This window comes from Cimex lectularius, unplaced genomic scaffold (genome assembly GCF_000648675.2).
Source record: "Cimex lectularius strain Harlan isolate CLEC.00 unplaced genomic scaffold, Clec_2.1 scaffold116, whole genome shotgun sequence".
Classification (NCBI taxonomy): Eukaryota; Metazoa; Arthropoda; class Insecta; order Hemiptera; family Cimicidae; genus Cimex; species Cimex lectularius.
In genome coordinates, this window is record NW_019392765.1 from 1,138,167 (window position 1) to 1,282,345 (window position 144,179).

A 144,179-nucleotide genomic window follows, 5' to 3' on the forward strand; every position below is an offset into this window, starting at 1 on the left:
TACTTATGTCGTTAATAGTGAAAGCTCCGTTGAACCAATTTTCTTATTGGTTTTAACTCCTGCATTTACAAAATTTGTTCGGTCAAATTACAGGTTCATCACCTCAATCTCATGTCAACGTAATGATTTTTAAAACTGAAACCGGTAAAATATTTGACGATTACTCGCAATTCAAAGCAGTAATTACAATATATGTAAATATAAGATTTAGAAAATAAATTATACTTTTTTAAGAATTCGTCGGCTCTAACATGGGTTATTTGTTGAAAATAAAATTCAGATAATCACGGAAAGTTTTATCACATGTCTAAAGCTACTGGACAAAATGGATAATAAAGATATATGGGATATATTAGAAGGTGCAAGGCGAACCTTAATGGAGGTCATATAGCCAGGATGGGCGGAACGTATCACATCGTCTGTCTTCCAGACTATAACCAGAACTGCCATGGTCAAGAAAAACTGGTTTAAGTTCGAAAAGCAATTTTGTTTTTTTATTGTAAAAGAGAATAAAACTGGTTATCACATAATTTTTTGCGACTTATTTTGAAAAAAGATATTTTGCAGTTTAATGATAATAATTTTAGTTTAATATTTGACGATTTTTTGGAAGGTGAAAATGAAATCATTTCATTAATTCGATTTTACTTAAAAATTAATTTTTGAATGAAGCTCACTGCACTCGTACGATATTATGCACTGTTGAATTATTGATGAGTGCAGACGTTTTGTCTTCACGCTAATACTGGCCGGACTGTCAAGTTAACGCGTTCGTACATTTCATTAAAACAAATAACCCCTCTTCATTTATTATTCCGTCTAAACGAAACGGAATCTTACATATTTATAAATGCGATACCGCATGTCATTTGCATACTGCAATGTTTCTATTCCCTTGTGACGCCCTGGCAGCAAAACAGGCCGAAACGGCACATATAAACATATTCGTATACAATAATGTAATTAACGGCTGAGTACGTAGACAGTTAGCCCAAAGGCTCCTTTATACGAGGGTTATGCGCTGTCAATATGACATTAGCTATGATGAAGCTCGGGGTCGCTCTCATAAATCACCAACGTAAAAAGGGCAATTCCTGATATTTTTAAAGTTGGTTTTTTTTGGCAATAAAGGTTAGATTATATCTTTAATACTACATTTAGCGTAAAAATTGTTTATTATAAATTTCTTACTAATTTTAAATTTCCTTTGAGGTTTGAGGGATGGATTTGGAATGAGTTCAATTCAGCTTTTGTAGTACGGAGAGTCCCCAATTGTATACGGCACAAATTCTAGGATCGTCGTTTAGCTTGACGTGAAATGTCCACCCACTTGATCCTCAGTACCTTTGAGCCACCTATATTTTAATTCTAATGTAGCTAAATACTTCCAGGTGAAATATCTCTTTACTAAATTCATTATTTATTTTGAAATCGTGAGATGCGGTCTGGTGTGATGTAGGTTTCAGAAAAACATTTTCTTTATCGTGCCAACGTTTCGATCTTTATTGAGATCATCTTCAGGGCCTGGGATTTACAACATTGTTTACATATAACAATTACATTTTGGATGTGGAAAAGTGAATTTATAAAATGCAAAATATATTTTTTATATATTCAATCAAAGTATTTCTACTCACTCAAAGTGTTTGTCTTCTGTGTGATTGTGCCATTCTTGCGTGTCGTGTCGAGAGTGCCAGTGAGATTTTGCTATTTTGTGTTTATATACGTTGGAATTTGAATGGGTGAGGAAGGATGTCGGTATAGAAAAGACATTTTTGTATAAGGCGTCGGCTTCTTTGAGGTGAAAAGAGCCGACGAAGGGAGAAAAAGTGTTGGTAATGGTTCGGCCAGATTATCCTTTCAGGATTATATAGAAAGGGATAAATAGGAAAAGGAAAGCTAAATTGTTGGGAAATTAGACTACGTGAAAAATATTTGATGTGTGGAATGTAATGTGATGATATAATTATGTTATCTGTATTGAATTTGATTAATGATATTGGCACAGCTGCGACTGAGTTTACATGTATCTGTTCTGTAATTGTTGCTGTATTTATCTCTGTTGATATAAATGTGTAAATGTCTCTGTTTATCTCTCAACACAACACGCAAGAATGGCACAATTACACCGAAGAAAAACACTTTGAGTGAGTAGAAATACTTTGATTGAATATATAAAAAATATATTTTGCATTGTATAAATTCACTTTTCCATATCCAAAATGTAATTGTTATATGTAAACAATGGTTGTAAATCCCAGGCCCTGAAGATGATCTCAATAAAGATCGAAACGTTGGCACGATAAAGAAAATGTTTTTCTGAAACCTACATCACACCATACCGCATCTCACGATTTCTAAACAAATATCGATTAACGGTCACTAATCACCACATAAATCCATTATATTTAGTGGTCTGATTGACCAAATTACTTTTTTCAATTAATTAATCTTTTTATGTAAGGTCTTGGTCGAAATGAAAAGCGTCACGAGCCAGATTCGAACCCACGACCTTCAATACGCTGCTGCTCTAAACACTTGAGCTATTGTGACTTCAGTAGTGAAGTCCATGGTCGTGGGTTCGAATTACGCTCGTGACACTTTTTCATTTCAGCCAATACCTTATATAAAAAGATTAATTAATATCTCCTTACTGTTAATCAAAGCTCAAAATCCACTAAAAACATTGGCAAATATTGTTTAATTTTTGAGATTTCTTCGTATGGTTGCGTGGTGATGAACTTATAAGCAACTGAAGATGGCAAAATTCCGAAACGTCTTGCCCTCTTGAAGAACATACGTTTAGACATCTGTTTTGTTTTACCCAAACGGACTCGATCCACGGACCTACTGGTTTTGGGGGCCAGCGCGGTTCCACGATACTATAAATTTGAAAACACCCACCCGCCGGTAGGAGGTGTAACAAAAGGATTGAAGGTAGAAGCAAGAAAGGAGACGGCACATCGGATCCTGCTTTTGAAAGAACAGTTTGAACATAACCGGAAGATTTTTTTAAAAACTATCAACATTGACTACCTTTTAGCCCTAAAAAAAGTTTTTACAATGTTTCCTTTTTAATATATGTGTACATGTATGGAGTCTCATTTCTTTTATTAATGTTCAACTAGATTAATATTGGCGCTAGCTGAGAACTTATTTAAAACAAAATTAATTTGGGAAATATGGAAGTATTCCGACTAGAATCGCTGACCAAAGAAACCTCGTAGGTTACGTCCGAGATGATTCTTAAGATTCGGTACAGTTCCGAATACAGATATGCCATCTTGCGGAAATCTTTTTGTTCTTGCTGTTGAACATGTGTTGCTTCAGAAAAACGGTGTCTCCTATTTAAGAAGTTGCAGAGGCAGTCGGAGAAAATCTTGCTTACCAGGTTCGTTAGGACTTAGGACGACGTCGCCAAAATCTTCGGTAGTCTCGTTTGCATCTAGGTTGACCGCTATCAAGCAAAAACGACACATAAATATATACACAGACATATGTGCGCTTCAGGCGAGCCAACGAGCCACCCCCAATCATGAACCGGACCGGCGCGCTACGGCAAGGCGAAATTCAGCAGAACACCATGACTTATATTTGTCCACCCAGGAACCAAAAAACCACTGGACACACTGCAGAAAACACGGTAGGCAAGCGAGGCACTCGCTCGCAGAGTACGTCAGAATCGCATGCCCGGCGTGAAAATATGAGAAACAACAATGATCAGCATTACTTGACTATTGTTTAATATATATTAGGGGTATTCACGATCTTTGTGTTAACTCTGTTAGGTCATGTTAGAGCGAGAAAAATTATGACATAGACTTGTAAGAATCGGATAGTTAACATTGCTCGATCTAACAGGCCAGAGCAACCGTTAGATGTTAAGAAAATGTAGTCACACTGCTATCCGTTAGGGCGAGGTAACCAACATGGCAGCCATGAATTGAACAGCTTTTTTTTGTTAAGCGTGTCATTTGTTAGTACTTTTCAAGTGCATAGATAGCATTTGGAATGAAAGAGTTGATTAATTTTCCTTTTTTATTAACTTCTGGCATCTTACAATTTAACCCAAAAGAAAACTAAAACAAACAACAACAAACCTTGAAGGACTGTTATGGATTTATTTTTGGTTCTACCAATTGCCACGCACAGCATTGCGGAAAAATTAACGTTTAACATGCTAAGAAAAGAAGGGGGCGCTCACGATCTTACAGGACATTTCTATATTCGAGTTAACACGAGTTAACATCTTACAAACATCGTGAATACCCCGATCGTATTCATTTCTTATAAGATGGATTGTGAAAAACAAGTATATTCGTTACTAATGTTCATATAATATGTAAAATCTTCATCATTATGAAAATTATAATTAAATATTCTGTACTTTCTGTATGTATGTGTAGGTCCATATTACAATGTAATAAAAGCAATAAATTCAATAACAAAAGGATTACGGAAATACCTCAACGCAGTCACGATCCACTTATAGCATTCGACTGTTTGGAATGTGGCAATTTATCTCTTCCCAGGAGTTCAAGTTTGTAAACAAGATGATTTCCGTAAATCCCTTTACTTCTCAATTATATATAATTGTTAATTAGTTAATTGCCGAAACGTCGCTCTGTTGTTTCATCTTTACAGGCAACATGGAGATCGAAAAATTGTGGTGAAAAAACGTACTATTTGAACAGTAGAATGAGATATTATTGTTCGAAGAAGTGAGTTTAGTAATTTAGATGTTCCCTTGACCGGATGAAATTAATGGGGCGATTCGTTGAAATCAGGAAACGCCAACGGTGCGTATTCACTTCTAGGTTGGTTGAAATACGACCAGCAATTGTGCTCCCAAGGTATTCTCCTGCTTTGCAATCAGAACATAGCGTTCTTCTATCTTCATATTCTAATGTAAATTCGTTTAATATTGATTACTAATAATTATTATATGACATGATGATATGAAAGAGATTTTTTTTCCAAATGGCATCGATTTAAAAAAGCCCTACCCTACTTTCTAGAAGGTATTGTTTTCAAATCTTTTCAGTAACACATCTTCATAATATCATTAAATTAAAGTTAATTTTCATTTTTCAATTTATTAATCTTTATATAAGGCATTGGTTGAAAAAATATGAAAGAAACCGGCAATGACACAAAGCCAGCGAGAAAAAATGTATGAAACATAATATAACACAGTTGCATTTTGGCAATTTTCTTGGTAACTTTTATATAACTGTCTTTCATGGGATTGACTGCTGGGTTTTAAAGAAATTGATGGGTGTTTAGTACGTTTTGCCATTCTGTTTTGCCCCCTTTCTCAAGTGTTACTCAATTGTGGTCAATAATTTCTTACTACAATTTTTTAAGTCGCTGCGGACATTTGATGATAAATTTTTGTAGGATACTAGATGGAGGTTTTATTTAATTGGTAATTTCATTAGGCTTGATAAGCTTAAATAAGGTAAATATATTTGTCTTTTTCTTTTTTTTTTTTTTTTTCCCCGGCCGGCTAGCTGCCTGGGCTATTGCCGGCACCTCACATTTCTTCCAACTCACGTTTTATAAATTTATTTATTTATTTATTTTTCTGTAGGAAGTCTGGCGATCTTTCTGGTTGTGTTCTGGGACGTTATTTCTACATTTTTAGCCCTCCCACACGTGGTGAAAAGGCTCTGAAACTATCTCATTCACTAACATTCAATCCTAGCCTAGCCTATAGGCGGGTTTCAGAGTACTCGATATTCCTCTGAAGACCCGCCCTCGTTCACGCTAATAAATACATCCATACATTATGTACAATTAAAATTACAATTAATCTAAAACGTTAACCTAGGTGGTGGGTTTATGAGGTACTTGATATTCCACCATAGACCCACCCATGCATACACTACTATCGCACTAATAAATACATTCACTCAAACAGTAACCAATCATTCTGTATTTACAAATTAAAAAATGCGGAGCCACTGGCGTATTGAATATTACAACAGTGCCTCCGCCCATTCACTCTAAAAGATATTATAGCCTAATACTAACCTAAATCGGTGGGTCTGTGGAGTACTCGATATTCCTGCACAACCCACCCATACACTCACTTTCGCGCCAATAAATACATTCTCTCTACCAAAAACACACAAAGAGATATCTATCCTAGTTTGGTGGGTCTGTGGGGTACTCGATATTCCGACCACTACCCACCCATACACTCACACATTCTCGCCAATAAATACACTCACTTCAGGAAGGGAAAATGAAACCACGTGTGGAGAAGCCTTAAAGGCGACCATATGCATTTATTTGCTTCAGATATTTGATTACTTTCTTGCTGTTGTCATTGCTGTGTTGCAAAACCTCTTTCAAACTCGAGGAAAGGCCACACTTTGTTCTGTGCGGCGCCAGTAGTTCGCATTCGGTTAGTAAATGTTTAACAGTTATTTCTGCGCCGCACAATGGGCATCTCCGTGGACTTTTCCTCGCCAAGGGATGACCATGCGTCAGTCTAGTGTGGCCTATTCGCAGTCGGGTCAAAATTATTCTCTCTGTTTTGCTCATACAATCCATGGACCACGGTTTGACCGACTGTTTTAGTTCTTTTCGTATGTCGGTCATTTTGTCCCAGCGGTTCTGCCAATCTTTCCAGCAAAGATTCTTCATATATTTTTTGACATCCGCTGGGCTCACGGGAGTTTCCGGGTCATGTGGCATTATCCCTGCTCGTTTGGCAGCTTGATCGGCATTTTCATTACCTTCTATGCCGACATGGCCCGGTATCCAGGATTTGTCATTGTTAAAAATTTACTTCTAATTTCGAAGCTCCAAAAAATAATAGCATTTTTTGTTTACTATTCGCCTTATTCCGGATCTTCTTTCATATAAAATTATAATATTAAAATATAATTATAATTATTTTGGAGAGAATTTTAATTATTATGAAAAGGAAAAAACAAAAGAAGACTTTTTCGTTGCCGCTAGCCATGGTTTTCATTATAATTGAATTTAACAACAGCTATTCAATCTAACTCTTCTAAACTTATAAGAACTCATTTCTTAGAAATTTATATGTATTTTCGTTTTTGTTTATTTGTATTTTTTTCTGTGTTATTCAATTACCTATCCCCGATAATCTTCCATCGTCTCCATTTATACCCGTCTAAACCTAGGATTGCTTAACCGTAACACCTCCTCCATTAGTCTTGGAACAGACTCGTCGAAAACACTTGCCAAGGCTTTTTGCTCATTACTGCTCACCCCCTTCAAGGACTTGACTTCTTATAAAAGAACCCTCCCTCTTTTCCTTTTCAAGATGAATGGCCCGGAATTGACAAGGTACAAATAGCCCTTGCTTTCATCCCAAGCTTACATTTATGTTCTGATTGGAAACCATTTTAAAAAGAACACATCCACGTGTCACCGCAGGCATCATTTATAGTGTCATTCTTTATAATAGGCTCGATTTAACTGGTAACATCAGTCTTAAATTATATGTTTAATATATATAAAAATATATGTATACTAAAAAACGATCAAGGGTGAGAGTGAAAAGCAAAATAAGATTAAATTTTTTTCAACTAGCATTCATGGAAAATACCATTTTCATTAAGACTTCGTAATTACAATAAATTATGCACAAAAACATCTATTTAATACATTAAGTCGTATGTAATGGTAAATAAAATATAAGGGAGCTAGATCACTCACCTTTTCAGAAATGTAACCTCCATTCGGTTATACTATACAGGGCAGCCGGTACACCTTCCAATTTACCTTAAATTTACCATGGAGTATTGCGAATGATAAGTTTCCCACTCCATCTAAATGAAGGTGTAATATACTACAAATTTAATAATAACCATAATTTCACTATTTTCGTGGTTCGCTTGACCAATTAATATATTACAATTAATTAAGGTTTTTAGTTGAGATAAAAAAGTCAATGGCACGAGCAGGATTCGAACCCTCGATCTTCGGCTTGATACGCCGCTGCTCTACCACATGAGCTATCGTGAACTCGATCCACTCGGGCACCAACTTCCCATCTAAACCCCACCTTTTGAATTTTCCCCCCTTTTTGCCATTTTTCAAATGTCGTATAATCGGATTGGATTCTCGACGACAAATGAAATGGCCACGGAGAGCTTTAGTGGGTCACGATAGCTCAAGTGGTAGAGCAGCGGCGTATCTAGCCGAAGATCGTGAATTCGAATCCCGCTCGTGTCACTGACTTTTTTATCTCAACTAAAAACCTTAATTAATTGTAATAACCATAATAGTATCAACAATTATATTCATAAATCCATTACAGTTCGTGCTCCGATTGACCAATTAACATTTTTCAATTAATTAATATTTATGAAAGGTATTGGTTGAGATAAAAAAGTCAGTGTCACGAACGGGATTCGAACCCACGGACCTTCGGCTAAATACGCTGCTTCTCTACCACGTGAGCTATCGTGACTTCGATACTCTCGGACACTAACGTCCCATCTCAACCTCACTTCTCCAATTTTCCCTCCTTTTTGCCATTTTTCAAATGTCGTGTAATCTATTTGATTCTCGGCGACCAATGGAATGGCCACGGAGAGCTTTCGTGAAGATATACTTCAGCTTAATTATTAAATACATTACAGTTCGTGGTCCAATTGACCAATTAACATTTTTCAATTAATTAATCTTTATGTAAGGTTAATTCACTACTTTCGTGGTCCGCTTGACGAATTAATACATGACAATTAATTAAGGTTTTTAGTTGAGGTGAAAAAAAGTTAATGGCAAGAGAGGGATTCGAACCCACGACCTTCGGCTAGATACGCCGCTGCTCTACCACCTGAGCTATCGTGACCTCGATCCACTCGGATATCAACTCCCCATCTCAACCCCGTAGACCCGGTAGAGCATATCTAGCCGAAGGTCGTGGGTTCGAATCCCTCTCGTGCCATTAACTTTTTTTCCTCTCAACTAAAAACCTTAATTAATTTATGTAAGGTGTCGGTTGAAATAAAAAAGCGAGGATCACGAGCTGATTCGAACCCACGACCTTCGGCTAGATAAGCCGCTGCTCTACCACTTGAGCTATCGTGACCTCGATCCACTCGGACACTAACTTCTCATCTCATATTATATTTATAAATTTCAACTTTCACAAATTGTTATTGTTGTTAGAAACTAACAATTCTAGTCGCATTACGGGTAATAGGGATTAATTTCAAATAATAACAAGTATGTACATCTATTGACTTGTTTTTAATTTCAGTACGATGATTAAAGATATACAAATCACCAGGTCAATACATGACCAGCACAACTTAAACTGAGGAACAGTAATAGAATTCTATTTGTCAGGATCTTCTTTTTTAAACATACGTATTTATTCATAGTATTTACATTTTGAGCGGAGCTTTTTAATATTCATGTTATTAATATAATTCACCTTGATCTATATTTTTGTAAATATGCAAACTTCACACAACCACTTGTTAAACGTTTAAATAAAAGTTTGCCATCAAACGAAAATATTGATTGCGTGTGAAACTCCTCTGTATTAAAATTTACTTCATTTGAATATTTACAAAAAAAGTCGATACAGGATACTAAACGCATTGGCATTCTTCAATTGACTCAACAGCTATATAATTATGAGCTGAAAACATAAATGGTTTAAAAGAAATTATTAAAAATAAAAATTCGATGTAACCGTAAGAAATCTATTAATTCATAAGTATGATTTCACTTTGCAATTTTACTTTAAAAAACGTTATTGGCTGTAAGATTTATGCTTGGAGACAAAGAGCAATAAACTTTTAAGCTCTTCTAGGTTATTTTAGTCTATAAATTTTTATGATTTTACCTGGATAAAAACACATTCAATTGTTATCTGCCAAGATTTCGACCAATTTTATGCTCATCATCAGGGCAAAAATTCCTAATGCCTATAAATTACTATTAAAGTTTTAATAAATAGTTTCAAATTTCTTTGAAGAGTGACTTAGTCCAACAATGCCAACGACTGTGACACATCAACTTTGTCGATTTGTATTCATCTAAAAGATAGTTTTGCCCTGATGTTGCTGCCCTGTTGCTTGGCCAATAACAATTGAATTCGTTTTTTTTTTCATCGAGGAATATCGAGATTCAGTTTATGCCTTGAGTAAAAAAGTAGTCGATTCATCTAATACTTGAAGCAAAAACTTATTACCTGTGAGTGCCTTTCAGCATCTCAAATTATTCAGAAATGACCAAGCAGCATAAACATATACACTGATTTCAGCACTCAAATACATGACAGACTTACTCAACACAGTAACATTTGCCAGTCAGAAAACAAGAAGAAGAATTAATAATAGAAAACATAAAACAAGGAATAAAATAAAGGTAAAATCATCAGACTAATAAACAAAAATCAAAATGATAATAAATTTACCATATGTTCATACAAATAGAAGGAAATAAAGATTCTCTTTAACAAACATAAAAAAACTTCTCTGAAGAAAACCAATTCCTGAAGCAAAATTTCTAAAAGAAAAACGCTTATTTTCCGTTATATCATTCACTTGCTTAAATCCTTAAAATTTACTCCATCATCTTTATGGAGAAGACTCCCACACTTACGTTCTTTAGTTCCTGACTTACAAGCTGCTATTGTAACAATTCAGGAGGACTTAATGCCAATTAGCTTATGTACCATTCAACATGGGCTTAACTTGAACATCGAAAAGTCCTAAGCTATTGTGTTTGAATTCAGTTCCCTCTTCTATTCTTTACCTTACGTTTACAATTAACAATCCCCCTATTTCCTTCTGTCCCACTGTCATGAATCTTGGAATTGTCCTGGATCTAACTTTGTCTTCCAGATTTCTCGACGCCAGTTGTTCAATTTTCATTAGTTCCGTCGTACCAGCACACAGTTTGACAAGCGTAAAATCTTTGTTTCCACCCTTATTCTTTCCCACTTTGATTACGGTTGTGTACGGGGAACACTCAGAAGAAAACTTAAACTCAAATCCACTGCTTTGTACTTCGACTTAAAGTGATTACACCCTTTTTATCTTGACTTCTTCCTTTATCACATAATATCTTAAAATTCTCATTATATGAGCTTCCCACCTTCACACATTACATCTTACTTCCTCATCCTAGGGGACCGCGTTTGGTGAGAGGTTAGGCGTTTTGGGATCGAATGTCTGTACAGCCCATGGTTTCTTAATTGATAATAGTATGAAAGAAGTATTGTAGAGTGGTTCGACCCCTCTTCCGCGACACCCAATGGGTAGTTGGACATTAAACTTACCTATATGACAGGAATTACTGTATTGCCTCATCAGTGCCTTTTTTTTATAGGCCTTATGATCTTGCATATTAGCCATGGTACGAATTTTTGTGTGTTCAAATTGGGGGTTATCGGGAAAAAAGGGCCAGAGGTGACGGTGGGAATCGAACCCACGACCGCGGCGTGAGAGTCTCTCATGCTAACCACTCGGCTACCGCGGCCCCCATCAGTGCCTTCAACCTAAGGAATTCCCTTCCATACTTTATCCACATGCTTTCTATCTTTAAGTCCCGCTCTTAGATTACCTTTTGTATTTAAAACTTGGCACTTGGTTCTTATTTTTTATTAATTCTTACTTTATGTACCTACACAGTAAATGAACATATTTGTACTATTTCATCAGATTTGAATCTCTATAAACACACTGCATCGAATAATTAATTATTCAAAGACCTAGAAAAAAGAGTAATTTTTCAGTTCGCATCCACTTGTTACAGTTTCTTCTTGATTCAACAAGACAGGCCCAACTCTGAATCCTTTTCATTAGCAACAAAACCCCAGTGGTTTTGATCAAACTTGAATATAAACCGATCAGGTGCCTTTTTATAATAAAATTTAATTCAAGTTTTAAAACATTTATTATTTAAACAAGAAAATAATAATTAAAATAAATTAAATTTCCTTTTTTAAATTTTTAAACAAACAATTAAAACTTTTGAATTTTAATAAATTGTAATTTTATGCAAATCGTTTGTCAGACCATTTGGAACAAGGGTTGGATGGGTACTCACTATTTACAGTCAATCCGCTGGGGACCGAAGCACTCTTTTTTAGGGATGCCGACAATTTTTAAACACTTTTCGGGATCTCATACTTTTTTATGTCTCTCATCTGCTCGGAATTGGGCTCGTTCACATCTCGACTGACTGTCACTACCCTAATCGTGGAGATCTTTTCTTTCTTTTCACTCTAGGACTAATCATAAAATCTAAATCGCAACATTATCATTACGAAATAAATTGAAATGTGACACACTTACAAATTTGGAGAAAAAAAAAGAGAGAGGTCAAAAAATAAAATACATTTACACATAACTTATAAAGTTGATCACCGACAACAAGTGACCACGAATCCACAACGATATAGGTTGAAGTGGGAAATTGGTGTCCGAGTGAATCGAAGTCACGATAGCTCAAGTGGTAGATCAGCGGCGTATTTATCGTGGGCTCGAATCCCGCTCGTGACACTAACTTTTTCGTTTCAACCAATACCTTGGGGGCCGCGGTAGCCGAGTGGTTAGCGTGAGAGACTCTCGGCTCGTAGACCCCGTGGGCGTGGGTTCAATTCCTGCCGTCGCCTCTGGCCTTTTTTCACGATACACTTCCCCCCAGAACGAATACGCATTACATGTTGTCTGGCATTGGCTAATATGCATAGTATATAAAGCCATTTTAAAAAAAAATTAATTAATTGAAAGAAGTTATTTGGTCAATCGGACCACGAAATATAATGGATATAGAAAAATTTGAAAGTAGTATTCGACAAAACGATCGAAAAATGGACATAAAGTACGGCACATACATCACAACAAATAAACAACTCACACATATTTTTAATTGATTAATTGAACACACCAATTAAAAAATAAAGTACTGGCGCGATTCACACAATTATCAGTATCAACTGAAACAATAAAATACGGGGCTTTCGGTATGCTAAACCTGCACGACCGAACCGTCATGTAGGATTGAATCTATTCAAACAACTTTTTTCTTTTCTTTTTAAGAGGGTTCACAACAGCAGAGATTATATTAACCCTCGGGGTGCCAGTGTTTTTGAAAAAAAAGGCCATTTGTAAGTATGTCGAGTTGGAATGCAGGGCCGCTGGATTCGAACCCGGGACCTTTACCTTACAGTGATGAGCGCCGTGTCAACGCCTAAACTGTTGCACCCACCAACGCCCCTTTCAAACAACTTACTAAAATTCCTGCTTTGGGATTTTTCCTTTCATTGCCACAATCATTGCTCCTTTTACTCCTACCCGCAACCTCCATCCCATCATTACATTCTTGAACCATGGTTTCGACCGTGAAAAATCAAGGTAAACAAGCTTAATACATAGTTTTCACTCTTAATCGTAAAACTTTCCCACCTGTCTATTTATACGGCATCCAATTCCACCAGCGAACAGAATACGATATCTTAGACCACACTCATAAGGCTAAAACCCATTGACTATAATCTTAGATAAAAATGACAAAAATCTAACTAACATTACGTAACAAACAACTGTTATAGACTGTCCTAATCTATTCTGCGACTCCAATCATAATATATACTCCGATCTCAAGATACCCTCTTTCCCAGACCTGGCCCAGTCCCGCTACAGAAAATTTCACTCCAAACTATCATCTAATGGCGACCTATTAATTCTTGTCTAGCTCAGCCCTTCTTTTCAACCCTCATAGAAGACTAGGCGACCACCTAATAGTGAAACTTTTGGAATTTTATGAAATGCTCACGACTTCACCCTATCACGAGCAATTACGGTCACTTTCACTGGATGGTGGCCGTTCAAATCAAACACGCCAGCATGTAAATATGCATAAAATATTGTGTAAATACCGTAATTTTTGCTTGTTTATGCGGTTGTAAAATAAAAAACTTTCTTCCAGGAGATTCAATCCAAACTCGAGGTTCACACTCGCATATTTTCTACTTTTCACGGGAAACCATTGAATCGTGAATATGCTTTTGTAATTTGAATGCGTAAAAATTCACGGACATGCACACATAATGTGTGTGTAAACGGTTTTCTACACCGTTAAACTAATCTGTCTGTCTAGTCTCTGGCGGGTATTTCAGGGATTTTGTTCGAATTCGAATTTAAGGGGTTTGAAATTGAAAAATTACATTATTACATTCCTCGCACATGCTAACACCTGTTACGCTAATAAAAGAGTTAATCAGTTGAAGAATCCAACGTTATACTAAAATAATTTTGACGCAAAAACTTACAGTTTATTAATTACAATTAGAATACGACTTCCAGATTTAGATCACTTACATTTACATGATTTTAAGAACATATCTGTAGAAGTTTGGAAAACTAATTCCCTAAAATTAATATATGTGTCACGTTTCGATTTGAATGTACCGCCATGCCCCTCCACACACATCTGACAGGGAAAGGAGAAGGGGCTTGGAAACGGCTATTTTTTTCCAGTCAAAAAAACAATTCCCTTTCTGTCCTCCGTGGGTTAAGAGCTGTTTATTTGTAATTAAGAAAATTTGGTGTGCACACAATTCAACTGAGTAAATTTTATATTTTGACGTCGAAAATCTAAAAATATTAATTTTATTTTAATTTAAAAAAAAAGGTTGTCACAAAAAATATATTTTTATAAAGAAAATGAAAAGATATAGCATTTGATTTTAAAAGTTATGTTAAAATATTAATTGTATTTTCTAATTGGTGGTCAAAAATTAATAATAATAACAATAATAATAATTTCCTTTACATTTACTTTTCTTTATAAAACGAGAATTAACGTCGATTTTAAAATTAATGTTTGTAGATTCTGAAATAGGTTTTATTATAGAATAAAATATTCTTTAAATTAAAAATAATAAAGTATTGTCACGTTTCGATTTGAATGTACCGCCATGCCCCTCCACACACATTTGACAGTGAAAGGAGTAGGGGCTAGAAAAGGGCTATTTTTCAGTCAAAAAAACAATTCCCTTTCTGTCTTCCATGGGTTAAGAGCTGTCTATTTGTAATAAAGAAAAATTTGGTGTGCACACAATTCAAGTGAATAAATTTTATATTTTGACGTCAAAAAACTAAAAATAATAATTGTATTTTAATTTAAAAAAGGGTTGTAACAAAAAATATATTTTTATAAAGAAAACTAAAAGAGATAACATTTGATTTTAAAAGTTATGTTAAAATATTAATTGTATTTTCTAATTGGCGGTCAAACATTAATAATAATAACAATAATAATAATTTCCTTTAGTTTTACTTTTCTTTATAAAACGAGAATAAACGTCGATTTTAAGATTAATGTTTGTAGATTCTGAAAAAGGTTTTATTATAGAATAAAAGATTTTTTAAATTAAAAATAATAATTAATAAAAGAAATTGTAATCTTTTTTGAAAATAAACTGTAATAGAAGATTTAAATTTAATTAATATTTTGGTCTCATATTTATTTTGGTTTGAATTGAATATTGGAATTTTGTATATCAAAAAAAGGTGCCTGATCATTAAATTAAGTTAATGTAGTCAGGTCCGATCATATAAAACCTCTGGGACCTTGTTTTCGGTTCTCCGAATTCAGGGTTGGGCCCAAAACAGAAGAGACGCGCTTACATATGTATAAATTATTCATTAAAAAATTATATATTGTAAATAAAGCATTTTTAAATTGAACCAGGTTAAAACTCTTTTTGTAAATAATGTCAACACGATATCATAATTTATGTTAAGACGTAAAATTGACGAAGGTGCAATTTGAAAACAAGTCCAGTCAATAATTGCTTGGGTAATGTGGAGTTTAACGCGGTGTCGTGTCGAGTGAGACCGTATTTCGGTTAAGCTCTGTTTAAAAGCTCAACTTTGTCAACAAAATCCCCAACTCTCCCTCTTCACCCCTCCCTCGGTCGGATCCACTCCAGGCAAACACTGTTCTGTTTCTACTCCGTGTATCATGTGTATGTGGGTCCACCCTTTCCCGATTAAAGTTAGATTTGGAAGCTTTCAATCGTCCCTACCTTAACTTGAAAGGGGAAAGTCGAATTCTGACATCTTAAGTTTCGGGCCTTTGGTTAGAAAGCGAAACTGCACATTCAATTTTTAATGATAAAACGCCCATATCGCCATCTTTGAGGCTTGGGAAAAAAATGTTCAAGTTTGTGTTACAATTTTTCTATTTTATAATACTAACATTTTTCAAAATTTTTATGTTTCCCTTAGATTTATTATACGATTTTTAAGTAGAATTTAAGATTTCACATATATCTTAAAAATAGTAGTCCTTACAAACTTACTTCCTTTTTGTTATAACGTCTTACATGGCTACATATTACAACTAAAATACTATTACTATTGATATGTGTATCAATATAGCATAACCATAACAAATAAGGGGGTTGACGATGGCCGCAAGCCAGAGAGTTGAGACGTCGGCGATCCATCGCTGTAAGGGTCCCAGGTTCGACATACCGCTTACACATACATAAACAATCCAATAAATACGTTCTTACATGATGTGCGGATAAAATTTTGGAAGTCACTCGAGTATTTGAAATTTGCAATTTCAGTCTAAACTCTATAAAAACTAGCTTCATATGTTGGGTTCGCTATAAGCCCACATCACTCACTCACTTAACCACTCACGATAATACACATACATAAATACATTCATTCAGGACTAGGAAATAACTAACCCTGAATGGCGAGTCTGTGCGGTCATATCGAAAATTTGAAAAATTGCAAAAAAGAGGGAAAATTCGAGAGGTGAAGTTGAAAAAGGAAGTTAGTGTCCGAGAGGGTCGAAATCACGATAGCTCAATTGGTAGAGCAGAGACGTATTTAGCCGAAGGTCGTGGGTTCGAATCCCGCTCGTGACACTGAATTTTTTATCTCAAACTAAAAACCTTAATTAACTTATGATGACCGTTTAATGCTCGAAATGCGGATCGATGAAGAAACCATCCAATAATAAACCAATAATCCAACCAATAAACCAATAAATCCAATAATAACCATCAATAAGAAAGCAACCAACCAAAAATTAATTTCATTTTATTAAGGTTTTGGTTGAAATAAAAAAGTCAGTGTCACAAGCGGGATTCGAACCCACGACCTTCGGCTAAAAACGCCGCTGCTCTACCACTTGAGCTATCGTGACGCTGACTTTTTATATCAACCAATACCTTCCATCAAGAATAATTAATTGAAAAAATTATTTAACAAGTTGTTTATTGTTTAACAAAGTAAATAGTTTTATCATAAATTAACAAAACTAATTATTTTTACATTAAATATAACGATGTACTTTTTATCGTGCCAAGTTTGGTTTATTATTGAAAATAAATGTTATTGTCCAAAGAAAGTCTGAGCCATAAAGATGAAAAACAGTGTCTTCGCCCATAAAATGATAAATCAAAATTTAGAATGATTCATCTAGACGAAGCCATAATACCATGGCATAAAGTGTGGTACACATTCGTGAAATAAACGCTTTCCGTAAGACTGTCACCCACTTATTTTTGCCATCATATATATATATATTCCATCTCCTGAGCTTGAGGGAGAAAAAAAATCGTTTTATATGTTCACCGGGAGCGGCAATTGTGACACCAATTTACGACGGTTAATATTTCCTTGGTAAAGGGCCCATTGTGTCGCTTAAAAAGCAGAAAGGAGGGTTTGTTTTTCCCAACAACCCGCGATCCCATCCTCGAGGAAGACGAGTTGGGGAAATATTCTAATAACAAACGATCCTCACACCGGGGGGGGGGGGGTGAAAAGCCTTGTAAAACGTTTTCGAAAATCATTTAAAAATAAATCAGAAACCTGAAATGAGACCGGATCGAGTGAAAAAAGACTTCACGCTTCATCAACCCAAATGTCTCGGGTGAATGAATGTTCCTTCAAAAATTCATTTCTGTTCCTGCCAATTTATCACCGATTATATTTATGTTTGTTAAACATAACCTGAACATTTTCGTTCAATACTTTTGTAATGTATTAAATAATTAAATAAACTTTTCAAAATACTAGCTATATAACAAATAACAGTTTTATTAATCTAAAAGGCAAATCACTGAACACTTATAATGAAATCATAAAAAATATAGTTGTTTATGCAACTATAACTTGTAACTCCAGCCGGGAAGCTTAAATATGTATGGTTTTCCAATGGTCAAATCCGATGCCGAAAAGGAGACGGACAGCCGGTGGTCATCATCAGCAGGCCCTCGGACCTGGACTGCTTCAGCTGACTTCCTTGCTCTTGTCACCATCCTGATGTCATCCACTCATCTTCAGTTCCAGCCTACGTCTTCTTATCGCCTGTTTTTATTCTTTTTGTCTTCATTTTTAATTTTATTACTACTGTTTTTACTTATGTTTTGATCTTTAATCCCANAATTATGTGACTTCATAGAAGGTTATTATATTTTGTCTCATGTAAATTATTCTAAGGGGACACCAGTCCCAGAATAAAGTTATTTTTCTTCTTCTTCTTCTTAACTTCAGTCCAAATTGATTTTTGTAACAAAAAATGTATTTTTATTGCATTTATTTTACTTTTGCCATAGCGTTTTTTGGCGATAAGTTCGATGAAAATTTTAAGTACTTGTAAACAAATTGAATCAAAAATATAAAAGTCATTTTGTTACAACACTACACTGCCGTCATTCCTGTAATTTTGTCTTTCGCAGAAAAGAGGAAAATTCTCAGGTCATTGAGCGATAAACTCCTTGATTTGTTTTGTGCAGTTCTCAAGTTAAGTAATCTTTTCCATTAACGGGTTTTTAGAGCTCGAAATAAATAAAAATTTGAAAGGCGAACACGGTCAATCAGCCGAGTTCCAACAATTTCTGACGCACCTGGAAATCACAGGGGGTGAGTGTTATCGTGGCATACAACAATCCCATTGCGATTAACGTATTAAGTCTATCCCTCACTTTAATTTGACACTAGAATTAACGGTTCGATTGGGCTGAAGAAGTTCATAAAAAAAAACCCATCCGATCTCGCCAAATGACATTATAAATTTCTAAGGAGGTAATCAGGATTTTGGAGTAGTTAACAGTGGATCGCTTCGTTTTCTCCGGAATTTCCTTGTCCAAACATTGTCGGAAAAGGCCTACTTTTCATCCCCAGTTATCAAACTGTTTAAAAATTTAGAAGGGAGTCGAATATGATGATGCACTTCAAGACATTCTTTTCATTCAAGTGACGAATAAATATACGCACGTAAAACATATCAAACTGTTCTCATATTAGTTAAAACCCTTGTATAAGATATGTGTCGTTCAATGTGAGGAATGTGCGAAAAATGTTTAATTTGAGCATCACCAAAGGTCGAAGTAAAACTTTTTACTTCTCAACAGTTTACAGTTCAATGTATGAGTTACGTACGAATTCATAGGCACAGACAATTCAAGAATGTCTCAGTTTCGGAAGAGAAGAAACGATAAAATCATAGGAAGCAGAAAAAACATCGAATCGAAGATTGATATAACCCAATACGGTAGGGCAGATTCTGCAGGGAAGAAACCACACACCTAATAAAAACCTGTGCCGCCATACTTGCCCGCAGGAGGAAATGCTGGGAGATATGTAACTATGGACACGAATTCTGACGAAATTTTGTTCTGACGATTTCGTCCGAACAAACAAATGGTTGTTTTCCAATGAGAGTGTTTACTTTGGCAACGAAGTGCTTGCCAGAATACGCACGATGTCGTCAGAACCATTCGAGCGTTCAAACTAGTTTGATTTTTTTGTGCGTTCTCACGTTCAATTTAGACAGATTTGGTATATCACCATGGATATAGATAAACTGATTAGTCTTGCTGATGAGAATCGGTGATTGTGGGACATGAACGACAAAAAATATCACAACAGTGCTATTTCTCGGCCGAAGTGGGAGAATTTTTCACAAACAATCAACTCTAGCAATAAGCCATTTTTTCTTTAATTACCACATTAATCATTCTAATGAATAATTCTTTTTATCTGAGGTTTTTGTTTGAAACGAAAAGTTAGTGTCACGAGCGGGATTCGAACCCACGACGGGCTCAATACGCCGCTGATCTTACCACTTGAGCTACCGAGACTTCGATCCCCTCGGATACCGACTCATGTCAACCAACAACCGTTCGAATTTTCTCTCTTTTTGCCATTTTTCAAACTTCTTTTTAATTAACATAGTCAATTATGACCGTTAAACATACATTGATTAATATGAAATTTTTTAAGGGACTAGTAGTAAGTTTGAAACTCTCCCTTCTCATCTCTCGTGGAAAATAAGTGGTTAACATGCCCCGTTTTTCCACCGCTTACCAACAATAGCTTAATCAACGGACTTTCAAGAAAATAAAACCCAATAAGTTCCGTCAGTTTTGCTGGGAGGCCGAAACGTACTGACTATCAGAAAATGCGCACAGTGTAACCACCTTGTTCTGATGAAGATTTTGGACTCGTCAGAACAAAATTTCGTCAGAATTCGCATCCATAGTAACCGTAGCCTAACGTAACTGTAGAAGAGATTCAACTATTGAAACCAGGACTACTAATCAAATTTCTTGACAAACTAGTACTCACCAATTCATTAGTTTTCGTGGTCCGCTTGACCAATTAATATATTTCAATTAATTAAAGTTTTTAGTAGAGATAAAAAGTGAGTGTCACGATCGAGATTCGAACCCACGACCTTCGGCTACATATGGCCCTTCTCTACCACTTGGGCTATCGTGCTTCGATCCACACGGGCACTAACTTTGTAAAATTTCAGAAAGGAGGGAAAATATAAAAGTGGGGTTGAAATTGGAAATGCCCCTCTGGATCGAAGTCACGATAGCTCAAGTGGTATTGTAGCGGCGTAGCTAGCCGAAGGTCGTGGGTTCGAATCCCGCTCGTGACACTGGCTTTTTTATATCAACTAAAAACCTCAATTAATTGAAAGCTAGTACTCACGGTTTAATCATTGGTACAACGGAAGATACAATAGCTCTCAAACAGTATTTTATTCACCCCGAAGACACTTTGCAGGCTGGAGACAACCCAAGTAGCCATGACATGAACAAAGGTAAAAAGAATACAAAAGCACAACGAAATAACATACATAATGCAAGTACAAATCTTCAAGCCAAAATTTAGAAAGAGAAAAAAAGGAAGACAATAGAAAAGATGGCGAGAAGTTTATTAAGGAAGTGGAAAAGCTTAACCTACAATGATATAATAGAATTCTAAGGGCGTACCATCAATATTTTCCAAATATATAAAATTGCGCTTTTTGTTAAAACAATTTAAAATATTTTAGGACACTAGGACATTAAAATGTTTTAGTGGTAATTGACCAAATTATTTCTTTCAATTAATTATTCTTATTATGAAAGGTCTTGGTAGATATAAAAAAAACCAACCAATTGACCACTGAATCATAAAAGGATTAATATTTAATAAACAAAAGAAGTATCACTTTACTAATAGCTCTCCGTGGCCATTTCATAAGTCGGTGAGAATCTAATCATGATTACACGACATTTGAAAATGGCAAAAAGATGGAAAATTTGAATGGTTGTAGGTTGAGATGGGAAGTTGGTGTCCGAGTGGATCAGGATAGCTCAAGTGGTAGAGTACCTGCGTATCAAGCCGAAGGTCGTGGGTTCGAATCCCGCTCGTGACACTGACTCTTTTATCACAAGCAAGATGTTACGTAAAAAGAATATTTTAGGACTATTTTCTTACTTACACTTATAATTTCAAAATGATATAATTATTTTTTGTAAGAAAGATTATTTCGTTATTTTAATTTTGTAACTATTACACACCTCTATTTTAATTTTTTAATAAAAAATAAAGGTTTTATTGTTTTGGGTACTTTGTTAGAAGATCGATAGATATATACGTAAGTTTCGCTTTTTTGACTTCTATTCCACTTGTTTTTGATTTGCGTTTTTCCCTTCGTCATAAAAAGGCCGTAACAGCCGGCCAAATCGTATTATTCGAAAAGCAGACGTGTTGTTGCTGATGTAGTTTGCTAAGTTGAGCGAGGTGACGGTATTCATGAGAACCGGTGACCGTATGTGTGATGGGTGCGGGCGACCCTGTATCTGAATAAACAACCCCCTTTACATCCCCTTTACGGTCAACCCTTGATTGTCACTCGCCCGCCTGGGACTGTCGCTCCGGCTGAACAGACAACTTTATGTAATTCCGTCGACTTGGCAAGGTTCGATTTATTCCATATTGACCCTTTTTATTAGCATATTGGAAAATACAATAAAACGGTTTACTAGGCTCGTATTTGTAGGCCCTCCGTTTAAAATGTTCTGTTTTGCTTTTCTACTGTTGATACTCTTCAACCATATTTTAAAAATATTCTAACGTTTATAATGTTAATTTTTTTATAAAGGCTCTATTTTATGTAGTTTTCTTCAATGGCTTACTCTACTTAGAACTCAAATAATACACTTTTTACGATCAAACCAAACAATATTTCTCATAAAAAAGAAGAAATGCTGTATGTTATTTCAGAATGAAAAAGAAAAGCACGGCGTTACCCAGCAAAAATATAGAATCAGCGAATTGAAATTTCATCAGTGCCAATTGACAGAAGCATGTCTTCCACTCTTTCTTTTACAGTCCTAGTAATTCCGGGCACAAAATAAAGGTGCAGCCCAGAGGGCGTGGCAACCTCTCTAAAGCGCAAGCTGTACTCGTGTCGGCCTAAGGGTCGGCATGGGCGGCGGGTGCCTTAGCAGAGTCACACGAGGGCCAGTGCACTAGATCCTGTCTGCAAAGACGGGGGAGGGTGTATGGCCATCTGTACCACTGGGTAACTGAAAAGTTCCAAATTCAACCCTAGTTACACTTGGAATGGGTTCGTGGTGGTGCGTGGTGACGCCCCTGGCGGGAACTTATACAGAGGCGTCTACTATCTGTGACCTCAGTGAAGCTTGCGTATGGCCAACGTAAAACCCCCCGACCTCACGGGAGACGTTGCGACCGGATGACAGCATGTAAGCGTTGAGGGCGCAATGATCATGCTATAGTCCCTCGAATGCGTAAGTAAGCTAATGGAAGCGGGTCGTGAATCGGTGTCTCGGACTCGAGTATGATTTGCATTGTTGTGCGTATGACCGGCGTGGTACCGTTGGGGAAGCGAAGGATCGGACCACCTAGGCTGAGCCTATGGCGTCCCTCGAATACGCGTGACATGTGTAGGCTGAGCTCGATAAGAGACTTTACCGTAGGCGGTGCTCATCTAGGGGGTGGTTAGCAATTCCAAATTAAACTAAACCGCTGCCGGGGCGTTCCCGGAAGTTTCTACGCTGGGGAGCCTCTATACTCAGAGAGATAGAGTGGCCTTCTCTATCTAGTTAGTACGGGGAGGGGGGGCGATGTATTTTCGGCCTGTTAGCCCCTCGCGTGCGGCATACAATGCGGGCCCGACCATTCGGAGTGGACAAGCGGAGATCGTGGTTGTACTGGCCTTAGGGGCTGGGAAACCTCTACACCAATGCTGCGGCGGTAACACCATTCCGTCGTATGCAGAAGTGCGTCAGCTCTCATCTTGAGAATCAAAACGTCCGATAAGGCCATGTGCCAGGTGCGGACGCTAAAGATCCTCTTGTCTTGTTGACGATGAGTACTCGGGAACACAAGTCCTAGTAATTATTTTTATATTATTTTAAACCGTAGCCATTAGCGCGGAAGTACCGAAGAAAGCGTTTATATATTTAATTATATGAGCTCTGTCATCAAAAGTGGAACGGGGTGAAATTATGTTCTAAAATGAGCAAAAAAACGACTGCGTCCTCATATTACAAAATCACAATGGCTCGAGAGAGCTTTTTTTCTTTTTTCACTTCTTTTGTAACCCAAATCCGTGGGCTGCAATATATTTTTCCAAGGAAAGACGATGCCCGGGGCAAGCTAGATATCACAAATCGTCGGAAAGAGCAGGTGAAAGAAAGTCGTTTTCAAGGATGAAATGAGGAAAGTTCTAAGTTCACCCGCGGTACATAGTTTAGTGTTCTTTTTGTGTGTAATTTATTACCGTTTAATGCTAAAATAAAATGTACGAACATACATGATACCACTTAATAATAAGATTTATATTTTCCTCCAACTCTACATCGTAAAATTATCGACTAAAAGGACATGAATAATTAATGTCGATCAACATCAAAAATCGGTTAAATTATATCATAAAATATTCACAGGAAAATCCGCTTCGTTATACACTCAAAGAGAAAAAACGGATACTTTTATTCATATAGTAATTTTCCATAATAACCAGATATAAAAAGTAATAGTTAACTTAAAACATAAACAAAAATTAATAACTTGTTATTAAAAATATTAACTATTAAATAACTTACATAAAGATTAATTAATGGAAAGAAGTTATTTGGTCAATCCGACCACCAAATATAATGGATTTAATAACGAAGTATACCTTCACTAAAGCTCTTCGTTTGAAAAACATTTCATTTGAAAAATGGCAAAAAGGAGGGACAATTCAAAAAGGTGAGTTGAGATGGGAAGTTGGTGTCCGAGTGGATCGAGGTCACGATAGCTCAAGCGGTAGAGCAGCGGCGTATCTAGCCGAATTTCGTGGGTTCGAATCCCACTCGTGACACTGACTTTTTTATCTCGATCAATACCTTACATAAAAGATAATAAATATTATTAAAACTCATGAATTTATGATCTCCTGAATTCGGTTTAATTAATATAACGATAAAAAATAAATGTATTTTATATAAATAACAAAATACTGTTCGTTATTTTTTGTCTCTGAGTGTACCAAGCAGTCCAAAACTAAAAATAAAGGTAACAAATAATCGTAAGATTTTATACGGTTTCGGCTTGTTATTAGCCAATTAGCTAACATAAAAATATTATAAGATTCCATTCAATATATAATAAATAATTATTTATGATAAATAGATATGTTCAATTAAAAAAATAACATTTTCATGAATTATCATTTGCCATAAGTAACATTATCGTTACTATTTTTTATTACAATGTTTTTTTACGTAAGTTGAGTACAGATTTATTTTTAATAATTACAATTTAATAAGTACATTACGACTACTGTCAAGTAGGGAACAATGAGCAAAGTAATATATTCAAAAGAAGAGTGGAGAAAATACCCATTGGTATTATTCCAGCGATACTAAAATATTCTGTTTATTGATACTTGTGCCATTATCACTTTCACTGTCATTACCATCACTTCCTAGGAGATCTCGCGGCCAATGTCTCTTCAGTCGGCGGGGAGGGTTTGCGGGGAGTCGTCCAGATGCCAGGTTTCTGATGTGCTGATTTAAGATAGTATGGAGGTTTTAATGAAGTTTACGGCAACGGGAACGGATTTCATCTTGAACGAAAGTGATATGTAAATCTGTATGTTTAGTTCGATACATGAAATGTAGCATCTAGTATTTTTCGTAGGATTAAGGACTGGGCAGTTTGAATACAGTCGATGTTGGAATATTGGTCTGAACCCCACACTTACAGTCCGTAAGTCCATACCGGCTTAGCTGTGGTGTTGTAAAGCAGCCTTCTATTTTTGAGAGGTAAATTGTCAAGAAGTCGTCCACGAGCTCTGTATCGTGTCATAATCTCTTGGCGTTTCAGTCGTGTGTGAGGATTCCACGTCAGGCGTTTGTCGATGTACAGCCCGAGGTACCGCACACCTTGTCCGCAGTTGGGAGGGGAATATTATTTATGAAAATAGAGGGGGAGATCTTTTTACAGAGAGTGAAGGTAATGTAGGTGGATTTGTCTGTGTTAAATTGTATCCTTTTCTTTTTACGCCACGACTAGTAGTGTGAGTTGTTCTTGGAGGTTTCGAGTGGAAATGGCAAAGTTGTCGCTGGAGAGAATTGCTGCAAATGCGAATGTGGTGGTTTCGGGATGTGAAGACATGTCAGCTGTGAACACGTGGTACAGTGTTGGGGCCAGAACACTACCTTGAGGAACACCAGCAAGGACAGGGAAAATATGCGTAGAGGTAATGGCCTTCGATGATTTGGAAAAATCGGTCAGTGAGGTAATTGTGCAGTATGAGATAGTAGGTGGATGGAAGGATGACCTTGAGCATGAACACGAAGCCCGGGTGCCAAACTCGACCAAAATTTGGTTACGACAAGAAAAGCCCAAAAATAATACTGTCCCATATCATGGGAGGAGGAAATAATGTCTACCACGCGAAACCAAATTGATGGTCTGGGATGATGTTTTGAAAATTTAAAGACTACAGAGTAAAATTATAAATCTGCAGAAATATTAAGAAAATCAACTTTTTTTAAAGAAAATTATAAATCGACAGAAATATTTTTTAAAAATTTATGAAATGTTTACGACATTATAATTATTATATTTTTTTAGGTAAGTTGAGTAAAAATGAAAATTATAAATCGGCAGAAATATTAAGAAAATCCTGTATGAAATGTTTACTATTTTTTTAATTATTATATTTTTTACGTAAGTTGAGTACAAAGGAAAATTAAAAACGCTCTGTGAAATGTTTAACTTTTTCTCATTTCTCTCGCAAAAAGAAAGGTAGAAGTATATTTTTCTCTCTCCTACCAATCGGTAAGCTCCGGTGCTTTACGGAAAAAAAGCAACGTTACTTTACGATAGGGAACAATTCCTTTAAAATTACTCCGGGATAAATCCGGGAGCCATAAAGGGCGAGGAAGAAGGCCCCCGACAAATGGATAGATTGAAGCTTTCGAGCAGGGCGAACGGACAAAGGATCGACTTTCAGAATCCCTCCCAATTCTTCATGAAAAGGACGAGCACAGTGATAAGCCGAGAAATGTTTCCTTTCCACAAGGCCACTGGCTCATTATTAGGCCAATGAAAATATTTAAAGGGGAAATATACGATCGACAGTGCTAGTAATTTAAGTCTATATTGAAGGTACTAATATGTGAACAATTCCCATATAATATGTATTTACGATGCAATTACACCGAGCAAGAAAGGGCTCTTATTTGTCTACAAAATAATACATAGTACCCATTTTGTCATATTACAATATTTTAACAAACGTTTCTATTTCTAACTTGCTAAACGCGGCATGTAGAGAAAGGTTGCTCGATGTGTCCCATTATATTGAAGGTTGTCATTCCTCGGCTTTATATACAGAGCACATCGTATAAATTTTCTTGAGCACGACAGCGAGTATCTGGCTCCCCTGTTCCGATTCTTGGAGGAAATAGCGCTAATTTATTGCATTACTGATGATGTTGTGTACCCTAGTGTGTGTTGAGAATGAATGCGTTTAGTAGCGAGTAGAGAATGAGAATTTTGCTTGAACACTCAACCGGACCCTGTTCCGATATCCGGAGGAAATAGTATATCACACAATGAAATTTAATGTATTTATTAGCACGAATGTTTACTAACCCGAATAATCCACACTAAGTTGACACACAGGCACTTTTGGGTGAAAGACAGCATCTGCCCAGCATGTATAGAATGGCTACTTGTTCCGTCCACTTAATTCAAGCTTATCATTCATTTGCTCCATATAGAGAGCGAGTAGGGATGGAATTCGATTTCAGAATTGTACTGGAGCACGGAAGCCCGAAAGGGTCCTGCTTCCATGTTTAGGGGAAATAGGGTTGTTTTATTGTATATAGTACATCATAGATGGAGATTGAATGTATTTATTAGCACGAATGTTTACTAACCCGAATAATCCAACCTAGCTTGACACACAGATACTTTTGGTTGAAAGACCGCATCTGTCCAGCATGTAGAGAATGGTTACTTCTTCCAACCACATAATTCCAAGGTATCATTCATTTGCTCCATATGGAGAGCGAGTAGGGATGGAACTCGATTTCAGAATTGTACTGGAGCACGGAAGCGCGAAAGGCTCCTGCTTCCATGTTTAGGGGAAACAGGGTTGTTTTATTGTATATAGGATACCAGAGATGAAGATTGAATGTATTTATTAGCATGAATAAATGTATTCTCACGACTAGAAATATACCGTACTTTTTTAACCCACAGACACTTTTGGGTCAAAGACCACGTACTTTCAATTAGATTGCGTTAGAAAGTTGATGAAGGAATGTCGAATATTCGGATGGGGACTTAAATGACCTAACTGTTGATAGCTATTGTAGTCTAACTTCGCGGCGGGACTGATGAGGCCGAGGTATGAACCCGAATGCAAAAATAACGAAGTGGGTAATTCTCTCGGTTTGTCTTGAGAAGTCGCTCATAAGAGAAATAAATATTTACTATGGAACTCTAGAAGACCAAACTTGCCTTTTTACGTTTCAAGATAATAATAATAAACTACTTTGCTTTAAGAAATAAATGAATTGAGCAAGAACCAAAATCAGCGTATATTGATCAAAATAATTACAAAAATTATACATTCAGCAAGTTGTTATTTTACCAGCCGTATTCGGTCTCGGAATGGTGGTTCTAAAATAATTGTCAGCACTTTCTCAAGTAACGTTTAGCCTCGACGTAATTTTTGTATTCGTACGCACGAGGATCGTAGGTGGACGCGGTTGATTCTCTAGATAAAATGGGAGGACAGGTCTCGTAAGAGGTCCTACTGCGAGCGCTATTCACTGGAAGTCTTTTCTTTGCTTTGATCGGTTCTTCGTTGGTTTTCTTTTGTTCAAACTTGATTTTAGACGGTAACTTACTTTTTGTTTCTTTATTCGGCTCAGAGCTGGCTTTCTTCCGTTCGAGGCTTTTGAAGAGCGCTGTACGCGTTTTCGACAAACCCAGCGGCCCGATTCCCAAGTCGACTGTTTTATCGCTGGTGACTATCTTTCTCAATTTTCTCGATTTTCGGCCGTTTTGACGGTTAACCTTCAAAGGGGTTTTGCTCAAGCATGCCTGAGAGGAAACGGCACGGCACCCGTTGAGATAATCGTTTGCTTTGGGATGCACCTTGTTTCTCGGGTTTTCTACTGCCTTTTCATGATCGGTTTCATTCTCGTTAGGCTTCGAACAGTCGAAACAATAGCAATCCTTGAGATGAGAACCGTACGGGTTCCCGATGTAAACGTGCTTTAAGCAGTCTTCTAAAAACGACTCGTCAATGTTCGAATTGACAACACGATGAACTGCTTTGTGAGATGTTTTGCCGTGTTTACGAGGTTTCGGTACATTTTTCTTGTCTGTTTCTTTCGTCGCATCTCTGACTCTACCGTCTTGTTGATTTAGAGAATATTTAAAATCCGTGAGGTCGTTCTGGCCAGATTCTTTCTCTTCCTTTTTCGTCTCTTCGACAGAAACGAAAGTGTCTTGTTTTACTGGTACAGAATCCTCCTTATCTTCCGTCGTCTCGGCTTTTTGTATTCGTTCTACCGCCTCTGAAAACGCCCGTCGGAATTCTTGAAAAATCCGTTCGTCCCTCGAACTGTTCGATAACCCGGAGAACAGATTATAAATTTTATCGGCGTTGCTGGTGTCGTTCTGCTTTGAACCATTAATATCAATGAAGTCTGTCAAATCTTTGTTTAAAAAATTGAAGTACCCGCCACGCATTTCTGACCCCACTGTGTACGTAGTGTCGCTGTGTTTATCGTTTGTGTCATTTTCATTGTTACCCAACTCCCTTTGTCCGTTTCCCGATCCTCTTGTAGGTAGTTCGTTTGTAGTTGAACCGTGTTCTTTTTTGACGTTCTCTACTGGGTTCCGTTGTAAATTACCTGTTTCGTCGACTTCCTCGACTATTGCAGGCGGTTCCTGCTTATCGACCGACTTTTTAAATGTTTTCATTTCTTGAAAATAATCCGGCGCAGAACAACAAGGTCGGAGGACCTTTTTGAGATAATCGTGTACTGCGGGACACCACTCCGGCAAGCTAGAAGAATTCTCTGAAGATACTGCGTGATACCACTCCGGCAAGTTAGAGGACTTCTCAGAAGACACTGCGTGTCTTGTAGCTTCGGAATCGGTTTCGCTCTCTTCTGACGTACGGTTAAAAGTACAATTTTCTTTGTTGCAGAAAGAGTGGGTGCATTTGTCCAAAAAACACTGATGGTATTTGAAGTCGAATACATCTTTGGTCTGTGTCGATGTTCTGTGTACATGGATCATAGCTTCATCCAAGCAAAATGTAACGCTTTCCCATTTAATCCGGCAAAACTCAGGAGAAGTCGCAAGGTTGACAACGGCATTAAGACGTTCGTCCTTCTCCATAGCAATTTCCGACTCCAACACCGTTTTTACCTTAAAATGATTTGTTTAAAAAAAATTTAAATCGACGCGAACAGACAAGCACACATTTCTCCCCTCACACACACCATTTATTGATTAATCAAAGAAAGGAACGTCCAGCAATAAAAGTGACAACTTACAACCAGACCAGATATGTCATGACCAAGTCCAAAAATCAAGCGAATAGTAATTCTAATCAAACTTAGCATATGGATAACCTTCATTCACGCCTCTTACGTTAATTTTCTTTTGTTTTATTCTATTCCTTTTATATAACTTACGTTTTTTGCAATCGCAATTAAAAAATAAAGCATAAATAAAAATTGTAAAGTACGATATTTTTATACTATTTACTTTCAGTAGTACATATATAACTACATTTAAACTGCAATAATAACTTCAATAATTGATTTTTGTTAATAATTTTATTTTTAAAACTTTTTAATTTTGTGTTTTTGTTTTGTCCCACTTGGCATTTTGATAAAATTACACTTGAGTTGATTTATCACTTAGATGAAAGGAGCAACATAATTTTTATATTAAGTTCATAAACTAAGCGGTTTCAATAGGAGAACTAAAATTTAATCCACTCAGTTCAGTAAGGTCAATAAAGTTGTTAATTTTACAAGCCAATTTAATGTGTCGGATTTTTGTTTTGTCTCTCCTTTGTTTCTTTCTGTTTACTCTCAACCTTTTAATGTCACCAAGGCTGTAAAAAATTTTTTAACATAAAACTATTATTAATTTTGTCCTGTTATTATTAAATTTCTGATTAAGTTAAGACGGGAAGATCTCTCTCTATCTACATTAACCTAGGCTAGGAGCCAAAGTTAACTAATTAGGCCTTCTATACAAGGGTCGATCTGCGGTCGACGTAACTTGAATCCAATGTTACTGCAAAACAACCGCGGCTCTACCTAAACCTGAGGTTATTTAAAATGGCTCTCAGGTCGAATTTTGTTCAGTCTACTCGTGTCTTGCAAGAAGGGTTCTCATCACATAAACGGTTTTTTAAAGATTTTATAATGAATAGGTCAAGCGATGATGAGGACATAGTTATGTTCTACTGGTACCGTCAAATGACAAGGAGGCGAAGAAAAGAATGATCTTAATCCGTAGAATTAATGACTGATTAAGCCGCGGAAGAAAAACAATTGTGAAGGCTCATTCGGCATGTTGGCAGAAAATTCCAAGTACACAATAAACCAATACGACGTTGAGACCGAATAAGGTCAATTATCATAATGTAAAATTATTCCTTTTTATGTAAGGTCTTGGTTGATATAAAAAATTAGGGATAGTTAGGGAGAGTGAGATAAACGTGAGTTAAAAAAAGTCAGTGGCACGAGCGGGATTCGAACCCACGACTTTCGGCTAAATACGCCGCTACTCTACCACTAGAGCTATCGAGACTTCGATCCTCTCGGACACCAACTCTCCATCTCAGCCTACAACCGTTCGAATTTTCCCTCTTTTTGCCATTTTCAAATGTCATTTTTTGAAAATGGCAAAAAGAGGGAAAATTCTAAAGGTTGTAGGCGAGACACACCGAGAGTTGGTGTCCGAGAGGATCGAAGTCACGATAGCTGGAGTGGTAGAGCAGCGGCGTATTTAGCCGAAGGTCGTGGGTTCGAATCCCGCTCGCAACACTGACTTTTTTATCTCAACTAAGACCTTACATAAAAAAGAATAATTAATTGAAAGAAGTAACTTGGTCAATTGACCACCATAAATGGAATAATGTAAAATAAATCAATTAGAGCAGTTTGTATACTTCACAATTTCCTTAGAACAAAAAAAAAGCTAGCTCACAATAAACTCTACTAATGTTAGAACAAAATCTCCATATGACTGGTTCTACTTACCTGAGTCATTTTATGCCACTCTCGCAAAAATAAATGCTAATTCAACCGAAAATGTTCAGAGAATATTTATCCCATTATTTTGTGACTCCAAGGGCATCACTGCTTGGGCAATGGAACTACGGTTTTTAAATGGCTAAATTTTAAACTAAATTAAAAATTTTGTAGTTTGTCTGTTTTAAATTAAATGTAAGTACTGGTTTTAATGTTTAACTGGTTAGATCGTAATATATCTTGCTAATTCAAAAATAATTTTATTATGTACCTCCTTACTTTATTATGTATGTATATTATGTATATATGTATGTAAATATACATATATTATCTATTACCTTTACTTACTTTTTTTGTTCATTCAGAAGGTTCTAATATCATCATTAAATATGCACAGTTTGTAATATTTCGTACAACTCATAAAAACCTCATTCCACGCCTTCGCAGTTGTGTCCTTTTTGGAATAACCAGGCAGGGTGTAATTTTACAATTCAGGATGCTTTTCCATCTGTACAAATTTTATTGGTCGGTGCAAAATGAATGCAGGTTTTTAAATTTTTATTTTATTTTCGCAGGTGCTTGTCATGTAAACAAAGCTAAATCGTAATCGTATCTGATAAATAATTTTAACTGTTACCTTTTGTACAAATCATTGTAGTTTATTCATTATATTTCGTGGTCCGATTGACCAAATAACTTCTTTCAATTGTTTAATCTTGTTATGTAAGGTTTTAGTTGAAATGAAAAAGTTAGTGCCACGATAGCTCAAGTGTTTAGAGCAGCGGCGTATTGAGCCGAAGGTCGTGGGTTCGAATCCCGCTCGTGACACTAACTTTTTCATTTCAACCAATACCTTACACAAAAAGATTATTTAATTGTAGTTTATATTGGATTTTATAATCTTATCTGCAAAGTTAAATAGGCCCAAACTAGATTTTCGTCAAATTTATTTGTACGAATTTAAATCACTTTGGCGAAGTGTGGCCCAAACCGTAACAACGCATAACGTTAAAATCCCACGGAGGAATCGAACATATTGGGCGGGTGCAAAAAAAATGCAGGTTTTGAAAAATCAGACAAAACTATTTTTAATTTGTATAAAATAAAGAAAATTATTTCCGAATATTTTCAATCACAATCTATACATCTTTGCCAACATGCAATTAGAGCTTTTATTTCGCTGACATAAAGACATTTCGACTCGCAATAAAGTCTTGGAAGACGTTTTCGGCTTCACCGCGTTCTCTAAAAATTTTATTACTCAAGAACTGATCAAAATGCCTAAAAAAGTTCAAGTCTGTAGGCGAGAGGTGGGATGGATATGAAAGGTGCGGTAAGGTTTCATATCACAAGCCCTTAAGTTTCCGCAGGGCATTCCGACATGTGGCCTGGTATTTTCGTGAAGAGGGATCTGCCCTTTACAGTTTACCATTGTTAGACAAAGACGTTGCAATTTTCCCTGATTTTGTCAATTTCTTGGCATTATTTCTCTGCTCTGTCAGTGAACAACCCCAGCAGTGCAGCACCAAACAGTCACCATAATCTTTTTGGCTTGGTTTCGAGACGTGTTTAGGAACTTCATCCTTGTCCGACCACTGACCCGTACGCCTCTTTTTATAATACAGAATGCATTTCTCATCGTGATGATTCGATCGAGAAATGGATCATTTTGGTCGCGCAACAGAAGGGACGTGCAAATTTCAAAGCGCCGATTTCCTTGGGCTTCGGTTTGTTTCTGCGGTACTCACTTGTCGAGCTTCTTTACTTTTACCAATTTTTCTCCAGATGGCGAACAACGGTTGAGTGTCAACACTAAGCTTTTCAGCAATTTCCCGTTTTGGTCATAAATTTTCTTCAATCAACGTTTTGAGTTGGTCGTCGTCCACAGCGGAAGGCCTACGCGACCTTACCTGCCTTCGACATCGAAATCTCTGAAACCTCTTTGCACCGTGCATTCGCTAAAGCTTCCCTCCCCCCAAACTGTACTGATGTTACGCGCAGCTTGGGCCGCACTTCTGCCAAGTTTAAATTCGTACGAAAATTTAATTTGGTCATACTTAATTTCGCAGGTCCTCACCCTTATAAAATTCAATATGAACTAAAATGTTTTAGTAGGCAGTAGACGCTGTCCAGGCGGTAATCTCCAGCGAAGAATTGAGGTACTACGGGATACCCAACCAACACCAGGCAAGGTCACGTCAAGGCCTAATACACTGAATTGCCCATGTCCTGTTCTTCTCCCGATTTTCTTCACACATTTAGTTCGTCATCAAACACAAGGAAAAAGGCATTTGGACCCTTTCCTCTGGGGCACCACAAAAGGCAATGTGAACTGAATGGACAACAACGAATGGGCAGAAGAGACACAAACACACCCATTAAAGTGTGTCTCAAATCTGTAAGTAGAACTATATTTTTCAAAAGTGAATCTTTTGAACCTACTGACCCCACCTTCATCAGAGTCAGATCAGTACGGAGGCTTAGATTTTACCCCGTCCGCAAATCTTTATGTAAAAAATTGTCGCAACCCTGTACATATTATACTACACTTCACTTCCTTTTTTTTAATTATTTATTTTTGTAATTATTTATTTAGAAATCGTGAGATGCGGTCTGGTGTGATGTAGGTAGAAAAACATTTTCTTTATCGTGCCAACGTTTCGATCTTTATTGAGATCATCTTCAGGGCCTGGGATTAACAAACATTGTTTACATATTACAATTACATTTTGGATGTGGAAAAATGAATTTATACAATGCAAAACATATTTTTTATATATTCAATCACCACACATTTGTAATTATTGTTTCTATGAATTTTTTTGATATCGAATCCCCTTTTTTTAATCTATACTGGGTGTCCTCTTTAGATGGCCCGGCCGAATCTCTCTTAATCCAATGACGCTATAAAAATAAGTACGTGTTTAATATTTTATAGACTAGTTTCAATTTTTACTTTTTGAGGGAGAAAAAATTAAATAGGATACGTCAGGCACATTTCAACTTCAAAATTTCAAATAGGACTCTATACGTCCTGTCACATCATTTTAAAGGATTGTTTTATGCTGAAACAACGGTGCAATCGGAATTTAAATTAGTCAAAAATATTTATCACAGTTATTGTAAAAAGACTAAAAAAAAATGAATTTCGTTTGTTTCGTTGTTCATTCCAATAATTTGCTTCTTCGCTAATTTACACATTAATTGCTTTTATTGTATACATTCTGCCATTATAGAACAGACATAACGGCGGGTTGATATGTACGGCTGTTTATTGATACTGGTGGTATTTGCGCGTCGTGCAGTCGAGTTGTACTCCAAGAAATTTTCTCATAGCCCCAGAGTAAACCACAAAACGTTCATTCGTGCAGCTCGCAATGTGAGGAGACATGGCTAGTCCCTGTTCCAGCACCAAAAAACCGGCAGCGTAATTTCGACTTGGAGCTGAATATTTTACTGTGTGTTCGCGAAAATCCGAATTCCTTTCTCCGAAATGCTGGAAGGTTTTTCAAAAAATAAAATTATAGATATTCTCCGGACATAAAATTTTAAGCGTTTCGCTCATATCTTGTCCAGGGACTTCGGGGCTCTGATTATGACAAGCGTGTAACATTTCTTGCACAAATGTAGATTTCGGAGGGTGAAGAAAACGTTCTTCCATACATCCTATGGACTGATGAATCCCTCTAAATGGCATACTAAACCGTTGGAATTTTCGAACGTGGACAGAGGAAAATCCGAGAATTTCGTACTCCTGTCATCATCAGATGGTTCACAGTAACAAGGTTTAATCATTTTAAAAAAGGATTGAACACCGCACTCACTCCATCATTCGTCATTTCTATGCATCAAGGTTTGGTGTGGACTTCTCGGAAATAAATTAATTGGGCCTTATTTCTACAAAAATAATTTAAATGGTGCTCAATTCCTCAATTTTTGAGGGAGGTTTTACCAACACTATTATATGATGTTCCTCTGCAGCAACGATAAAGAATGATTCTCCAGCTTGGTGGGTGCCCCGCACGCAATTCTTTGCAGGTGAGGCGTTATTGGAATCGTCACTTCCGGTATAGGTGGATCATAGCCCGATATAACCCCATTCGACTATTTTCTTGGGGCTATTTAAACTTCCGTGTCTACGCCAATCATAACTCAGCAACCTCAGTTGAAAAACTGCGGCAAAGGCTAGAAAATGTCATCAATCCATCTCCCCTGACAATCGCTCTGAGCACCGGTGAAGAGTGGTTAAAAATAACTAATCTTTGCATCTTTACGCAAGGCAGGCAGTTCGAACATGAAATGTGATTAATATTTTTTTTTACTTTTTGCCATAACTTTGTATTCTGTTGACCAATTTAAAATCCAATTGCACCACAAACATAAAACAGCCTTTAAAATGATATATCAGGAAGTATAGGGTCGTATTCCAAATTTTGAAGTTGAACTGGGCCTGAAGTACTATGTATAATTTTTCTCCAAAAAAATATAAAAATTTAAAACTAGACTAGAAAATATGGAACAAGTTTTTAAAAAAAAAAATATATAGCGTCATTGGTTCAGGAGAACTTCAGCCGGGCCATCTAAAACGGACACTTTGTATAGTCTAAAAAAAAATTCGGAGAAAAAGTAATTTACAAAAATAAACAATTAAAAAAAAGGAAGTGAAGTGTAGTCTAATATGTACAGGGTTGCTTCAGTTTTTTACATAATGATTCTGAGAGGAGGTAAAATCTATCCTACTGATTTGAGCCTGATGAAGGTGGGGTCAGTAGGTTCAAGATTCACTTTTGTAAAAGATGGTTCTACTTACAGATTTGAGACGCAACTTGACACACTTTAATTGGTGTGTTGTGCCTCTGCTGCTCATTCGTTGATGTCCATTCAGTCCACATTGCCTTTTGTGGTGCCCCGGAGGAAAGCACCAAAGTCCACCAAGGGGGCCGTGGCGCTCGTCCCGCCGATCACTTGCGTGGCCCCCCTCCCGGCCTGTCCAACCAATAGAGAGCCAAGCCTTGGTGAGTGAGAGGAAGGGATGCAGGCCCAGGAAGAAGGACGGTGCATCTCTAGTTTTTGACTTTTGTTTGAGGTGATAAATCTCTGAAGATGCCTCTTATTTTTCCGGACGGATGAAAGGACCCGGAGAGACGAGGAGACCGATCCGGCACGCCGCCCCCCAGAAAGGTAGGAAACTTTTTTCATTAAGCACCCTGTATACATTATTATTAATAACCTATAAAATTGTAATAATATCTCACGTTTTTCTCAATCGACACACTTGCTTTCCCACCCTTGTAGAGATCACCTCATTTTTCAAGATTCTAGTTATTATTTTCTGCTTCCTTTGCAATCTGTAGTTTCTTTCCAAATATCAAGAGGTTTTTGGATTTTTTGTATCCAACAAGTGATTCCCATCGTTTTCTCAATTTTACTATGTCTTCTTTATCATAGTACCCCTATACCAAAAATGGTTCAGGACCTATCAATGGTGTAACAGCCCTTTTCCTAGCAGAGCGTTAACTTCTTTGTGCCCCACTACTCCGTTTCTTGACCAAGCTGAGATTCTATTTTGTGCTTAACCTGCTTAGTATGGTTTTGCAAGTATATCAGCCATTCTTGAGTTGATATTTGAGTTAAATGCTCTGATGTTTAACTGGCTATCTGACATGTCTTTGTTTTTATATACCTGATCAAATTGATTTTAGAACATTTTTTATTGGACGTAGGGTCTGCCTATTAGTCATTACTCAAAGTACTTCTTTCAATTATGGATTTTGGCATGAAAGAAACTGGTGTACATGCCCAGGTCTGAACGCACTACAAGTGGTCAACTGTGTGGTGCATTGCTCTTTTTCTTGCCTTATTTTAGTTCTGGGCTAATTTATTTTTTATCATGTATATTTATAGATAATATGTGTAACGTCCTGCTGTCATGATTGCTATGCTAAACTACATGCGATTGTAGTGGCCATGTATCTGATATCATGGAGGTAGCGTCAGACAATGATATGAAGTACGAACGTTATCAAAGAAAATTAATAATATCAAATAGTGAACAAGTGTAAATAAAGGACTTATAAAATTGATTCATTGTCAGGAATACATTGATTTTGTCCTTATATAAATGCAGTAACATTATATTCAAACAACAAAAAATGGTCTGCATAGGTAAGGCTCAAAAATACATACGATACTTGAAACACAAGCAAACTACACCTTCAAAAAATAGACCTAAAAATACCACAATACCTACTAAATAAAATTGTTATAAATTTTCATCTGACGGGTATACAAACAGATGATAAAATTGTGTATTTATAATTAAGACAGAAATAAACCAAAAAGTTTAGAAAAAAACTAAAGGCAACTTACTGTAATTTCTTGTGTCTTAAATGTGTGGTCTATTAGACATGGTTAATTTATTTTAATTTAGAGAAGCGAATTCCTTTTGAATAATTTTCCTTTCAAACAGCCCGTGCATACAATTTGTGATGTGGTGATGGTTTTAAGTAAGGAAACCCCCTTAACATATGCAAACTCTGACACTTATGGCATATGAAAACATCTTAACAAATCGTAAGTCACTAAGCAATCAGATAACATCGGTTTATACAAGTTTATGGGAATAAATTCATCCTCAGGATCGTGAGAAAAAAAAATAGAATATAACAGTTCGGGTATCAACATTTTATTTACACATCATATACCTCAATATTTGTATTCATCACAATAACATTTTTAGGGTTAACTTTGTAAATACATATTATACAAAAAGTATACACTTCGTTTTTATATTCTAAATCACCACATACATAAAATAGAGATAATATAATTATAAATCTAGATGACTCTTTTTAAGTAACTTTTGGTTCATTTTTTGCTTTTTAAATATATATATGTATATTGAAAACAGCAACATGATAAATATATATTTCTTGAATATCTAGATACAAGTAGACAATCAAATGCTAATTATTATTAACAGAAATCCTTAAAAACTAAAAGTGCTGTGGAATTTTCAAATTCACAACATACCTACATTTATTGTTTTTTTTCTCTCTTTTTGCTTATGGGAGAAAAATGAATGAATCACATGCCCCATTTAGAGGTTTCAAGAGGAATCAATTACTAAAATTTACACAGCCTTATAATTAGGTTTTTATATCACTGATTGCCCAGAAAGGAAACTGTTTCTAGTTACATGATTGGAGGTTTTCAGAACTTGATTTGAATTTCCTTCAAATAATTTTACCAGTTATAAATGAAAAAAAAATCAATTTGATTTCAATTAAAACATCAATCTTACAATCCAAACAACAAAAATTTAATAATCAGTATTTCACATGGCTTTGTTACAAATCAAAGGGAATCCCCCAAAAACCAAAAATAATTTAAGTTTTACATTTTTTTTAAACTGTACTTTAAAATAAAGCTGCTGCAAGACATACTAATGCAACATAGCAATTCATATTGTTAAACCAGAATTATATCATTCCTCAAAAAAAACTTACGTTATAAACATTTTTTAGTGATTAATCTTATATCTATAAATAATATACACATTTTATTAAAGAAAATTTTGTTAGCCAACATTTAGATGAAAAGCCATCAAAACTGAAAAAAAAAAAAAAAAACATTTATGCTATAAACATCAAAGGGAGGAAAATCAGAATTTCTTTACACTTTCTTTAAAAAGCTTGTGGGCAAGTTCGCATGAATACCTTTTTATTTTTTCTCAAAACCATTGATTAGAATTTTAACAACACGTACTTTTTTAAATTTTTTTTTACTTTTTAATAACACATTCAGTTTAATAAGATAAATTTAAAGTTTGGTCTTTACAATAAAATATAGCATAAAAGGATTTCCATTTTGTCGTCGATACAACAGGCATTTGAAAGTAAAGTGGTTGCGAAGCAAAATGTTATCTTCACCATTTTCCTAATTTATACAAAATTAAAGAAGCCGCACATATCACAAATATTTCAGATAGGTTTTTTAAGTATTAACTTAATACTGATATAGATTATATATTATGTATAATATAGATTTTAGTAATTTCTCTTTTTTTAATTTAACATACAAATTTAAATCTAAATTTATAATGATTTCTAATGATGATGGGATTACAATTGTGCCATTGCACAACAACTGGTCCATAATGTATGGTCTGAGGTAGTCTTTATTTATTTTTCCAGACATGTGGAATTTATTTAAATTAAGATTTCTGTATTTTCAGCAAAAGGGTACAGTCAACTGTTTTTACTTATTAAAATTTGTTCATTTTGCCAGAAAATGACTACAAACTATGTGACTGTGAGCTAGGAAAATTAAAAATATATACATAAGGCATGTACACTGCACTGTGCAAACTACTATGTTTAAAACAATTTTAAATACCTTCGGTACAACAAATAAAAGATGTTTAAACTAACATATTAGCTAATTTATACAACATTAATCAACCTTTCAGTAGTCTTCAACAAAATAGGCCAATAATTAATTGAAATTATAAATAATTTGGTATTGTTTGAATTTCATCAGCCATAAATTTTAATTTGAAAATTAAAGGATGTTGGGGAAAAACATCAGCCCACTTTTTCTTCAAAATGCACATCTGAGAGTATCGTAAAATAGTCAAATTGATAAAGTAGCAGTGTGATTTGAGTCCAAAGGAATATACGTAAAAAGTTTTGCCATGAGTCCAGGTGCACCTTCAGATGAGGCACAAAATAGTCAACCAATATAATTGAACAAATTATTAGTGCAAAAAGTTGAAGCGAGGTCTATTTGAAAGTTTTTAAAGATAGAACTGGGGAACCGCGGAAGCTGAGTGGTTAGCATCAGCTTGTAGACTCAGCAGTTGTGGATCGATTCCTATCATTGCCCCTGGGATTTTCTGTACCCCCCCCAAAAAAAAAAAAAAAAAAAAAAAAAAACGATCCTCTCATCATGTCTATGGTTAATATGCAAATGCATAAGGCAATATAAAAAAATTATAATAAAATAAATAAATAAGATAAGAAATATCTATCTATATGTTAAGTATTGATTTAATATTAATTTCACTAATTCCGTGGTCCGCTTGACCAATTAATTGTAATTTAATATTAATATCATTTTTTAAATGTTTTGTTTTTTATTTTAAACTGAGACCCTGATCATGGTGTAATATACGTTGAAAGCTTTGCAACTGTAGTCTAGTGTATCAGTTGACTTCCTTCTGATCCTCTTTAACTAATTATTAATTATAGGTCGATCTCAACTTAACTAAATATAAAATATAAGCCTCAGGCTGTATTCTTCAAAAGTGAACTGATGTTAATTACTTAGGCCTTACTTTAGACATTGAATACATTCAAGCCGACCTAAAACACTGTAAAGTGGCAATGTATATATAGACTTTCTAAAACCTATAATTAGGTAAATCTTCATCCTCAATACATTTCAAAATCATGCTTAGCAGTTGTTAATCTGTCAAATAAAGCTTGGGAAGAATTTGAGGAAGTACAGGTATTAATCTAGCATTATTGTTTAAAACAGAGCCTGGCTGAAGTTTTATATATAACATAAAGGGAAGTCATTGAACAAATCATTTTGGTTTGGCTTATTACCTCACTCAAAAAGATAAAAATGTACCTCTTAACCCTGACAAAATATAACTTATTAAGTAGAAATAAATTTATTTGATTAATCACATATCTAAGTGAACAGAAAATCAAAATTAAACTAACACATCATCAACTCCTTACATCAACCTATATGAACATGAATATATGATGATTTATATACGGAAAAATTAATAAATTGGGTTGGAAGTAAAATAAACCAAAATATTACTCAACATGCACACTTTTTATGCTGTTTGTTATCTTGCAATGTGATTTTATTGCCTTGATGCGATTTGTTCGGCGACGGGGTCAGCGCTTGGTCGACTGCCGCTTCCATTCTCTGCATCACGAGGTCGAGCAGCAGCTCAATGCACATGGAAACATTCTGGCCTGTAGCGGCACTGGTCTCTAAATATGTGAAACTGAAAATGGCAAAAAATAAACATCGACTAGTTGAGTCGAAATTGGTTTTTGGAAAAAAATAAATAAATTGGTATTCAGTATTAGAAGGATGGAACACTTTTTCATTCACGAACACTCTGGACCAAGTAGAGTCTTGAAGAAAAAAGCAATCAGTTGTTACTGCCAAGTTTTCAAATTATTAAATATCATCATGAGGAAAAAAAATCTTAAATACATCTAAAAATTGACATATTTAAGTTTTTACAGGCGATCTCATATTTCCTTGAAGACTGACGCAGTGATTGCAAAGGACTGTGTCAATCTCTAGACATATTTAAGATTGTTTTGCCCTTAAAATATGTCGAAAGCTTGGCACTAACAACTGATTTTTTTTTTCCTTCAAGTCCAAACCTTGATCCAGTGTTAGTGAATAAATTTGTATCAAGTAGTATGAATCACCTTACCCGTACTGTGCAGCTGCTTCTTTGGCTCTTTCTTCGCTGATTACTCTTTTATCAACCAGATCAGCTTTATTCCCACACAGAATTATATCCGGGTTTTCGCAGTAGGCATGAGCCTGCATAAAATAAACTCCTGCTTACTTTAATCATGATTTAATTATGATATAATAAATATTAAAACTACAATTAAACATTAATTACTTGATGAATTAAATTTTAGTTTTCTTTAGATTGTCAGAATTGTTATAAAATTTACCAAACAACTTTCATTTTGTAATTCGGCCATTATTGGTCTGCCTATCCTCACTGGATTGGACTGTCAGATGTGTTTCGGCATTTCACTAACTTCCGTGGGCTGATGGTCTGACAAAGCAACATAGCAAGGATAAGCAGAATGATCAGTAACGACCAAATTACAGGTTCATCACCTTTTAGACCAAAGGAGAAAATTCTCACAAATTTACTTTTATCTTGTTATTAGCATTAAAAGTTAAATTTTTTAAATATTTAATTTTAATAACAATAAACTCCCTTAACAATTTTTAGAGTATTATTTTTCATTATTTTTATTTTTAGTTTAATTTACTTTGAAATTAAATAAATTTGTTTGGTTTTAATCAGTATTAATAATGGTATATCATCTCAAGACACCCCACAATTTACAATATTTTTTTACAAGGTTAAATATAGTTAGTACGACAGTCATAAGATATTGACAGAAATTGCAACTGTTCGGGCATGCATGCAATCGGAATCGGCATTCAAATTGTGGCATTGTCAAATGAAGCAAATTATTTTCAGCGATTCAAAATCATCACTGATAGAAATCATGTAACCTGTGATGTCATGTGCAGACATATAGAATATTAGAAAAGATATGAAATAGGCAGGCGAAATTAGTGTATTTTGTGTATTTTTATGTTAATTTTTTGCCCTACATCATGTATAATCTGAGTGTGGTGTAAGTTTATGTTCTCCGAACACCAAAACAGTAATGATAGGTAGAGCAGAATGATCCCATGAAGAAATTTCACAATAATATATGTTACCCAGTTTGTTAGTTATTAATGATTTATCCACGGTGGCCAAGTGTTTAAGGTGCCCAACTCTTATTTGTCACACTATTCTGGGTTTGAATCTCTTCATAGCCTTTTGAATTTTATTTGAGAATAATTTGGGAAAAAAGTATTGCCCTTCTGTATGTAAGGTCTTTACTTTATTAATGTGTCATTAGTCTTGCAGTATGGTGACATTTATTGTGTTTAAGCAATGGTGTCGTGCACATGTGTCATAAATTTTAAACTCCTGGCATGTTTTGCAGGATGCATTTGTTGCCATGATGCGTTACGTATACATGTGAAACCATTCATCCCATCTTATGTCCATCTTGGTCTATAATAAAATTTGAATTTTACATATACATTATTATAGTAATACATACATTTTTTTAATAAGCCAGACTGGTACAATAGATTTCTAATTTCTCCAAACGCATATAAAAATCATCAATCAATTTTGATAGATTTGCCAATACCCAGGAAGTAGTTTACCGCTGTTTTAAATACTTGCACCAGTATACAAGTGGAGTAATAAATAATAATAATGGCGCTTTTCATTTTATTTTTGATTTATTATGAAGTAAAGATATTCCAACATTAAATACGTTTTGTTTAATTTTAATTAAGACAATCTTACTAAAAAATTGAGGTACTAATCATGCAAACATACGAAAATTGTATTTACATATTTTGTGCAAATAATACTTATTCTACTTGTACACAATAACAACATTTTAACAAGGGTGGATATGAATAGGTTTGTTCATTTTTGTACAAAAATTATTTTACAAAACAAACACTCAAAGACAAAAAAAGAACGGGCTCTCGTATTTCATAGTTTATTTCAAACTATAGGTATTTGTATCGTTATATTAATTACAACATACTTATTTTAATGTAAACCAAATCAAACGAGATCAGAAATTCATCAATTTTAATCAAAATTATTTAATTACGATGGTTTAAAAAAATTCATTGAAACACCAGATAGATTAAAATTAAATAATTAAAAGTAAAACTAACAATTTATTACCTAGTTTTGTTTTTAATAACACGTTTTACCTCTTCGGGGCTCACGGAGGGCTTTAAGTCTCCTAAGCATCAAGTAAATAAGCGACCGGATTTTGTCTTGTGAATTCTTCAACATGAGAAGTTTGAAGTTGTTCAACACTTGTTGGAGGGGGCAAACGATGTCTAATGCATGTCTTTATCATTTTGCATATGCTAGGATACAAGTCAGGAGAATATGTTGACCAATCATTGTGATAACCCCTACATCTTTCAAGTACTGAGTGACAAATGGAGCTACCTCAGTCGAGCATTAAGTGCAATACAAAGTTTCCTTAATAAATGTAGAAAATGGGACCAAAGCTTCCAGAAGAACTTTGTACCTTAGTCCATTTGAAGATCCATTCTGTACATTAGTTTTGTATGGCCATAGGCATACATTCCACACCAGACCATAATTTAACAACTTTAAAAAGTCTGTGCCTCCACATGCATTTGAAGCAAATTGTCCTCTTAACGGTCCCAATCATCTGATTGCCACAAACCAAACCACCACTCATTGTTCAAATGTCCAAGGCGATGTTTATTTGCCAATTGTCACCTTTTTACTCGATGCCCCTTCAGTAGTAGAGATCCTGATGCAGGATGACTAGAGACTAGGAGACTAGGCTATTCTCACAAACCCTTATGATGACTGTTTAGGGATGGAAATTATGTTTTAGTCAACTATTATTCTTCATATCTACCTATTACTTAAAATAAACAAATAAATACAAGTGACTGGTTTTTAAGTTTTATTTTATTTATTTATTTATTTATTTTTTTTTTTTTTTGTCTTTGGATGTATATATAAAAGAATCTGCCCATATAGGAGAAAAAGGGAAGAAAGACAATTTTGGAATTACATTGAAGCAATTTTGTAATTAAAACAAACACAAAATATAAAATTACAAAGGCACATAAAATTACCAATATATGGCCAGTTTATTTTTAAAAAACATTTTTGCAAGTATTATAAGCGTATTTGCCAAATGGTGCACAATTTCTACGAAGATAAATCTAAGGCAATAGCAGCGGCAGGAATCACAGAAAGTACAAAGGTCGGTTAGGAAAACAGCTCTTGTGACATAGGAAAGCAAGCAACAACGTCTCAACAATTAACATAAATCTTTTAACGTGAAATGAAATAATCGGATAGAGCACAACTTTCAAAGGGGGTGGCCTTCCATTATACTTACTTTGAGCTGTTCAAGCCAATTTCGTACTTCTAGAAATGACTGTTCGTTAGTGAGGTCGAACAGAAGTAAAAACCCCATCGATTCCCGGTAGTAAGATGTAGTCAAACTACGAAATCTACAGCCAGTGTTAATAACGCCTAATTAGTAACATTCCACATTCCCCAAAAGCGTGCTGCTTTAACATGTTATATACAATAAATGACAACAGTTTAAAAGCTTTATTTTATAAACATTCTGTTTATTATGGACCCAATCTAGCTCTTGTTTTCACTTTTTTATGAAAAAAAATTCTAAAATTTTAAAAGCTATTCTAGTTTAGGAACAATTGAGCTTATCTCAATACATTTTTATTCTACTCAGCAAGCTATTTACTAATTTTATGATTATACCAGCTCAAACTCTATAAATATAATGCTTTTTTTAAAAAACCTGTTAATTACCAAAAATATTGCTAAATTGAATTTATAGATAAAAACCAATTTTTCAAATAAAAAAATTGTTTGGTTCAAAAGATGATTAATTATATCATGCAAATATGAGTAATCCAATAAAGTCTCACACTCACACTCAAAAAACAAGGATTAAAATTGATTATCTTGGTGGTGCTAACAGTCACTAATTGACCACTACACCACCAAGACATCTCATATTAAAAACAATAATGTACATCCAATCAGGCAGGTGGGCTAAAATATTTTTCAGTATGAAGCTTACAAATATTATTAACATAATACAAGCATATCTTAATTACTTATTAAATTGAGATTAATCTTCTAATAACTTTGTTTTAAATCACAGTAAATTTAAAGCTGTTACTTATGTAAACTTAATCATCATCATGAATATTTACCATGGTGATTAACTTTGTGACTTTATATGCCTCTACATATAATTGATTTATTTATTTAGTAGAAACAAAACACACAAATTCAAACCAAAGCAACAAATGAAATAGACTGAAAACATTATTTAAAACATTTAAAATTGTGACAATTTTGCAACAGTTGACCCTTTTTTACATATTCTATCAGTCATACAACTAAACATGCATCGTGTTTTGTTTATTATTATTATTATTATTAATTTTTTTGCTTTATTATTTACCTTTCTTGCCCTGCTGTATCCCACAACTGAAGACATATCCTCTGAGTCTTTCCATGAATTTTATAAGACTGAAACAGAATTGAACAAATCTTTGAACAATTATAAGAAGGTGCCTGACAAAAGATTATTATAATTATTATTGTAGGCTTATCAGACCACACTGAAAATTGTGAAATGCCGAAAAGTGTTGAATAAAGCAAGATAGGAAGACCAAAATGATCAGAAACAACACAATTACAAGTTCATCACCCCTCACAGCACATTAAGAAATCTCACGATTTTATTTAGATAGGAAGATAAAATAGTACCAACTTTATGTATCCAAAGCTCAGTTTACTATCAAGTCTCTTGATTTTTTCTTCAGTTTTGTTAGTGTTTCCTCATTACTATTCAAATAGAATAGAATATATTTATTTAAAAAAAAATCACAATAGGGCTTGGCCTTTTCAGTATTAGAAATTTTGACCACTTTTTCACTCTGGAAGAAGGTTTGTCTCAAAGAAGAAAGCAAATTCAGTTATTACTGCCAAGCTGTTGACCTATTTTAAGGTCATCACATTGCAATATTGTTATAGTCCTTGGCAGTCTTCAAGGAAATTTGAGATTAATCTGTAGATTTAAGACTGTTATGCTCCACGATGACCTGAAAAGAAGTAGAAAGCTTGGCAGTAACAACTGAATTTGCTTTCTTCTTCAAGACCATACCTTGATCGAGAGTGTTCGTGGAAATAAGATTGGTACATTAGTGTCGCGAAAAATTTGAGTGGCCTAAGTGACAAAAGTCCATTCAACTAGTTGAATCAACTAGCCACGTTTGAAAGAAGCCAAATAAGCTGCTAGGCTATGGAGGTTGACTAACAACCTAAACCTGACCAGTGAGTTATAAAAATATAAAAAATCACAATAGATCAGGTCGAGGTGTGGAAGACCTTGCGGCTGCCTCATTTATCCCTATCCCTATGGTCTGGACATCAGTAAGCACATGTTCTACAAACCCATTAGGTGACCAGGTTCAACATGTCTCCTGCAATTGCTAGGAAATGGCCGTTCCTGTACAATATAGACCTACATACTCTTGAAAATAATTCTGTACTTCATTAAAAAAACGAAAATCATCAAGTAAAACCGTTCACAGAGACCGGATACAAAAGATGAAAGTATAATTATTAAAGGGGCAATACCATATGACCCCGAATGGGACAAAAAAAGAAGTGTGTAAAAACATTGTACGGTATATTTGTCAAACTTACGACTTTCTTGACTCTGAAGTCGATCCCCACAGTGGATATGAACCTGGTGTTGAACACTCCATCAGTGTACTGGTAGAGGAGGCTAGTCTTCCCAACGCCGGAATTTCCAACGCAGAGGAATTTAATTAGATAGTCGTAGTCGTCTGTCATCCCGGTTGTAAAGCAGAGGAGATGAGTCGAGGGCCTCACAAAGCCAAAAGGTGTCAACTGATGAGAGATAACGTCCGGGGCTGGGCAGACGGTTTTCCTTTTTTCACGATTATCATAAATGAAATTGGACCGAGGAGAAGCGATATTCGCAAAATTATATGTTATATGGAGATATTAGGCCTCGCCACCCCAGGTCTCCTGTCCCAGATGTTTACAAACTTAGAAAGTCGACTTATCACTTAGGCCTCTAATCAGTCGATAGTGTTGAAGGTGAAAAATGTTTAAGGAAGGTTTCAGTAAGATTTAAGGCAGAGCGGTCCATGTCGCCTCAATATAAATTACATCACCGAAAGGGAATTTGAAGCCATTGGCAAAAAATTGAACTCCATTCAATCATTTTTTATACTTCATTTATTGGGAGGTAATGCCAATTTAATAACTATCAAATCATTTATAATTTAAAATAATAAAACTTGAGTTATTTGCTAAGGCTTTATTATATCTAATAACGATGAAATAATGCAGTTTCTATTAATGAACATATTATGCTTAATGCTTAAGCATACCAGTTAAGAAACTAGTTATATTTACGCAAAGTAATATTGTAATTACTACAGACAGATTCCAAGATTCTTTCCTGCGTATGAAGCTTAGGTTTTTTCAATCGCCAATTTAGCGCAGGAAATTCTGTTTTACTTAACAATTCATCCAGTTAGACTCACCCGCACCACATATTCACATACTGGGTTATGCTCATATAACAGTACATGTATTTCGTACAACCAGCAGATTGGATAATTTATATTTGTGGCATTACAGGTGTTATAGAGAAATCTACCCATTGGCAGCTGCTGTGGATTAATAAAATGATATTTAATGATTTAATTGTGGGGAAAGAAGTAATTGTATTTGTGTGTTAGTGTGATTTTGTAATTTACTATGAAAACGTCTGTAATACGTTTCTATTCTAAATTATTCGAAAAATTAATTTACAAAAGAATTATCTTTATTGCTACTTCAAACGACATCTTACCAGACAATCAATTTGGCTTTCGAATTCATCATTCTACCACTCTTTCACTTCACAAAGTAGTAAAATAAATATTTAAAAAAAAAATTTAAATGTGGTAGTATGCCATCTTAGGGGACAACGATTAATTGTGGTTCAAAGGAAAATCTATTACACAAAACTTGACAACACTACTTCACACCATCAACACGACTCGGGTCGCTTTGTTTAAAAACAATACTGAACAGATTCATTCTGTAAGAAGTTAGGCAAAATTTAAATATTTTATCATTTATAAAATGAAAATGGTAAATGAAAAAATAAACTTGCTGTAAAAAACCAGCTGACCAGATCTCCTGTAAAAGAGTGGATTTTATTTTAATTTACGTTTGAAAGCCGTTGTCTTTCTGATTTCTTTATTTAACGCAATTTCGAGAACTATACACTTTCCCATACAATGGAAACTTTCTTACATTACAATGTTCCCAAAGCGTCATAAAACTGACAGTTTCCCCATCTTATCGTCCTATTAGTTTGTTACCCGTTCCTTCTAAATTATTCGAAAAATTAATTTACTAAAAAATGATCTCTATTACTACTTCAAACATCTTACCATACCGTTTGTCTTTCGAATCCTTCATCATCACCATCGACTTCACAGAGTTAAAAATTTCATTACTTCATGTGTCGAGCAGAAACTTTACGCGATTGGAATGTTGCTAGATATTTCTCAGGCCTTCGACAAAGTATGGCATGAGGGATTATCATACAAATTAAAATTATTTTTAGGCCTATATCTGATTATACAAACATAACTTACGGAAAGGTTTTTCGCAGTGAACCAGGGTACGGATACTTCTGGGGTGGAAGAAGTGCTTGCAGGTGTGCCACATGGACCAATACTCGCTCCGTTGTTGTGCACAATTTTTACTTCTGATATGCCCACAAATGAGAATACGCGGGACTGTTTCAGTGCACTTTTTTCAATACGATGCAGAGAGCTATTATGGATTTCTGTTATCTCGTTTCTCAAATTCTTCTCTTCTTCGGTTCACATCGGTCCGTATATCGTAAAAAATTGTCCGTATGATCCTCTTAGAGATGGAATTTCAAAAAATCCTTTCTTAGCGGCTATCCATGTCTTATAGGAATGGATTGTTGAATTTCAGCCCTTTATCCAGCGGTTTGGTCTGTGCGTTGTATGTCAGACAGTTTCGGAACTGTTTTATGTATATAGATAAACGTTCACCTGGGGCTCTTTCTCAATTTCTCTCAATGGTTTGGCTGAGTGGAACGGTCGTCAATGAGGCCAAATGCCGGTAGTTCGTCGTAGTTCCTTCCTACACCTCTGCTGCCTATAGTAAAGATAAAACGGTGAAGTTTGTCTCTTCCTTTCTTTACAACAGCGAAACCAATTCTAGTGTGACCTTTAATGTAACAGAAATTTTGCAACTGTAACCGATTCAGTAATTTTTGCGACTATAGATTGATAGCGTAGTTTTTGCGACTATTGGCTGTTAGCGCCTCCAAACCGGAATTTGAAAGACGTCGGAAACGTGTTTCATACCGGGACACGAAGCCCCGACTGGACAGCTGACAGCTGAAAAAACAGATTATTATCTATTTTTATTACGAAAACTTTAAATTATTGATATGCCCATTTTATATTTTCTAAATCCGCCCGGCACTAATAAAAACAAAGTGTGAAAGTTTCATCGAAATCGGTTCAGTAGTTTTCGTTTTTCTGATTAACACACATACGAACATTCACTTTTATATATATAAATAATATGAGAAACCAGCAAATGCTGGCACTCAATGTGAGGGACTAAAGGGCAAGGAGGAGATTAAGATGACGTGGCGGGTTTGCGGGATGGGAATATAGAGAGGGCTCAGACAGAAGGGTTAGTATGGGTCGAGACTCAAGAGGTTGGCGTGATACTTTTGGAATCGGGAACGGATCAGTTCGTTGACCAAAGCAATGTTGAGGTAGTTCTAGATAGTGAGGTTAGTGACGTAATAAGGAAAGGAGCTTTGAAAATTTGTCTGAGGTCATTTGTTTGGAAGGATTGGGTGATGTTGGGTGACTGGCAGAAGCCCACAGTCCAATTCGTATGTCCAATGTGGTCGCAGGAAAGTCTTGTATAAGGTTAGGTTAGTTTTGACAGTCAAGGCAGATTTTGGTCCTAGAAGTCTTTTTAGTAACAAGTTAAGTTAAGTTTCTGTTGAATTGTTGTCTCTTAAGTCTTGTGTGGGGATTCCATGTCGGTGTAGATACAGACCTAATTATTTTACTTAAATAGAAGTTTGTATCTCTTTGTGGTTGATACAACAGAGGGCTAGACTGTTTTCGTAATACACAGTACACTGAGTAGTATTCACAATTCAGTCTTGTCCTCTACTTTTTGCACCAGTCTTTGATAAGCTCAAGGTGTTATTGGATGTTGGACACGGCTTGGATAGGAATAGAGGTAAAGAACAAAATTGCGGTAAGGTCCGCGTAGGTGATGACGGTATTAGGGTGTATATGTAGGTCAGCAGTATAAATGATATAAAGGATGATACCGAGAATGCTCCCTTGTCGGACGCCGGCTTGTATCTCTCTGACTCGTATTATAATTGTAAAAGTTGATAATTTTCCCACTGGAATGTTGTTGGCTTTATCTTTACTGTAAATTATCAAGACTGTATTATAAATTCTGAATAATAAAGACTTTAGAAAATGAAATTTCAAAAAAACCGGAGAATTCAGAAAATTTTGTTCGAATTAGACAAGTGTTTTTCTCTCACTTTTAATTTCCCTATATTTAATACCGCCAATCATTACAAATAAGTTTGTAAATCCTGATTTTTGACAAGTCAATGACAGTGTCTTCTGTCGATACTGAATAGAGAATAGGACTAAGGAAGCTGCCTTGCGGAACAACCGCTTCGACATAGTACATATTAAACATTTATAAATTTATACAAGCTGCAAAGCCCGAGAAATCTTCTGCATAAAATTTGTTCAAGTACGAACAAATAAATCGTACATAATTCTTTATTGCTTAATAGAATTTAAAAAATAAGCTACGTCAATTCCAATATTAAAATATATTTTATTCAATGGAAGCATAGCTCATTAACTCTCAAAGAAATTCACTTTCACGTACAACTTTCCCAGAGTTAAAAACATCACAAGGATGTCGACGCGGACAAACGCCCGTGCCCGGACCTAGCCCCTTCCCGCTTTTACTTTCTACAGGAAACTAATTTAAAAAAACCACTTCCACTGAAATAACATCGAGAGGGGGACGAGACGCACACCATAGAGGCGAGAATAAGCGGACCCAAAACACATTTTTGTTCTATGTGAAAACCTATTGTCAACTTTGAAAAACCATGCGTGCATGAAGGTTGTATTCACAAAATTAACTAAATTTGCTTTTTATCGAAATGCGAAAAAAGCATTAACTTTTGTGAATTTCTTAATGAAAATTTTAAGGTTATATTATACAATAAAATATATTTAAAAAAATTTCTTACAAAATTTAAGGGAGATTACATAGGTATATTACTAACGTTTACACCAATTTAATTACTTTATTTATAAAAAATTTACATATTTTCATGTGGAGCACCACTTTAAATTAATAAAACAGTTTCAACATAAATATTAATATAAATATTTTTTTTTTCAAATTTTTTATGGTTCATCCAATGGAAAAAATATTGCTATCAAGCATACAAATGCCGTTTAAATAAAATAAAAAATCCCTGAATTTACATGTTACGTACTACATGCTATATTTACAATTTGTCTTACCTAAAGTTGTATAAATTATCTTTGGAATGTACATAATTATCCTTTCTGATGTTTCTGTAATAACAAGTTGCCATATTTGCTCATTGAGGTATTTACAATTACGAGTTACAGGTAATATGGCAAACCCGCTGAGTTATATGCTTGAATAGTAAAAAGAATCTGCGACCTAGGACAGTTCAAATTTCTATTTATCTGAGTCAAATGCCTATCTGTGGATAAAATGGTTTTCAAGTCCCAAACTAATCAGTTCGAATTATATCACATTATATCGCGTTTGTCGCCGTTTTTTCTTTGTTCTGACTCAGTCCAGATTCGCTTTTGATGATTTGATTGCACTGACACTACGTCATCACTTTTTCGATCCAAGGGACGAACCTCTGGATGTTGGTGTAGACGCCGGGGAGGTGCTCGCGGCCGCAGCCGATGCCCCAAGAAACTAGACCTATCAGCACTTTCCTACCGTCCAACGTCGTCGTCAGAGGACCGCCGGAATCGCCCTAGCAAGAAAATGTTGATTTAATCTTATCCGAGCACGGGTTGTGAAAATTTAAAACGTTAGATACCTGACAACTGTCTCTTCCTCCTTCTTTGAAGCCGGCGCAGATGAAGACATCGTGTATCGTTTCTCTTCTTCCGGCCGCTCTGAACCACCTCTGGCACCTCTCGTTCGGTATGACTTCGACGTCGACTTCCTGCAGCACCGTCGGCACGGTGACGACGCCTAAATTGAAAATAGTATCGAAGGTCAAACGCGAATCCCAATTGTTATTTTTTATAAATTATACTACCGTGTCTCGTACGGCCCCAACCGGCGACTGTAGCCGTTTTCCCGACCAATTTGGTCGTCGTGTCCGGAAGGCAGACTGGGAGGATGTGCTGTTTGAAGTTGACCTGTTTGTCGAGCTTGACCAAAGCGAGATCGTTCCTAAAGTCAGTAGGACTATACTGCGGATGCACCTGAAAAACATGCTCTTTAGTCAATACCCATGTAAACTAAAATTAACACTTAATGAATATATAACCATCATTATAATCAGATACTGTGGTGGATAAAAAACGATGATGTTCCTCGACCGATTGCTACAAAATTTACACTAGGAAGCAAATTCCATCAACACATCCACCAGATTTTAATGGTAGAACAGAGGACAACTGTACTATGATTGTGTTAATTTTGATAAAATTTTAATGATTAGCCAGAGCATACAGAAATACATATGTTTTTATACAACATTATCCAGTGAAACTAAGGGGCACTTCAGGGGATACTTAAAATTGTCTTAAAAAAAGACAAGGACATCGTCGTGTCGTCCTAAACACCAACCTCATACTGTCTGCAACGGAAGGGAAAACTTCTAAGTAGGGGAAAGAGTTTTTCTCATATTTCTCACGTAGTATAAACAACCTCTAAGCGTAAACTAATTATGTTTACAATTGTTAATTCATTGGTTAGAGTGTTTATTACGTGAATTTATTAATTCCGCCCCCAGATTCCATTTTATTCTTTTCGATATCTTTTTCATCTCCTGATTTCTGTTAAAGTCAAACAATTTTAAGGTTAACATGACTCTGACTTGCCATGGGGTGATTTTAAGAGGAGGAAGGAAATATTCCAAGGGTATAAAAGAAGTGCTTAATTCTTATGAAAAGGTTAGGAGAACTGGACACCAGGACAAAGAACATTAACTAATAATGAAACCTTATTAAAGAGCTAGACGGGTTGATGGTGATGGATATTAGGATGCTGGTTTGTGCTACTGCAGCCTTTTGGCTTATTGTACCTTCCTAGTTCCTAGTTCAGTGCAATCAACTCAATCCTTGTTTTAAGGAGTATTATATCATTGATTCTCCTTGCTTCAGTTTGTTTCAGTTTGTTTCCCTTTGTTATTTGTATATTGAGTGGTTGCTTCGCGTTCGAAAATGATATACGTGGCTGTTTTTTCCTCCTCACTGCACAATCACCGTTGAATATGCCCATATGTAGATGTTTGACCGGTTAATAGTCCTATCACTCCTCTGAGTCCTAGCTTTTTCCAATTGCAGCAGTGAGTTTGCCAGCTTTGTTGAGGGTTTTGTTTAGCATAAGTTTACTGTATCTAGCGCCCTTGAGTTTATCCACTTCTCTCGTGTTTTTTTCACCCATTCTGCGCTGGAGGATTCTGTAATTGTTTCTGTCATCTCAAGAATACACGTTAGAGGGACACGGGAACTTTTAAAATATCGTAAGCCAATGGACATCTAAATCTACAATTCACTTGTAGTATTTGTCGTTGGCATTATAAGAGTATTGAATTGCATATTACAGTTCTGTAAAAATGTGATGACCTAGGCCTGTGGCTTATAACTTGCTTATTTTTGGGAAGGTCACCTGGGAAGTTCGCGAAGCACAGACAAGTGCAATTGATGGTTGAGTATGTCGAAGACATATTGCCATTTAATGAGAAGTACGTCTTTGCGTCATCGTCGTGGCTAGTATCTGTCTATGCATATACAACTGAAAGCTTATCTCAAACCATAAATAATTTTCTATAGAGGATACCTCCCGAAAGGGGACAAAAATAGTTGAACCATGCCTTCCCTTAGCAAGATGCACATTTGATCACATTTATTTATTGTTTACCCATACCGGATAATTGATTAAAAAGGTAGTAACGGTCTGGAAATTAGCAGTTTTCAAGGCCCTTCGTAAATCTGAAGAATTAGTAATCAAGAAAAACATTCTCTGGTCTCGTAGCTCAGTACCTGTACGTGATACTCTTCAGGAAAGACTGAAGACTATTCTTCGTTTCTCTTTAATGAATGAATTCTCCTTGTGTACTTTCTTCTTCTCATACTGATATTCTAAATAAAAATTGCTTCTTGCATTTTATTTCACATGATATGGAAAATATTTGGACCCAGCAATATTGGTGATTGAAACATCTTTCCATCCTGAATAGTGTTTCGGATAAATGGGGTTGAACATGATCATTGTTTAGATCAATTAATTAATCTTTTTATGTAAGGTTTTGGTTGAAATGACAAAGCTAGTGCCACAAGCGGGATTCGAACCTACGTCCTTCGGCAAAATACGCCGCTGCTCTACTTGAGCAAGCGTGACTTCGATCCACTCGGACACCAACTCCCCATCTCAACCTACAACTTCGAATTTCCCTCCTATTTGCCGTTTTTCAAATGTCGTATAATCAGGATTCGATTCTCGGCGACATTTGAAGTGGCCACGGGGAGCTGTTAGTGAAGTTATACTTCGTTTTACTTATTAAATCCATTATATTTAGTGGTCTATTGGCCAAATTACTTCTTTCAATTAATTAATCTTTGTGTGTAAGGTTTTGGTTGAAATTAAAAAGCTGGTACCACGAGCGGGTTTCGAATCCACGACCTTCGGCTAAATACGCCGCTGCGTCGTGTAATCAGGATTCGAATCCCGCTCATGGCACTAGTTTTTTCATTTCAACCAATATCTTACATAAAATATAATTAACTGAAAGAAGTTATTTGGTCAATCGGACCACGAAATATAATGGACTACATAAAAAGATAAATTAATTGAAAGAAATAATTTGGTCAATAGACCACTAAATATAGTGGATGGTTTAGATAATTTCTTTTAGATCCTGGGGAAAAACTATGGGGTACCATCAAAGCTTTTTTTATAACCCTCCGTTTTCGAGAAAGTGGGTATCGCATTGAAATAGAAATACCCTGTATAGTGGGCCGGGCTGGCCGGATCTATGGCTTTCTATTCACCTATTCCACTTGCTATACGATCTGAGTTCGATTCCCGGCAGAACCCTTGGAATTTTATTTCAGATTGTTTTGAAAAGTAATTTTCAGATGGTTTGACCCTTCGTCCGGACAGCCATGTGGTTGGACGGTTAAGCCCTATATGACAATAATTATTTTACATTCCATTTTTTTATATTTAATATAAATCTTTTTCAAGGTTTCTATTAATCAGGATTACATCAAAAGCAAGGATCCTTCGTCATTAAGCTTATAAAAAAACGGGACATTTGAATAATTACCTCTTTCCTTTCAATGTTGTACTCTTCATGCAGGAGTCTTTCAGCCTGATCCCTCACGTCCCACTCTCCTAGTCGCACCTTCAGATTATTGTTAGTCGTCCTTAAAAAATAAGTTTAAATGTGAGAAAAGTACGTGAAAAACCCCATCGGCAAAAATACTCACCTAAAATTTAATTCAATGAGTGAGTAAGCAATTCAGAAGCGATTTAATAATTACGTTTAAGTATAAACTAGATTTAAGCGTTCAGTGTAATCTTGTATGGCTTAAGTTTGGTGGAAACATTTTTCAGTCTGATGTGTTCTGATGTTTAGACAAAAGCGTATAAAAATAAATAAATCATCAGAAACATCACATGAATTTTGTAATAAATTAAAGTAATGAGAAATAAAGCGTGCATTGTGACAATTAACTCGAGAAAGATATTCTCTACGGTTTGTGTAATCTACTAGGAATGAAACCATCAAACCGGCGATGACCCAAGACCCAAAAACGAAGCGTGCCCTTTTGAAAAAGTTTTAGTTACGTTGCGACGCAGTGAGCTGCCGTGACGACCCATCTGTTGTTCAATAGAGCTCCGCCGCAGGAGAGTTTCTTGCTCAGGAAGCCGGTTTTAATTATCGCCGCCTGTACAGATTTGATTGAACAATAGCGTTTTTAAATACGCACATAGGAGAATACAGACCTGCCATGGATGTGTTCCAAACGTAGAACTATGGCCTCCGACGATCCGGTGGCTTCTTGAATAAATTTCTCCGCACCCTAAAAACATATCATGCAAAATAAAATAAAAACGCGTGCACTTCCGGTTTGTAGTCGAGTGTTAGTTCATGCGGGCCATAGATGCATATTAGTGCTTTATGTGCTTAGGCCGATGTTGTGCACTGGGTGCGGGAGACTGTTGGCGGTTTACCCCTAAATCCGAGGTGGTTGTCGTGGAACGTCGGAGAATGTATTATCGGTGGGTATGGGGTGGAATGCGTTGGGCGGTAATCGGGTCGTTGGTAATTATGCGGGTACTGGGGTAACGGCGATATCGGGGGAATGGGAGCAATGGGAGGGAAGTAGGTATGGTGATGGGGTGGCCTGGGACGTTGAGGAGGAGGAAGGTTCCAGAAGTACTCGTGCTGACTCTCGCCCTGTTCTTCTGGCTGTTGTGGCTGCGGGTGAAATGGGTGGACGCCCTGGAACTGCTGGGCCTGCAGGAACGCCAGAGCTGCGCACAACAACATTCCATTCTATCTCACCTTAATTAGCCCCGACATAACAATTGTAACACTCTTTTTAGGTATCAATTCAATTCCTTCAATAATACTGTGATTGGCCGTCTTATTTTTTTCACAAGTGAAACCACAACGTACCAAATCAAAAGCCCAACGTGGAATTAAGTTTTTAAAATTAGTCAAGTTAGTCTCAATTCCACTAATCGATCATGCTTCGTACATTTTAGTATATTCAAAACTGTTAATTTCAAGCCACATTAAATATAAGTTTTATTACAAATGTACAAATCAACTACTCAATTATAAACATTACACTACCATGGTATAACAATATTGAATCGATAATAGGCAAATAAAACGCTAAATAATTATAAAAATAAAGGTGCCAGATAGAAAAAATGGAGCTCAAAAAACATCTTATTAATTTTACATTTCAAAATACACCGAAAATACTTTCAGAAATGCAATATAAGTTAAACAATTTAAACATTGACAACAAGAAGTTAAACAATCGATAAAGAAAATGTAGCCGAAATGCTAGAATGATGCAGAAAGAAGCATTAAAGCACATCTAGCAGTTAAGAAATCAATGTATTGTAGGCACTCGGATCAGATGATACACACAGGTCTAGGCTAAAAAAACTATGTTGAACGTAATAATAAAAAAAATGGACAAGGTTGAAGTTGCACTTTGCTCGTCACTTCCCTCTGCCTATCTTCGTTTTGGTCTGTTCGATACTTTAGCTTCTCGCCACCTTCAATGTTCATTCTAGTCTAAAACCCGCCACTGAAAATGGCGAGAAGTCGAAACGTTTCTATCTGATTAGAACGACGATAAGCGGAATTGACAAGGACAGGGAGACCAAAATGATCGGAAACGACCAAACAACAAAAGAGTTTGGAGTGTACTAGGTCAAAATAACTGATCATTAACACTATCCAAACTTGACTGAAATGCAATAACTTAGGTTTTACGAACCAAAAGTTTTCGTTTTTGCTGATCGAAACGTCTTCAGTAAGGCGGATTATCAGGATACCCTGTATTTAAACATTAGCATGATGATATCTTAATTTTTTTTTTTTAAATTAATTCCGACGGTCTGGCAAACGTGTCCTTTCTCGTCTGCAGTTTTGTCAGGCACTTTCATTAATTTGCACTGTAAAGTAATTCCTGTCTTACAGGAAGGCTTAACTTAAAGTCCAACTACCCGTTGTGTGCCGCGGGCGAGGTGCAGAACCACTTTTCCAATACCTTTTAAGTACCATTAAAAATTAAAATTCCATGTGCCGGGATTCGAAACCAGAACCGTTAGCGTGGCAAATACACGTCGGACGCTCTAACCACTCAACCACCGGCCCACTTTAAATTGCATTGTGTCGATAAGTCACTTGTAATAAAAATCATTACAATTTAAAGTTTAATTCGGTTATTTGACCGTTGATGATAAATCTGGTCTGTCTATCTTAGCTGGTCGGTCAGACATGTTTCCTTATTTTGCTATCTTCAATGTGTCTTAAGTGGTGGGGTGATTGTGTTAGGGATATCTTTGTTTGTTGGTGCTTTTGGTGTATTGTACCGGTTGGTCTTCATGATCTTCGTTAATTCGATGATTTGGTCGTTACTGATCAATCTGGTCTGTCTATCTTAGCTGGTCGGTCAGACATGTTTCTTTATTTTGCTATCTTCTATGTGTCTTAAGTGGTGGGGTGATTGTGTTAGGGTTGTCTTTATTTGTTGGTGCCTATGGTGTATTGTACTGGTCGGTCTTCATGATTTTCGCTTCTTTTTATTATAATAGGTATAGTGTTTCCAACGGTGTATACGACGTATGCGAACTGTTGTTACACTTGTATATTTCCAAGTTTTCAAAGGTGTTCATGGTCGTTGTTATACGCTTTTTACTAAATTCAAACTTTCTGTATCGTTGTGGGCTCGGGAAGTTTTCCTGTAAGGAGAGTAATTCAAACTTTTGTCTATTTCCCTAACCGATCTTTGTATTTGTCTTTTATTTTTCGAAGTGTTTGTCCTATGAATTGGCTCCGCATTCACATGTAGTGGCGTAGATTCCATTTTTATCTATTCTTAGGGAGGTGCTTGATATTCCTCCATCACTCTTTATACCTATTATATATACCTAACCTAATTAAGGATCGATGGAGTACTCAATATTCCGCCATCGGCTCTGTCACAGCACATTCATGCCAATTGGTACGTTCACCCTCAGTACTGACTGACAAAGCGACACGAGACTATCAGTACTATATGCAATAAAACAATCCTGTGTCCTCCAAGAATAGGACTATGAGACCCAAATATTCGCAATCGTGCTGAAGCATAATTCTTCTATCTGGTGGCACTCCTACGAATTCTCTATGCGGAGCCAAGGAATTGCACACTTCAATTAGGTGAGAACGCCTTTCTCTATATGCTAAAACTAAGTGTCCGTGTGTCAATCTCGCATGTCCTATCTTTAATCGGGTGAGTATGTCACGTCTTCTACGAGCCAACCTATTTGAAAAATGTTATCTTGCGTAAGGAATGAAGAAGTATCAGTCAGATGAAGTAATTAATTAGCGTCAATAATAACATTAACAAATAATGAAAAACTAATTATTTTGAGAGGTGCAAATCTGTTTCTGATCTTAATAGACTATAACTCAATTGTCCCTTTCACTGAACACTGACACTTACATAACTCATAATGCTTGGGGGGGTCGGTGGCCGCAACGGTTTAGGCTCATCACTGTAAGGTAAAGGTCCCGGGTTCGAATCCAGAGGCCCTGCATTCGAACCCGACACACTTACAAATGGGCTTTTTTTCAAAAACACCGGCACCCCGAGGGTTGATATATAACCTCTTCCGTTGCGAACCCTAGTAAAAAAATTGTTACTCCTTGTATTTTTGCCAGGGCCATTTAAATAAATTCTATTTTACAATATGGTGTCAACATATTCACAATTTTGAATAAGAAAATTAAGTCATAGGTGTTCCTTCTTGCTTCCAGATATAATATGGAAAATTTGGTCTGTAGCACAGGAATAGTAACCGTGTCATCTATGGTTTAACGGATTTTAAATGCACAGTATTTTAAGAATTTATGCTGCACTTTTTCAATGTCATGTGAATTTAAAAAAATGCTTATTTCGTAGTATTGTATCAGTAGTAAAAATAAATGTGTGTTGTTTAGTGACCGTTAGCCAATGATTATTTGGAGATGGTGAGATGCCGGGTGGTGTGACGTAGGTTTTAGAAAATGTGTAGAGATTAGTGACCGTTAATCGATAGTAATTCAGATATCGTGAGATGCGGTCGGGTGTGATGTAGGTTTCAGAAAAACATTTTCTTTATCGCGCCNACAATTACACAGAAGACAAACATTTTGAGGGAGTAGAAATATTTTGTTTGAATATAAAATATATTTTGCATTATATAAATTCACTTTTCCACATCCTAAATGTATTTGTTAAATGTAAACATTGTTTGTAAATCCCAGGCCCTGAAGATGATCTCAATAAAAGATCGAAACGTTGGCACGATAAAGAAAATGTTTTTCTGAAACCTACATCACACCGACCGCATCTCACGATATCTGAGTTTTAGAAAATGATTTTCTTTATCGTGCCAACCTTTCGATCTTTATTGGGATCATCTTCAGGGGCTGGGATTTATAAACATTGTTTCAATTTTACAAATACATGTAGGACGTGAAAAAAATGAATTTATTCATTGCTAGAAAATTTTAGATTAAAAAAATGAATTTATACAATGCTAGAAGATTTTAGATTTAAAAAAAGAATGAATTTATACAATGCTAGAAGATTTTAGATAGAAAAAAAGAATGAATTTATACAATCCTAGCAAATTTTAGATAAAAAAAATGAATTTATACAATTCTAGAAAAATTTTTGATTCAATCAAAGTATTTGTACTCACGATCTCCAAATAGTAAAAATAAATTATTTAGTGATAAAAAAATCAGTTCTGTTTGAAATATGTATGTCAATAACTCGATTAGATCAAAATGGATAGTGTCGCTACAACTCGCGCGTTTCTAATTATCTAACGCGTTGTATATTTAATTAGTCGTAATAAACGTCTGTTTTTAAAAGTGCGTAATAAGAGAAAATTCTCACGCCGTCCATGTCACGTCCTTTCATTGCGAAAGCGAAAGTTTTTACATAGAATAACCAGAGCGGGGAAAGTTAAAATACACTACCATTGTTGTCCTACCTGACCATATTTTTCCGCTCGCAATTAAGCTATTTAAAATCGGCATTGACAGGTAGATTATTGTGAAATATCCTTCGTCGGTCTTTTGTCAATCGGAGTATTTCACGTCACGAACACTTCCTCGGGCTTTCCAAAATTTACCAATGCGTTTTGCATATGTACGAAGTAAAACAACCACCAATTTGTTAGAAATTATGAAGGTGGGGTGAATACGTAGATTCAATTTTTGTAAATAATCCTTGTACTCGCAGATTGTTTACAGTGATCTGGTTTTCGAGCATTAAATGCTCATCATCAGTTTGAAGGAGTTACAAACAAATCTCTCGACATGAATTGTAATAGACATTCCAAAGAGAAGCTGGTTTTAATGCAGCTCAATTTTGAACGCGAGAAAATCGTGAATTACAACAAAATTAAATATCCTAATAAAAATGTAACAAAATAGTTTTAAATAAGTGATTAATTTATATGTCAAATAGTCACGTACATGTTTAAAATAGGAGGTAAATCATAATATATTATATTATTTATGCATTTATCTCAATTAAGTTTAATTATACCCATTATATTTTGTGGTCTATTGACCAAATTACTTCTTTCAATTAATTAATCTTTTTATGAAAGGTTTTTATTGGAATGCAAAAGCTAGCGCCACGAGCGGGATTCGAACCCACGACCTTCGGCTAAATACGCCGCTGCTCTACCACTTGAGCTTTCGTGACTTCGATCCACTCGGACACCAACTCCCCACCTCAACCTACAGCTTTTCGAATTTTTCCTCTTTTTTTGCCATTTTTCAAAAATCGTGTAATTAGGTTCGATTCTCGGCGACATTTGAAGTGACCTTCGAAAGGCTGTAGGTTGAGATGGGGAGTTAGTGTCCGAACATCAAGTTTAGCCAGAGGGATTTGATAGGTAGTGTCAGATCGAGGAAACTCTGTAAAATTAGCTAATTTGTAGCGTAAGAAAACTCATGGTCTCTGACTTGAACTATCTACTGACATCTCTGACTTTCATTCTCGACAACGAAGGAAAGTGAAAATCGAGTAAAAGCCAACGTCGGTGATATGAATAGATAATTGTTTCTGGAAATCAACATTTTAAAAATACACTGGAAGAGGACTCCATGTATAACAGCCAGTTTAGAAATCATCAAAATGAAATATTCATAAGGCAGAAAGGCGAAATCGCCTCGTTATTTTTTGAGCCGCCATTGTTTCTACCTGTTCTATTTAATTATATTTTAATTCGTCAATTGTCTTGTTCGTCCGCTTTGATTATACTGACTTGCATTTTCAACGGCTCCCAACGCCGGGTCTGAAGCCGAGTGAGCTTTGTCCCTGGAAACGCAGCAACTCCAGATCATCCCTCCGGAACAGAGATCTAGTGGTTTTCCGCCTTCGATAACGCAGGATAGTGAAAGGCCGCATTCGAATTGCGTCCCACGATACCAGCATGACTGAGGGATCACTGGAAAAAAATTTAAAAAGTTATTAGTAGAATCAGTAATTCTAAAGCTAAATTCAAATTTCCGTCCTTGCCTCATTCTTTGGCTACATAAATTTGATAATACGTTATTATATATCTATTATATTTAGTGGTCTATCGGCCAAATTACTTCTTTCAATTACTTAATTTTTTTATGTAAGGTTTTGGTTGAAATGAAAGCGTTAATGTCACGAGCGGGATTCGAACCCACAACCTTCGGTTAAATACGCCGCTGCTCTACTACTTGAGCTATCGTGACTTCGGTCCACTTAGAGACCTAGTGTCTTGACAGAGTCTACTACCACTTGGCAGCGGGTATTTAGTCGAAGGTCGTGGATTCGAATACCGCTCGTGACACTTTTTCATTTCAACCAAAACCTTACATAAAAAGTTATTATATATATAAATCTCTTCTTTTTTATTTGTCTTTCTGCCTATCAGTCTTATCTCTCTCGCACGTTCTCTCTTTCTTTCTCTTTTTCTCGGTCTCTCGTTCTCTTTCTCTCCTGTTTTATTTATCTAAATCTCTCTCCCTCTCTCTATTTGTCTATGTCAAACACTCCCTTAGTTTTTCACTCCCTCTCCGTCGTTCTCTCACCGTCATTATTTCTTTCTCTTCTTTTTCTATCCCTTTCTTTTTCTTTTTTCTCAATCACTTTCAATTCTATTTATTAGATAAGCCGCTGTTTCTCACTTTTCTTAATCTCTCACTCCCTCCCTCTCTATTTATCTATCTGATTTTCTCAATCACTCTCGATTCTGTCTATAACATAAGCTGTTGTCGACCACTCTCTTACCCTTCTTCCCTCCTTCTGTCTGTCTGTCTGTCTCTCTCTCTCTCTCTCTCTCTCTCTCTCTCCTTTATTTACTCTCTTTCGAGTTGCAACTATCGTGGCTACTTCGTTTATTCCCACTTTTCTCAATCTCTCTCTTGGTCCCACTCTCATCTTTTTTCTCTTACTGACTCTCTCCTCTATGATTCCTCAAGGAGGTCTTTCTCTGACCGTGGACACCGCTTGTAGTTTCACCATAAAAGCTTGTGGACGTGCTCTTTGCGAGATAAACGCGATAAAGAACTGTCGTGTGAAAGTGAGAATACTGAAAGCTTCGACCCCAATCATCCTCTTCACTGAATATATGTAACAGCTTTCTTTCGACAGTGTCGTTGCTCTGCGGCGTGGTGTCACCGTCCCTTGAAAAAAATTGTGACCGCGATTAACCCCCGAGGGGGACGACACAGGGCAGAAGGTCGTCCGAGCATGGCGAGTCGTAATCAATCGCTTTCCATCCAAGTGTATTAAAAAAAAAAAAAAAAAAAAAAAAAAGAGCATCACTTAAACGTCTGACGACGACCCGTGGCGGCCAGTCATCGGAACTGATCCAGTACAGATCTCCGGTGAGGAAGCGTCTTTAGAACTTCTTCAGACACCCCGCCAACCCCTTTTGTTCCCTTTTCACTACTTCCTACCGAAGACTTACATCATTGCAGATAACGTGAACCGTGTCGTTTGACCTTTGGTTAAGGGATTTGATTAAAAAAAAAAAAAACTACTTTCATTGTATTTACAATTAATTCGGTGCTTTTTGAAAAAATAAAAATAAGAAATGGTTTGGAATGTAAAACACTCTACAGATTGACCTTCACTAAAAATTCTCAACCTTTATTATCATATTGCGCATCGGTCTGACACAACCAACAACATAGCACAGTTAAACAAGTAAACAGCGGTAAATTAATAGCCTTAAATCGTTGATCATTTTTATTACAGAAAATTACAGTTATATTTCGATCAAATTAGTCACACTAAAGTTGCACTGTCATCACATGGACACAGCGACGGAAACGAATCATTATAGCTGTATATTTGAATACACGGAAATTACCGGTAAACCAAAACGAACTCAAATCATTAAATATTTTTTAACTCAGACCTTAAATATTTTTTACGCTTACAATTATATGCTAAGTTATGTTAACCCATGGGAGGTTATATAATTTAAGTCCTTGCATCTTGTGTCCTTTACAGGCCTTTCCATTTCCATTTAGTAGGAGTTTCCCAATTTATAACTTAAATTTTCCTCTGTTGTGAACGATCTCTGCTAATAGGTTTCCTGGAAGATTTCTTTCATAAAATGCAGAATTGATCACAAGGTTCAGTACCTAGGTCTATATTGGATTGAAATGCTTTTCCTAGATACCACAACCTTTTCCTAGCTGCTGCAGGATAGTTAGATAGGATATGTATCTGTCTTCCTATAGACAACATTGATCATCTATTGATATTTTTATGGTGGAATTTTGCTGGAGGATGTAACGTATTTTGTTAGAAATTTTTTGGCTATTTTCTGTTGAGTAGAAATTTCCTGTTATTACCATTGTGTTGTTTTTGAGAAGTAGACGTTTTGATTGTCTGGTGGTTGAATTACGCTTCTAGTATTTGTTGGTTTCAAGATTTCAGTTATTTTTATATGGCTTAAGCCACAAAATGGATTGGGTCTTATGAGTAATTTCGAGGCTCCATTTTTAGCTGGTGTTTTGCATGAAATCCCTCGTAGCCGGACACAAACCTTAGCTATAACCTATTCGAAGATCCAACGTTTTTAAGAAATCCTGGCAATCCCAGACCAGTTATGAGTTGAAGCTTGGAGAGCCTTTATAGAGTGCCGGAGATAGTTTATCACATAGAACAATAGAAAATATTATTTTTTTACAGAATACAAAAAACAGTCCAGAACATACAAACAATAATCTATCATAAAAATTAATTGAAAATATTTGATAGATATAGGTACATCATAGGTACGTTGAGTAAAGACTACAGAAACCTAAGTAGGATAATCTGTTTACATGGCTACCACATTAAGCGTCAAAAATTTAAAAAATCTCTGTGACTTCATTAAACTAACTTCATAACTTATTAAGCTTTTATATAAAAAAATTAACCTAATAACTATTGATTATTCAGAAATCGTGAGATGCGGTCTGGTGTGATGTAGGTTTCAGAAAAACATTTTCTTTTTCGTGCCAATGTTTCGATCTTTATTGAGATCATCTTCAGGGCCTGGGATTTACAAACATTGTTTAACCATGTAGGATGTGGAAAAAAGAAATACTTTGATTGAATATATATAAAATATTTTTTTGCATTGTATAAATCCACTTTTTTCCACATCCTACATGTTTAAACAGTGTTTGTAAATCCCAGGCTCTGAAGATGATCTCAATAAAGATCGAAATGTTGGCACGATAAAGAAAATGTTTTTCTGAAACCTACATCACACCAGGCCGCATCTCACGATTTCTGAATAATCATCGCCTAACGGTCACTAATCACCACACACTAATAACTATTAAAATAATACAAATATAGATGCAATGGGTGTCTTCACGGGAAGATCAGTTGTCCATTTTGACAATTAGTGTCCAGTGATTTTGACAATAGGTCAATAGCACACTAGTTGTTAAACGTTAGGTTTTTACAAAGTAATCAAATTTCATTTTAAAGCATACATTATGTTTGCTTTTAACGAAGCTCGAAATAATTAATAAAAGATTTTTTTGAGCAGTACACATAGACTTGACTAAACCACTGGCCATGCCACCCCATTAATTGACACCTTGAAATATTCCGCTGAAATGGTCACGATCAATTATAGCACATAAAAACACGAATATAATACGGCGACATGGGACCGACATCTGTTTTGAAATCCCTTTCACAACATCCTGCACGTTTCGCCCGACGAAAGTGATTCGCCTGCCGAACGTGGATGTTTCTTTTTATTCCGGTCTGGAACGTTCCATCTCCTGTCGAAACAATGGATGGTCTAGAAAGTGCAACCGGCACGAAACGTTCCATTCTATTTACAGGGGCTTAGCGCGGGCTTCGACGTGTCTTTGTGCCCTCGCCGGCCGGCGCGTTAATTGCAGGAAAGTCTGCCGTCGGAAGCGGACGATAGACAAACCAAAATCTAAACTCGTCCAGTTTCATGCTGGCTTTCATACAGAGACAAATTCAAACAATAACAATCATACTTATTATCCCAATTATTGTCAGCAAAATTGCTGACTACAAACTCCGGTGGCATATATATACTCCGATATATATACATAGCTCGGAGCAGTAGAAACATGCCTGTGGAGATATGTCTTCTGTTAGTACGAAGGCCTGTGCAGGCTAAGATTTCAACTCCTGAAGAAGAGAAGCTAAAGCCTTTATCAGAGCTTTGAAATCTGATAAAAAGCATCAAGCTTGGCAGACTACTAGTTCATGCCATTACAAGCATTATTTTGTTATTTTGTAAAAAAATGTAATATTTTGGTTTCTTTTCTAAATATACTTTTATAAATAAATAAAAAAGCCTCAAGGTTAACTAATAGCTTTAGACAGTAACAGGAAATTGCACAATATACCAATATTGGTAACGGTGCACAAGGTATTAAAGGAGCAGTCTAATTTTACCCTTAACCTTAGGTTAGTTCTATGAAAGTTCATTCAACCACTTTAAAAAACGAAAGAAGTTAGAAGGATGAGAGAGAGAGAGAGAGAGAGAGAGAGAGAGAGAGAGAGAGAGAGAGAGTGTGAGAGATAGAAAGAGGTAAATGGACAGAGAGATATAGAAATTCAGAGACAGAAAGATAGAGAAAGAAAGTGATAAATTCAAGAGTATAAGAGAGAGAAAGAAAGAGTGAAAATGTGAGAGATAGAGATACAGTGGAATTGGTAAACAAAATCCTTAAAGTAGCACATAGAGAAAGAATGACTTTTTAATTATCGATGGTTATTAAAGATGTTAAGAAAGTAGAGTTCACCCCATTTAGAAGAGGTGATACGAAGTTGACATTAATTTTGGGTCAAAGGTCGTATATGTGCCATGGAGAGACAGGTTTTTCGGTGTGTCCCACGTAATTTAAGGGTTAATTTGTTAATGTACCATAAAATTAAATATTTATTGGCGAAATATGTAGTGATTAGGTTAAAACCTACACCTCATAGCGGGCTGAAATTACCTGTCATTATCCAACCAACTGAGCAGAAGGGACGAGATACAGATTAAAATCACTGGCGTAAGTTATTCTCACGTCCTTCCTGATCTGATTCCAATTAAGTTATGAGATAATGAAACATTAATCCGCACAATTGAGTAGTCACCAAAATAAATTAAGCAATCAAATGCCTGTATTTTCTACAACATAATGGTGAAGTACCACAATGGAATTTTTTTCAAGCAAGACATTGTCAAAATAGAAGTGGCACAGACAAATTCAGGCGGTTTTGATTTAAATAATTAATGTTTAATTGGGCCATATGTGGTTACTTTTTAAGGTCATTTGATCATTCATTAATTTGTTCTTCCGCTCCTGATGACATGTCGAGTTTCTATTTCCGCAATTGGGCAATATGTTTGAAAAATATGAAAATCATTCCCATGGATGGAGCTGACAGCGCAGAAAGACGTTTATGTGAACTAAAGAGAAATTTCCTTTAAACCTAATCATTGCTAATTTTATGCGTAGAACCGCACGTTTGACCGTCTGAAAAATAAAAACACATATAAAACTCAAGTACAGTTCATATCGTACAACACATTCAGCGGTAGGAGCCAGGAGGTCTAAAATTATAGTTGCTGTATCGATGTGGTAAGCTTTTACATGAAAAATAAACCTTTTCTTTATAAACTGGCTAATTTGAATTCAGTTTGACAAATTTAAAAAAATATATATGGAATGAATAATTAAAAAGATGTTAAACTCTGCTATTTAGGCATAAGCTTGTAAAATAAACCATCTTGCGGATTAATTGACAGGTAAAATTTAAATAATGAAATAGGCTATAAAATACATGGATTTTAAATACATTTTAATTTCATTCAACTTCACTAGTTTTCGTGGTCGGCTTGACCAATTAATAACTCAATTAATTATGTTTTTAGTTGAGATGAAAAAAGTTAATGGCACGAGCGGGGTCGAACCCACTTCCTTCGTCTAAATACGCCGCTGCTCTACCACTTGAGCTATCGTGACTTCGATCCACTCGGACACTAATTTCCCATCTCAACCCCACCTTTTGAATTTTCCCTCTTTTTTGCATTTTTCAACTTTTTTATCCCAACTACAAACCTTAATTAATTGAAAGATTTTAATTAACTTTTCCAATAGCACTATTGTCGTTGATGATCATTCTAAACTGGCAATCCTGGTTAATTGGTTCTGACGCTTTTCTTTTTCTAGCCATCTTCTGTTGAGATTTGTCCAAACTATACATCTATACCATACAAACCCTCAAGAAGAAATTTTAAATTATCATTCAACATATAAAAAATGAAGCAAACTCTATAAAAAAAAAGATCCTTACTGAAAGAAAGTCAGTAATGACGGTTTTGAGGTCATCGTGTCATATTTTTCTTCCATTGGTTGTCCGAAAATAAACCCGTTTGACCAGTTGGTAATTATTGTAATTGGTCCACTACAGTTCTACATTTAAACGTCTTTCCACTTATCGTTTATGGTATCCATAATGCAAGTCTGGACCGCTTGTAATTACTGGAATTTGTCTTGCTCGGTTTCACATTTAGATTTACACTTTTGTTTTTCTTTTCGGTGGTGAGATAATTCTCTATCACATATAATTCCGTCCACTTTATCTAACTTTCCACAGTGATATTTATAGTTAATACGCCTAAAATGTTACTAACGAATAAGTCATTTAGTTCGACATAAATTCAGTTAACTGTCTCTACCACTCTTTCCAACCCCTTCAGTCACGTTGTACAATCCCTGCCCCATCTCTCACATCTCTCTCCCTGTTTACCATGAGTTTCGGTCTCTTGTCCACTCTTGTCTAATTTATCAATCTTTCAATCTCTCCTTCCATCTCACTTTCTCTCTCTCTTTCTCTCTCTCTTTCTCTCTCTCTCCTCTCTCTCTCCTCTCTCTCTCCTCTCTCTCGCTCTCTCTCGCTCTCTCTCTCCTCTCTCTCTCCCTCACTCACGAACTCACTGGGTCTATCTTATCCACACTTGCGTTCTAAATTTCAAGCTTAATTTACTTTTCACGTTTTTCTATGTAGTATCTTCCCCTCTTTGCGCAAACTATGTACAATATACACAATATCGTCAGTTTAGGTCTTTTCTTTTGTCCAAGATTTTGGTTCCACGGTACGCATGTATTAATTTTGCTGTTAGTGTCATTTTTTTGCCTGTGAATTTTGTGCATGCAAATGTCGACAATTTTTTTCACTTTATTCAATTCAAAATAATCTCTACACAATATGTATTTTTCTTTCATTTTCTTTCCTTTTTGTACAAGGTTCCCCAAGGATAAATGTTTGGTCCGTTTGTAAAAACAAATGTATTTACATATGCAGGATTTATTTACACAGTTCTACAGTAGGATGTAATTGTACGACGGAAAAACAAATTATTTGTGGCGAATACTAAGTTTAGCATTGATAAAAAAAATATTATAAAATCAAAACTGCAATCATGTTTAAGTATTTTTTCAATCTGGTCATAGAGAACATCATATTTTCTCCAGATAAAGTGTTATTTATCATTTTATCACAATCTATACAGTCACTTGTGTACAAAAAAGAAGGAGAGAGCGAGAGAGATTGATATATAGATAGATAGAGAGAGAGAGAGAGAGAGAGAGAGAGAGAGAGTAAAAAAGGGTGTAAGAAGCGTGGGAGAGTGATAGCAGCTTATGTCATAGAAAGAATGAAAAGTGATTGAGAAAATGAAAGAGATAGAAAAAGAGAGAGAAGGAGTGAGGGTGAGAGAGTGTGAGAGATAGCAGCATTTGTCATAGACAGAACTGAGAGCGATTGCGAAAAGAAAGAGTGAGAGGGGTGAGAGTGTAAGAAGGGTAAGAGAGAATCAGCGAGAAAGGAGAAATAGCGAGAAAAAGAAAAAGGGATGCTGGGAGAGAGAGCGATAGAATTTTCTTTTGATGCACTTAACAGTAATTAGAAAATAATTTGAATAAAGGACGAATCTCTCGGTGGACGAGAAACGCCTTATAGAATGCGATACGCTTTCTTTTAACTACAATGACATTTTTATCCATACTGGAGCCATAAAGACGGTGAAGGTTTTGGAAAAGAGAACGCTCGTATAAAAATGTGACCTAGTGAGAAAAACTGGAGGCTGAATGGTGTGAATCGAAGAGAACGGGGAACGGAGAAAGAAGAAAGGGAAGAAAGTGAAAGCACAGTTCCAAGGCCAAGGTCGGCACGCTTTTTTATTTTTCTATGTCTTTCTTTGTAAATGTGTATTTACAGTTGTGTAGAAAAATCTGGGCCAACTTAATAAACATGATTGGAGAGATTGAAAAGAAAATTTCTAAATTTAATCATTGACAAACGATAAATTAGTAAAACAAAACACGCAGACTAGTTAGTTCTGTATTATTTTTTATTTAATTAATCTTTAATTAAGGTATTGGTTGAGATAAAAAAGCCAGTGTCACGAGCGGGATTCGAACCCACGACCTTCGGTTAAATACGCCGCTGCTCTACCACTTGAGCTATCGTGACTTCGATGATCGATCCACTCAGACACTAACTGCCCATCTGAACCCCTTCTTTTGAATTTTCCCTCCTTTTTGCCATTTTTCAATTTTCCTTTTTTTAACACAACCAAAACCTTAATTAAAGATTAAATAATTGAAAAGAATTTATTTGGTCAATCGGACCTCGCAACCTAATAGATTATTTTTCAACTTTGTTTCTTCACAAAAGCTAAAACTTTAAATATTATAGATAGACACTTATTACGAGTAATCGCCTCAGCCATTTTGAAAATTTAAAAAAAAGAGCTACATTATTCAACATGTCGAGAAGGCGAAACACACCAAATGAGGGAGATCGTGGTATCTATTCCGCATAACTAACCAATAGCATTTTTCATATTTTCATGAAGTGTTCGTACATTTGTCAGTATTAGAAATATCGACTACTTTTTCACTCAAAAACACTCTGCATCAAGGTTTGGTCTTGAAGAAGACAAATTCATTTGTTAATGCTATGCTTTCGACCTATTTTAAGGTAGTCATCAGGGCAAAACAGGCAAAACTTAAATATGTCTACAGATTGAAATATTTGAGTTTTTTTTTACAGGGGAATTCAAACTTCCTTGAAGACCGACTCAGTCCCAACATTGCCATGTGTGTTTTGCTCGTTCGTTTATTCAATATTTCATTCTTTTATTTATTTGTTCGTTAAGCTCGCATTTCTTTCATCATTTAATTTGTCAATTGTGCATACATTTGTTTACCATTAATTTATTTCTTTATTTTTGGTAAAACTTTCTTTTCATTTGTCTATTTTAATTTACCGGTTTGTACGTTAATTTTTTTAGTCCGTACAGACAGCTTTTCTTGGTCCTTAACTCATAATTCATCTTATATGTGAAATACCTCTTTTTATCTGTTAATCCCTTCATTCATTTTTTTATTATGTAGATATTTTCTTAATTTATTTCTTCATTTTTTTGTAAAATTTTCTTTTCATTTGTCTATTTTACTTTACCGATTTGTTCCTTTTTTTTGCTGTACAGACGGTTTTTCTTGGTCCTTAACTCATAATTCATCTTATATGTGAAATACCTCTTTTTATCTGTTAATCCCTTCATTCATTTTTTTATTATGTACATATTTTCTTAATTTATTTCTTTATTTTTTTTTTGTAAAACTTTCTTTTCATTTGTCTATTTTACCTTACCGATTAGTTCGTTCATTTTTTTAGTCTTTTTCTGGGTTCTTAACTCATAATTCATCTTATACGTGAAATACCTCTTTCCATCTGTAAATCCCTTCATTCATTTTTTTTTATTATGTCGATACTTTCTTTGATTTTTTGTTTTGTTTGTCCAACATCCAGTAGATAACTGTTCTTTTTCCATGCGTAAAATAGTTCATGGTTTATTTATACGTTAGTTTATTCTTTGCGATTTATAAATGTACTTTTCTCTTTTGGTCTTTTTAATTTATTCTTTTTGTTTTATCGCATCATTCTTACTTCGTTTCGTTTATCCCTAAAACCATATTTTTTAGTGGTCATAATTGAACTTATTATTTTCATTAATTATTCTTTTTATCTAAGGTCTTGGTTGAGATGAAAAGGCTTGCTTACAGAATACTATATATAGCATATATAACCGAAGGTCGTGGGTTCGAATCCCGCTCGTGAATTTCATCTCAGCGAAGACCTTACGTAAAAAGAATCATTAATTCAAATATTCATAAAACGTTGGATTTTTTCCAATTTTGTCATGTTTCATACATCCGTTTTTTTATGTGTCCGTTTGTTTGCTCTTATATTTGCTCACTAATTGGTTTTTAATTATTTTTTGTTTTGTATCATCCCGCCATTTGCATTTCCGTTTATTATACATATTTCTATTTTTTTATTAATAGTTTGTTGTTATGTTTGTTTAATATTTTGTGTGTCTGTACAGTTTGGATTTTTGTTGTATTCATTTGCCCATTCATTATTTTGTTCATTCGTTTGTTTTTTTCACTAAAAGGTTTCTAGTATATGTAGGTAAATCAGCATGTATGTTTTTTGTATGACTTATTTTTCTTTGTCAATATTTTCTTTATGTTTTATAGTTTATTTAACTGAAAATTTTGAAAAGGAAGACTAAAAGCACTTGTGAAGTTTCTTACAAATTAACAACTTTCACAGGGGGAAGTTTGTCCTCTTTTTTAATAAAATTGATCACTTTGATGATGCTGTGAATATCCAAGAAAAAATAAAACATTTTTCAAGTTGAACTAGTTTATTTAAACTATAATTTCATTTTGTTTAACAACTCATGAAGTTTAATTAACAAAATCAAGTAATAAAAAGTTAATGTTTCATTTTATGTATCGTATAAGATATAGTACCACTGGCCCAAATGATTCATTACTTGTTGTCAAATGAATCATTTTGTCAGCCACGCGAACTGATTTATCTGAAACAATATTTTAAGTAGTACTTTTGCAAAGGGGGCAAGAGCTAATTAGCCCCTTCTGGAGAATTGTCTCCGCTAAAACTGGGACACGGTGTGGAACGGTTTTCCCCCCAGGTGAGGTTTTGTACATGCGTCTTGCAAAATCGCCTCTTCACCAACGGGAAAAACGCTTTTAGAAATCAGCCTCGAGCAACGCCAAATTACCGACTCCGAGTTTAAATTCAATCGGCACGGCATTCGCCTGAAAGTAGGCAATGTAGAAAGCAACTTAAGAGAGAGAATGAAGTGGGCGGGCATGAATTTTAAAACGGCCTAGACCACAATCAAAACACCGTCCTGAAGTAAATCGTTAATTCCGCACAAACTGGAAACCGGGTCGGTTTCTAAGATAAAAATTTCCGGAATTGGAAGAAAAAAAATTGAGCACTGAGATTATGTGAATCCGCTTTCTTGGATTGAGGACTAACCTAATATCATAAGCGTGGGTCATCCGCGAGAAAGCCCCCGGCTTTGCTAACTTAACAGTGTGTTAGGCCTCAATGGATAAGAACTCTTGAATCCATCGTTTTATTCATATTTCCGGTAAAAAAAGGAATTGATTTTTTTAAATATATATTTCTTCAATTGTCTTTTTCCAGTTGATCCAATGATTGTTCGAAAATTTTAATATTATTTTGTCCATATGTATTAATATTATATAATCCAAAAGTAAAAAAAAAGTTGGAAAAAATACAACAATTTAACGCTTTATTTAGGTATCGTACTATTAATATTATTATATGCAATATATATATATTAATTACTATTACAACATTTCTCCGTCAAATCGACCCTTTTTATCTTCAAATTAACCCTGTTTAATTTTATATTATCCTTTTTTAATATTAAATGAACCTTTGAATTAATTATTCTTTTTATGTAAGGTCTTGGTTGAAGTGAGTGTCACGAGCGGGATTCGAACCCACGACCTACGGCTAAATACGCCGCTGCTCTTCCAAGCTGTAGGTCAAGTGGTAGAACAGCGGCGTATAGCCGAAGCTCGTGGGTTCGAATCCCGCTCGTGACATTGACATTTATGTCTCAACCAAGACCTTACATAACAAGAATAATTAATTAACAGAAGTAACTTGGTCAATTTACCACTAAGACATAAATGGATTAAATTAACCCTTTTTATCTTCCAATTAACCCTTTTTTCAAACTAACCCTTTGAAATTTATTTAACTCTTTTAATATCAAATTAACCATTTTTTTACTTTAAATTGTTCAAAATGATCAAGAAAGCGTCGACCCACCAAAAATATTTGGTAACTAATTGGTCAACATTTTCCCAAATCCATATCGTCTTTCTTCTTCTATGATTCAAACCATCTTTTTTTTGTACTTTCTTAACTCATTTCTTAAAACATAAATCTTAGGAGACGGTATGAAACATAAGCACTCAAACAAAAATTCCTGAATAATTCAATTTTTTTTTTAATATAAAATAATTGGACTTTTAGAAGAGTTTCTGATATGTAGAAAAATATCATTTTTATTTTTAATTGTAATTAATATGCACATGGTTTTCTCAAAGCCTAATTTTTTTATATACAAGAATTTTAGTTAAGCGCTAACATTTCATATCATTTGCTAGGTTTTGTATTAAAGAAAAAGTTAATTTGATATTAAAAAGGGATAATTTAAAATTAAAAATGTTAATTTGAAACGAAACAATTTGAAATTAAAAAGAGTCAATATGATGAGAAAGAAAAAGGGGTAATTGATAAATTTGACGGAAAAAAGATTTATTGAATAGGGAAATTTTCATGCTGGACACGCATAGTGTCGCTTATGAGTTATAGGGTCCGTCTTCACTCGCGGGTTTGTTGAATTTCTCCAGCGCGTTTCGGCATTGCGCCATATTCAGCGAGGAACCAGGAACAACTATTTTCTCCTAGTTTTTCACTGAAGATGGCGCAATGCCAAAAAGCGTTGTTGTAATTCAATAAACCCGTGTGTGAAGACGTACCTAATAATTGACCCTATGCCGGTCCCGCATGAGTTAACGACTCTCAGGCTCGACTCAAAGAAAATTTTACGCGCAAGTTCTTCAAGTTCTTGAAGTTGTTTACTATGGGTAGTAGCCAGTATGTTTCTAACTAGTACTCAAATTCATAAATCCGGAAAGTAAACAAATAATGTGAATTATTGAGGACTATTAATGATATCACTTTCGTATAATGCAAAATTGCCTTTTCTGTAATGATGGAACATCTAAAATCATGTATATAATAGTTTATTACAAATTTTCTTAGGTGTAATGGTAATAGAAAAATGTATATTAATGAAATTCCTGCTCTTGACTACTTGTAAAAAATATTTAAGAATTCTTACTGCCAGGAATTTTGTTCAAATAGGATCACAATAAAAATTAAGGTGAAGAAGAAAGTGGTAAATAGTTTTGAAAATTTGCAATTTATGCACTGAAATTTTATCAATTTTTTCAATGAACTTTTATCAAAGGTTTTGATAGTGGGAAAAATGATAAAACATTGTTTTAAATCTTAAAGTCTTGCTAAGTTTAGCAAAAGACTATTAGAGGTTTTCTAAAGTAGAGTTGAATGCTGAAATTCTTTTATTTCCTTAAATTTTACCATCGTTAATAAACTTAATTAAGACCCTGTTTGTTTACGTAATAATAATTAATTTCTCGTTATAGTTAAGTGATTTCTGTCGAACAGTAGAGCTTAACGTCCAAACTATCTTTTGGGTGTCACGCCACGGTTAGAATTTTTTTGTGATTTTTTTACAAGTTATTCTCTAATAAAATTCGAAGGGGTTCCCCGGGATTGGAACAATGAACCGCTAGCATGGCAAATACGAATGTCGAATAATTTTTCCCTATATGAATTAATGCATTGTTATTCCGCATCGATTTCTTCCTGTCTAACAGACTTTGAGAAAAAACCAGGGAAACCAGGATGGCCACAAATTTAAAACTAAAGTAGTATACATAATAAAGAGCAAAAATATTGGCCATGCCGTAGCTTTAACTTTTATTTGTACTCCAACTAAAACTATTCCATATTTTTCAATTAATTATGGTTTTTTAGTTGGGATAAAAAAGTCAGTGTCACGAGCGGGATTCGAACCCACGACCTTCGGCTAGATACGCCGCTTCTCTACCACTTGAGCAATCGTGACTTCGATCCACTCGGACACCCATCCAAATCCCACCTTTCGAATTTTTCCTCCTTTTTGCCATTTTTCAATGTGGGAAGTTGGTGTCCGAGTAGATCGAAGTCACGATAGCTCAAGTGGTAGAACAGCGGCCTATCTAGCCGAAGGTCGTGGGTTCGAATCCCGCTCGTGACACTGACTTTTTTATCCCAACTAAAAAACCATAATTAATTGAAAGATATTAATTGGTCAAGCGGTCCACGAAAATTAGTGAACTATTGCATATTATTTAACCGTTTATGAAACAGGTTTGTTAACAAATTCTAAATTTTTTTTATATGAAAATCATGAATTAATCTAATTAGAATAAAAACACCCAGTGATGAATGAAAATGAGTTTCCGAATTACTGGAATCGGATAATTTCGATTAGCATGAGTAGCATACGAATGCAATCTTCCTTTGATAGAGCCGTCCCACTATCACCTCAAAAGCTGTATGAAGCCGGATTTTAATACAATAAGTAAATGTTCATGATTGTAAACATTGTGAATTATTAGTAGTAAGTCGTGATAAAGTTGATATTTAACTTGAAAGCTTGACGAAAGAACAGAAAGTTTTTCTTTCTAATTAACCTTATCCCCGATTTTTCTGTACAAAATTATAATATTACAATCTGATATCAATTATGTTAAGGAAATTAAATTTTTCAAACAATGCTTGCAGTTTGCCATCATGTTCATGTAGGTGGAATCACCCACCAATTTCCACTTATTAGAAATGAAATTGAATAAAAATTTATTAAAAAAGATGGATGATGTGATGACTTATAAAATTTTCTTCAAAGCAATCTTGCCAATGTTAGGAATAAAAACGTTTTGCTGTTAAGGAGTTTTTGACTTTTCTTTTAAGGTGAAGTCTGGCCAGGCATGGTAAAAAAGTGACTGAAAATGTGAAATACGTAGTGGAACTTACGTCGGTTTGACATTAATGTTAAATAACCACTTGTCACAGTAAAAGCACTGATACTAACTCTTTCCGAGCATTTCGACGAGGGATTGTTGGAAACCCCTCGGGTCGTCGTGCGACTCAGTCGTGGTCGAGTTCCTCATTTTGTTGGATATGACGTGCATGAGGATGACCGCGTCGTTGTGATGCCTCTTCGGGGCGACCTCGTTGCTCATGACGACCCTTCTCGACTCTTGGGTCTCGTTCTTGTTCACCTTCGACCTCTCCCCTGGAAACCTGAACTCGACCGAGTGCGCGGCTCCGAGCAAAAGAAGGCAGAGGAGCGATGTACCGAGGGACACGACCATGACTGAACAGACACCAGCCCGCCTCCTCTCACCCAAGGCCCCCTCCTTGACTTTCTTTAATCGGGTCACTTTCTTTTTGTTTACCTCCGCCTTCGAGGCATCCTGTCTCTCTTCCTTGAGTGATCTTTTATGCAAATCCTCATCCCGCACCGTGGTCCCACTCTTGATCGATCATCCATATTCCACGATTTGACTTTTCACTCTGATTACCAACCATCCATCCGTGCAAGTCTGTTGAACTTGAATTAAGGTCATGATCAGCTTTTTCGTTCGGCAATTTCAACTGAAAATCGGTGTCAATGAACAATACGCAACACATTTATCTAACATGAGTCAACATTTCGTTTAAATGTATGGTTTTTAGTGACCGTTAGTCAATGATTATTCGGAGATCGTGAGATGCGGTGTGGTGTGACGTAGGTTTTAGAAAATCTTTTTCTTTATCGTGCCAACGTTTCGATCTTTATTGAGATCATCTTCAAGGCTCAACGTGTTTGTTTTCCGTGTGTCATTCTTGTCTGTCGTGGGCACTCCCAACACGACAGACGAATGACACATTTACACGGAAAACAAACACTCTGAGCCTCGAAGATGATCTCAATAAAGATCGAAACGTTGGCACGATAAAGAAAAAGATTTTCTGAAACCTACGTCACACCACACCGCATCTCACGATCTCCGAATTTCGTTTAAACCTAAATATTTGGAAAATCGATATTGCTAAACCAAAAACTTGATTATGTATATAGTAGTATGTTATACAGTAAATGTTAGTTTAATATGCGATAATAAATGCACTCAATTTTGTCCTCATAATTCCAGCGATTTATAAAAAGTAATATATAAAATATATTGACAAAAAATCATGGACACTAAAGAATCATGCAGTTCTTCAGTCTTATAATGGAATTTGTTTACTAAACGATGATTGTCATTGTTATTGACCTTTATTTTTTTTCTCACGGTTGATGATGGGAGGTAGTCTGCGAGTCGGTGAAATGCCGAACTCGCAAAACGTCACTTATTGGGTCCGTCTTCACTCGCGGGTTTGTCGAATTACTCAAACAAGTAAAACAAAAAAAAAACAAAAAAAAAAAAAAAAACGGTGAAAGAAGACGACACAATAAGTGACTGGACTTTCTTTAATATTTGCTAGATTTTTCATTTTATCCTTTTATGTAAACGTATCCACATTCTTATATTTAAAATTACCATTTTTTTTAAATAAACGCTGGATTAGTGAACATGATCAACGGTTTAAATCGACTCATCACTGATGTTCGCGTTCAAATTATCAGCTGCCTGATTTCAAAACCAAAATATTTACAAATTGGCTTTTTGTTTTCAAAGAATGCAAAGCCCGGGGGTTGATATGAATTCTGCTGTTGCGAACGTTCTTAAAAAAAACTTTCAGAACTTCTTAGCTTTCATCTTTCTTGCAAACGTCTTCATATTTATTCCTCTGGATTAGCTGGACATTGTTTTTCTTCTGAGATTTAGATAATAGATCCAACTAGAATTTTCTGTTTTTATACCCATCTCTATAAGAATTAACGAACCGACACCGACACGACAAATTATTCGTTTTAACTAGCTCTCCATAACTGATCGGCTATGACAATGGTCGGACTAACCAGCGACGGTTGGTAGTGCTAAGTCCTAAGAGCTTTAGAAATTGGTCAGAGATTTAACTATGTTTAATATCAATACGTACTTACATATATCGTCGAAAAATCTGGTTTTGTTTGACAAATCGCGTTGTGCTCCTCGCAGCAATCTGGCGTTTTCTTTCACAGCCTTTTCTGGTGACAGAGCACCGGAATGTACTTCCTTCAGAATCGAACCCAACTCCGGCCACGCACCGTTGGCAACATCTGCAAAAGTTGTTTTGAAGAAGAAATTAAAATTAAAGAGAAATAATTAATTTTAATTATTATTTCTATATTAAATTCTATTTAATTTAATAATTTATTAAATTAAAGAGAAAAAAGCTAATTCGTCGGCTTTTAGTTATTTTCGTAGTAAAATTAAAATATTATAAATGATGCTACTTACCGATTAAATTTTCTGCTAAGCCATCTTCACAAGAAGAAAATCCAAAGCCACCAAGGATCGTGAGCAACCAAATGTACATAATTTTAAAAGTTATGTCTTGTTGAGTGGTCACTCTGTATAGAAAAGGCAATAATTAACTTCCCATAACAATTTAACTTACTAATTTACATTTAAATATTTAAATATGAAAATTGAACTTCCTTCAATTAATTCGCATGCACCTGAGGATAGATACATTTGCAAAACGGATGGACGGAAGATGAATATAAATTGCTCAATCCGAAAGACGCAGTTTTCCTAATTTCGTTCCAGTGGAGAAAGTGTGGATCATTTGTCGAGCTTTGACAACTGGAAAACTTAAATTAGGTCGTTCCTTTTTTCCTGGCGTTCAATTTGGGATTAATTAAGGGCATGTCCGTTTCTAATGGCTTTTTGAACACTCATATGACGTTCAATTTTTAAAAAATTATGTCTTAGTAGATGAGACAATTCTATTTTTGGTGAAAACTTTAGTTAATAACTACCGGTATTACAAACATATCACGAAACCACTCGCCGAACTATTACGAATCACGGAGCAGTATTTTATTACAAAAATGATTATTTCATTTTTATTATTTTCATGATTGTTTTCTATTTAATAAAGATTAACTAAGTTTTTTAATTATGCACTTCAATTCTTTAATTATTCTAGAATTCAATCTCGTTTTATATATGAATACAAATGATGGATGTTATTTTATTACAAATGACTCAACTTAATTTTTTCTAAAAAGAATAATAATCAACGTTGATAAATATAATGATTGTAGTTGTTTATTATACAAAAAGAATCAGGCGATTTTTTTTTTCTTTAATTGGCAGAACCATATTGGACTACTGGTAGATTTTTTTAAGAAACATTATTCAACGTTCATCGGTAAAAAAAAAACCGACTGCACATCATTTTGTAAACAAATGATAAAATGCTTTTTTCTCAGAACAAAATCCAACGTTGAATGATATCACAGTTAATTAAGCCTTTTTTGATACACGTAGTACAAAGTGATTTTTTTTATAGTAACAATATTAAAAATTGATCGATATCACAAATTATTGTACTTATTGGTACACCAATGTCTCAACGTGTTTTGTATTGACAAAACAATATTAAAAATTGATCGATATTAAATATAAGTGGCCTTTTTGTTAAGACTTTAACTCAAGGTTATTTTTGTCAGAAGAATATTCAACGTTAATCGATATCACAAATATTCGAACTTTTTTTGTCAGACTCAACGTGCTTTTTTCTCAGAACAAAATCCAACGTTGAATGATATCACAGTTCATTAAGCCTTTGTTGATACCCGTAGTACAAAGTGATCTTTTTATAGTAACAATATTAAAAATTGATCGATATCACAAATTTTTGTACTTATTGGTACACCAGTGACTCAACGTGTTTTGTATTTTCACAACAATATTAAAAATTGATCGATATTAGATATAGGTATAATTGGCCTTTTTTGTTAATCTATGACTCGAGGTTCTTTTTGTCAGAAGAATATTTAACGTTAATTGATATCACAAATATTTGATTTTTTGTCACACAAATGACAAGGTGCTTTTTTCTCAGAACGATATTTAACGTTAATTGATATCACAAATATTTGAATTTTTTGTCACACAAATGACTCAACGTGCTTTTTTCTCAGAACGATATTTAACGTTAATTGATATCACAAATATTTTAATTTTTTTATCACACAAATGACAACGTACTTTTTGCTCAGAACAATATTTAACGTTAATTGATATCACAATTAATTAGATCTTTTTACATATGGTTCAAAGTCTTTTTTATGTAGAAATAATATTAATTAATCAAAAATAATTGTACTTATTAGTACACCAATGATTCAATGTGTTTCCTATTTTCACAACAATATTAAAAATTGATCGATGTCAGTGATAATGGATATTTTTAGCTGAATATATGATTCGACGTTCTTTTTGTCAGAGGAATATTTAACGTTAATTGATGATCACAAATAATTGATCATTTTTGTTATAAAAATGGCTCAGTGTGCTTTTGTCAGAACAATATTCAACATTGAATGGTATCACAAATAACTAGACCTTTTTACACAAAAGTTTCACGTTCTTTTTTACAGAACAATATTCAACATTAAATGATATCGCGAATAACTGGACTTTGTTTGTTACAAAATGTTTCAACGATTTTTTTTTTTGGGGGGGGGGAGAACGATATGTTTACTGATTTCAGAAATGATTGAACTTGTCTTGTAATACAAAAATTATTCAACGTGCTTTTCTTTTTTTAATATAAAAATAATAAGCATTGATAGATATCAAAAATTAGTGAACTTTTGTTGATACTGAAATGTCTCTACGTTCTTTTCTTATTTTGGCAGAACAATAGACATCGTTGATCGTTATCATAAATGATAGGACATTGTACAGAAATGAGTAAACATTCTTTACCGCTAGAAATTACTTAACGATGATCGATATCATAAATGTTTGAACTATTATCAATTAAGTGGTGAATTGTTATGTTATAAAAATGACTTCACGTTATCATAATACAAACAATCCTGGTTGTACAATTTTCAAAAAAAATGATTAGAGGTTTATATAGACATTTCTTTTCGATATCACTTAACTTTCTAATGTCTAAAGCTTTACGTTAATGCAGATCAATAATGATTAAAGTTCCTCGTATTATAAATGACTAATAGTTCCTGTATGGCACATGTTGGATAATCGTCCAAACAATTACTTAACTTTCTTCCTCATTAGATTTACATCAGAACTGGATATTTCTTTTTTAATAGTTGGATGTCCTTTATCTTGATCGGGAAATCGTGATTGTAGTTTCAAATGACTGAATGTAATCAACATAACTGATCAGCCTTTCGGCCTACATTAAAATTACAAGCCATTCTGCTATGTCAGAAATCATTAAACTTTCTATTCGGAAATTCATTGAATAAACTGTACGAAAAGCAAATTAGAAAATCTGATGAATGTTGTGCAACTTTGAATTCATTAAATTCCAACGAGCTTTTTGTTATATTACCTTATTTGATTTCCTAAATCTATAAAAACTTAAATTCTGAAAGATAGTAATTTAAATCAAGAAATCAGGCTATGTCCTGCAAAGTTTGGCAATTTTAGGTCCTATATCTGTAATTACTACACGACATTTGTAACGTTTGAATGTTTGGTCGCTGTTTATAATTTTAAAAGGCTTACAGAACTTGCGTTGTACACACATTCAACCTATAAATAAGGCGATGTTGAAGAAACGATCAAAACCGAAGACGATAAACCTCCCAAAAAAAGACCTTTTTCCCAGACAATGGAAGCGTGAGCAGAGTAAAAGTAAAAAGAAAACTCGTGAAAGTACTTTCGACTATGGTCCCGCAATTATCCAACCTTGACGGGGTATCATTCCAATACAGTCCATGAGCCCATCATCCGCCTGAGAGACCGTGAAATGGGGCGATTTGGCTTCCCTGGATCATTAGGCTGTTTTTCCACCTGTCAATGCGAATTCCCTGTAAAAATCTTGACTAAATTTTATCAAATCATCCAGATCTGCATGTCCTCATTGGTCTGTCGGACCAGGATGCTCAATAGTGACCAAATTACATGTTCATCATCACGCTGACCACACAAAATTTCACAATGTGTCCAATTGGATAGAATGGCAGGCAATGACAGTTGTACAAAACTTTAATTAAGTTTGGGTGCTTTTTCTTTATTGACCAAAACTTCATCGGTTGCAATTTTTCTCTTTGATTGTAAGTTCGTTTTGCATAAAAGTAATTAGGATATTAACATTCCGTTCCATAAAATATATCAGTATTTCAATTAATTATTCTTTTTATGTAAGGTCTTGGTTGAGATAAAAAAGCCAGTGTCACGAGCGGGATTCGAACCTACGACCTTCGGCTAAATACGCTGCTGCTCTACCACTTGACCTATCGTGACTTCGATTCTCTCGGACACCAACTCTCCATCTCAAACTACAACCGTTCCAATTTTCTTTCTTTTTGCCGTTTTCAAATATCGTGTAATCAGGAGTGGATTCTTAGCGACTTATTAAGTGGCCACGGGGAGCTGTTAGTGAAGTTATACTTCTTCTACTTATTAAGTATTAATCTTCTTCTTTCAATTAATTATTCTTTTTATGTAAGGTCTTGGTTAAGGTTTAAAAAAAGGAAAATTCGAACGGTTGAAGGTTGAGATGGAGAGTTGGTGTCCGGTAGGATCGAAGACACGACAGCTCAAGTGGTTAGAGCAGCGGCGGCGTATTGAGCCGAAGGTCGTGGGTTCGAATCCCGCTCGCGACTCTGACTTTTTTATCTCAACCAACACCTTATATAAAAAGAATAATTAATTGAAAGAAGTAACTTAGTAAATTGACCACTAAAACATAAATGGATTAATATATCAATATTGTTGATCTGATTTTTCAGGTTATTGGTTAAGACGTTGTCAAATGGCATAACGTTAATGATTGAATTTACAAATTGAATTTAAAAAAACAGATTAACAGTGTTAGCACAAATTGTATTTTTAATGATAATTTTGGCCTGGCCACCTCGCTGGGTTAGTTTTGTTAGACGCGTGTCAGAATTTCGCCATCAATTGGTCAGAGATTTAGCGGGGTGAAGCGATTTACTAGAGTGCACTATTATTATTGATTGGAACGCTTCAGAGCCTTAATAATCAAGCATTGATTTTTTGATGATTCCGATGTCACGAATTGCCGGGTTATGCTCTATAAGTCATTAGAACTTTTACGTTGATGTCCTCCGCCAGAAATTTAAAAATCGCGAGGCCGGTGAGAAGTCCGAAAACACATTTCGAAATTGATTTATTTTTAAGTCGAAAGTGCCCGCTGGCTAAGCGGACGGGAAGACGAAGAGGCTGCGACTCTCGAAAATCGGGTCATGGTTCACTTTCCACTCCTCAAGGACGCCTTGCTTGCATTCCATCGCATCTTATCTGCCACCGAGTTTATCACTGTCATCATCATCGCTGAACTCTTCAAACAGTCTTGTAACTGTATCGAGTTACAACGTCCTTATAAAGTTTATTTGTCTAAAAACAAATGACATCTAGAAATTTAACGAGTTTTGAAATTTATGTGGTAATTTGGCGCAGGTACCTGCAGCATTATTAGTAGAAAATAAAGATCTTGTTTCGTACAGTCTGTTTATTTCCTAAGGAAGAACATATCTAAAAAAAGTACTAACTTTTAATTATTTTTATCAGCTTATGCTTAATTATATAATTAATTATACACATTTTTTTTTAAATTAGTACATTCGTTAATAAAAAGTGTTTCTATATAAAGCAGCGATTTGCTTACAATTGCAATAAACGAGAAGTCGAAAAGAGAAGTTTGTGGCATGGGCGATCGAAATCACGTTAGCTCAAGTGGTCGAGCAGCGGCGTATTTAGCCGAAAGTCGTTGGTTCGAATCCCGCCCGTGACACAAATTTTTTATTAAAAAAAAAATTGTGTTTAATTAATTGAGTAATATCTAGAAAAGGTTTAAGCTGTTTTAGGATTATTCCTATGTATTCCCCAATAGGTATATGTATTAGACAAAAACGGTGTAACCTAAAATTAGTTAAATCTAAATTAGCTAAATAATTAGATATATTCTCAAACAAGTTTGTACTTTTTTATCTAATGGGAGTACGCTGGGGCAGCAAGCTCGGGTAGTAGAAATTATACATATCCCAGTAGCAGAGTACCGAAGGTGGGGTATCTCATTTCAGTGTAATAAGGATGTACAATGCAAGAAGTTCTTTTCCGATGATTGCACTCAATTTCTTAATTACATATTAATGTCTGTGTACTCGCCTTAGAGATTAAACCTTAAATTAGTAACAAGTTGTTATGACTCAGGACAACTTATGAGAATCTTCAACGTCATAACTAGGGCTGTGATTTATGTGCAATAAAAACAGACAAATATGCACACATATATGTAAATATATTTGGTAAAAAAAAAAAAAAAAACCCTAACGCTAACAAAAAACAAACCCTAAAACCCTAACCATCCCTAACAATTTAAAACTGAAAAATGCGAATATTAAAAAAGAAAAACGCATTTAAAAAACAAAGTTAAATTTAAAAAATCCATAGTCTCATACATCGAGACCCAGATCGGTCCATTTTCGATGAAGTCTCTGATTTTATGGTGCGTTTCATTGTATATAAGTTCTCTAATTTCGTGGTCCGCTTGACCAATTAATACATTACAATTAATTAAGGTTTTTGGCAGCTTGTGTCACAAAGGTTTGTTGTAACTTCCTACTTTTGTTGTCCTTGCGTTCTGCTGTCTTTATGTGGTGTGTTACCAAAAAACATGTAGCTGTTGATACAGGTTTATCACAAAAAACGCCGTATAAAACGTCTGTATCGCCCTGAAAGTCTCACTTGAAAACTCATGCACATACTTTTGAGCAAGATCTTTCGTTTTTGAGGTGACTTTCGGCATTTTAGGAGGAGTCAGTTCCCAACATAAATAATATTTTAGGATGGAAAACGCATGAGAGACTGAGGTCGTAATATTTTGCCTGCTCAGAAACATTAAAATTTGACGTGCCAAATACCGATATGCCGGGTATAAAAAAATATGCAATTACGGCCCACTTATGCAAAAATATGCATTTAACAAATATTACAAATATGCAAAATAAATATAGCTGAAATTGATTCCAAATGCTTCAAAACATATACAGTTTGTTAAAACAGGATGTTTTAGTTAACCAGGAAAAATATGCAAATACATATATTTCACAGTCCTAGTCATAACCCAGCTACGTCGAACGTTTTTTGCCATTATCTCTTTATCAATAATCACCTATTTAAACTACACGAAAACATCATTAATATTTGCGTTCTGTTTTACTGACGTCGGGTAACTTCGAAATAGTTTCGTACAATCACCTTCATTATCTGCAAATCGTATTTTTGCCAACAGACTTTTAATTTCGTGATGTTTCTCCGTAGGATCTGCATGGTTATGAATCGGTAATTTGGTCGTTACCGATCATTTTGTTCTGCCTGTCAAATTTTTCCTGTTCGACGAGTCTTTCAGACATCTTCAGTGCTGGTCACGGTTATGAGCAAGGAGAGCCGATTTACTTGCCCATTCACTTCACTCCTTCCGCAGCAAACTCTTAAGACAATGAAGACAAATCTTGCATTCCAACCGGCATTTCATAAATTGATTCAGGGAACAATAGAGGTGAACTAGCTTGGTTGGTCATTTCCTATCATTTTGCTCTGTCATTTTCACTTCTGGAGCTGTGACAATGCCCGTCCCTGTTATATCTGTCACTGGCTCTTCTAAGCTGTAGGACTGTGTCGTAGCCCGACGTCGACGACATCCCCCTGAGCTTATCAGAATCATTATTCTGTATCATTGTCCGAACCATTTATATACCTGACTATCCCGGACTCTCATCAAAGCCATAAATAAGACTGTCGTTGCACGGTCCTGTTAAATCCCTGGCAATCACAACTAACAAACAACAACAGTAACAAATTTTTACTGTGGCATTTCCTCTGGAGCATTGAAAATAATTTATGCGCTTTAGTTCCTCTACTCACTTTTCACTGCCTGTTTGGTGCCAGGGGCTCAAGAAGAAATATAACATGAATAAAATAAGCAGAGATTAATGATTATTTTTATTGCGAATTATTAAAGTTCCCGAATCATTTCGTATGAGGCCACATGCACTAATGCCTACGTAATACCTAAATCATGATCAAAAATGTATAAAAAGTATAAGAAAATGAAGGCTGTAATAATAATTTTAAATTGAAAATTGACACGCCTACGAAACTATGCAACTGGATACACCCTGGACTGGATCCTGAATTTAGAAATTTCAGATTGCCCAAACTTCAGGCTATGTATCTATACAGATGGTAGTAAGAAGAATAATAAAGTTGGGTGTGACTTTGTGGCTTATTGGATGATGAGACATTTCTGGAAAGGACAGTTTCGGCCTGCAGAACATTCTTCAATCAACCAAGCTGAATTTAGGCTATATTGAAATGTTTGAACTTGCTTATTGAGGATCCTTTAGAATGGAAAAATGTAATTGTAGTGATTGTTAGTCAAAAATCTCTCGAAATGATCGCCAATACTAACACCCACATGCCCTTGGTGGATAGAATTCAGCTAGCCTTATTGAGTGTTAATGAGCGGAAATGCAATGATTCAGTAAGGTCCAGGCACACACTGGTGAAGTAGGTAACGAAAGAGCTAATTTATTGGCGAAACAAGCATTGGAAGATTTACCTTCGAATTTTTTCCGAAAACTTATGTAGGACACATAAGGAAACAGAGGGAATTTCAAGAGTGTGAAAAAAAATTGTTGGACAACAGGGAAAGGCATGCTAACTAAAGAATTTTTTCCATCAAGTGTAATATTGCAATAAGCTACAAGGTGACTCGAGTGTTGGCAGGTCATGTAAACATATCTTCATCGTTTTAAAATTCTGCCAGATACAGGTTGCCCTTGTGATCCAACAACCTCGCAATCATGGTACCATATTATCTTTCATTGCAAACATTTTAAAGCGGAAAGAGCGTCTCTGATAAGGGGAAAAAAAGGGCTTGAGTGGCCTCCAGAAAAATTGTTGTTGTGAGTGACAGTGAAATTTGTGGAATATTTGTGCGTTTCTAACAGTCTGCATGTAATAAGTGTACTATCTGTACATGGCACATAGAGAAATAAATAAATTCACTAACGTTCATCAGAAGCGTGGTACTGTCGGTTCTCGACCCTGTTATATCTCTGATAATCACTGACCCTAATCACAGTCTTGGTACTGTATCATGTAGATGTAGATGTAATAGTCGGGGTGTAATATACTGCGCCATTTAAGATCTATTGTATCCTCTGTTCTGTGCTTACAGCACACTGGTGAGTCCTATTTCATCAAGGAACTTGATTAGTAAGCCCGGTTTCAATGGTTGAATTTCTTGTATGGTCACATTGTACATCCCAAAGCTCTCCCTCCTGCGGGCTAGTGTAGTTCCGCAGTTTGTTAGTAGATGTGTTGGTGTCTCTTCTGCCTCTTTGCAGAACCTGCATGTGCCATCTTGGATTATTCCAATCTTCTTTAAGTATCCATTTACCTTGCAGTCCTGTTAAGAATCCTATTAGGATTCGCAGTTTATTCCTGCTACTGTATCATTGCCAGACCCTGTTAAAATTTTGCCAATTATTGACACTATTACAGACATGGTAATGTGTCGTAGCCCCACCATGTCAAATCCTTGCAACCACTTATTCTCATCAGAGTCTTGTACTGTGTCATTGGTTGAACCGTTTATATCCCAGACTCTCATCAGATTCATGATACTGCGTCATTGCTCGACGATGTCATATCCTTGACTAGCACTTATACTCATCTGAGTCATGTATGTGTCATTGGCTGAACCTTTTATATCTCTCTCACTCATCAGATTCATGATACTGGGTCATTGCCCGACCCTGTCAAATCCTTGTCAACCACTTATACTCATCAGAGTCATGTATTGTATCATTGACTGAACCGTTTATATCCTTGTCACTCATCAGATTCATGATACTGCGTCATTGCTCGACGATGTCATATCCTTGTCAACCACTTATACTCATCAGAGTCATGTATTGTGTCATTGACTGAACCTTTTATATCCCTGACACTCATCAGATTCATAATACTGCGTCATTGCCCGACCCGGTCATAACCCAGCCAATCACGGAAGCTCATCAGTAACGGAATTGTATTCTCTTAACTATTATTGAAGGTGGACGTCCTGGTTGAAGCAAACTATGTGATGCATATTATTAGATTGAACATGATAAAATAATGTCTTTCAAGCAGTTCATTAATAATAACGTTAAAATTTGATAAATACTACAGAAGGTCTAAGAATGAATTAAAAGCAACGAACCCTTCTTGTAATATAAAAATTATTTCCGAAGAAATAAAATATGCAAATCTACGCATCGAGCACATAATATACGGCTACCTTTCTCACCAGTAGTGTTACTAGGAATACCTGAGCCTGGGTGAAAAATGAAATGGAGGGCACCCTTATTTTAAAAATATTTTAAAATAAATTGCATTCACAGATAACTTAGTAGATCGCAACTAAGAAGTGTTCGATCGCTCTAGGCGAAGACCATTGAAACGGAACCGGGTTGCTCGCAGATTTCTCTTCAAAAATCTCGTTCCTTCTTATTGAAATTAACGAAATCAACAAATCCTACATGTCACACTTCTACTTCTATGCATATATTAAGTACTTAGGTTGAAAATTCCGAAACGCGTCTAACAAAACTACCCAGCGAGATAGTCGGACCAAAATTATCGGTAAAAATACAATTTCTGCTAACACTATTGATTTGTCTTTGCAAAGAAATGTGTAGAAGCATAGAAAATATTGTAGGTCATCGTAAATTTAATCATTAATGTTATGCCAATGATTAATAATATATATGACGACGTCTTAACCAATAACTTGATAAATCATATCAACAATACTGATTATCAATCAATTTATGTTTTAGTTGTCAATTGGCCAAGTTACTTCCGTCAATTAGTTATTCTTGTTATGTAAAGTCTTGGTTGAGATAAAAAAAAGTCAGTGTCAAGAGCGGGATTCGAACCCACGACCTTCGGTTCAATACGCCGCCTCTCCTCTAACCACTTGAGCTATCGTGACTTCGATCCACTCGGACACAACCTCCCATCCCAACCCCACCCCACCTTTTGAATTTTCCCTCCTTTTTGCCATTTTTCGAAAAGATGGGAGGTTGGTGTCCGAGTGGATCGAAGTCACGATAGCTCAAGTGGTAGAACAGCGGCGAATTTAGCCGAAGGTCGTGGGTTCGAATCCCGCTCTTGACACTGACTTTTTTATCTCAACCATTACCTTACTTAAAGATTAATTAATTAAAAATAATTTATTTGGTCGATCGGTCCACGAAACCTAATCGATTATAATTATTATTAAGATATCTGGGTTTTTTTGTTGCAATTTTTCCATAATTCCTGAATAATATTTTGTTTAACCTTTCTTCAATAAATTCGTAAATTCGTAGCGCCTTTCTTATAACAGATGAGTTTTCGTTTATTTCTTATTATCCAATTAAACTGCATCAAACATGGAATGGAGGAAAGTGACGCAGTTAACTTGGAATAATTGTAACTTACTGTTTGCGCGATGCTCTAATTCTCTCGTTGTGGCTCTTTTCGTTAAATGATTTCTCTTGCCTGTGAAATATGAATGCATTTCTTTTCAAATAACTTCATTGATTAAAAAAAAATCTTTTAAGAAGTGAATCCTGAATGAAAATAAGGTAGACAATGGACCGCCGAGGACCTTGACGAAATGTGACTTATTTCATAATGATTCAGAAAAAGAAATCAAACTCTATCATGACAATATCTTATTGTCATTCTGATAAACTGTCGCATGTGGTAGAAATGATCGATCTGCCTTGAATTGTCTCTCTCCATTGTGTTCGACGACCAAATGGATTTCTTTCGGGTACGAGTCCATTTCACAAAACGAGGTAAAGATCCGGATGTGCATATTTTCATCAGTCGACGTAACACGGCTTTCACCTTAAGCCCTCCTACGACCGAAGACGGACCGACACCGGCCAGTTAGAAAATCGATTGATTTATGATTTTTTTTTAAACGGAAGTAATGATAAACTCTCCGAAAATGACGTACTTTTAAGGAAAATCGTGTGGAATTTATGTCTGCATTAGCTAGACTGTCTTGATCAGACGAACAACCTATTGGTAAAACTAGTCTCGACGTCCTAAATGACTATCTTAAGATAAGACAACTGTTCGAGGGAAAGGTGAACGATTCGTTGTCGTTAAAAATTCCAAACAAGATAATCTGAAAAAGGCTCATTGGGAAGACAGAAATAGAAGAGAAATAAGTAACACCGACAACAAAACATCAACTGACTTCCAGCAACATTGCGCGTATCCAAAAAAGACAAATCTTTAGAATCAGGAAATTCAATACCCTTTTACCTCTGAATCTACTGCCCTAATTAATAATATCAATAAAATTTACGATTTCTCATAACTATGTCATAAATGTAAGACAAGACAGATAAATTATTGACCAATTTATAACTTTTTACATTTGCTCTACAGAAAAACAAATCCAATCATTTATTAGTAATAATATTTCATCCTCCAAAGTACTTAATACTAGAAAGTTTCTTTTTTAAGCATTTGAGAGGTTTTTTTAATATTAACTATAGAAAGATTGGTAATCACGTAGGCACTTAACATTCCCCCCTGTTCATCATATCGTGACAAAAATATGCAATTTTTTCATAATTGAAATTTCTGAAAAATATAGCGACACAAAACATTAAATGGTTTAATTTACATATAAAACAAATAGTGTGTGTATATAATATGGGTAGTTTAGGGATCAACAAACAGTCATCGCTTGCTATCTCCGTGTTTGTACTTATTTTCCTGGTCTGTCATGAATGAGTATTGTGTACATCAGGTTGTCAACTATAGAATACACACAAAACATACAATACATTTATATACATCACCACTCTATTCAAAGAGAAGTCTGGTCACATCACTCCCCCAGAGTACTCGATATTCCTCAGGCGGGGGGGTTAAACAACGAACCTCTTCCTTTCACGCTAATGAATTACATCCCTTCTAATAAATTAACATAAGCACAACACCGGATACAAACCTGCAAGTCCGGTCACTTTCACTTCCGCAGAAGATATTCCTCGAAGTGGATTTGAACCCACCCTATAGTACTAGATATTCCTCGAGGCGGTGTTAAACAACCCCTTCCTTTCACGCTAATAAATTACATTCCTTTCAATTAATTAACATAAGCAGAACACCCAAGAGACCAAATTTACACCAGTACGTGTATTTTATAATTTTCTGAACCCCTGTTATGTTTCATGTTGATTTGAAGCTGATGATGGATTTTAGAATTATGACAATTTTAGTGATTCAAAAAGATGGAAGGCATTTGGAAGGGAAAAAATTAAAAAAATTATTTCCGAAAAATATGTATTAGGTTTTTTTGGGGGTTATTAATCAACCCCTTCTTTTCTCGCTAATAAATTACATTCCTTCCAATAAATTAACAAAACTCCCGATACAAACCTAGAAATCTGGTCACATTCACTCCTCCCCAGAGTAATCGATATTCCGTGAAGCGGGTTTGAACTCCTTTCTCGCTAATAACTAATTTTTCTCCCTAGACATCCCACACTCACCCAATAGTTCTAGATATTCCTTCGGAACGGGGATTTAGTGATTATTTATCACAAAACAATTTTATGGCAGAAAATTTCTTTACATCTACCATTTACAGAAAAAATGATTGCTTTATTTTTTAATAAATATTATTTAAATAATAATCATAAAATTAAAGAAGCTCTAATGAATTTTTTAAACGCATAACATAATAATATTTCTGATAAAGTAAGCTGCTGGTATGCCTTCATGGTGTGCTTAATCATGTAGGATAGAATTAAATGGGGTTAGATGTACGAAAGTTTCAAAACCTAAAAGGACGTCTAGTACAGAAGGCTCCAGACATTTCTGTTGAAAAAACAACAATTTGGATTCGTTTTAAGAAATGTGAATTTTTATAGCAAACTTACACTTGAAAATCGGTAGAACCTCTGGATTTTATCCACGTCCACGGTATACAACCTTTGCAAATTTGTACGACTTCTCTCAGCTATGTCAACAAATTTTAGATTTAATGTCCTTATAAATGTGAAAATCAACGATGAAATTGACAAAAGGTTTTATTTTATTTCTGTTGTTCACATTTAATTATTACGTGTAATTTATAGTTTTCTGAACCACCGTTATGCTTCATGTTAATTTGGTGTTGATAAAGGATTTTGGAATTATGATAATATTAGTGATTCAAAAAGATGGATATCATTTGGAAAGGAGAAAAGTGAAAGAATTGTTTCCTAAAAATTAGTTTTTTTTTAGGATGAAGAAAACGAATATCAACTTTGTTTGTTGTTGAAAAAATAGTTCATTCTAATTTCCTAAAACAGGAAACAAATCAATCTGCATGCGAGTCAATTTGTACCTATAGATTTATGCGCGTAATACATAATTTTTGACAGAGCGTCGTATTAAATAAGTTGAAATATTTTATTAACAAAAAAACAAAGTTTATAGTCGTTTTTTGCCCCTCAAAAAATCCCTGATTACAGATTTTGGAACGAATCAAAAAATCTTTTTTTTTCCACTTTCAAAATTTTCGTTTTCCTGATGTCTCCAAATATTTTTAATTCGGAAATCGCGAAAATGGATTAATAATTTACATTATACTACAATAATTTCGTATACTACAGATAATGCAACTAATCTGTCTTCCATAAATACATCACAACTAACATAAACAGAACTAACAGACATGAGATTTGGCCAATATGCTAGACCACAAGGGGGGGAGGGACTAACAGACATAAAATAAAACGAAAAATACTCACCTAATTCAGCGCAAAAAATATACGTTTTATAAGACACTACTGAAACCGATTTTGATATACGGATTAGAACTCACAGATAAACCTTCCAACATACAAAGAATACATTCCTTCCGATCCAAAGTCCTCTGAAACATTGTCAACCCTCCCAACTATTGGGTTGTCCGGAAAATAATGCAGGATTTTGGTATTAAACAAAAAAAAAGAAACTAGTTACTTTAAAGCAATGTTCTTTAATCAAAATAATTTCCCANAATGAGTAATCCTGTAAACGTAAACAGAATATTTTATATAGATTTTTTTTAATGAAAACTTAAAATCCTGCATTATTTTCCGGACAACCCAATACATTTCTAACTCTACTCTTCACAATGACCTCCAAATACTCTTCTTTAAAAACCCCAAAAATCTTTCCACATTCCATGAAAAACTATACTCACATCCTAACCCATTAGGCCAACGCATGTCCCACATTACTCGTCCATACAGTCCGGAACCACCTTACGAATATTACGTAACTAACTATTCACAAAGCTGGAAAAACAACAATGGTTGTTGGCTCCTCTCAGGATAAATAAATTATAAATGACAAATAATATGGTATCAAATGATAATAACATTACATGATGTATATAATTTAGACAAATGTCAATAATAAAAATAAACCAAATAAGAAAAAAGGCATAATACTAAGTAAAAATACTAATGACGAAATATAATTACCTATAAAAATGGTTTTTTTTGTAATGTCCAATAAATTAATTATAACATTTTAAGGATTTATTCAGCACATAATTAATTAATAAATAATTGACGAAAGCATTACGGCATGGGTAGAAAATCCGTCTGCAGGGGAAGTCGCCAATATAATTATTCTCATTTTTTTTATAGAATGTGAAAAATAATAATAAATAAAATAAAAACAAAATAAAATGGACTTGCTCACGTACTAACTAAAAATCGAAGAGCAACTTAAGTAAAAGAGGAAATAGATGCATTAATATCAGATTAAAAATAAGGTGGAAATTGAAATCGAAAAGTACTTTTTTTATGTATTAAATTGTTTTACTGATAATATTAAGAATTAATTTTTCTCAGTTTGCAAAAAAAATTGTGATATTTTCAAAAAATATGCGAGTTGAACTATCCCTCATAATCATAATACTTGTTTTGGCTCAATTAAAAATGTATTTAACAAAGTTTAAATACATTTCAACAAATACAATACAACAAGGTCGCCAAAATAATTATACCCATTTTTTATAGAATGTGAAAAATAATAAATAAAATAAAAACAAAATAAAATGGACTTGCCCACATACTAACTAAAAATCGAAGAGGAACTTAAGTAAAAGAGGAAATAGATAATTAATATCAGAGTAAAAATAAGGTGGAAATTAATATACGAAATCGAAAAATACATTTTTTATGTATTAAATTGTTTTACTGATAATAATAAGAATTAGTTTTTCTCAATTTGCAAAAAAAAAATTTGTGTTGTTTTCAAAAAATATGCGAGTAATCATAGTACTTGCTTTTGGCTCAATTAAAAATGTATTTAACAATTTACCTACATTACAACAAAGAAGCCAAAATACTCGGATTTTTATAGAATGTGAAAAATAATAAATAACGTAAGAACAAAATAAAATGGTCTTGCTCACATACTAGCTAAAAATCGAAGAGAAACTTAAGTAAAAGAGGAAATAGATGCGTTAATATAAAATTAAAAATAAGGTAAATCGAAGAGTACATTTATTATGTATTAAATCGTTTTGCTGATAATATTAACTAGTTTTTGTCAATTTGCAAAAAAAAAAAAGTGTAATGTTTTCAAATAATATGCAAGGGGAACCATCCCTCATAATCATAATACTTGCTTTTGGCTCAATTAAAAAAAATTAAAAATGTATTTAGCGAAGTTTTTTTATAGTTGAATGAGCATATAGTTTTAAAATTGCGTGACACCGTATATACGTAAAGAATCACTATTTCAAAATGTGTACTAGTTTTGTTACTACAAAAAACCCTTTCTGTTATAATTACATTATTATATATAATTTTCAGTATCTGCGTGGAAAAAATAGGTGCATGAATTTTACTCACGAAAATCTTAGCCACCTTAGCCTTAATGATTTGACCTAACTTCAGCCTCCGTTTATTTGTGATGACAACCCTCCATTGGCTAAGAGAACCAATTCCTTTCTTAATTTCTTCCCGATTCCATAAGTTTTCAAGAAACATTTGTATGAAAGATAAAATAAGCTAATGACCGGAAAACATCGTAATATATTAGGAACAATGTTATTTATATTGTTTAAATTTCAAATTAATTATATTTCGGTTTGTAAGACACAAAGTTATTTAATATATTATGGCATTTTCGGCTTTCGGTAAGAATCTATGAAACGACTTTCTTGTGAATAATTTATAAATTAAGTTTTTTTATCTAAGAATTTAAGAAAGTTAAAAGTTTTCACTTTCATATCGGACCCTATATTGTCTTAAAATGACAAACAGATGGCCTAAAAAATTTATTTTTATCGTGTTATTTAGCGAAGACAAAAATATACCTTGCGGTCGAAATTTGATAATTGTTTTGTAATTAACGCAATAATGACTATGGGTTGACAATTTACCTGGTTCCGCTGAGATCCTTGTCACAGGTGACTGGACAGTGAAAGTGATCATACACGCGGGGCTTAGGACGAGCATCCCCTCCTGGGATGTCTTTCTCTCTCCGAATCCCCTCCTGGCTAAATGCGTGCTCGGATGGAATGAGACACGACCTTTTTGGGAAAGTACACACTTTTAAACAACTTCAAACCGAAATAAACCGCCTGGAAAAATTTAAGTCGATGATCGTTCTTAAGAGCTTCCTTTGGCTAAAGTCTTAAGGACATTAATAATAACAAAAAATTGAGCCATTGACCTGCTTTTTTCATTATTTTTAGTCAATTTTCCATTATGATTCAACAGGACGTTCATATTAAATTATCATCAATCACCGGTAAAAAAAAACCCGCCATTGTGCTATGCCCTGAATGTGATGAACGTTGACCTAGTTGGCTCTGCGAACCCTTTAAAAACTCTGTTTTGGCTGAGTTGATAATTTTCCTAGTTCGTTCTTATTTTAACCCTTATTTTCTTCCTAAAAATTCTATCGAAAATTGGCTCTGAACTCAAAAGGGATTAAAATCTATTCCATGGGGTTGGTTTAAACTAGACCGACAGCGGACAGAGGATTCATAAATATGATGTAGACTGTAGCATGCAATTTTTGCGGAACTAGAAAGATCCTTCGATAAGACGACATCCCCGAACCAGAAGGTATTAGAAAACTTGACCCGGAACCGAGATTAAATCAAACGGAGATTAGTTTTAGTTAAGTCCTTATAAACAAATAAAAATAGTTAACTAAAAATGTGAGAGAGGGGAAGGTAGATAGATAGACCGTGTCAGAAAGAGAGATAGAGGGATAGATAGATAGATAGATAGATAGATAGAGAGTGAGAGAGAGAGAGAGAGAGAGAGAGAGAGAGAGAGAGAGAGAGAGAGTTAGAGCGATGGAGGGAAATATATAAAAATATATAAATGAATAGATAGATATATGGATAGATAGATTACAAGGGAAGAATGGAAAAGAACAGAAACATATAGTAGACAAAGAGAAAGAGAGAGAAAGTGAGAGAGAGAGAGAGAGAGAGAGAGAGAGAGAAAGTGATGGAGGGAAATATATAAAAATATATAAATGAATAGATAGATAAATAGATATATGGATAGATAGATAGATTACAAGGGAAGAATGGAAAAGAACATAAACATATAGTAGACAAAGAGAGAGAGAGAGAGAGAGAGAGAGAGAGAGAGAGAGAGAGAGAGAGCGATGGAGGGAAATATATAAAACTAAGAGAATGAATAGATAGATAAATTGATATATGGATAGATAGATAGATTACAAGGGAAGAATGGAAAAGAACATAAACATATAGTAGACAAAGAGAAAGAGAGTTTTTATTTAATAACTGGGGAGAGAGAGAGAGAGAGAGAGAGAGAGAGAGAGAGAGAGAGAGAGAGAGAGAGAGAGAGAGACGAGAGATAAAGATAGAGATAGTAGGAAAGAAATAATTTGAATGCGAAGGAAACAAGAATAGAAAAACATACGTATTTGAAAGAGAAATGGTGAGAGTAGAAAGAAGTAAAGAGAGAGAGAAAATTATAGAGCAAGAGTAAGAGATAGAGGGGCTACGAAAGGAAGAAATAGATTATAAAGAGAAAAAAGAATAGACAAAAAAGTATTTTATATAAAAATGAGGAGATGAATAAGAAAAGGACGGAAAAATAAAGAAAGAGGGAAAGCGAAGGAGAGGAGGAGGATAGAGAGTGGAAGATAGAAAAAGGAGCAAGAAGAAAAAATAGTAAATGAAAGCGAGTAAGTAGGAACGAAAGGAATATATTGTGTGCGAGAGAAAGCATGATAGAAAAATGGAGTGTGTGTTAATGAAAGGATGAAAGAAAAAAAAGGAAGAAAGAGTGAAAATGAATGCTAGCGAAGGAGAGCAAAAGAGTGAGTGAGGGTGTAAGAGATAGAGATAGATAGAGTGAGTGAGAGAGAGTGAGTGAGAGGAGGGAGGAATGAGAGAATAAGTGCGATAGAAAGAATGTATAAGATCGAAAAACGCACCGAAAATTTTCAAAATTCATCTTCTCAATCTGACAATGAAATTTAACAGGTACCAGAATAACCTAAAATGTCTGGATATGTGATTCGTGAAATATTGAGCCTTATGTCGGAAATTATTTGGAGTTAAGCAAAAGCGGAAATCAACTCCAAATTAATACTGAATTCAATTCGATCTGCACGGTGGACATTTGGTCCAAAAAGTGGAGAATTAAAATATATGCAAAGAAGAGCCGATACATTAACTTCACACTCGATGATTTGAGATTTCCTAGCCCTGTCGAACGTGTACGTTACTTGGGACTTAATATTCTCAAACGACTTTTATGGATTCCGCACAAAAGACTAAATATACACAAGACAAACATTTTCGACATTGCTCGACGGACGATCCGAACTTCCACTTAATTACAAAAAAATAATATACACCATGGTTCGCAAATCTATATGGACTTACGGCATCGAACTCTGAGGGGTCAACCAAACATTCCAGCTCTCAACCCATCCAAAGATTCCAATTGAAAGTTAAGAAAAATTGTTCACCCTGCATCGAGACCTTAATATTCCCTTTGTTCCAGAAGTTACGGAAACCTATTATTAAAAATTCCATCAATCCCTTTCCACACAACCCATTGCTTTCGTCCATCAGCTCAGATCCACTACCGTCTCAGATCCCCCCCCCTTGACTGAAACGCCGATGGTCATGTAGAGACGAAGAAAATTGAAAAAGCGGTCGTTATTTATTCCTTCTAAAAATGGCTTACCACTGAGTGATTTCTCCTCACATATTTTCATGTCAGTTTTGTTTTTTCAGCATTTTTACCCATGCGATTATTTTACACATGTAAAAATCACTAAAAGGATCAGTACAAATGAAACAAAGTTTGAATTTTAACCCTGACCATCAGGAACGAACATCGTGTGTATCAATATTTTTGAAATGCAAATCTTATTTGTGACGTCCACCTGGTCAAATATCATTTTACATTTTGACTTTACGTAGGGATGTAATATATATTCAATTTTAATCGCATGTGACGATGCATCGAACAGATTTGGCAGAGATGTAGTTCTTGTAAAAGTCTTAGTTGCTTATTCGGTAAACAGCCTAAATTTAAGTTGGAAAAAGGTCCAATAGTCTTAATCGCCCAAAGGATAAAGGCCGCTTTAAGTAGAGACGTGCCGTGCCGCCTTTAGTCATACAAAACGCGTTCTCGTGATTTTTAAAGAACCTAATTCTTTTGACTTTAGAATAGCCTTTTAGCACTTATGAGATTTCTCCTTGAGGCCTGCTAAGTGTTGAACCTGTATTTTGGTCGTTTCCGACCAGGAACTATATATGGTCTTGCAGAACCTTTTCTGCGTCTGTTTTTTCGTTACCCAAAATTCTCTTGTTTCCTGATTCTCAATATATCACCGGATTATTGTGTTTCTCCAGGTTTTGGAGAATTTCGGTACCGATGTTGAATAAATTTGTTAGTTGTTGGGATAGGGTTGCTGTTCTTATGTATGTTTTGTTTAATATTTTATTAGTTGTGTTTATGCTGTGCCCGTTATACCGGAACGGTTTTTATTGTTGATCATCTTCATTTTTGTTGTACTGTTTTTTGTATGTCTGTGAAGTATTTAAATGCTACCGTTGTTTTGTCTCTGTGTATGTGGCTTGAGTCGGCATGTGTGATGTCGGTCTCTATTGGTTTTCTGTATATGTCGAATTGTAGTTTGTTGTCATTTTTAGTGATTTTTATGCTTAAGAAATTTAAACGTTGTTGTTTTCTATTTCTGCTGTGGAATGTATTTTTTTCTGTAAGCAGTTGAAGTTTGTTGTCAGTATGTGGTTTAGGTTGCTGTTGACGGCTACTATGAGAATAATATCATCACCTTATCTGTTATGTATTTGGTCATAATTTCCTGGAAGTATTTCTCATGCACCGAAACATAAAGAAAACGCCGTCCCCATGAATGCTGAAACGCGTCTGACAGACTAACCCAGCGATGATAAGAAATCTATCATGAATTATTTTAATTAATTTTTAATGGTACATTAATTAGTTACTTAGGTACTTTAATTTTTTTCTTAAATGATTATTTGGAGATCGTGAGATGTGGTCTGGTGTGACGTAGGTTTTAGAAAAACATTTTCTTTATCGTGCCAACGTTTCGATGTTTATTGAGATCATCTTCAGGGCCTGGGATTTATAAACATTGTTTAAATTTTACAAATACATGTAGGATGTGGAAAGAATGAATTTATACAATAATGTTCGCAATATAGAAATTTTAGGTTTAATCAAAGTGTTTTTTTCTGTGTAGATTCTCACTGGCACTCTCAACACGACACACAATAATGACACATCTACACAGAAAACAAACACTTTGATGGAGAATGAATACTTTGTTTCAATCTAAAATTTATAGGATTGTATAAATTCATGTTTTTAACATATATAAAACCTAAAATTTGTATATTGTGAACATCATTGTATAAATTCATTCTTTCCACATCCTACATGTATGTGTATAATTTAAACAATGTTTATAAATCCCAGGACATGAAGATGATCTCAATAAAGATCGAAACGTTGGCACGATAAAGAAAATGTTTTTCTAAAACCTACATCACACCAGATCGCATTTCACGATCTCTAAATAAACATTACATAACTCACTAAATACTTACTACAAATTAAAACTTACTGTTAGTTTAGCTATGTGTTTTGATTTTCGTTCTATTTCACTCTTTCACCTCAAAGAAGCCGACTCCTCATAGAAAAATGAATTTCTATCCTTACTTACTTCCCCTCTCCTTCAAAATCAAATGTAAATAAACAAAAAAACATTAATACCTCACTAACACTCTTAACACGACACACAACCTTGACACATCTACACAGAAAAACCCTGTGAGTGAGTACAAATACTTTGACTAAACCGAAAATTTCTATATTGCGTACATCATTAATTCATCATAAATTCATTTTCACATCTAATATGTGTAAGCATGTACATGTATAATTCACATATAATGTACATGTATAATATAAGTATGTTACATGTATAATCCAAACAATGTTTGTACATCTCAGGCTCTGAAGATGGTCTAAACGTTGGCACAATAAAGAAAATGTTTTTCTAAACTTACATCATACAAGACCCATTAATGGGTTTTTCGTGAACATTTTCCCATCAATATCGACAATAGGAAGTGTGGTACACAAATGGAGATATGCTAAAGGGGACACATAGGGCCCCGCCACTTTCTTTCAAAAATACATATGTGCGCAAATTACTTATTGTTAAAAAATATCATGGCAAATAAATAAATAAAACTCATACAAGATCGAATCCCAAGATGTTTAAATAATCATTAATTAACGGTCACTAAATACTACACATTAATTTTCAATGTTTGAACGGGGAGATTGTATGCGTTCACGTGTGCCGTTGGCATCACTGGGCTCCTCCTCGGATTGTTCGGCGTTAGAACTGAGTTAGACTTAGAAGCCGTCGGCGAGGCTAATGAAGTCAGACGTACACAATGTGAGTGCGGGTGAAAATCGGGCCCGTTTTAGACTTTCAGTTGAATCGACGTGCATCTGTAGATTTTGAGAAGGCGATCCGAGGCAGGGCCGTCGATCCGCTCGTAGAAAAAATAAATAAATTAAAAAAAAGGGTTGTGGACGGTCCATCCGCCGGTTGTCTTCCGGGATCGGCACGTCCGGGACTCGTCCCGTTTCTCCGCGAATGGGCGGAAATGAGAGATAAATAAAGTGAAATGGCCAGCGCGGATGGCGAGGGCGAGGGGATCAACTGGGTCGACTTCTGCGAGAAGCACGCCAAAGCGGCGGCGGCGGAGTTCGCCAAGTCGCTCTTCTCATACGTCGAGTCCCACAACCCCGATTCGACGACGGTCGAGCACAAGGAATTCTTGACCAAGTTCGTGGACAGCTTCGTCGAGAACTTCGAACGGGAGTTGGCGAGGGAACAGGAAAAGCGGCCGGTGGCGAACGGGAGCGCGGGCGGCTCGTCGGGCGTCAACGGCTACCACGAGAGCCACAACGACGAGAACAGCGACTACTTCGAACAAGCGCCCGAGCACAAGTCCCCGAAGCCCTTCCACCGTCCCTTCTTCAGGAGGCTCTCCTTCAAAGCGCTCAAGAAGGGCAAGGGCTTCTTCTACAGACAGGTCTCCGACGAGAACGACCCAAACGCGTCCAAGGGCGCAAAGACTGAAAAGACTTCCAAGACTAAACTCGCCAAGATCGTCGTGGAGTGCCGGAAGGAGGGCAACGTCAACTATCTCATTGGAGAGAATCCTGACGGTACACAGAAGTGGGAAAAATGCCGGTTGGCCCTTGTCAAGACGGTCGGAGGTTACATGCTCGAGTTCTACTCACCGCCCAAGAGCACGAAACCGAAAAGTGGCCTATTTTGTTTTCTCATCACCGAAGCAAGAGAGACGACTGCCCTCGAAATGCCTGACCATGAAAACACTTTTGTCCTCAAAGCCGATAACAACATGGAATATGTGATAGAAGCGCATGACATAGATGATATGAGGTCGTGGCTGGCGACGGTCAAGTACTGCACTAGGAACACCAACGATGAGGCCGGTGAGACGCAAAGCCTCATTGGTTCAGCGTCCGAAGGGAGAATCCCAAAACCCCACTGTTCTGGCGATACCGATGATCCACCCGAGTTACCACCGCGCCTCCAAGAAGGGGCTTCCAACAGCAACTTTGAACTGTGTTCTTACAACGCCGAAGAAACTCAGGAGACTGAGGTAGACTTGTCCGTCGTCTTGCAAGAGTATCCTTGGTTCCACGGTACTCTGCCTCGTGCTGAAGCGGCATCGTTGGTGCTTCACACGGGCTCTTCCGGGCACGGTGTCTTCCTCGTCAGACAGAGCGAGACGAGAAAAGGAGAGTTTGTTCTCACTTTTAACTTTCACGGGAGAGCTAAACACTTACGTATGACCATCAACGATACGAGTCAGTGTCGAGTACAGCACCTGTGGTTCGCTTCGATCTTTGACATGCTTGAGCATTTTCGACAGCACCCGATACCTCTGGAATCTGGAGGCACTGCCGATGTCACCCTCACCCACTACGTCGTAGCCACAGTCCAGAGCCATGCGCACAATTCGAGGCAGCATGCAGGCACACATCCGGATCGCCGGGCCCCTCCGACTCCTGAGCAGAGGGAGATATTCATTCACGGAGGGTCCATCAGAACGAGGACTGAATCTATGGAGAGAGTGCAAGAGACAGGCTCGGGAGGATCTGTCGCTTCCGTAGTCGGTGGACGTGCCATTGAAAATGCTTATAGTTTTGTGTAAATAGTTTCTAGAAAGAAAAATATTATAGTTTTTAAATATTGGCCAATACTTTTTTTTATTACAGTTGTTCAAAATGAAAAAGAGAAATTTGTTCGGGAGCTATTTGTATTTTTTAATGTATAATTTTGATGCTCATTCTTTTAGTTCCTGAAGTGACATTGTCCTAATTACAAATCTTAGCTCAATTGTCATTCACTCTTAATTAAGGGACTGAAATGTGTAGTTAGTAGTCAATCAAATAGAACAAATTGTAAGATTCATATTGAATTTTATTTTATAAATTTTTGTTTTTTGGCCTATGCCAAATCAGACTTTGATGGATTTCCTTATTAAATGGAATAGCTTTGAAAAATGAAAATTTTTTTTTAACAAAAAGAAACTTTCACTGGCACAAATGACTGAATTTTTGACTTAGATTTAAACAAGAAAATCCGTCAATTCTGTCTACCAAAAGCAAAAAGATTAGATCTTTGCAATGTCCAATTAATCAATAATTTTACAAATATATTTTTTTTTAGATGATAAGATTGACATTTAAACTGCTTAAAGGTGTATGTACGAACGTGTTCAAAACAATTGCAATCGTCATAAAATGATCACCATGATGGCCTATAAATTGAATGATTTATTTTTTATTTAATGTTTAATTTAATTGCTCCCTGACAAATTTGATAGTAAACTTGTTTTGGACATTGTTGTAATATACACATATATTATTATTATTTTTCTTCTAGAGGACATTATGTCACATTCGTTGTGAGAGTTAGAATGTTATTTTTAACCGAAAGCTAGTCAGTATATTATAAGTTGCCATCTAGTGTTATATTTTTGTTTCTTTTTAATGAAAGTTTAAATTGCGATTTGAGGTGTGCAATAACATTGTATGTGCTTTTCAGTTGACAATTGCTGAAAATCACTCGAAAATTAATCAATTCACATACTACAAAATCAGTGTTGTGTCAAATTAATCCTTTGGATGTTTTCTTCCTTTTAAAATGTTCAATAAAATATAATCTGTGTAACTATGAAAATTAAAACTAAACGGAAAAAAAAATATAAATAATGTTTCGTGTCCAGGTTGTATTGTTTATCTAGTATTTTGTGTAACAGTCGTACAAATTAAAACCATATTAGTCATTTAAATCGATGTTAATCCTGTTTTCCCAGGGTTTACCGCCCCGATTTGTTAGGCTTGAACATTATTATAAAAAATGCCTATAGTTTATTTTATTAGCAATATTGTAAACTTGTTATTTAATTGTTGTTTTGAATTTTTGCCCCTTTTTGAATTTCAAGAAGAGGATTATTTGTTAGAAAATGGTGTAGAAAATTGTTTAAAGAAAAAAAAAATTTATTTTGTTGAATTCATAAGTTGCTCCGTTTATGTTAGTTCTGAGAGCATACATATATATAAATCTTAAAACTTAAATGCCAAACTGTTATTATTTAAATACTAAAAGAGTTATAATTTTCACTTTATAAAAATTTTTATCGAAAAGGCTGGCTTGTATACTATAGCGTTGACAAAATTGATACGATCTGTAATTTCATACATAATTTAAAGCTTTATTTAAAATTATTTAAAAAAAACGGTAATTCAAAGGTATTAATGTAAGCATTATTTATGTAAAAATAATGTAGGTTAAAATGATTATAATAAAATTTCCCAGTGTAAAATCGTGTGATTTATATGTAATGATCTTAAATAAATCAGTTATATTGAAACAGAAATTTAATTTTCGTTTTGTACGTTTATACAAATATATAAGGAGATAACAGTCGGCATGTTATCAGGGCGTCTGATTTGCCATGGTACAGGGCTCAAATCCTGCCATAGGCCTTTAGAATTTTATTCAAGTCTGACAGGATTAATTATGACAATATGAATAAAAATAAAGAAATTTAAATTAAAAATTAATCTTTACGATAAATAAAACAGTGATTGTTGTCTGGGTTCTCGGATGCTTAGGTCTGAAGGGTAACAAAAAGGTGGCTAAGGTTCCAACCACTTAACCACCAGGATCCGCCCTCTGGTGCTAAAATTGCTATAGTGTTACAGTCCTTGGCAATGTTGGGACTGAGTAGCTCTCAAAGGAATATGAAACACTTAAAAACGTTAATGACCTTAAAATAGGTCGAAAGCTTGGCAGTAACAATTAAATTTGTTTTTTCATCCAGACCATACCAAGATGTAGATTAGTTGTGAGTAAAAAAGCGGTCGATAGATTTTTACTTTAAGCTAAAAGGGCACAGGTAGAGAAGCTCTCAAGCTTCAAAAGCTTGGTTGATAGATGGCCCTCAGAGGATATGACTCAGAAGAGAGATCATCAAGTATAGCCCATGCAAGTTGACACATGGACGCTTACTTTTGGGCCAAATCTGGTATGTAGAGAAAGGTTGGTTGATGTGTCCCACCTAATTGATCATGCAATTCCTTGGCTCCATTTAGGAATACCACCTGATATGAGAATTGTGCTTGAACATGGCAGCAAGTATCTTAGTCCCCTGTTCCGATTCTTGGAGGAAACAGGGTTGCTTGATTTTATATAGTACTGCTTTTAGATGCCTAGCGTGTGTTGAGAGTGAATGTATTTATTCGCATGATTGTGTGAGGGTCAAGGGCAGAATACTGAGAACCCCATCGACCACCAATTCGGCTTGTTATATTTTTGTGTGAAAGGTGATGAAGGAATATTGAGTACTTCACCACCCTAATTGAGTGTATGGTAGGTAAATAGAAAAGAATGTATTAAGAGAGAGAGAGTGTGTGTGTTTGTGTGTGGATGTGTGAATGGGGTGGATTTAGGAACTGATTGCGTTGGGACATTTGGGGAGGTCTCACCCCAGTGTAGGTAATTCTCAAGCCATGCTAGCAATTCATTGCAAACTTCAAACACTTGAATTTCCTGTGGACATGAAAAGTGATTCGCTCAACTCTATATGTGTGCATGCATGTACAGATTTGAGCTTACATAAATCAGTTGGCAGTAAATCAAACCTGTTTGCACCCATTTAGAACCCAGCCTTACACCTTCATTCAGATACAAATTATGCTCAAGTATGCATGACTTTGGCACACCACTTCCTCCTCATCTCTCTCTTAAACCATTCCATCCATCTGAAGTTAAGGTCTGGACCAAAATGATAGCTCACCCTAATATTTTTGGGTGCATGGTAAATTTTATTGTTTTCAATAATTTTTTTAAATCTTAATTTTTTTTAGTTACATTCTAATTGTATCTTGTTAATTATCTGCGAGTAAAGTGTTTCTCCCTGGAAATAACAGTAAATATTAATTTTGTGATGGGACAAAACGACAGCAAACTTTAGAATGTTTTCATTAAAACTTAGATAAAATTTTAAAAAAGTGTGGTGATTAGTGACCGTTAGTTGATAATTATTCAGAAATCAGAGATGCGGTCTGGTGTGATATAGGTTTCAGAAAAACATTTTCTTTATCGCGCCAATGTTTTGATCTTTATTGAGATCATCTTCAGGGCCTGGGATTTACAAACATTGTTTAAATTTAACAAATAGATGTAGGATGTGGAAAAAAGTGAATTTATACAATGCAAAAAAATATATTTTTTTGCATTGTATAAACGATGTAATGTCATAGATGAAATAATGATTTAAAATTATAAAATAACATAGCAGCTATGATAGTCGAACTAAATTAATAATGGTTTTATTGGCTAATTGATTTGTTTTAATGCTTGTTGAAAATAGAAACTTTAAAAAGAAAAACTAATCAACTGACTGAAAATTGGCTTCATTGACTCCCAATGCAATTAAATAAGAATTACTATAATTGAGCTATTAGTTATGGTAAGTCCTGTCACAGTACAAATAATCATTTTCCCTTAAACCAATTATTGTAATTTAAATATTTTTTTATTTAAAATTGTTCCTAAATGTAGACCTAAACAAGTCATAAAATTTGACTTAAAAAATTCTCTAGTATAATAAAATCGAGAATTTTATGTTCTGAAAAGTTTATTTCCATACAAGAAACTAAGAGATTGTCAAATCAACATACATAAAAAAGTTTCCATATAAATAACCTAACACGCAAAATATAAAAAAAATGTATTTGGTAACTGTTTTTAGTGTTAGACTACTCTTCTACTCATGAATACTCTGGATTTATGGTATGGTCTTGCTGAAAAAGCGAATTCAGTCACTACTGCCAAGCTTTCGATTTATTTTAAGATCATCATCAGAACAAAACAATCTTAAATATGTCTATAGATTATAATAATTAAGATTGTTTTACCCTGATGAGACCTTAAAATAGGTCGAAAGCTTGGCAGTAACAACTGAATTTGTTTTTTCCATTAAGACCATACCATGATCTAAAGTATTTGTGAGTTTGTAAATTATCTCTTGAATTACACTTTAACAAACAAAATATTTACGGATTAAATGGACACTCAAAACAATAAACTAATAATTTTACAATTTTTTAAGCAGATTTCTTGGAACCACGGTGGCTGAGTGGTTGGGGTATCCGCCTCTTATTTGCCTCGCATGGGTTCAATCCCGGCAAAGCCATGGCGTTTTAATTGAGAATAGTATGAAAGAAGTATTATAAAGTTTGACCCCATGGAGTATTGTTTAAACATTTGTACATGACACCCAACAGATAATTGGACAATAAACCCTTTTGCTTGTAAACAAATTTCTTTTATTCTTTTATTATTTAACTTTTATGTTCAGATTGTAATGCCCTACATATAATTTTTTTTTTACCATCAAAGGGTATCTAAGGTTAGAAATGAACACAAATTAAAAAATATTCTTTACTAAGCGCTCATATGCTTACAACATTTTTTATTTATGAAAGGACCAGAATTTCATACTCATCGAATCTTCTCTCTTCACCGTCAAAAGGAACGTACAAACACCCATGACTCGGATGCACCTGAAAAATTTAAAAAATCAGTCAAACAAAATAAATATTTTTGTTGTCCATGGGGGTATTTATAGAATGTCACAACATACTCAAGAATACAATTAATTAAGGTTTTAAGTTGAGATAAAAAAGTCAGTGTCATGAGCGGGATTCGAACCCACGACCTTCGGCTTGATTCGACGCTACTCTACCACTTGAGCTATTGTGACCTCAAGTGGTAGAGTAGCAGCGTATCAAGCCAAAGGTCGTGGGTTCGAATCCCGCTCATGACACTGACTTTTTTATCTCAACTTAAAACCTTAATTAATTGTATGATATTAATTGGTCAAGCGGACCACGAAAAATAGTGAACTTAATACTCAAGAATATGTTCTGAGCTCCTACAAGTCCAGAAAAAGAGTGCCAACACTGCTCCCGAAATTTGTGTAGGACATAAAAAGTAACATAAAGGAAGTGGTTGTGAAATTCAATAAATACCACATCACATGAAAATATAATAAAATTTCCAAATACTTTTCCGGGGGTGAGAGTCCCATCCAGCATGGTACGCCCCATGAAAAGCCCTTCTCCGTCACTCGTCTGACCTATCCTTATTGCTTCTGGTGGCACTTCGCCTCCCCTGGCATACTTCCAAGCTGTGTGCGAGCTGCACAGCACCTGCACAAAATTAAGGTTGAAGCGAAGCTGGGCGGAAAAAGGGAAATAACAGTCATACTTCATAGTCAGATTTGGAAATTTCACTGCCGCCATAGGAAACGAAGGCTGTGCCATGATTAGGAGCTACTTTGGCAGGAAGGAGGTCACCAGCATGGAACGCCCTTCCGACGAATAAGTGTCCACCGTCCCTGTCCATCCCCGCATGGACGGCCGCCGGTGGTACAGCTCCAGCATAGCACGGCACCCACTGGAATGTGCCCATACAGGAAGAAGGGGGAATCCAACCGTAGCCTGGAATAAATAAAACAAATAATTAGAGTTAGAATAATGTAGCTTGATCAACTGTGTTCTATCCTTGTCAGCTCATTCGCACTTCAATCAAATGCGTCAATCATACCTTTTCAATTATTGTTCATTTACAATATTTATTTAGAAAAATATTTAATTGGTTTTTACTCGATAGTCTGTCAATTCTTTTTTCCATTTTGTAAAATTTTATCACAGTAAAGCATGGAATTTTCTACTAATAATGCAGCATATGGTCGAGCCCCAGGGTGCAATCTCTATGTTAAATATTTGCTTAGTTACTAAAGTTATTAACATTTTGCTAAATACAAATGTTGACCTTGGTACAGAATCTGTCTGATGAATCATGGCGACCAGTTTGAATAACAGTTAGTGATTAGATTAGAACAAATTTGTCTAATAATTCTGTTATGCTTCATTCATTTCCATTTGTCCAGCTATTTGACTAATAAAGGAAAATCATTTAACGATGTCTATCAAAAAGCCTTACACATCAAATTTCTTCAAACATATATTTGTTTGAATCAACAAAAGTTGGGAGATATAACAACTCAGCCATATTTGTGTAAATTTAGCTCATGCTCAGGGGGACTGCTGTCCACAGCTAGGTCAATTCAGCACCCAATACCTTGTTACAAATCCATTCGTACTCATGTTAATCCTTAAATACATTTACTCCTATTTACCATTCATTCAATGAGGGTGGTGGAGTACTAGAACTCCATCACCCTTTATGCATTTTACAAAACTAACCTAATTGACCCCACATCACAAAATCACGCTAATAAATACGTTCGCTCTCAACACAAGCTAGGTATACACAAGTATTATTACTATATATAATAGAATAACCCCGTTTCCTTCAAGTATCGGAACAGGGAATCAAAATACTCGCACTCAATTCTCAAATTGGTTGTCATTCCTGCACACTCTCTGTATGGAGCCAAGGAATTGGTCCTTTAATTAGGTGGGACACTCGAGCAACCTTTCTCTGCAAATCAGATACATATGCGGGCTCTGACCCAGAGGTAAGTGTCCGTGTGACAACCTTGTCTATCCTTAATCAAGTGAGGATGACTAGACTATGAGTCAGATCCTCCGAGGGCCACCTATCAACAGTACTGTTGATCCATGTGGGCTTCTCCCAGTTATAATATTATTAATCTTCAGTAGCATTTGGTTTTTAGTTCAGTTAAAAGTAATACGGAATCTATTGTGAAAATAAATATTACAATTTCTCAACATTTGAGGCAATGTCGTCTCTTTGTTAATGAACTTTGATTAGCACTCAAAGTGTAAATGAAGTGCAAATTAAGGAAAACACTTGTTTTTTCTTTGTTAGCACTTAGGTTCAAAGAAGAAACCAAACAAAAATGATTCATCCAACTTGTTGCAAACAAGACAAACCAGAAATTCTTCTTACAACTGAATCGGTTCATGCAAGAGGCACCAATGCAAAATGATGGGCTTATGGGTTTCTTGGGAGTATTTTCAACAATTTGGCCAAAGAACATTGGACCATTGCTCGTAAAAGAGAGTACTTAGCACAGCATGAGTTTTTTTTGGCTTAAAATAACATTTGGTGGACAGAAGACTCTTCTTGCATGAAACGTTCAAACTAATGTACACCAATGAATTGATTTTGACAAAACAAATATTTTTAACTTTTTAAAAATAAATTATAAATGGGATTCCCATTAATTTCAATCTGAAGTGTTTGATAAGACGGTTGTTTGTTACAAAACCATGACTTTTATATTAAATTATGATCTGTCTTTTTTAACTCACTATCTCACCCTTAGTCAATTAATTCATACTCTAATGAAGACAACTCTATAAGCTGCACTATCGCTTATAAAATACACGGCATTTGGCCTTGTATTTTATATTTGTCCTTTTGACCTACTTTATTTCCTTTGTAATAATTATTATCTCCACTTAAAATTAAGGTATGAGATTTTTCTGTGATCTCAGCGGGATGATGAACTTTTTTTTAACGAGGGTTCGCAACAGCAGAGGTTATATCAACCATCGTGGTGCCAGTATTCTTGAAAAAATACCCGTTTGTAAGTATGTCGAGTTCAAATGCAGGGCCGCTGGATTCGAACCCGGGACCTTATAGTGATGTGCGCGTGTCAACGCCTAAACAGTTGCGGCCACCGACGCCCCTGATGAACCTTTAATTTGGTCGAAATAACGCAGAAAATGCGAAATTTCGTTAGAAACGCGTATGACAGGGGATATGAGATGTTGCGATAGCGAGGGCAGATCAAAACGATCTGGAACTACCTAATAAAGTTAAGGTTTAAATGTTAAAAAATATCGACTCAGCGACAAATACTATTTCAAAATGGTTCTGGAATAGATGGCGTATTTTATTGCTCTCGTAGTAAAATAAAAATAAATAATAATATCAGTATGTATTAATATGTATTAAGTATAAATGCCAGTTTCATGAGCGACACTGTGGGATTTCCTACCAACTAATCTGTCCATTTTGTAAAGGCAAAGGAAATGGAAATAAAAGATGGAGTCCGTTTTATTACTTCAACAAGTTCATTTCGTATCATTATTATTTTTTCCGTATTTCCATTACACAAGAATAGAATAAATTAGCGACGAGAAAAAACAGAAAGAGGTCAATAAGGTTGCCAAACAACTGAAAACTACGCTAGACACGATTTAACTGAATCAAAAAGTTCATTTGGGATGTGTTGATATTAAACAGACCTATGTGCTTTTTACTTGTTTTATTTAAGAGGCCGATTTCGGGTTCATCCGCTTCCCCTCATCATCAAAACGAGAAACTAAAGTCTGATGAGAGTAGGCGTATGCCCCAGAAAGCGATCTCACAAATAAAACAAGTAAAAAGCACATGGGCTGATTAGTTCTAACACATCCCAAATGAAGTAAATATAAAAACCAGCCCTAAAAAAGAAAAACAAAACAAAAGGAAAATCAAAAGCGACACCACCGGGTAACCACTTTTGAATCTGTTCCACAGGCAATAATCTAATCCTTCTGGGCTGAAATAGAAGTATTCCGAGAAAATCCGGGTTCAAATAGCACGATTACCCTATTTAATAAAATATTCTCAACACTTGGATTTCCGTATGTTTTGGTTTCCGACAACGCCACTATTTTTACAAGTGATAAATTTAAAAACTATTGCCGATACTTTATATTTCCCACTGAGGATCACAATGCCATTAGGTCATTAAAAGCACCTCATTGTCATCACAATGAGGTTCTTTAACGTACGCACCTGGCACAAGGCCTTATCACACGTTTAGATTCTCAAGATCGCTGAATCTCAAGAATGAGGCTAGGTGTAGAAGCCACCAGATCCACAGACATGCCGACATCTCTTCCGAGGAGGTGGGTAAACATTTTGCACTCGACCATGTGCCGCGCGGTAAAGGGATTCCCGAAAGGGCTGAAATGCATCAGCCGGTCTCCCACCACACTCCTTAGATAGAGAAGACTCTATCTCCCTCAGCGTAGGATATGGGATACGCTCCGGCCGCGGTTTCGTTCGAAATGGAATTTCTAAACACCCACTTGAGGAACCTGCCTTCGGTAAAGGAAGCCCATATGGGCACTACCAACAGGCTCTTCTCTAAGTACTCGCCAGCGGCCTCACTTACAGCCAACGACATAGCATAGCCCACATAGCACGATACTGGGCTGGAAATGTGGAACTTGAAGACAATGTGCTATCCCGTTGTTCAGTTGGTTATGCACTCTCCCACGTGGTACCCTAAACTACAAGCCTTGGCTCTCAAACCGACAACTCCCTTAACGCATTTCAAGGGGCTGGGTAGGCGTAGTCTTTGCATCCTCACATGCTACACGCTTCCTTCGTCCTATCTTCCAAATACACTCGGGGGGGGGGGGCTAAAGGACCGCCGGGAAACACGAATAGTGGTTTAGAGAGTTCGTCACGCTCTCAAGGCTACACCATTATTTTGTGCCTGGAAACCCCTCTTGAAACCAAGGTTGGGAAGGGACTGTAGGCGTCACCTTGGAAAGAACATACCGAGGCCCAAGCTCACCTTTGCAGAATACGCCCAAGCCTCTAACACGATCTACCGCTCATTGTTCCCGGGGTCTTTAATCATTAAGGTACGGTTCCTCTGAGGGAAAACTATTGCAGAAACAATTGAATAAAACAAAAGTTTACAGCACTAGGACATCCTGTTAGAAATGGGTTAGCTGAATCTGTACACACATTGAAAAACCGCCTTACAGCAATGACAAACGAAATAATGTCCAAAATGCAAGAATTCTCTTCGGCTTCCGAGCAACACCTTTAGCTATCGGGCAGATGAAGTTCTACGAGCAGAAAAGCACATAGGCGTATGACTTGGCGTAATTTATACAAATACGCCATCGACCCCAATTTAGATTAGTTTTTTTCTAGCGAGCAAATAGTTGTAGGAATATCGAGCATTCCATCTACCAAACAGAATGAGTGTGATCAATGTATATAGGATGATATATGATGATGAATGTATAATGTATGTATGATGAGGTGATGAATGTATTTTATTGATGTGACTGTATATTGAGTGGTGTAGTGTTCTACTTCCGCTCGCTCGGGGCTTTAAAAAAAAATTATTGAACTTTTGATCAAAAACATCAAAAGTTGAAACAGGAGATCACGCCTTTAATAACAGACAGAACATATTACACTGATGGACAAAATTCCACAACAACCAATTCAGTGCGGGCGTCCAAGGAAACCTCAGAACATCAACGACCCACCGCGGAATGCCACCTGAGGAACCATAAAACTGAAGATCTGGGGCCAACACTCACCTCATTTGTAATGTGAATTGGTTCCCAATCTTCCATTGTCCAATTCACAAATTAACGCGAGCATTGAAGCCTGGCCATTTTTAGAGCTGTGGTAAGAAGAGGTCCACGAACCGGTTACCCATATTTTGTTTTCATTGAGACTTCTTACAGACCTGGAGGAAACCGAAACATATCGGACGTCTTATCAGTTTTCTTATCTCATTCCCGTAATGCTGCGGTTTCGTAGAGCCTGATGACGGATGACTCATCTATAGACCTAGATCGACCCTGCCCTCGCCTTCTAATGTCTGAAGCGCCGAAGAACCCTTCCTATTGTAGAGTGATTTACACTGTCTTCTGGCGACTTCGCGCTGGCTGTATCCTTCCTCTCATAATTATGACCCTGACACTGTCATACTCACAACCTCACCTCTCGACTTTGAGGTGGGAAGTTGGTGCCCGAGCGGATCGAAGTCACGATAGCTCAAGTGGTAGAGGAGCGGCGTATTTGGCCAAAGATCATGGGTTCGAATCCCGCTCGTGACATAACTTTTTATCTCGACCAATACCTTTCATAAATATTAATTAATTGAAAAATGTTAATTGGTCAATCGGACCACGAACTGTAATGGATTATGGAGAAGAGCAGAATGGAAGGACATAATGCTACTTTTTGTACAAATGGGATTAATAAATACAAAAATAAATAAAGGAAGTAAATAAAGCGTTATTTACTGTTTATTTTGACTACCATAGCTCCTAATTATTTGTATCAAATGTAGAAAGATGATTTAATTTTAAACTGAGTAAATTGAGTAGTTAAATTTGTCTATCAGTGTATTATGAAATGGGCGTCGTTCAGCTCGTCGTTTAACCCCTGCTCGACGGCCGTTCAGATTTGAACCAGGATCTTCATTTGAATGCGATTCAAACTGAAAAACGGCAATTTTTGAGTTGAACTCGGTTTAGCGCTGAATTGAGTTTAAATCAATTCGTTGCAACCGAGCCTTTAGAATGTCATATTTTAAAGTGCTCTTTAAACAAATGATTATTTTGTTTACAAGGAAAACACATTTTATCTTTAACCGATGTGTCATACGTATTTCACTTTTAGTCATCAATATTAACTGGATTGCAATAATAATTGATTTTCATAGTAGAAACATTTCCACATTGTCATTGTTCAGGGCCGGTACCGAAAATAACTAGCCCCTCCATCGGTATAGATAAATAAATATTCATGGATGTTTTTGTCTTTTTTTGACGGAAAGAATGAAAAACTGGGCGTAACCCAAAAGGCAGAGCGACGAACCGAAAAAAAAACAAGTAAATTTGACCAATTACGTAAAAAGGTGCACTTTTTGAGCCACATTATACCACCCCACATTATAGTGTTTTAATCATTAAATAAATAAGCGACTTTCATTTTATGAAACTGACTTTTTTTTAGAATTTTTTTACTGACTTGCTAAAATTTACAAGGCGAATTAGAATTTCATAATTCAAAATAAATGTTTTATATGTTCTGTACATGCACACATGGATTGAACCTTTAATAATAATAAATAATTCTCATATAAAGTGATCATTAATTAGTAATGAATTATTAATATTTCTGTTAAAAAAAACATTAACAAACATATTAATGAGGTTACATAAATTTCTATAGGGATTTACCAACCTGCCATGTCTCCCGAAGCGGTGTTAACACTTAACTGGGAACCGACACTTGTTATGTAGTTCTGAGTTTGACGGGGGTGGGGACGCGACTGAGATAGTGAAACAGGCTGTCATGCCCAAAAAGCGAGAATAAGCTGATAAAAGTAAAAGGACATTTTATTACACCATAGTGAAACCGATACGGACTTGCGAACTGCAAGTGCAAGGTTCAGCCAAACATTCCAACATAAGCCGCATACAAACTGTCCAATCCTTAAAATTAATAAAAACGCATAAATTTCACGTGTCTGATGAAATTACACATACATATCAAAATATGTATTCTTTTGTCCAAGATATAATTTGCTTCCATTACCGCATGATCTTTGCACTCCCGTAGACTTCTAGTCCATAAGCGGTGCTGAATAAAGGCTTTTTATTTAATTTATTATTTATTTTTTAATTGTGTAATGTAAGTTGAGAACCTAATCCTAAATCGTAGTTTTTCGTAGGATTTGTTTAAAATTTCAATATCCCGTTTTTGTTACAATTTGGAATTTTATGATACACCGATATATTTAAAACTGTATACATTAGGGGCGTCGGTGGCCGCAACGGTTTAGGCGTTGACAAGGCGCTCATCACTGTAAAGTAAAGGTACCGGGTTCGAATCCAGCGGCCCTGCATACGAACCCGACATACTTACAACTGGGCTTTTTTTCAAAAAAACTGGCACGCCGAGGGTTGATATAACCTTTGATTTTGCGAACCCTCTTAAAAAAACAAAAAACTACACATTTTACATTGAGGAGATCAAATAATTAATATTATTCTCCTACTTCATTTCACTAAATAAACTTCAATGCCTACTACTCAAAAACGAGGTCGGGGTCAGTTTCTCTTGAGAAGCCTTATGGGATTGTTGAGATGGTCTCTGTTGTACAAGGCTTGGGCGATATTATTTGGATGGTGAGGAAGATTATTGTGGGACTTGGTAAATTTTTTGAAAATTAATTTTTGATAAAAAGGATTCTTAGGTCGTTGTGGAGGGTAGTATTAGAGACATTCGCAGTATTTATAATAGTTCTGAGAAGTTTAAACCGAATGGGTTGGAGATTTTAGATGTTAGGTTCAGCGGTTCCCCAGGTTTTATACCGGATACTATGGTTGTAGTAGCGTTTTGATATTTCTAAGTTAGTTTTTCGTTGATACCTTGATATTATAGACATGTATAGTAGAGAGAAGAGTAGACGTCTGTTAGGACTGTCGTTGCAGTCGTGTACGCTGATTCGAAGTTAAACGTGAGTCTAGGTGGAACCAAAGTAACTAACGGAGTCGGATTGGGAGATAGAAACTTTATTATAGTATATTGTGAGAGGAGATTTGCTTCGGAGTGTGCAAGCAACATACATATACATACGACATACAAGCCTTGTAGAGGGTATATAGGAGTGGTGCAAGTATACTTCCTTGAGATACACCAGCGTTGAAAGGATAAATAGCAGATTTGGAAACCTTGTGCTACATAAAAGTGACTAGTGGGTACTGCACTGTAAGGTGGCGCCTAACTTTAATGGTGTGATAATGGTATTACGATGAAGGAGAATGCCGGCCTTGTAGAGGTATAGAGGAGTGGTGCAAGTATACTGCCTTGAGATACACCAGCGTCAAAAGGATAAATAGCAGATAAGCTATGCCGAGATTCAAACCTAGCGTGGCAAATCTGAAACACCCTTACTTACTCCAACATAACCATTTTTTCCCTCAGAGTATACTATAAAGATTTCTAATTATTCCTTTTCTGTATTGAACAGAAGTAATCTGTGGTCAGGTTATTTAACAACATGGAACGAAGGAACCTTTTTTTTTATACGACTCATATATATTTCGGGTTTCGGGAATCACATGTCCCCTCATCAGCGACAAATTTCCCGAGTCTGGAAGAATATCATGTCAGGATGTCACATCCTTCCAGGAAAAACTGAAAAAGAAACAAGTTACTTTGAAACAGGATTTTGGCCAAGACCCGACGTATAGTTTCATTTTAATTCCAAATTCAAATTTATTGCATCATACTTTTCCAAACCGGAATGACATTATTCCGAATTCCCACGATTAAAAATAAAAAATATTGTCATTCTACATCTGTTAACGTCACTACATTTTACACGCCTTTTTGGCTTAGTCATCAGATAAAGCGTATCTAATCTTGGCCTAAAGATGTGCTATTGAGAAAAAAGTAAACATTTTTTGATCTAAACTTAAAATTTTCTAAGAAATAACGATATAATTAATTATTTTATGGGTCTTAATAATATTATCTGTCAGAGCAATGAAACTTATCTCTTAAATCAACAATGTAAAGATATTGAACTTGTGATAAAAAAGAAGCAGGAATATGGTGGTGTATGAACTTTTAGATTTAAAAATAATTTCTGTGTTCGTTTAACATTGAAGTAGTGAATGAACAAAAATTGTATTTCTACAGATTTGAATGAACAAACACTTTTAAATCAAGAAAGCTGGTTATTTATTTATTTTTTTCACCAAACACTATTTATTTTTATGCCATTTTTTTTTTTTTAATTGGTAATGCATTTCCGGCTACGTCTCTGGGCCTGGTGGAAATGAATTTGCGATTAAAAAACTATATGGCAGAAAAATAGAGGTGTGTTTAGTTTAAAAAAATTACCAACTTTTCAGATTTAAAAATAATTTCTGTTCATTTCATTGAAGTGGTGCTTGAATAAAAAAAATTGTATTTCTACAGATCTGAATGAAAAAATACTTTTAAATAAAAAAAGCTGGTTATTTTTTATTTTTTTATTTTATTTTTTTTAACTAAACACATCATTTATTTTTATGCCATTTTTTAAGAAATTGCTAATGCATTTCCGGCCTGTCTCCGGTCCTGGTGGAAATGAATTTGCCATTAAAAATATATGGCAGAAAAATAGATGGTGTGTAGTGAAAAAAATAACCAACTTTTTAGATTTAAAAATAATCTATGCTCCTTGCACATTGAAGTGTTGCTTGAATAACAAAAATTGTATTTCTACAGAATAAAAAAAACAAAAACAATTCTAAATCAAGAAAGCTGTTTTTTTTGTTTGTTTTTTTAAACTAAACACACCATTTATTTTTAAGCCCTGTTGCTTGCTAATGCATTTCTGGCCACGTCTCTGGTCCTGGGTGGAAATGAATTTTCAATTAAAAAAATATATGGCAGAAAAATAGTGTTTAGCTAAAAAAAAAAAAAAAAAAAAAAAACTTTTTAGATTTAAAATAGTTTTACTACCAAACTAAGTAAAAATTATTGAAAAAATAAACCACTTCTAACAAAAAATTTAAATAATTGATCCAACATTGAAGAGTTTTTGGTTAAATTCTTGTTTAATTCTTAAATATAAAACAATACCCATTTTATAGTCGATAATGTTGTAATCTTTCTATGAAAGCTGTAAATTATCATTGGAGGGACAAATCAGAATTCTAATGAGTAAGCGACGACTGATCCTGTTTTAGTCATAACTTTACAGTTAGCCTTACCACATTTCTTTTTTATAAATATTATTACACTCACTGATTATTATGAATTTCATAACTTTAAATTTACCTATTCATGTGATAGTTTTCGGCATTGAGTTGATAACATCTAAAAAACCTAGGAGAGAGTAGCATGATCAACTTGGGTTCATAATTTATATTTGGCCCTGGAAATTATTACTTAAGTTCAGAATTATTATAAGTTCAGATCTGCACGTGTGTATATATGTATATAGACATAAAGAATTGAGCCTATCACTACTTGCAGTCCACTGGGGATTCCAGCTTTTGTAATTTACAACAAATTATCGCCATGCTTCAAGAATCAACTCCCTTGGGTGTTTGCTGGTTTGTTATCTGTCCAGCTGCTAAGGTCAGGTTTCGGGAGCTACCAGCAGCTGTCATTTTAGCACAATCTAAATCATCTCTGATGCAATCAGCTTCCAGATCCAAGCCCATTCACACTTTCACTCATTCTAAAGTACATGTTTTCCTATTTATTTTCCATTCACTCAGGTTGGTGGAGTAGTAATTGAGGGTCAATGGAGGTCCCAGTACTCTACCATGGGCCCTGTCATACTATTCACTCTCCACGCTAAGTTCAAAAAACTATCAGTACTGTACAACAAAAAATCCTCTTTCCTCCAAGACTTGCTGCCCAGCTCAAGCATTATTCTGATATCAGATGGCCTTCCTACACACTATATGGAGCCAAGGAGTTACACCGTTCAATTAGGTGGGACACATCGAGCTTTCTCGACCTGCTGGATTTGGCCCAAAAGTGTGTCAACTTTGCACACCTGAATCGGGCGAAGATGACAGCTCTACAAGTCAGTTCCTCCAAGGGCACAACTGTCCTCTTGATATGTGAGAGCATCTCTGCCGACCCCACCTTCCACCGTTGCCACCTTCTTCCAATGTTGTTTTTTATTGCATTTTTAGTTTCAGATGGCGGATTGAAAATCTTTGAAATGAATAAGTTTGAAAAATTAATAAATAATCCTAATCTGAGCTACTTGAATATTCTTGGTTATAGGCCATTATGACTAATTTTAATTAAATTGTATACTATTAAAATCAAAAATTAAATTAAAATTAAGGCTATCTAATTAAGAAATTGGTAATCAACACATTTTCCTTTTAAATAAATAAAAAATAAATAAATAAATAAACCCAGATATATTAATCAAACTGCCAAAATGATCCATCCTTTTGCCTGAGTAACAAGTAAAAGTGATTCACTGGATTATAACAAACAATGGAATTCAATCAAAGCTAAAAAAAAAAAAGTAAAGTAATGAGTGTGTATTTTTCATCGCTTAGGAAGCAAAGTCTTAATTGACAATTTTTTCCATTTTTATTATTAGCACAAATTAGCAAGTTTAACCAATTACTTAGGTTCTTGAAGTTATATAAAATAATAAATAAATAAATGTATCACAGGGAAAAATTAACACATTTATCAATCAACCCTAACCATGGGGTTGGAGTCTATCTTTTGGCCCAGACTGAAGCAAATTTACATGCCCTACGTAGCCTGGAACTTTGTGAATTTGGTCGTTATAAATTCTTTGATGGTATGGAAGTTTACTTCTAGATGAAGTTTTGAGTTTCTGATGTACCATGGGGCATTTACCGCTGTTCTGAGCATTTTGTTTTGTAGTGCTTGGACTCTATTTATTTTCTTGATTGCTGAAGCTACCCCATTCCTATATGAGATAGAGGGACGTATTATTGCATGGAATATCAATGTGCAGAATTTTGTTTTCAGCTTGCTCTTTCTTATTTAGCAATGGGTAATGTTTCAGCACTCTAGCGCATCCTTCAGCTACTTTTTTCTTTATGTGTTTGTCGCATGTAAATCTCCTATCCAAATGGATGCCAAGATGTGTCTATTTTAACGTTCCTTGTGATGGTTTGGTTGTTGATGATCACTGTTGATGATACTTCTCTGCCGTAAGAAGAGTAACATCAAGGATAAATATTTATACTTAATTATTTGGTAACTGCTGATGAGTTCATCAGCCTGATATCCACATTCTTCATAAAAGATATTGGTTTTGAAATATGCAAATATATTTTAAACTCATGGGGTCCTGAGGAAAATGTAAGGAAAAAATTTATTTCCCTTCACATTTAGATGCATTTTTAGGCAATTTTCCATTTTCCATGTATGATTCGATTTCTGTGAGTTCATTCTACACATTGCCCTTAGCTGCCTCCATACCATCATTTTTGGCATTCAAAATTGATAAATAAACTGTAAAATTAAATAATTTAATTTCTTAATTTTCTGCCGTTAGAAGAGTAATATCAAGGATAAATATTTATACTTAATTATTGCTTCATAAAAGATGTGTTGGCTTATTGAAATATGCAAACATATTTTAAATTCATTATATTCGAGACATAGTATCACTGATTTATTTTATTTTATTTTTCATATTTAATGAAGCTTGCAAAAGCAGAGGGCAAATGGACCCTCTGGCAAGCTGGTTTTTACAAGAGAAAAAAAGAAGCTATTTGTATGTTGTGTTTAAATTCATGGGCTGTGAGATTTGAACCCTGAACCCTTACAGTGATGATCACTTTTTTATAACATTTACTGCTGAGGCAACTGACATCTCCTAGGTATATATATTATTACATTTATTAGCCATTGTAAAATTAATACATGTCACATTTCTTCAGTTTTAATAAACAAAATGTATGATGTTTAGCAACTGGTGGCCCAATAAGTGGTTGAAATAGTGAGGAATGGTAGATTAGATCTATCACTTTTTCATTTAATTGCCAGCATTTTGATCTTTATTCAGGTCATTTTCAAGACCTTGATATTCAAACATTTGTTGATTGAGAATCTTTGCAAAAATTATACCAGAAAACGGTATATTATTGTTAACATCAAGAATATTTTGATTAAATTAAAATTTATCTTTTGTATAGTATACCCAGGTATACATTCTATTCATTAAAACTAGTCAAATGCCTTCATTTATTAATTTTACATTATTACATTTATTTAATTTAAATGTATATACTCTATTTTCTAAACTTAAAGTTCTCATTTTTCTTTTCTTGTTTGTTAATTTTGAATATATTTTGGTATCTACTGAATTTCTGATGCTTGAATATCACCCATTTTCTTGTCAGTGTCAGGTGATAGATCAGTAATTACCATTTACCCAGCAATGGTATTGTTTCTATTAACACGTTTTTTTAATTGAAAGTACTGACTTACTTGTGTGTCTTTTGCCTTTGGAAGGCTTTTTAACTTGACACTTGTTTAGTCATATATTGTAGATATCCGCAAATGGAATGAGCAGGCTGGATGACCAGGAATGGCAAAAATTCACTTTTTCTTTTTTTCGTTATTAATTTCAAATATATATATAGGATTTTTGTTTGTTGCTTGACTGTCATCCATGGCTTTACGCTGAAGAGTCATAATTATTAATTGTAGGTCACTCTAAGCATGTTTTTGTTAATGTAAAATGAAGAGTGGTAATTTCTATTTTCCCCGCAATGGTATATTTTATATTAATTAATTCTTTTTGAATTGAATGTAAAAAAAATTGTCCTGAACCTGTAACAATGGGTTTAATAATTCTTTTGTAGACAATGTATAAGAATGTATAAGAGCTATGGAATCCCTCATTCTGTGCTTAAAGCACACCGTAAGTCCTAGTTCATCAAGGAATATTGATTAGTAGGCCCGATGTCAGTGGTTGAATCTCTTCTGCGGTTATGATGTATGTCCCAAAACATTTTCTCCTGCAGGCAAGTGTAGCACCACAGTTTGTTAATAGGTGTGTTGTCTCGTCTGCTTCTTTGAAAAATCTGCACATGTCGTATGGGGTTATGCCAGTCTTCTTGAGATGTCCATTTAGTTTGCAGTGTCCCTTAAAGAATCCTTTTAGGATTCACAGTTTTACCTTCTTCCTTTTAAACTTTCTGTTACCTCTTTCCTTCCAAAGTTTGTTCAGAGATTCTTAGATTGTTCGTGTCCATGTGAAAAAGAACACTACTCTTGTCTTAACTTTGCCAAGGAGGATATCAGGCTAGAAGTTTGGCAATCACATTATTTTTCATGTTGCGTTGTAGATTCTATTCATTTTACTCTTATTTATAAAATATGTTTTTTGTTAAATCTATTATTTATAGAATAAATAAATTTATTCAGTGGCACTGTGAAGACTGCTTCTAATGGCCTATGTAAGATCATAAATGTCTATCTTTATCAAATTTGTAATAATATAGTACAATTTTAATAATGTATATAATCTATACAAGTAAAGAATTTTCTTTATCTTGACTAAAGTTGCAAATGCAGAATATCGTTAGATATTTTCCCTCATCTTACCAAGGTGGTAAAGACAAATTGAAATTCAAGAACGTAAGAGCAAAGGCGCTTAAAAAATTAGTTTGGAATTAAATTACTGATTTATATTAGCTTAAATCTGCACATTTACAAACACATGTATACAGAGTTGAGCCTATCACTTCTCCACTGGCCATTCCAGGTTTTGTTATTTACAAATTACTAGCAGGCGGTGAGAGTCACCCAAACCAGAAGTTGGCAGTCCATAGTCAGGTAGGATTCTAGGAGCATTCCCCAGGCACTGCAGCCTTCTGGCTTATTGTACCTTCCTAGTTCCTTAGTTCAGTGCAATAGACTCAATCCTTCTTCTTAGAAGTATCAGGTCATTGACTGTCGAATCTCCATTGAGCTGTTGCTTCACATTCGAAGATAATATGAGTGGCTGTTTCCTCCTCCTCATTACATAATCTGCAAATGGGATCATCGCTGTATATATCCATGTTGTGTAGATGTTTTCTCACATGCCAGTGACCGGTTAGTAGTCCTACCACTCTGAGTTTGGCCCTCTCCAATTGCAGCAGTGCTTTTGCCAGTCTTGGTGAGTGTTGTTTCATCATAAGTTTACTATGTCTAGCACTTCTTCTTTTGTTTTGTTTGGATCCATTCTGCAATGGAGGATACTTCAATTAATTATTCTTTATATGTAAGGTCTTGGTTGATATGAAAAAGCCGAAGGTCGTGGGTTTGAATCCAGCTCATGGACACTTTTTATCTCAACCAAGACCTTACATAAAACGAATAATTTAATATTTACATTCACCCTAACTCAGGACGGTGGAGTACTTGATATTTCTGTATCACCCTTTACACCTATTATATAACTCTTACACTACACATTCACGCCAATAAATACATTCACTCTCAAAACACGCTAGTGACACAAAACTATCTGTACTTTATAATAAAACAACCCAGTTTCCTCCAAAAATCGAAACAGGGGGTCAAAATATTCAAGCAGGATTCTCATATGTGGCATTCCTACACGCTCTCTATATGAAGCCAATGAATTGCACATTTCAAGGTAGGTGGACATATCGGATGACGTTTTTCTACTTGCCGGACATGCATATATTTAACTTAATAATAAAACTAGGAAAAGAAACGGGATAATAAAAAGAATTTGTCTAATCAGCCTATTATTTTGTTGATGTGGCGTCATTCAATTTGTGTTTAGACAGTTTAAAGAAAAAAAAAATTTTGACCGGATGATGAACGTGCAAATGCCATGTGAGGCGATGAAAGGCTGTAAGAAGTAAGAAGTGAGAATGCAGCCTGACGAACACACTGCGTACTACAAAATAATCAATAGGGGCGTGACTGCTGTATGGGTACAGTTGGTCGACGTCTCCTCGCTCTCTGTCATTTCTCAAGGGATGACTAACATTGGAAATGTCAATAGGTAAAACTGAACACAAGAAAGATCCAGCTTGAAACCCGCTTGTACTGCATTGCAATATAGAGTCGACAGTTCCAGTCATATTGCTTTGTTTTCGCACACCCTTTATTTATTTGCGCACACCCACTGACAAAAATGTTGTCCTAGCGATTCGCACTGCTTACATTTCGACCTTAGTAATTATGATTATATGCATTTTTATTATGTTTATAACTACAACAAAAGTCCGATTGGGGCCTTATTGGTGGTAGTGGAGTCAATCTTGAAACAGTCACAAACAGTAGGAAAGTTTTAAAATTTAAATATATAAATTTTAAGGGTTTTGAACATAGAACATCGCTGAATTTGAAGTAGTACTGAAGTGAAAAAGTATTGTAAACTGCCAATTTCTCCATTTACTCTTTTTTAACAATGTACTTTTAAGAAATTGAAATCTCGAGGTTAGTATTTACAGATCTGACATACTTTAGTTTATTATACTTCAAATTTCTTTCTTTCTTTTTTCGTGTTGTGTTAGTTTTACTATACAAATTTGTTACTGTTTAGTTCGCAAATAAATGCTTAGAAAACTATCCAAAATTAAGGTTATTACTTGAACCGATAGAATAAACACAATAGTTTACTGGTTAAATAAAAGAGTATTGTTTGGTTAAAAAGATAGAAATCAATGTGTAGTTTTGAATTTTTAAAGTTTTGTTTATTCCAATAATAAAAGGCCGATTTGGCCTTCATTCATTATAGTGAAGTCAATCTTGAAACGGTCACAAACAGTAGGAAAAGTTTACAATTTAAATATATAAATTTTAAGGTTTTTGAATATAGAACATCCCTAAATTTTATTGGAAAAAATATTGTAAACTGTCAACTTCTCCATTACCCTTTTTTAACAATATACATTTTCAGAAATTGAAATCTCGAGGTTAGTATTTACAGATTTGACATACTTTAGTTTATTACACTTCAAATTTCATTCTCTGTTTTTTCTTGTGGTGTTAGTTTCATTATAAAAATTTCCTACTGTTTAGTTCGCAAATAAATGTTTAGAAAACAATCCAAAATTAAGGTTATTACTTGTACCTACAGATTAAACACAATCAATAGTGATTAAATAAAAGAGTATTGTTTGGTTAAAAAGCTAGAAATCAAAGAGTAGTTTTGAATTTTTAAAATATTTAATAGATATACTTAAATATGAATATATATATTTTTGGTGGGAAAGTGAGTGAGTGTATGCAATTTTTTTAAATTATTTGTTTATTAAGCATGCCCTTTATATAAATATTACATGCATTTTGTTTTTAAAATAATACATATACTAAAAAACCTCAATAATAATAGTTACATAGAAATAGATAACCAATTTACAACAACACTTTAACAAAACTTTTAAGAGCTTTTGATATTTTTTTAATATAAAGAGTAAGGTTTGTATTTACAGTTGCTCAAAGTCTATAGATGCCACGAAGTTCTCAAACCTGAACATGTCAAATACAAAATCACTTTCTTTTGGATGCCACGCACCAGGAATTTCACAATATCCTTTCACGTTCGAACAATGTACAGATGAACATCAAGAGGCCCCAATTCCGTTCAGATGTATTGTTACAGGGGCGCACTTTGATTTGTATTATACACTGAAAGAGAAAAAATCGGACACTTGTATTTATTTGTTTATTTTCCATTATAAGGAGGTATAAATATTAATATTTGATTTGAAACCTCAACACAACATTAATAACTTGGTACAGATCGTTACTAATCCTTTTACGCTCTCTCTCCTCTCTCTCTCTCTTTTTTTATTATTTATTTTTATTATTTAAACGAGGGTTTGCAAGCGGAGGTCATATATACCCTCAGGGTGCTTGTGTTTTGTTTGTTTAAAAAAGCCCATTTGTAAGTATGTCGGGTTCGAATGCAGGGCCGCTGGATTCGAACCCGGGACCTTTACCTTACGGTGATGAGCGCCGTGTCAACGCCTTAACAATTGCGGCCACCGACGCTCCCTTTTTACGCTCTTTAGATTAAAAATAAAGAATTTTTTAAAAAATTGTTTCTCTTGAAAGCATGGTGATATATGCTTTGGTCAAAGACGGACGTTGCGTCCGTTACATATCCCAAGTCCTGTATATGCCGCTGTCTTATCATCCGCAATCATCCGAAGAAAAGGTAGTGGTCGACAGCGATGTTCAATGCCTAGAGACGATCAAGAAGACCATTTTATTTCTCTTACCGAACTACAGAACCGTCATTAAACGACTACCTTGATAGTTGGTCAACTCCAAAAAGTCCGGAATGTAAGGGTAGCTCTAAAACAATTCATCAGAAGGCTTCGTGAAAATAGCCTCTAGAAGTTTCGCACCTTGTTGTTTTCACATATGAGTGTCGATTTGGTTTGTGGCGAAGAAGACGTGGGGGACGCTTGCTTCTAGTGCCATGCGTTATCACAGCTTTTTCAAGCATAGACAGTTATGGTATTGTGTGAAATCAACGTTTATACCCGTTCCGAACTGATCATATAGAATGAATCTTCGACTGAACTAAGGAGGAAGTCCTGGAATCTGAGGTCCTATTCGCTCCATTTATTGGGGACAACTTCGTGTTAAGACATGATAATGCTCGAACGTATGTAGATCGAGTGGTCACCCATTATTTGAAGGCTTGCTACAATGAATTAGCCAGCACGTTATCCTGACAAGAATTACGGGACAACGTTAGACTAGGACTCCCAAAGCTAGCGGGCCCCTTTCACGGAACAAAATACAGGGCGGACCCCTCGCATTCAAGTATTTAAAAACTTATATGTATTAAATTAAAGTTTTTATAAATTAGCATTAGCCCGTCCATTCCTAATTAGGTGATAGAACGGGATGTCACTACGAAAACAAACATTAGATTGACATACTTAACTTTATATACAAAATCCGGGGCACAAAAATCAAATGAACAGGTATAAAACTCGAGCCAATTTCAAAAGTAAAAATTTGAACATGAACGATTAACGAATTAATGGGAAGAGTGAGGTTGTTTTAGCCTGCAAAATTTGGATATGTTCTGTCGGTTTCAGAATCTAGTCAGCTTTGGTATATAGTTTTGGTGGCTGTATATATAGAAAATATGGATTTTAGTTAGTTATAGGCCATAGCTTAATTGTGGCAAATGGAAGAACAAGTTTTGCTTTTTCAACGAGCAGTTGACATTTTTTGTTTTCCCAGACGGAGTCAAAAATGGGCGTAACTGTTTGACTCGAAAGTAAATTTCAAGGTGGTGTTTGAAGTAATGACTATCGAACTTGATTATAGACTGGTTGGCTTTGTCGACATTGAAATCGGTTTGACCACCCATTCATGGTCTTGCGGCTATCTCTAGCTGTTGGGAATTAGTGCTCATAGGTCATTTCCCAACTTCGAAGGTGTTTACGTATTTCATCTTCCAACGTGCCATTCGCAAGCAAGTTTGTTTTCTTTTCAAAAAATCATTTAACGCAGGAAAACACTAACTCTTCCTTCTCAACAGTTTCAGCCCAAAACTGGATTTTTCTTTTGAAGGCATGAACTTCACCAATAGCATCGAAAGTTGTGATGCTCTTCACACGCAAAGAAGTATTCATCTCATTCATTTTAATGAAAATATCTTTAAATACGACATTATACTTGGCCATTTCGAATAATTTACAACGTTGGCCAATTTGAAATTTTGTTCCATCAACAGAGATAGACTTCAGAACGTAATTCCTATATTCGTGAAAGTGCTTTCGCACAAGCTAGCCACCTAACTTTTGTATAGTGAAGCTTGTAACGTTGAAGGGTTCCCACGACACTTAGTATCGTGAAAAGTCTTGTCTTCAAAGGCCGTGACTTGATATAATTAATAATTTGAACACATTCATCCAAAACTTTTTTTAAAAAGGCTGGCGTTTGTTTCATAGCTTAATCATGTCTGTGAAGAACGCAAAGACTGCTGCTGCAAAATAAAAACTTTCGTTTTCTGTACTCATTGCCATTATTGTTTTAATTTTATTTATTCATTCTCCTTTTTTTTTTTTTTTGTAATTTTTACTTTTTCTCGAAGTTGGCGGCAAACACCCTAGTCAGGGTAGGCGGACCCCGAAAGAGTCTGTGGACCACAGTTTGGGAATTAATCCATTTAGGATAGCCAGCGCTATTTGTTACTTAAGTGAGGTACTGAGGGCGTGATTTGCACACAAAAAATCTCATTTTACCAACTTCAATAATCGAAATTGTAAGAGGCGCACTCCAATCACTCCCAAATCCACCATGAAAGTAAGAAGTACCTCCCAAAGTATGCCCGCCACTTTTGTAAAATAAAATAGATAAGATTGACAAAATAAATGAAAATCGTTTTTATATACGATTTATATATTTCATTTATGATAAGAGAAGCACTTATGTTAAATTTTTTCTGTGCTTTCATTCTTTTCATTTTAGTTCGGAATAGTCTTTTATTTTATTTTTATAATAAAAGTAAATTGTTTTATGTTCTGAATTTTGGTTTCATTTTATTTATTTTTATCATTAAATTGGGCCGAATTGAAGCACAAGCCATTTCAGAACTCACAAAATACTTTATGTACGATTTACATATTTCATTTATGCTAAGAGAAGCACTTATGTTAAATTTTTTCTATGCTTTCATTCTTTTCATTTTAGTTCGCAATAGTCTTTTATTTTAATTCTTTATAATAAAATAAAATTATTTTATGTTCTGAATTTTGGTTTCATTTTATTTATTTTTATCATTAAATTGGGCCCAATTGAAGCACAAGTCATTTCAGAACTCACAAAATACTTTATATACGATTTATATATTTCATTTATGCTAAGAGAAGCAATTATGCTAATTTTTTTCTATGCTTTCATTCTTTTCATTTTAGTTCGGAATAGGCTTTTATTTTATTTTTTATAATAAAAGTAAATTGTCTTATGTTCCGAATTTTTGTTTCATTTTATTTCTTTTCATCATTAAATTGAGCAGACTTGAGGCACAAATCATTTCAGAACTCACAAAATACTTCAGAAACTTATTATTTTTAGTGAAAGTGAGAATGGAAATTTAGAAAACAATGTCATTTACTTTTTTAAGTATCACAATGTTTCTTTGGACTTCAATCTAAAAGTGAAAAAACTAGAGCATATTATGCTGACAGTCCTGTTGATTGTTGACATTATTGACTTAAGAAATGAGTTTTTCTAGAGTATATTATTTTAAAATTATACTAGCAGTTTTAATTTTTGTTTAAGATTTCTGTTTGACGTCTGATGAACATGTAGTTTTGTCGTTACCAAACTTTTGGTCTGTCCTTAGTGGATTGGTCTTACTAACGGCATTTTGCCATTTTCAGTGTTGAGTATATCTGCACGATTATACCGGGTTATTCTGTTTTCACCAGATCCTGAAAGTCTCAACCAGACCATCCCAGTAATGGTAGGCAAACAAAAATGATCGATAATGTCCAAATTACATACTCGTTCGACAATGTGCAGACCATACAGAGAAATTTCACAATAAAACCTATGTATTACCTAAGGTTTGACAGATCTGCCTATCCTCAGTGGATAGTCTGACGGGTTTACAGCGACACAACGTAGTTGCAAGACTCGATAATGACTATTTCTCTTTCTTATGGATGGTTAGGAAGTCGTCATCCTTGTGGCAAAATCCTCTTATTTCCTATCATTGTTGGACCCTGGACTGGTACTTTCTGTCTCTCCTCAAGCCCCGGCTTGAACTCTTCTGCTCTTATTAGTCGTCTTCTTCTCTCAATATTGCCTCAGCTCTATGTACTTCATTTCTTAAAAGTGTTCAAAATCAACCTACCTGCTGTATTTGACAACTTGATTTTGACACATTCTAATCACTAGAATTCCTCTCCTCTCTCTAGAATCCTGTCAAACAGGAAGTCCAACCACCCCTTGTCAGGGTATGGGAAGCCCCTGGTTAGGCATCGTTCGCCGCTTCCAACAAACAGGAAGTGAAAACTCCACATCAAAATATAGGCCAGTTCTTTTTATGATTGTGATTTTATGACCATCGATCCCTGAGTAAATTTTTCTCTATTATTTCGCGTTCCTTTCTTCTGAACAAAATATAAATTGAAGTTTCCTAAAATGTGTATATCACGGTCATCACCTAAAAAATAAGCTTAAAATTTGCTTTGCATAAACCATGAGAATAATAAAAAATCCATAATGATCCAAAAACCACCATCTAGATTAAAACGCTTTTCTTCACAAAAATGATTATTTTCTTTATAAACACAGAAGGCACGTTTTGTCGCAAATGTTGACGATTGTTTTCCCCGCATGGACTCAGCTCCGAATCGCTTTCAGTTGACTTTGTGACCTTTAGAATGAGGTGTTTTGTCCTAAGTTATATTCGATTTAAATCGCTAGGCAAAATATGTTGAGCATATCTAATGTTTTGTGGATTTAGTGTTCATAAATTTCCTTCTCAGAAGCTGAAGTATGCTTGCCGAATAAAAATGATTTGTAAGAAATTGTAAAAGTTTGTTATTGCTCATTTTAGCATGTGTGTAAGTGTTTATTTTTTATCATTATAAATGTTGCAAGAAACAGGGTCATGAATTGATGGCCTTTCATGCCCAACTTTTATCCCCATGACTTATTTTCTTCTCGATCGATGACGGCCAATTTTTTAACAATGGTTTTTATTTCACGAAACTTGTTATTTTCCACATGAACCAAATGTGCTCCCATTGTGAACAAATTTTCCATTTAAAAACAGCGACAATGTCTTTTCTTGTTGTTCGTCCGATAATCCGTCCGTTCTCTTCTTCAGAAGCTATTTCGGCTAATTTATTGCATATGACCCGGTAGTACCTGCATCTGCATGAAGCTTGTTGATACTGTGCTGTAATTGGTTCACTGATACGTACAAGAAAACAAAAGTTAAAATAAAAATTACTCAGTTAATTATACCTAATTTTTTTGAAATGGAAAATTTGTGTCACAGGCGGGATTCGAAGACATGTGGATGTGGGCGACCGAAGTCACGGTAGCTCAAGTGGTACAGCAGTGGCGTATTTAGTCGTAGGTTCGAATCCCGCCTGTGACACAAATTTTTCATTTCGAAATAATTGGGTATAATTAATTGAGTAATTATATAATTTTGTTTACTTTTTTATCTCAACTAAGACTTTACATAGAAAGAATGTTTAATTTAAAGAATTAATTTTTCCACTAAAACAAATATATAATTAAGCATAAGCTGATAAAAATAATTAAAACGTTAAAAATAAAGTAAATACTTGATAAGGCATGAAGGGATACTCCGCTGTCCTGATTCAGGTGTTTTCGACATATCAATTATGAAGTGACATAAAAAATAAAATCAATAAAAGTACTGAGAAATTTGATTTAGACAATGAATTAATTGCACCAACCGTTTTGGACGAGATTAAGAAACAACAACAATAATAATAAAACCAATACATAGCTATCCCAATAATAGTTTCAGGGCCTATGTATTATCCTGCAGATACTCTTGTGGTGTCTGCTTTTTTCTTATCCAAAATTTCCTTGTGTTCCGGTATCCAAAATATCATAAGGTTGTTTCGTTTCCTCAGGCTTGGGAGATTTTGGATGCATTCACTCCACTGGATGCATCCATTTATGTGATTTTTTTACATGCTAATGATTTAATAGCGACTTGGCTATTCGATCTTACGAGGGCTTTTTCACCAGTTTAACCGCTTTTAACATTTTCTAAGTGCGATACGTTTATGGCATGTACTTCGGCTTGAAATACCGAGTTGTACTTTCTTAATGAATTTGATTGTTCATATTTTGGACTTTTGGCTCCTAGTTGAGTGCGACTCGATTCTTCTACTTAGGATTGCAAGGTCATTGACGGTGGTCAATTCCTTTCCATGGGTTTTCTTTATGTCCATGGTCTCCATTGAGCAGTTTCACATTAGAAGATAATATAGTGTTTCCCCCTCATTGCTTAACCTACAAATGGTGTCATCATTGAATATGTTCATGTTTTGTAGATGTTTTCTCAGATGCTATTGACCGGTAATCTCTCTTCTGAGTTTTGCCCTCTCTTACTAGTACCAATAACTCAAAATCTAGCAATGATAATATTGTTACTGAAACATATTAATTATAATATGTGCGGGTGGGTGGACACGCCATGAGTTAAAATTAATGGAGTTTATAAAGGAGAGGCTGTCATATAAGGCACAAAACAACCCTTCTAAAGCCAGAAACACACGTACCCGATGCTACGCCATGCGACGCTACCGGATGCTACCTGACGCAAATCAAAACTCCGATTTTCCATAAGGTTGCATTACCCCCGTGCACATCTCCCCGATGCTATGCCACGCTAACCTACCCGACGCTCTGCGATCCCCACTGTCCAGATTTTCGTCGGGTCGCATCGAGTACAGTCGAAGACAAAAGAACCGGACACTCATATTTTTATTCAAACTACATGTATTATTGTCGTTATATTAATTACAACATACTTATTTTAATATAAACCAAATTAACTGTGATTAAAAATTAATTAGTTTTTATTTAAAAAAATAATTTTAATGGTTTGGTAGAAAATTAATCAAAACACTGGAATACGATTTTTTGATATAATGAATTGTACTAACAATTTATTGTACTCGCTTCGGCGGTACATATACTAAAATTGGAACAATTTATTACACGGTTTTGCTCATCAAATTTAATTAACAATTTATTTCATAGTTTTGCTCGTAAAATTACACCATTTTCTTATGTCGGGTAGCATCAGAACAGGACACTCATATTTTTTGTAGTTTATTTCAAATAAGTACATGTAATTTTGTCGTTATATTAATTACAACATGTTATTTTAATGTAAACCAAATTAAACGAGATCAAAAATGCATAAGTTTTTATAAACATTGTTTAATTATGATGGTTAGGAGTAACTTTATTTAAAACAATTAAGTTTAACAAACAATTTATTAGATGGTTGTGCTCATAAAATTTAACTAACAATTTATTACAAGGTTTTGCTCAAAGTAGTGCATTAAGAACAAAAGATGCGTTGCGATTGTGATAGTGATTATTGTGATAAACGCTGTGGACTGTACGCGACGTGTGCTTGCGTCGGATAGATGTGCACACCCCACCAAAACGTGGACAGGCGTTGGGTAGCATCGGGTAGCGTCGCATGGCGTAGCATCGGGTAAGTGTGTTCCTGGCTTAAATGTTGCGTACTGCGGGACAAGCAATGGCCAATCAACTCTACTTTCTCAATTTGTAGACGGCCGTCTCAAATAATTACAAAATGACGTTTTATCGTGTTCTCTTACCTCATTTTGCAGCTTATTCAAAACTCCACGTCCTTCTTAACACCGAGACATCCATCTTGTGGTCCAACCAGAGAATCCAAATGCACTTGAATAGTCCCAAACGTTCCATCATTACCGAGAAGTTGAACTTGGTGATCGTATCTCTTCAAAAAATCTTTAAAACCTTTAGGTTTCTCTCTGAGAAATATCTGGGCCATCTTCAATGCAACACCCACAGGTCATTAGTTTATTCGAGTGCTATAATATTCTTTTATCATTTGGAATATCTTCTACCCCACATAGTTCCAATCTTTAGGCTTTTAGCATTCACGTCTCACAATTTAAGTTATTCAGAACTACTTAACCTGTTCAATATTCCTCACTCCCTCTCATCAATCAGAGATTATTTTGATTTCTTTTCCTCCGTCGGCTTGTTCATGCATAAGTAGATTCCTCTTATCTTCTTTCTCTAGTTCTCCTCACCCATCCATAATTACAATCGAAATTCATTCATCTTCTATTTTCCTCACATGAAAATGACTTATTCTGTCCAAACATGCCAAGAATTGTTGGTAAAAAAACTTATTTTTTTATAAATAACTTAACCTGTTTCCAATAGTACAAGTAGTATGAATAATTTGGCTAACAACTTTTACAACTACTGAAAATTTTGACAGTTTTAGTCTTATTTCTTCAATATTTGTACTCCTCCTACTTTTTCCCTCTCTCTCTTTCATTCTCTCTCTTTTCTTTTTCTCACTTTAACTTCTCTCTTCCGTTTCTTTGTTTTGGTGGTAGTATGAGTAATTTGTCTAACGATTTCCAAAAAGTATGAAAAATTTCCAAGTTTCAACTTTGCTTCTTTAATATTTTTATCTTGCTTCTGTGAGATTTCTACAACCACCCTCACACATACACACACTCTCTCTCTCTTTCTCTTTCTCTCCTTGTCCTCGTTCTCCATTTTTCTTTGTTTTGCTAATATTATTAATAATTTTACTAAACAAACTTCCAAAAAGTCTGAAAATTTTGACAGTTTTAGTCTTATTGCTTCAATATTTCTACTCCTACTTTCTAACTCTCTCTCCCTCATTCTCTCTTTTCTCTTTCTCTCAATTATCGCTCTCTCTCCCGTTTCTTTGTTTTGCTGGCAGTGTGAATAATTTGAATAACGACTTCCAAAAAAGTCTGAAAAATTTCCAAGTTTTAGCCTTGCTTCTTCAGTATTTTTTTCTTGCTTCTTTGAGATTTCTAAAGCCCCCTCTCACACTCTCTCTCTCTCTCCCTGTTTTCGTTCCACCATTTTCTTTGTTTTGCTAATATTATTAATAATTTTAGTAAACAAACTTCCAAAAAGTCTGAAAATTTTGACAGTTTTAGCCTCATTTCTTCTATAGTTTTACTTCTACTTCTCCCCTCTCTTTTCTAGTCAATTGTTTGGGTGGTTGTTCGCGACCTAAATTTGTGAGATTCTTCAAATAAAACCATGTTCATTAATTAATTTATGCTTGTTATTTTGTTATCTCTTAATGCATACTGTAAAAGGATAATTGATTCGTATATAAATAAATAAAAAGGTTTAATATGATTTGAACGAAAGGAATAAAGCCCTTTTGTTAAGACGTTAAAGGGAAGCTAAAAACATTTCTTAAAAATTTAATTCCAACTTTACTATTAGTTTGTAATCTCTTGGAGTCCGTTAATGTGACTTTGGCCCAGAAAGAGCTTAAAAGCGGGGAAGGGCTGGCCAGTTTGGTCATTTGTTTGGCAGCAATACGCTGACCGAAGTGGTTTCGTAATGAAGTTGATCTGTGATATAGTCCTAAATAAAGGCATCGAGGGTAATGACCTATGCCTAGAAGAGGCCTATTCACTGGATTCTATTTCTGTCTTTCAACAAATATGGAAAAAAGCTTGCTTCTTATCTTACTTACTTTTTTTCGTAAAGATTATAATTAAGTAGAGACCAAATTGTACTAATAAAAACAAACTTTCCGGTTAACCCTTTAACATGTTCATTGAAATAGTGGAATGACATGTTTAAAGAAAATTTTTTAACTTTCAGGCATGGAAATAGCTTTTAAAAGTTTTTAAAACCTCAATAATAGTAATCACTATTTAATTAATTATTTAACTAAAAGGTGAAATTTTACCCGTAGGGATCGTTGTGCTGGTGGCTGACCTGTGGCAGTACTTCCGTCATCGATGTTCATCATAAATTAATCCGTAAGTTGTAAGGTACATGACTTATTTCAACTCCAACACAGATTTTACATGTTTTAGGTGCATATGGCTGAGGTTATAAATAGAAAGCAAAACAAAGGTAAGATACATTATCGTATCATAATGTAAATCATATTATAATACAAAAACATTGCAACCAAACGTACAACATTCACAACTACCCATGTACAAATAAATCGATCCAACAATTTCTTAATCATTCAATCAATAGTTCTATCAATTAATTTTTTCACAATCATCTATCTATTGATCAACTTAGTGTACACATCATATATTGTATAATCAATTTATTTATGAAAAAGACAACATATTGCATATCAAATAATTACACTGATTTGGCAGTCTCTCTAACGGCCTATTTGTGTGTAATTTTTTCCATTTTCTTATTTGCTCAACATTTATTTGAAATTTATGTCGAGTGAGGTTGAAAAAGGTTCCAAATACAGAGTAGAATATAACTTTTTCCAGTACATATCACCGAAAAGTGGGAGGAAAATCCACCGGACAAACATCTTTCTTTCAAACCAGTCCGCTTTGATCTCTGAACTTGATTTCAATTTTTCATTTATGTTGATTGATCCCGTCTCTTACGGATGAACTGACGGCTAAGACATCCACTCGTATTAAATATGTTTTGTCGTAACTCCAGTGTACGTTCTGTTTCTTTGCCAAGGGTGAAATTAGTTGGGGGAAAGTTGAAAATAGAAGTGGGCAAAGCCCCAACCCCGTGGAGCGTGCGCTCGCCCCAAACTCCCTGGCAGTTGCGACTTATTTCAATGTTTTACTTAACTTTTCCTTGAAAATTAGGCCGTGTTCAATCGGATAACCTTTTCCCAAATTATTAATTGGCGTGTTTACTTATTGAAAACAAACGAAATATTATTAAAATGGAACGAAAAAACTAAGGGAATTGTGTTGGCGGAGGCAATTTCCTTTGGTCGCCCTTATTCACCATTTATTGGCGAATTAGGAACAGTTTCAACAATCGTCACACATTGCCATGATTATAACGAAAGAGTCCTTAGTTCGACATTCTGTGAATAACTTGTTTTGCCCTATTATAAATATTACTAAAAAATTGAAAAATATTCGGTTTCATTAGGGAAATTTTATTTTAAAAGTTTTGATAATAGTCTTTCTAGGGATCTTTTAAATATCTCATATTACAAATATTTTTATATTGGGTTGTCCGGAAAATAATGCAGGATTTTAAGTTTTCATTAAAAAAAATCTATATAAAATATTCTGTTTACGTTTACAGGATTACTCATTTGTATGAATNATTTTGATTAAAGAACATTGCTTTAAAGTAACTAGTTTCTTTTTTTTTGTTTAATACCAAAATCCTGCATTATTTTCCGGACAACCCAATAGAATCCTCAGGGTGATCACGAAAAATGTGTCCGTCTACAGGAGGTCTTTTTAACCCCAAAATGCAACAATAAGTTTGACCCTTATCTGATTCTCTATAAGGGCGATATATCTGGTTTTGTGGTTTTTTTTTTTCGACAACACTCCAGTTTCTCCAAAAAACCAGCCATATCTGAACCCTTGGCCTAAATTAATTTTTAACAAATAGCTAAAACACTGATTGAATTTCCATTGAAAAAATTCCTACGATGATCAAAATGTATCACGTTCGCCTAATTTCACGAATTTTTCATTGCAGAGTACAAAACGAAGTTTCAAACTAAATTACCAAGTATGGTTAACGTCGTCTTTCTTTTGACTCTAGTTTAATCCAAATTTTAAATGGAAATAAATGACTGATTATGAACAAATGGCTGATAAGTTTGTCCAAACCTCCACCCCTTTTCACCCAACATTTTTCCATTTTGTCAATCGTTTTTCACATTTTGGCTGATTTTTCTCTCTTTTTAAGTCTAAATCGTCAGCTTGAGTAAAGTTGGAGTTTTTTGAAGCTAACCTTTCACACTGATCACTAAACAAAAATTCGTGCAGCCAAATTGAAATTTTACACATTTACAAAATATTTCTGTTACAAACCGAGTAAAATAATAAGCTGGTAGGGTATGTTTTCATAAAGGAAATTCATTCAGTTTTTAGCGGTGTTTTCAAATTTGTTATAGAACTAAGGGTTTAGAAGATATGCTTGTTTTTATGAAAAAAACCCAAAGTTTTACCGAAAAATACAAAACCAATTTTTTTGCATTTATGGTCTAGAAACACCTCCAGAAGTTTGATACATTATTCATGAATCACCGTGTATATTTATTGATTTTATTTTATTAATTACTTAAGGTAAAAGTTAAGAAATTCCCAACGGACCACCCTTGATATTGACGAAAAATGAATTCGTTTTCACTTCATCAATAAAGTTTGTTCGTTGGACATTCTTTTTTAGAACTGTTATTTTTATCCATTCTCCAGGGCAGTGGTGGAAAAGGGTTATTTCTGAATGAACGCATCCCTTTAATCTACCAACGCAGAGAAGATAATATTTCCGCTTGTTTATTTTCCTTTCGGCTTCAAACCTTTTTATTTTATTCTGTCATTCACTTGTTAAATATGATACAATCATGATTTGTGCCAGGATTAGGCCGAGACGACTGGGAATTCACGATAGGTGTGAAAGAACTGCCCGCTTGCCAACTGGTTCACGTTTGTCCCTTCGACAAAAGATCTTTGTAGACAATTTGGCGTTTACACAAATTAAATAGTCAAATCGGGAAAATTCAGATTATTATTATGATTTCTATAAATTTATATGTATATGGGAAGAAAAATTACAACCTAAGTTGTTTATGGTCTCACCTAAAACGACTTTCAATTACAATTTATATTATACAGTAAAATCATATGTATACTTGGAACAATTCGTTTCAAGGGTCTTGACCAGCAATTAGTATATGTACATATGTTTATGTACATATGTAAACATTATACAACATATCCTCTACTTTAGGATTTTGCAGTGTATTATTAATAATGTACAAGGTTAATAATTTATGAACTTCTAGTTACACAACTGAATATAACTATTTAATAAGTAATGCAATAACTAATTAAATGCATAGGAACTAGGTCAAACACCCATCCATTTTTTTATCAGAAATATGACCGCCGTCCGGTTATACTACACAGTTCAGCCAATTCATCTAAAAATTACATGCAAAACTTACGTAACTTAAATTATACATCCATATTCGCTTAGTGGTCACATTTGACCAATTTAATTAATCCAATTAATTATTCTTTTTATCTAAGGTTTTTGGTTGAGATGAAAAATTAGTATCACGAGCGGGATTCGAACCTACGACCTTCGGTTCAATACGCCGCTGCTCTAACCACTTGTCATTGAGCCGAAGGAATCCCGCTCGTGTCACTAATTTTTCATCTCAGCCAAAAACCTTACATAAAAAGAATAATTAATTAAATTCTGTAGTAATATGTTTTTTGTTATATTATGTTATTTTAAAAATTGAAAGGATGAGTTTAAGTCAAATAGGACGGAAGAAATTGAAGGTTAAATTGTAATAGTTGTCTGACATTCCGACATTTGTGTGGGTTAACATTTTGAACTTTTTTCTTTTCAATTAATTAATCTTTAAGTAGGGTTTATTGGTTGAGATAAAAAAGTCAGCATCACGAGCGGGATTCGAACCCACGACCTCCGGTGCAATACGCCGCTACTCTAACCACTTGTCATTGAGCCGAAGGAATCCCGCTCGTGACACTAATTTTTCATCTCAACCAAAAACCTTAGATAAAAAGAATAATTCTGTAGTAATATATTTTTTGTTAGATTATCTGTTATTTCAAAACTTGAAAGGATGAGTGACGATGATGATGATAAGTCAAGTAGGACAGAAGAAATTGAAGGTTAAATTGCAATAGTTGTCTGACATTCCGACATTTGTGTGGGTTCCCATTTTGAACTTTTTTCTTTTCAATTAATTAATCTTTAAGTAGGGTATTGGTTGACATAAAAAAGATTTTAAAAAAAATTTCTCTCGTGATATTGGTATTAAGGAAGGTTCCAAAATAAAGTTTCTTTAAAAAATCGTACATATATAAGTGAAAATAATTTTTGTAGATATATTTTTGGACCCTGATCTCGAAGAAAATAGGCTGAACCTAGGTTGATCATTGACAAGACTGCTTGGAACAGCACTTGCAAAAAAAATTTAATAGAGTTTGATAATTCCCAACGGGGAGTATTTTAAATTTCGAATTGATGCAGCAACATTCATTGTGGTCATTTTCTTTTGGATAATCCAAATGAAACGAAGACTGTTTGCTTCCGATTGACGTAAATTAAAATTATATCGCTACGTATCACCAAAACCTATATTCCAGAAGATTATCTTATAGAGAAAACTTCAAAATTGATATTAATTACGTTGTTTGTATGCCTTGGAAAATATTTACCCGTTTAAATTTATATCAAGTACGGCCTAAACAAAAATCCCCAGTACAAAAATCACAATCTGGACTCGCACTTTGCAACTGCCATCAACAGTACTGTTCATAAATTTAAACGAAGTTTAAGTGGTTTCACACAATTAAAAACTATCATATACTAAAAATATAATGAGTATCGATCGTAGAAAGTAACTAGGAAAGATATGGTATAATCAACAAACCGTAACTTTTCCATGAAGTTGCCAAATTAATTTTCATCAAAGGGAAGAAATTGAACAATTTTTCAAACTATTATTAAAACTATAAGCAAACCGGTTAAGGTTAGGCATGAATACTTAGTGT

General features: G+C 35.1%; 5 protein-coding genes and 1 non-coding gene across 11 annotated transcripts; 1 reads left to right on the top strand and 5 right to left on the bottom strand.

Moving 5' to 3' along the window:
- Nucleotides 1-17,108: 17,108 nt before the first annotated feature.
- On the bottom strand, nt 17,109-17,181 carry Trnak-uuu. The gene has a single exon. It is a non-coding gene; the product is annotated as a tRNA-Lys (tRNA).
- Nucleotides 17,182-28,379: 11,198 nt separating this feature from the next.
- Nucleotides 28,380-38,660, bottom strand: LOC106663613. The gene is made up of 2 exons (XM_014388556.2): nt 38,456-38,660; nt 28,380-30,242 (listed from the first exon to the last, which is right to left on the bottom strand). The coding sequence occupies exon 2, from the start codon at nt 30,210-30,212 to the stop codon at nt 28,488-28,490; it is 1,725 nt and encodes a 574-aa protein (XP_014244042.1). The 5' UTR covers nt 30,213-30,242; nt 38,456-38,660; the 3' UTR covers nt 28,380-28,487.
- Nucleotides 38,661-41,168: 2,508 nt separating this feature from the next.
- LOC106663617 (ras-related protein Rab-27A) lies at nt 41,169-48,721 on the bottom strand. Its single transcript, XM_014388565.2, has 5 exons — nt 48,216-48,721; nt 46,966-47,033; nt 45,862-45,976; nt 42,561-42,673; nt 41,169-42,116 (listed from the first exon to the last, which is right to left on the bottom strand). The coding sequence occupies exons 1-5, from the start codon at nt 48,363-48,365 to the stop codon at nt 41,924-41,926; spliced, it is 639 nt and encodes a 212-aa protein (XP_014244051.1). The 5' UTR covers nt 48,366-48,721; the 3' UTR covers nt 41,169-41,923.
- A 4,341-nt stretch (nt 48,722-53,062) lies between these two features.
- On the bottom strand, nt 53,063-99,021 carry LOC106663615 (serine proteinase stubble-like). 6 transcript variants are annotated; one of them, XM_014388560.2, is made up of 11 exons: nt 98,855-99,021; nt 81,640-81,752; nt 81,303-81,458; nt 63,948-64,130; nt 58,119-58,421; nt 57,891-57,967; nt 57,732-57,832; nt 57,208-57,307; nt 53,968-54,136; nt 53,743-53,900; nt 53,063-53,676 (listed from the first exon to the last, which is right to left on the bottom strand). In XM_014388560.2, exons 2-11 carry the CDS (start codon nt 81,716-81,718, stop codon nt 53,521-53,523), a joined length of 1,482 nt encoding a protein of 493 aa, XP_014244046.1. In that variant the 5' UTR covers nt 81,719-81,752; nt 98,855-99,021; the 3' UTR covers nt 53,063-53,520. The 6 variants fall into 6 exon arrangements, with proteins under 6 accessions (XP_014244046.1, XP_014244049.1, XP_014244047.1 ...); XM_014388563.2 differs by lacking the exon at nt 58,119-58,421 and having other exon boundaries at nt 98,855-98,956; XM_014388561.2 differs by lacking the exons at nt 81,640-81,752; nt 98,855-99,021 and having other exon boundaries at nt 81,299-81,387.
- A 5,340-nt stretch (nt 99,022-104,361) lies between these two features.
- Nucleotides 104,362-107,965, top strand: LOC106663614 (SH2B adapter protein 1). Its single transcript, XM_014388558.2, has one exon. It carries the CDS (start codon nt 104,672-104,674, stop codon nt 106,232-106,234), a length of 1,563 nt encoding a protein of 520 aa, XP_014244044.1. The 5' UTR covers nt 104,362-104,671; the 3' UTR covers nt 106,235-107,965.
- Nucleotides 107,966-111,022: 3,057 nt separating this feature from the next.
- Nucleotides 111,023-118,700, bottom strand: LOC106663616 (natterin-4-like). The gene is made up of 4 exons (XM_014388564.2): nt 118,594-118,700; nt 111,865-112,097; nt 111,663-111,806; nt 111,023-111,158 (listed from the first exon to the last, which is right to left on the bottom strand). The coding sequence occupies exons 1-4, from the start codon at nt 118,598-118,600 to the stop codon at nt 111,072-111,074; spliced, it is 471 nt and encodes a 156-aa protein (XP_014244050.1). The 5' UTR covers nt 118,601-118,700; the 3' UTR covers nt 111,023-111,071.
- Between the last annotated feature and the right edge of the window lie 25,479 nt (nt 118,701-144,179).

Bases quoted from the DNA above. Each gene is read 5' to 3' on its own strand.
- LOC106663616 (XM_014388564.2), bottom strand. The intron at 111,807-111,864 runs GTATGACTGTTA...AATTTTGTGCAG, and splicing joins TTTCCAAATCTGACTATGAA to GTGCTGTGCAGCTCGCACAC. The intron at 111,159-111,662 runs GTATTTGGAAAT...TAAATTTTTCAG, and splicing joins GGACTCTCACCCCCGGAAAA to GTGCATCCGAGTCATGGGTG.
- LOC106663615 (XM_014388559.2), bottom strand. From the start codon at position 79,584: ATGGTCGTGTCCCTCGGTACATCGCTCCTCTGCCTTCTTTTGCTCGGA. The intron at 64,131-79,301 runs GTTAGTATCAGT...ATTTTTTTCCAG, and splicing joins CGTCGAAATGCTCGGAAAGA to TGATCCCTCAGTCATGCTGG. The intron at 57,968-58,118 runs GTAAACCGCCAA...ATATGTTTTTAG, and splicing joins CAACCACCTCGGATTTAGGG to GGTGCGGAGAAATTTATTCA.
- LOC106663617 (XM_014388565.2), bottom strand. From the start codon at position 48,365: ATGACAGACGACTACGACTATCTAATTAAATTCCTCTGCGTTGGAAAT. The intron at 45,977-46,965 runs GTAAATAATAAA...CACTGGCTGTAG, and splicing joins GATACAGCAGGGCAAGAAAG to ATTTCGTAGTTTGACTACAT. The intron at 42,674-45,861 runs GTAAGTATAATG...TATTTTATGCAG, and splicing joins ATTGGCTTGAACAGCTCAAA to GCTCATGCCTACTGCGAAAA.
- LOC106663613 (XM_014388556.2), bottom strand. From the start codon at position 30,212: ATGGAGAAGGACGAACGTCTTAATGCCGTTGTCAACCTTGCGACTTCT.
- LOC106663614 (XM_014388558.2), top strand. From the start codon at position 104,672: ATGGCCAGCGCGGATGGCGAGGGCGAGGGGATCAACTGGGTCGACTTC.